We start from the raw sequence: 108049 nt of genomic DNA, 5'->3' as shown, positions 1-108049 counted from the left end.
AGAGCACACTGATTTCCCAGCATAGCTAGAGAAAACAGTGTGTGCTCCAGCTTAGTGTGGTCAGTTTTTACTAGGAAAGCAGAGGGACTGGTAAGAACACCAGGGATTTCACACAAAAGAAGCAATACAAAGAGAAAAGGATACATTTTCATATAAGTACATAGCACAGCAGGCACATATCAGGAATATGACATTGTGCGGTTAAAATTTACAAACACTTTAATTTAATATTAATTCACACATGGGTGTTTTTTGAATCGCTGGCAGAATCGACCCAGGTGTGAATGACAAATCACACAAAGCACATTTCAGATGTCATTTGTTTGAATGGTACCTAAGAACACGGTGCGGTTCTGCCGCGATTGACGCACTGCAATCGGAGCAAATCACCTCGCATGAATATTGTTGCCCCAAAAAAGGTCAGAAGGATCTTTTGGGTGACATGCTTCACACAATGCGGTTTGCTGCAATTGCAGTGCAGTTTATCACGCATCAATCGTTGTAGAACTGCACCACATTTTAGGTGCCATTTAAATGAATGGGAGCTGGTGTTCTCTAAATGTTGTGGTGTCTATTGTGCTTAGCATTAACAGTACAGTCATTTGGCCACCGGTTGCTGGGGGGTCAACTGTTCATTGTGGATTTCCACCCAAAAATTGAACTTTCACTGATCGGATTCATCCCCCCCCCCCCCTCCGATGTCACATTTGGCACCTTTCAGGGGGGAAGAGGGAACAGATACCTGTCTAATCCAGGTATTTGCTCCCACTTCCGGGCATAGATCGCCCCAGGCTCCGCGGTGATCTACGACATGTCCGGCCCCTCCTCCGCCCCCGCTGTCTTCTGGGAGAAACACAGGTCCCAGAAGACAGCAGGGACCAGTGAGGACACACAGCGTGACTTGCGCATGCGCAGTAGGGAACCAGGCTGTGAAGCCACAAAGCTTCACTTACTGATTCCCTTACCGAAGATGGCGGCGCCTCCACCCGAGAGCCGAGGGACAGATCGGTTTCGAGTGAGGACATAGGGGGCGCCCTGGACAGGTAAGTGTCCATATTTGAAAAGTCAGCAGCTGCAGTATTTACAGCTGCTGACTTTTAAAAAAAAAATTTTTCGGCGGCACCCCGCTTTAATGCTGATTTTCACATGGAAGCAAACACCTCCCTAGAACCTAGGCATTAGAGAGTGTAGTTATAATTAGTGATGGCTGAACAGTTCGCCCAGCGGTCTTTTCGCGGCAAATTTTGGCTGTTCGCGGTCCGCCCGATCGGCGGACTATTGCCGCCGTTCGCCCGGCGGACTTCCGTGTTTACTGTGTAAAAGAACTTTGACCTATGATGACACATCCATCATGGGGTACAGGACAGCCAATTGAGACATTACAGCACATGGACACTTGGACATTCCCCCTAACTTATAAATACACCCAATCCGGCGGCCATTTTACATTCTTTCTTCTGTCACTATAGGGAGAGGTTGCTGTGTGGAGCAGGGACAGATTGCAGTGACCCAAATCGCTAGCTATTTGGTACACAAAAGTTATTTTCAGGACTGGTATAGGTGTTAGGTGTAGTTCAGGATATAGGTTTGAGGCACTGCTGTGCTACTGATTGTTGCAGCAGCCTGAGTGTCTTTTGTCAGTTTAGAGAAAGGGACAGGACGGTGTGTGCTGCAGGGACAGTCAGTTTAGTCATTAGCTGTTACTATCAGGTCCACAAAAGTGCTATTCAAGTTATTGTTCCAGCAGCCTCTGTTTTGTCAGTTTATATAGGGACAGGCAGGAAGCAGTGTGTGAGGCAGTGAGGGTCAGTTTAATCAGTAGCTGTTACTATATTAGGTCCACAAAGGTTCTTTTCAGGACTGGTATCAGTGGTATGGTAATAGGCTTGTACACGTTTAATATTCTTTCTTCCAAATGTAGAAAGAATATTATACTTGACTGCTGCCCTTCTGCTGCAAATGTAGAAAGAATATTATACTTGACTGCTGCCCTTCTGCTGCAAATGTAGAAAGAATATTATACTTGACTGCTGCCCTTCTGCTGCAAATGTAGAAAGAATATTATACTTGACTGCTGCCCTTCTGCTGCCCTTCTGCTGATTTGTGGAACCTACTTGTTCCACAAAGGTCCTTATAAGGACTGGTAACCTGGTGTAGGGTGCTATAGTACATAGGGTTGAGTGAGGTACAGTCTGCTATTCTATAAGGACTGGTATAGGTCCACAATACATAGGGTTGAGGTGCACTACTGCTGACCGCTGCCCTATACTGCAGCAGTCCTTCATCAGTATAGGGAGTGACGTACAGTCTGCTAATCAGTCACACACAACCTACTTGTTCCACAAAGGTCCTTATAAGGACTGGTAACCTGGTGAAGGGTGCTACAGTACATAGGGTTGAGTGAGGTACAGTCTGCTATTCTATAAGGACTGGTATAGGTCCACAATACATAGGGTTGAGGTGCACTACTGCTGTCGCTGCCCTATACTGCAGCAGTCCTTCATCGGTATAGGCACTGACGTACAGTCTGCTAATCAGTCACACACAACCTACTTGTTCCACAAAGGTCCTTATAAGGACTGGTAACCTGGTGTAGGGTGCTACAGTACATAGGGTTGAGTGAGGTACAGTCTGCTATTCTATAAGGACTGGTATAGGTCCACAATACATAGGGTTGAGGTGCACTACTGCTGACCGCTGCCCTATACTGCAGCAGTCCTTCATAGGTATAGGGACTGACATACAGTCTGCTAATCAGTCACACACAACCTACTTGTTCCACAAAGGTCCTTATAAGGACTGGTAACCTGGTGTAGGGTGCTATAGTATATAGGGTTGAGTGAGGTAAAGTCTGCTATTCTATAAGGACTGGTATAGGTCCACAATACATAGGGTTGAGGTGCACTACTGCTGACCGCTGCCCTATACTGCAGCAGTCCTTCATCGGTATAGGGACTGACGTACAGTGGGCTAATCAGTCACACATAACCTACTTGTTCCACAAAGGTCCTTATAAGGACTGGTAACCTGTTGTAGGGTGCTACAGTACATAGGGTTGAGTGAGGTACAGTCTGCTATTCTATAAGGACTGGTATAGGTCCACAATACATAGGGTTGAGGTGCACTACTGCTGACCGCTGCCTTATACTGCAGCAGTCCTTTATCAGTATAGGGACTGAGAGTTTTGTCACAAGGTCATTTAAAAAATGACAGGCAGAGGAAGAGGCAGGCCCTTCCGCAGGGGTGGTAGGGGTAGGGCAGGAGCAACAGGCTTAAGCCAAAGTGGGAAGTTGCAGAAGGTGCATTCAATTCATTTAAAGGACGCACCAGACTTGGTTGAGTGGCTCACTCAGCCTTACTCTTCTGCACCCTCCTCATCCTCTCGATCTGCACCCTCTTCTTCACTCTCTGCTATGTGCACCCCCAAAGACACTACCACCAACAACACCACCACCACCACATACATTCCGCTTGAGTCACAGGAATTATTTTCCGATCCATATCAAGACATTTCTGATGCGCAGCCACTCTTGGTATTGGATCAGGAAGTGGAGGTAGCAACAACCGCTACTCAGCAGTCTGATGACAGTACCCAGATCAGCCCAAGGAGGAGGTTGGTCCCCGGTGTTGCTGCCTACTCCGAGATCTCTACTTATAGCGGTGGGGAAGGTGACATTGATGATGACGTGTCTAGTGATGTCACGTGGGTGCCCACAAGAGAGGAGGGGAGTTCAGAGGGAGATATGGACCAGCAGATAGGGAGGAGAAGCAGGAATAACTTACATTGCACAGGAGGGCCAAAGCAGATTGCAAATGTATCAGGAGCGAGTCATCGACCATGTACGGTCACATCTGGCGCTCCCAGGACACCGGCACATGGCTCCACAGTGTGGGCTTTTTTAAACGTGTCCGCTGCTGACAATAGCGTTGCCATCTGCAATCTTTGCAGTCAACGCATTAGTCGCGGTAAGCCCAACACTCACCTAGGGACGACCGCCTTAAAAAGGCACATGAGCAGCCATCACTGAGCCCAGTGGGAGCAATGGAACACACAAAGCCACACTCCAGGCTCTCACCGTCCAGACTCGTCTTCTACTTCTCCTTCTCCTCTCTCCTCTCCTCTCTCCTCACAATTGTCCTCCACTCCACCTTCCATCACGTCAAGCTCGCGTTTTTCTGCAAAAAATGTTGGAGCGTAAAAAAATGATGACGCCGGATAACCCTCTTGCCCAACGGTTGACGGCTGGCTTGTCAGAGCTCATAGCCCGCCAACTACTGCCATATAAACTGGTGGACTCGGAGGCCTTTCGCAAATTTGTGGCCATTGGAACACCACAATGGAAGGTCCCAGGAAGGAAGTATTTCTCAGAGAAGGGCATCCCAGAGCTATATGGCCATGTTCAGCGGCAAGTGAATGTATCTCTGGCACACAGTGTCGGTGCCAAGATACATCTAACCACAGACACGTGGTCTAGCAAACACGGGCAGGGAAGGTATATCACTTTTACTGCCCACTGGGTGAACCTTCTGACAGCCGTCAAGCATGTAACCCGTGGCACCCGTGTAGATTTGGTTTTACCGCCACGGATTGCATGCAGGCCTGGCCCTTCTTCTCCTCCTCCTCCTACTCCATCCTCCTCCCTCTCCTCCTCGGCTGACTCCTCCTTTTCCGCTGCTAGCGTCTCTTCCGCTGCGCCGCCCAAGCTCCCCGGAACCTATTCGACATGCCAGGTGAGACGTTGCCATGCCATGCTGCTTCTGTTGTGCCTGGAAGCCAAGAGCCACACTGGCCCGGCACTCCTTTCAGCTTTGCATTCACAGGCAGATCAGTGGCTAACACCGCTCAATTTGACAGTTGGTAAAGTGGTGTGTGACAACGGTGCCAATGTGCTTAGCGCATTGAAACAGGGCAAAATCACGCACGTGCCATGCATGGCACACGTCTTAAACTTGGTCGTGCAGCGATTCGTTGTCAAATACCCTGGGGTCCAGGACATCTTGCGGCAGGTAAAGAAAATCTCGGCCCATTTCAGAAGATCTTACACGGTCATGGCTCGCCTTGCTGACATTCAGCTGCGACACAATCTGCCGGTCAGACGTCTTATTTGCGATTGCCCGACGCGATGGAACACAACTATATGCTTGATAGGCTGCTCCAGCAGAAACGTGCAGTTAACGTCTACCTGTATGAACTCTGCAGAAGAACAGGTTCTGGGGAGCTGGGTTTTTTTTCACCGCGCCAGTGGCTGCTCATGCGCGACGCATGCAGACTTCTGCGGCCATTTGAGGAGATCACCAAACTGGTCAGTCGCAGCCATGGCGCCATCAGTGACATGGTACCTCATGCCTTATTTATGGAGCGTGCGTTGCGTCCTGTCATTGATCAAGCTGTGGAGGAGCAGGAGCGGGAAGATGAGGAAGTTGCATTGCTGGATGAATTCCCAGGGGGGGGGGCTACTCTATCTGAGACAAGTCAACAACAGGAGTCTGAAGAGGAGTCAGAGGAGGATGGTGCCGGGGCGGATGAGGAGGAGCAAGAAGAGCATGCTTTAAACCTTTCTGGGATCCCTGTTGTGCGTGGATGGGGAGAGGAGAATCAAGAGGACGACATTATCCTGGATGATGAGCAGGAGCCAGGCCACCACACCGCTTCCAGTTTAGTGCAAATGGGGGCCTTCATGCTCCAGTGTTTTAATAGGGACCCCCGTATAAAAAGTATAAGGGTCAAGGACCAGTACTGGTTGGCAACGTACTTAGACCCCCGGTACAAACACAAAATGGCGGAAATGTTACCGCCGTCACAGAGGGCTGGCAGAATGGAGCACTTCCAGGCCTTGCTTCGAGAAATGCTGCATTCTGCTTTTGCGTGCTCTGGCAGAGGAGCAATTCCCACTCCCAGAGAAGGAGTTGTGGGTACCAATCCAACAGCGCCTGCAAGAAGAGGCCGGTTTGAAGATGTGTTGGTGACTTCGGATATGAGGTCATTCTTTCAGCCGACCCATCGACAGGTGTCATCCGGATCCAGCATCAGGGAACGCCTAGACCGTCAGGTGTCCGACTACATCGGGGTAACGGCCGATGTGGACGCTCTGAGGAGTGATGAACCCCTGGACTACTGGGTGGGCAGGCTTGACCTCTGGCCAGAGCTTGCCCAATTTGCAATCGAACTGTTAGCTTGCCCCTCGTCCAGTGTCCTGTCCGAAAGGACGTTCAGCGCAGCAGGGGGGATAGTGACCGATAAGCGTACTCGCCTAGCTCACAACAGTGTTAACTACCTCACATTTCTAAAAATGAATGAGGCATGGATCTCGGAGGAATCCAACACATGTGACCAGTAGACCATGTATATGTCGATAAACAATTTTTTTAATCGAGCACACAGACCTTCTTTCTTCATTTGGCTCATTTCCTTGTCCAAAAAAAGCACACCGTACTATATGCCCGTACCCTCCTTTTTGAAGAGGTTGAGCGGTGTCATATTTCTACTGGGGCTGCTTATTATGAGGGGCTCCCACCATCCCTGTGCTGTGCTGACTTCCTCCTGGGGCTGCTTATTATGAGGGGCTCCCACCATCCCTGTGCTGTGCTGACTTCCTCCTGGGGCTGTACCTCTGCTGTGCATATTATGAGGGGCTCCCACCATCCCTGTGCTATGCTTATTATGAGGGGCTCCCACCGTCCCTGTGCTATGCTGACATCCTCCTGGGGCTGCTTATTATGAGGGGCTCCCACCATCCCTGTGCTATGCTGATATCCTCCTGGGGCTGCTTATTATGAGGGGCTCCCACCATCCCTGTGCTGTGCTGACTTCCTCCTGGGGCTGTACCTCTGCTGTGCATATTATGAGGGGCTCCCACCATCCCTGTGCTATGCTCATTAGGAGGGGCTCCCACCATCCCTGTGCTATGCTCATTATGAGGGGCTCCCACCATCCCTGTGCTATGCTCATTATGAGGGGCTCCCACCATCCCTGTGCTATGCTGACTTCCTCCTGGGGCTGCTTACGGTGCAGGTGTCAGTGCTGTATATCACGGTGCTGATGTCAGTACTCTATCACGGTGCTGCTGTCAGTGCTGTATATCACGGTGCTGGTGTTAGTGCTTTATGTCACGCTGCTGATGTCAGTGCTCTCTATCACGGTGCTGGTGTCAAATGACTCTATCACGGTGTAGGTGTCATTGCTGTATGTCACGCTGCTGATGTCAGTGCTGTATATCACGGTGCTGCTGTCAGTGCTGTATATCACGGTGCTGGTGTTAGTGCTTTATGTCACGCTGCTGATGTCAGTACTCTCTATAACGGTGCTGCTGTCAGTGCTGTATATCACGGTGCTGGTGTTAGTGCTTTATGTCACGCTGCTGATGTCAGTGCTCTCTATCATGGTGCTGCTGTCAGTGCTGTATATCACGGTGCTGGTGTTAGTGCTTTATGTCACGCTGCTGATGTCAGTGCTCTCTATCACGGTGCTGCTGTCAGTGCTGTATATCATGGTGCTGGTGTTAGTGCTTTATGTCACGCTGCTGGTGATCATCTCCTGCACCCTCTTCTTTGCCTACCCTGACCTTCCCTCTCCTCCATTGCCTTCATGCGCTCCACAGTCCTGAATTGTCACAACAATTTCCCATATAAAAAAAGAATGCTTGTAGTTGTCGATCCCAGATTCACCTTATACATGTGTTATGTCATTGGCCATGTGGTGGGCAGGGGCGTACTAAGTGGGGGGGCGAGGGGGCGTGCCGCACCGGGTGCCATACACTGGGGGGGGTGTCAGGCCAGCGCCCCCCCCCTCCCCTCTCCGCAACTGAAGTGTGAGACAGCGCCGTGAGGAGCCCGAGGCACTGGCAGTGGGCGGCATTGCGGGGGGGGGGGGGGGGGGTGCGAGCAGCACCCGAGTGGAGTGACATCTGCTCAGTGATCCGGGACCCGGCTCCCCTTCTCTCTGTGGTCACGTCGCGCTGCCGTTCTGATCAGTCTCAGGCAGCGGCTGTCACTCACAGCCGAGCAGAGTGAAGCCGCCTCCCCCTCCTCCATGCACAGCACTGTGTAGACAAGGAGGGGGAGGCGGCTTCACTCTGCTCGGCTGTGAGTGACAGCCGCTGCCCGAGACTGATCAGAACGGCGCGATGTGAGTCACGTGACTACAGAGAGAAGGGGATTATTGCGCCGGGTCCTGGATCACTGAGCCGACAGGTGACACTCCACTCGGGTGCTGCTCGCACCTCCCCCCTGCAATGCCGCTGCCTTGGGCTCCAGGTACACTAGGGGTTCTTTACTGTGGTGGGTCCTGCACTGTAGGGGGTCCTGCACTGTAGGGGGTCTGCACTGTAGGGGGGGGTCCTGCACTGTAGGGGGGTCCTGCACTGTAGGGGGTCTGCACTGTAGGGGGGGTCCTGCACTGTAGGGGGGTCCTGCACTGTAGGGGGGTCCTGCACTGTAGGGGGTCTGCAGGGGGGGTCCTGCACTGTAGGGGGGTTCTTTACTGTGGTGGGTCCTGCACTGTAGGGGGGGTCCTGCACTGTAGGGGGGGTCCTGCACTGTAGGGGGTCCTGCACTGTAGGGGGTCTGCACTGTAGGGGGGGGTCCTGCACTGTAGGGGGTCCTGCACTGTAGGGGGAGTCTGCACTGTAGGGGGGGTCCTGCACTGTAGGAGGGTCCTGCACTGTAGAAGGGGTCCTGCACTGTAGAAGGGGTCATGCACTGTAGGGGTCCTGCAATGTAGAAGGTGTCCTGCACTGTAGGGGGGGTCCTGCACTGTAGGGGGGTCCTGCACTGTAGAAGGGGTCCTGCACTGTAGGGGGTCTGCACTGTAGAAGGGGTCCTGCACTGTAGGGGGGTCCTGCACTGTAGAAGGGGTCCTGCACTGTAGGGGGGTCCTGCACTGTAGGGGGTCCTGCACTGTAGAAGGGGTCCTGCACTGTAGAAGGGGTCCTGCACTGTAGGGGGGTCCTGCACTGTAGAAGGGTTCCTGCACTGTAGGGGGTCCTGCACTGTAGAAGGGGTCCTGCACTGTAGAAGGGGTCCTGCACTGTAGGGGGGGTCTGTACTGTAGGGGAAGATTCTGCACTGTAGGGGGGTCTGTACTGTAGGTGAGGATTCTGTACTGTAGGGGAGTCTGTACTGTAGGGGGGTCTGCGCTGTAGGGGGGTGGGTCTGTACTGTAGGAGGGTCTGCACTGTAGGGGGGGGGGTCTGCGCTATAGGGTGGAGGGGTCTGTACTGTAGGAGGGTCTGCACTGTAGGGGAGGATTCTGTACTGTAGGGGGGTCTACACTGTAGATGGAGGTCTGTATGGTAGGGAGGGGGGTCTGCACTGTAGGGGATCTGTGTAACATGCAGAGGGTCCAAAGCTGTGAGGGGCTGTGTAATGTAAAGGGGTGCAGAGGTGCAGGGTGCTGTGTAATGTAAAGGGGTCCAGAGGTACAAGGGCTGTGTAATGTAAAGGGGTCCAGAGGTTCAGGCTGCTGTGTAATGTAAAGGGATCCATGGGTACAAGGGCTGTGTAATGTAAAGGGGTCAGGAGGTTCAGGGCGCTATGTTATGTAAAGGGGTCCAGTGGTACAAGAGCTGTGTAATGTAAAGGGGTCCAGAGGTGCAGGCTGCTGTGTAATGTAAAGGGGTCCAGAGGTGCAGGGGGATGTGTAATGTAAAGAGGTCCTTAGGTGCAAGGTCCTGTGTAATGTAAAGGGGCTCCAGAGGTGCAGGGTGCTGTGTAATTTAAAGGGGTCCAGAGGTGCAGTTGTGGAGAGGGGGGATACACAGTAGTGACAAAAAGATATTGAAGGATGCAGAGGTATGCAGGGGACACGGTGGGTGTTTTTACATTTTGTGGGGGGGGTGCCAGATATAGGATCCGCCCCGGGTGCCAAATGCTCTAGGTACGCCCCTGGTGGTGGGACTATGTTTTCACAGCTATTAATTATTTTGTGGCTGCAAATTTGACCTGTAGGTTTGCAAAGTTTGCCTCCCATTGAAGTCAATCGGGCCCGCCGCGAACGTTCCGGTTCGCGAACTATCGGGCGTGTTCGCTGTCCGCGTTCGCGAAACGTCCCGTCGGAAGTTCGTCCATCACTAGTTATAGTGTCCTCCACTAAGGCACCTAAGCCCTGCCCACATGCTGGCTTTTAATAAAAGGATACTTACTTACCTGTCCAGGGATCCAGCGATGTCATCACCCAGGCCAGTTCTAGGCTGGTCTTCAGATCCCTTCTGCCATGCTAACTGTGGGATGTTGGCTGTGACTCCTTGCAGCTTCACAACCAGCTTCTCCCAGAGGCTTCACTGTGCTGTGGAATGGTCCCGCAGCCTTCTGGAACCTGTGATGTGCCCCAAGACGCTACAGGCAGAGAGGAGCAGGTACCTATCAAAACCATGTACTCATTGCTCCCCTCCCCCCAAAAAAATCCAAATGTTATGGAAAAGTAAGCAGAAAACGGAACTTAGCCTTTTGGGTGAAGTTCTCCTTTTTTGCTGCACTATGTTAAATTTTTGCTTTTGAGTTTAGATACCTTAAAGTGGTATTAAACTCAAAACCAGGCTGCATTCGTTTTTTAGGCTTTTTCTTTCTGCTGGTGATTTGGCTAGCGACACATCTCCTGTATTAGAGTCCACACTCTGGATTAAGGAGAACAGGGGGACACCTTTGGACAGCAGCATTGTCAGTGTGTGTGTGTGTGTGTGCGTGTTTGGGGGGGGGGGGGGAGAGCACAATTAAATACACTAGCAAATTGAAACCTAATTCCAGCTAATACTATATGCACTGTAATCAGTTACAGCAGACAGGTTTTTTTTCTTTTGGTATAAAGATTTTATGTGAATAAGTAAAAGCTGATCACTGCCAATGTTAAATGGTTTGTCTAACCTATGTAACTGCTATATCTGCAGGACAGCTTGTTCTTTTGAAAAAGAACAGACTTATTAGCCAGATCCCCAGGTGAAAATAGAAGAAAGCCTAAAAAAGAAAACTAATGTAGATAAATGATCAATTGCAATGTAATAAATTATTAGATAAATACAAAATTACTTTTGGGATTAAAGTGGTAGTAAATCGCCATTTTTATTTTTACCTACAGGTAAGCCTAAAATAAAGCTTACCTGTAGGTTACATGAATATCTCCTAAACGTACTCCAGGTAGGAGTTATTCTAGCGAGCAACAGCCGGTGACATCACCGGCGCATGAGCTCTGAAGCAATGGCACGCCCGTGTCGTTCCTTCAGAGCTGATTGCCGCAGCCAAGACTCCCACATGCATGTTTGGGAGTGACATCATCAGCTGCAGTTCGCAGCCCATGAACCTGGAAGGAAGACCAGGTGAAGATGGAAGCGCCGCTGGAGTATTTTTTTTCAAGGTAAGTCTTTCATAATGTGCTAGTATGTGGTGCATGCTAGCACATTATGATATTGCCTTGCAGGAGAACATTTTTTTTTAATCCAAAAGTTTACTACCGCTTCAAATATTAGAAAGACAAAAGAGGCGCAAGACAGCAATGATATAACATGAAATCAGTAATAAAAGGACTCCATCTTCTGTACTGATATAATCACCTGTAAACTAGCCTATTAACCACTTAACGACCGTCCACTGCACATATACTGCGTGAGGGTGGCCGCTCTGTGCCAGATCATGTACCTAGTACATGATCCGACACTTCCGGGTCTGGGGCCTCATTCATGCTCCACCGGCGACCTGCTCCCACTGTGATTCTATGAACTCGATGTCTGCTGGCACCCGCCGATTACACAGGGCACAGGCAGAAAGACAATCTGCCTATGTAAACATAGTATGTATGTCATTCTATCAGAAGGGAAGGCATAGATCCTGTGTTTCTGCTAAGCATAAACACGGATCTTTGCCTTGCCCTATTTAAAGCACCTCCCCCACAGTGAGTAGGCACAACCTAGGCATACATTTAACCCTTTGATCGCCCCTGGTATTAACCCCTTCCCTGTCAGTGTCATTAGTACAGTGGCAGTGTATATTTTTTTTAGCACTGATCACTATATTAGTGTCACTGGTCCCCAAAAAAGTGTCAAAAGTGTCAGTGAGGGGTCTGATTTGTCTGCCGCAATATCGCAGTTCCGCTATAAGTCGCTGGTCGCTGCCATTACTAGTAAAACAAATAAATAAAAATAAATAGATAAAAATATCCCATAGTTTGTAGATATGATAACTTTTGCACAAATCAATCAATATATGCTAAAATATGTAGCAGTCTAAATTGATGAAGACATTTGATTTTTTTTTTTTTTTTTTTTGGATGGGTTTCACAGCAGAAAGTAAAAAAAAAATTTAAAAAAATAAAAAAAGATTATATATATATATATATATATATATATATATATATATATATATATTCAAAATTGTCGGGTTTTATCAAATGGCTGGAATCTAATATTGAATCCATAAATTACGATTTATGCATGCATATAAACCCACGACTTCACCACGACTTCACCTAGCATTGTTTGTATACCAAATGTTGCTATGTATTTTTTTTTCCCTTACCGTGTAACTGTTATATACATACTACCCTCACTGTTACTTTTATTCCAATAAAAAGCTATTGAAGAAAAAAAAAATTGTCGGGTTTATAGTGCAAAAAATAAAAATGCAGAAATGATCAAATACCACCGAAAGAAAGCTGTATTTGTGGGGAAAAAAGGACGTCAATTTTATTTGCATGACCAAATTGTCAGTTAAAGGGGGAGTCCACCTAAAACAAAACTATTAAAAGCCAGCAGCTACAAATACTGCAGCTGCTGACTTTTAATAAATGGACACTTACCTTTCCTGGAGTCCAGCGATGTTGGCAGCTGAAGCCGAGCAACTGCTTGGCTCTCGAATGCTGCTGGCTCCATTATCGGTGAGGGAATCAGGAAGTGAAGCGTTGCTGCTTCACTTCCCGGTTTCCTACTGCGCATGCGCAAGTCACGCAGCGCAATGAGAATGGTCCGCAATGTCTCTGGGACCCGTGTGTGTCCCAGCAGACAGCGCGTCGGGACAGGAAGAGTAAGCACGGAAGTGAGTGCAAATACCTGTCTTAGACAGGTATCTGCACCCACCTCCCCCCTGAAAGGTGTCAAATGTGACAGGGGGGGGGGGGGGGGTTCCGAAAACTGGAGGGAACCTCCGCTTTAAAGCAGTGTTTCTCAACTCCAGTCCTCAAGGCACCCCAACAGGTCATGTTGTCAGGATTTCCCTCAGATGAAACGGCTGTGGTAATTACTAAGGCAGTGAAACTGATCAAATCACCTGTGCAAAATAATGGAAATCCTGAAAGCATGACCTGTTGAGGACTGGAGTTGAGAAACACTGAGTTAAAGTGCCGCATCGCAAAAAATGGCCTGGTCATGAAGGGGGTTAAATCGTCTGGAGCTGAAATGGTTAAGAAAGAAAAAAACTGCCTAAACTAAAAGCGATAAGGGGAAACCAGTCATTCCCGACAATGACAAGTCAGCGGCCCCAGAACCGAATTGTTGTTTGTAAAACTGCCACTAGATGGTGCCCATGCGACAAAGCGATCTCTATGGTAATAGTTGTGCTGATCATATGACCGGAAGCGTCTGGAAGAAGCCCTTTCTGTGGTTTCCCTGAATTCTTCCCATGGGAGGATAGGGGTCCCCCATGCAGCCAGGCGGTTCCCATACTCTGTTAAGGGGGTTCCTCCATCATTAAGCAGAAGAGGTCCGGCTGCTGGTCCATGCAGAGTGACACCTTCAACTTGGAAGCCCTGACACCCACCTCTTCACACCCACACACTGCAAAATGAGTCACCCAGATCAGTCCACACAGCTAACTAGCCCGAGCAGATTCCCCTGTATGTGCAGCCTTGTCCCAGTCTACCTGTCAGGCATGGAGGACATAAAGAGAGCCTGGATACAGTAACCCCTGACAGCCCTGCTTCCCCCTGTACACATCATCATCAGTGAGAATACTAAAGCTCCTCTGCTGTCTTCTCCTCTCTGCTGAGCCCCTTGTCTGGAAGCTCCTCACCCCTTCTTCTAGGTAAGTACACAACAACCTTCTCTCAACTCTATGTCATATATGTTCCTATCATTAGTATCAGATGATCACCGCTTTCTCTTGTCTTTTGCAGATGGATAGTAACACGGTGCTGCATTCAGATAACAAGGAAGGTAATTCTTGTCACTTCAGATCCCTCCCTATCAAATCTTTTTTCAAACACACAAATTGTATTTTTATTTATTTTTTGTTAAAGTTTCAAATTAATCTGGCACTAGAGCAGTTCTTTGCACATATGTTAAAAAAATAAATAAAATAAACTGTATTTTTGGCTATAATATTACAGAAAACACCTGATCTTTATAGATTTTTTTATTTTTTTTTTAAAACAGAGGTTGTGTAAATTTTTTTTTATTATTTTAATGTCGCACAATATTTGCTCAACTGTTTTTATTAAAGCGGGAGTCCGCCGGGACTCTGCTTTTTATTTTTTTATTTTTTTTTAAAGCCAGCAGCTACAAATACTGCAGCTGCTGACTTTTAAAATAGTGACACTTACCTGTCCAGCGCGCCCGCGATGTTGGCACCCGAAGCCGATCTCTAGATCGTCTCTCGGGTCCTGCCGCCGCCATCTTGGGTATGGGAATCAGGAAATGGAGCCTTTCGGCTTCATTTCCCGGGTTCCCTACTGCGCATGCGCGAGTCGCGCTGCGCAATAAGGACGGTTCCCGCTGCCTCTGGGATCTGTGTGTTTCCCAGCAGGCAGCGGGGCACTTGCGGAAAGGGGCGGGCACTTGCGGAAAGGGGCGTAATCTACGCCCCTTTCCGCAGAGAGCTATCCCGGAAGTGGGTGCAGATACCTGTACTGTACAGGTATCTGCACCCCCCTCCCCCCTGAAAGGTGCCAATTGTGGCGCCGGAGGGGGGGAGGGTTCCGATGAGCGGAAGGTCCACTTTAGGGTGGACCTCCGCTTTAAATGCCTATTTTCAGGAAAAAAAATGTAGTACGAATTAATTTTAGTCCACACAAACACAATAGAATGGCCATTTTTTTTTTTGGTAGAGTATTGCATTGATTATCCACTTCAGCCCCAGAAGGATTTGCCGACCAGCTGCCGTCATTAAGGGTGAGCTCAGGCGTGTTCGCATAGGCCACGTGCAGAGCCCGCCAGGAAGTCGGCACAGCGATGCGCTAATCACAGGCAGTGAGACATTGCCCCGATGTGCAGCTGCAGAGATTGGGCAATGTCTCACTGCCTGTGATTAATGCAGTGCAGCGCTCCACCGACTTCCTGGCGGGCTCTGCATGTGGCGTATGTGAACACACCTGAGCTCATCCCTAGGCGTCATACTGCAGCAGGTCAGTACGATCCCGTAAACTGTCATAGCTATACGTCGGTTCGCGGCATCGGAATAGCAGGCACACGGGGTGCCGATGCTCATGGTCGACTGCCGTAAAGACCGTCGGCCATGGGCAGTTAAAGGCGACGCAGTGCTGAATCGCAAAAAATGGTCCAGTCGTTCAGCAGCCAAATCTTCCAGGCTGAAGAGGTTAATGACCAAGCCATTTTTTGTGATACAGCAGTGTGTTGCTTTAACTGACAATTGGGACGTTGTACACAAACAACATTTTATGTCCTTTTTTTTTCCCCCACAAATAGAGCTTTCTTTAGGGGGTATTTGATCACCTATGCGGTTTTTATTTTTTGCACTATAAACAGAGTGACAATTTTGAGAACCATTTTTTTTTATATACTTTCTGCTATAATACATATCCAAAAAAATATAAATATAAAAAAACACATTTATTCAGTTTAGGCTTATATATATATATATATATATATATATATATATATATATTCTTCTTCATATTTTTGGTCAAAAAAAATCGCAATAGACATATATTGTTTGGTTTGCGCAAAAGTTATCGCATGTACAAACTATGGGATAGATTTTGGGACTGTTATATATATTTTTTTATTGTTTTTACTAGTAATGGTGGCGATCTGCAATTTTTGTGGGATTGCAGCAAATTACACTTTTTGGGGACCAGTGACATTATTACATTGATCAGTGCTATAAAAATGCACTGATCAATGTCTCAATGAAACTGGTAAAGAAGTGGTTAACACTAGGGGGCAATCAAGGGGTTAGCTGTGTTCCCTGGGTGTGTTCTAACTGTAGGGGGGATGGTCTGCCAGGCACATGACAGATCGCTGTTCCCAATCACAGGGAACAGCAGATCTCTGTGATGTCTCCTGTCAGAATGGGGATTTGCCTTGTTTACAAAGATCACGGGTGGACATAAAGTGCACTGGACCCACGGGCATGTGCCTACAATCTCCCATGCACGGACCGATGTACGGGTACGTTGGTTCCCGCAGGAGAGCGACATGCCACAGTATATGTGCGGTGGCTGGTCGGCAAGCAGTTAAATGGATACCAAACAATTTTTTGGAAAGAAAGGATACTACAAGCATATAGTATAGGACTTTGCATATGCCTCTGAGAATATAAAATGCCAGAAATTTCAGTGAAAAAGTATATTTGTTTAATTTTGTAAACAGATAAATGCTTCATAGGATAAAAACACACATGTGACTATACAGTTTGTACCGTATGATACAATAAATATGTAAACGGAGTACGCTTGATCTGGTGACGCGTTTTGTGGCCTTCCGTTTCTTCAAGACCATACAAGAAAGTAAAATATGAGACTTCAATAAGTGTGTAGCATAAATCTGCATCGTTATGATGAAAACATAGACTGATGTAGATAGTATATTTACATATATATGATATCAAACCCTGGATACAGATATGAGCCTACCGGCCCAGGGGAGCACACCACCCAGCTAATGCCAAAATTGGACACATATCCAAGAGGTCCTTTTTATATATGGACAGTGAATGTTTGTTCAAGAGAATGTTGAATGTTCCAGAGAGAATCTCAAGATTACATTTCTATCTCATTCATACATACTCTGCTCTTCACGACCGCTCTCTGCATCATATCAGGAAACAGCCTATTCCAAACTATGGTACTCAAAAACTGCATAGGCAAGGTTTTGAAAGCCTTTACAGCTCATCAGTTTAGAGTTAAAGGATAAGTCCACCCTAACACTAAAATCTCTACATCTATAAACACCCCCGATCTAACACTAACCTATCTGGCCCTGTAAAGAAGAAATCAGTATACATACCCTTTTTTTAATTTTTTAAGCCAATCTAGTCCAGCCTCCAGCAGCAGAAGATCTACATAGGACACAGCTGACAAAGGCTGTGAAATGAATAGGAATTGACATCACCTATAGACTTGCTATGGGGCTTCCATTGTCAGATGTGTGCTATGCACTCAGCTGACAGTTCGGTGTGGGATTGAGTCAGATCGTTTTCAAAAAAGGTGTGTATACTGATTTCTTTTTTTACAGGGTTAGATAGGTTAGTATTAAATTGTGGAAGTCTGTAGATGTAGGGATTTTAGTGTTAATGGTTAAGCCACTTATATAAAAAGCTCCCACCCCCTCTGTATTAGAACAATACAGAGGGGGTGGGTTATATAATAAATATGCTTATCTGTACTGATAACTGTCTTCCCGTGATCAGTTGCCTCCTCTCCTCTGCCCGGCTCACAGTTTCAGTGGGCGGGGCAAAGCACTGCTGCTGACGTCAGCCGGGGAAGAGAGAAGAGACAGAGCCAAGGAGTCACATGATCACAGGAAGACGTTGTGTTTACAGTAAGCATATTTATGATATAACACAGGGGAACTTGTTCTAATACAGAGGGGATGGGAGCATTTAATGTTAAGTATGAGAGGAGTGGAGGGCAGGCGCTGACATGAGCAGACAGTCAGAAAGGGGAGGGGGGAGAGGAGACCGAGAGCAGGGCTGAGGATGATGGCTGCACGTACGCTGGAGATGGTGTCAGGGCTCAGCAGCCCTGATATGTCGTGGTCAGTGTAAGGAGGAGGGCATAGCCAGGCAGGATCAGACAGGTATTACAGGGGGCCAAATGACACAGCATAAGCACTGTGCTGTAGAACATGCTTTAATGGAACAGGATAGGGCACGAGATATAGCACAGTGCTTTTGCCATGTAATTTGTCCCTTCCTGTGTTGTACAATACCTGGCTGATCCTGTGTTCCCTTCTGTAAACTGACCACAATTTATCATGGCTGCTGATCTCTGATTGTGTGGTCAGTTTATGTGCCACCATCATCCAGCAATCTCATCAGCGTCTCTGCATCACTCCCTCCCTCTTTCTCTCTCGCTGTCTCTTCGGTAGTCTGTGTGAAAGCCACTCCCTTCTCCTTTCCCCTCGTAATTATATTTCCTGCAGCTGCTCCAGTGCTTGTAAAGTAGAGAAACCTGTATTAATTTCTTTGATCCTCCTAAAATATAATGTTAAATACCTTCTTTCCAGTGCCCTGCCATGCAGATACATGACCTCCTCTCTCACATTCAGCAGAGGCAAATCTCAGCCCCTCCCACTACTCACTTATTCGGGAAGGGAAGCAAAGGGAGGTCACATGACAGGACAGCAGGGCTCTGCAAAGAAGGTATTTAGCATTTTAATTTTAGGAAAACGCACACACTGTACTGAACAGGAACCTAAACAGAATCTAACAAATTAATACATGTGACTTTACAACCACTTTAACTGTGAGCTCTGGTGCTACAATGATTGCTCTCGCTCCAATATTTGCAGAGACACCTCACGTGTGGTGTGATTGCAGCTTACATGCAGGCACAAACCCTGTGCTTATTTTCCAGTGTCTGCGGGGGAGAGGGGGGTTTTCGGTAAATTTTTTGCTTTAATTCATTTTTAAAATTTTTGCTATCACAAGGGGTTAACACACCCCATGTGATAGCATTGGGCAGGTGACGGGTATTCTTTGTGGAGACATCATTTCCCCTACCCATGCACAGATTGTGTGTGCTTAGATGCTTCCCTGGCTGTATCAGCCAGAGCATGACGGCTCAGAAAGTGGAACTGACAAAAATCATTGTTGCTTCAGTCACTGCAGAGGAGATTGAGGAACATATATTTTCCCCAGTCTCCTCTCACTCAGAATCCTGAGAGCCCAGGAACCATGCGGGTGTGTGAGAGGGGTTACCATGCTGTTTGAATTGTAAAACTGATCAGGCAGCTATACATCCGCAGGGATCACTTTTACTTTACAGCCAGGAACTTGCTGAGGAAGATGGGCACATGCTGCTACTGGGTGAGGGGCGTAAAGAGCAGGCAAAGACTTTGAGTCCTTATGACAGGTCCAGGGGCTATATTATACAATTATAATTATGTTGAATTGTCAAAAATTTAACTATTGTTTACATCTTTTTATGCAATGTTGATGTTATAAAATGAAAATGTGTATTGTAAGGCCCCTTTCCCACAAGTGGACCGATCGGGTCCACCTGTCAGTTGGACCTGATTGCACCCTCCATTCTCCTCTATGGAGAGGTGGGTGTAAACGAACATGTACACACCATCTTCCGATCCTATCCACTAAAAACAGATGGATGGAGATCCATTCCCCATTCATTTAGCTAGTTGGATCGAATGGCCATCAGGTGTAAACAGACAGGCGGTCTGTTTACATCCGACCGCCCATAACAGAGGAGACCGGCTGTTTCTGTGTTCGCTCTGCATAAGCAGACACGGACCAGCCACCCCCCTGCTCAGCTGGGATCAATGGACAGATTCCCAGCTGAGCAGGCAGACTCCAACATAGCCCGCCCTGTGAGGAAAGGGCCTTACTATAGATTTTGCTGATTGCAGAGCTATAGGTTTGATCAGCAGGGGTTGTGTTTGACCTTTTGCAGAGAGACAACTGCTTCCCCACATAGAGCATGCTGGCAGGGGACGGAATCAGAGGGCCCTTGCTCGTTAGAGCTCACCATCTAAAAGGGAGGGCCAAGTGATACAAAAGGTAATAACTGTGGAGGATGAGCTGATAAAGAAAATAAAAGTACAATTGTTAGGTGGAGGAAGGATAGGCTTCTCTGAAGAGAGAAGTTTTTCAGGGATCGTCTAAAAGTGGATAGAGTAGAGATTGTTGGACAGATTGGGTTAGGGAATTCCAAAGGATGTTGGTTAAAAGAAAAGGTGTGCTAATCACTAATTTACAAAATAAATTCAAATGTACAGTGCGAACAAACATATAATCCTTAACCACTTTCAGACCGGACCATTTTGCTGGTCAATGACCAGAGGTCTTTTTACAATTTGGCACTGCGCTGCTTTAACTGGTAATTGCGCGGTCATGCAATGTTGTACCCAAACAAAATTTGCGTCCTTTTTTTCCCACAAATAGAGCTTTCTTTTAAAGGTATTTGACTGACTCTGCGATTTTTATTTTTTGCGATATAAACGTAAAAAGACCGCAAATTTTGAAAAAAAATGATATTTTCTACTTTTTGTTATTAGAAAAATCCAATAAACTCAATTTTAGTCATACATTTAGGCCAAAATGTATTCAGCCACATGTCTTTGGTAAAAAAAAAGTCAATAATTGTATATTTATTGGTTTGCGCAAAAGTTGTCACATCTACAAACTAAGGTACGTTTTCTGGAATTAACGCAGCTTTTAGTTTACGACTGCCTATCTCATTTCTTGAGGTGCTAAAATGGCAGGGCAGTACAAAACCCCCCCAAATGACCCCATTTTGGAAAGTAGACCCCCTAAGGAAATTGATAAGAGGCATGTTGAGCCCATTGAATATTTTATTTTTTTGCCTCAAGCGATTGAATAATGACAAAAAAAACATTTTTTTTTTTTTTTTACACAAAGTTGTCACTAAATGATATATTGCTCACACATGCTATGGGCATATGTGAAATGACACCCCAAAATAAATTCTGCTGCTTCTCCTGAGTACGGGGATACCACATACGTGGGACTTTTTGTGAGCCTAGCCGCGTACGGGGCCCCGAAAACCAAGCACCGCCTTCAGGCTTTCTAAGGGCGTAAATTTTTGATTTCACTTCTCACTACCTATTACAGTTTTGAAGGCCATAAAATGCCAAGATGGCACAAAACCCCCACAAATGACCCCATTTTAGAAAGTAGACACCCCAAGCTATTTTCTGAGAGGCATGTTGAGTCCATGGAATATTTTATATTTTGCCACAAGTTGCGGGAAAATTACAAACTTTTTTTTTTTTTTTTTTTTTTTTTTCACAAAGTTGTCACTAAATTATATATTGCTCACACATGCTATGGGCATATGTGAAATGACACCCCAAAATAAATTCTGCTGCTTCTCCTGAGTACGGGGATACCACATATGTGGGACTTTTTGGGAGCCTAGCCGCGTACGGGGCCCCGAAAACCAAGCACCGGCTTCAGGCTTTCTAAGGGCGTTACAGTTTTGAAGGCCATAAAATGCCAAGATGGCACAACCCCCCCCCCAAATGACCCCATTTTGGAAAGTAGACACCCCTAAATTTAGGGGTACACTAGTGAGACTAGGTAATAAATGGCGGGTGCCCTGAAACTATAAAAAATAACTAACCAACCAGCGTCACCTGTAACAGTTATATGGTGATCACTGGTGAAAGGGTTAACTAGGGGGCTTTATGCGGTAGTATATGGGGGTCCCTGGCGCTATAAAAAGCTGCGGCGAACCTAAATACCTACCTGCCTAACTAGCGTCACCTGTGACACTAATACAGCGATCAGAAAAACGATCGCTTATTAGGCTGGGTTCACACTGGAGCGATGCGGGAACGCCACGAATCCGCGGCGGGTTCCTGCATCGCATGCCTCCCGGCGGCAGTTCACACTGCCCTATGCGAACTGCTGGGAGTGTCAGTGAAATGTTAATGACACCCCCAGATCAGTTCGCATATCGCAGTGCGATCTGCAAACTCGGATCGCATGGTGTGAACACCCATGCGATCCGATTCTGCTGCGGACCAAAAAAAGGGTCCCGTGCGAATTTGCGGCGGGTGCGACGCGAATTCAGCCATACTATCTGTATGGCTGAACTCGAATCGCACAGAGATCGGATGTGATTTGCACTGCAGTGCGGTGCGAATCACATCCGTTCTCATAAACCGCTGCAATCTGAACCCAGCCTTAGTGACACTGGCGACAGGGGGTGATCACGGGGTTAAACCTTTATTGGGGGGGTTAGGGGGGTACATTAGAACTAAAGGGGGCTAACCTTAACTGCCCTAACAGTTATTACAGTCACAAATGACACCAATGCAAAAAAAAAAAAAATGCAATTGGTGTCACTGTGACTGGGGGGGCAGGGGTAATTGGGGGGGTGATCGGGGGGTGAAGGGGGGGGGTGTGAGTGTGCCTGGCATGTTCTACTGTGTAGTGTCCTGTTGGTGCAACTCACCGATCCTCTCTCCTCGGTGCCGGAACGAAAAATACCGACACGGAGGAGAGATTACATCACTTCCTCTGCCTGTGTTTACATTACAGGAGAGGAAGTGATGTCACGGAGCATTTCCATTCGTCGGGAGCAATCGCGAGGGGGTGGCCATGAATGAATGGCCGCCCCCTCATCCCGGATCGCTCCTGAACGAATACCGACCGCCGCAGGCACCAGGGGGGGCCCGATCGGGCCCCCACCTGCGGGAAGGCAGGGACGTACAGGTACGCCCATATGCCTGCCCGTGCCATTCTGTCGACGTATATCGTCGTGCGGCGGTCAGCAAGTGGTTAAACAGTGATAAATATGTGGCTCAAAAATATCAACAGCCAGGCAAAAATAGTTCATTGAAAAAATAAAAATGGTATATACACATATGAATGAATAAAAGGTTCAATCCAAAATATGTGAATATCCGACTAGAAGACCCTTTGGTTAGGGATTAAAAATCTACCCGGTGAATTAATAAATTGGGAATGTCCCACATATGCACCTCTTACCAGAGTCAATTGATCTTGGATTATAGAGACCTATTTTAGATAATTCCAAAGGATGGGAGAGGCTCGGGAGAAGTCTTGGAGGTGAGCAAGGAAGGAAGGTAAGGGATCTAGTGAGCAGGAGGTCTTCGGAAGAGCGGAGAGGACTATTTAGTTGGTTTTTTGAGACTAGTATAGTGATGTAGCTCAGGGCTGAGTTGTGGAAGGCTTTGTAAGTTATTGTTAGTATTTTGCAATTAATTTGTTGGATGAGTGGCAGCCAACGGAGGGATTGGCAGAGAGGGGTAGCAGATGTTAAGTGGTTTGTAAGGTGGATGAGCCAGGCAACAGTATTCATGATTGACTGAATAGGAGTTAGCCTATGTAAAGGTAATCCAATGGAGGGGGCATTGCAGTGGAGGTGAGAGATCCAGGGAGTAGATTAGGAACTTTTGTAGTGACATTGGTTAGGATGGGGCGTATATTGGATATGTTGCGGAGGTTGAGGCAGCATAGTGTGGAAAGTGATTGTATGTGGGACTGAAAGGAGAGTACAGAGTCCAGGATTACACCTAGCATCCTGACGTGGGATGGGTGGAATCTTTATGCCATTGATCTTGACAGAAAAGTCAGAGGAAGGGGCACGTGGGGGAGGAAATATTATGAGCTCCGTTTTGGATAGATTGAGTTTGAGGAAGTGGTGTGACATCCAGACTATGTCAATCACTAAATTAGTGATGCATGTGGAGACTGATGTTGTGAGCTGAGGGCTACAGAGAAAGATTTGGGTGTCGTTGGCGTAGAAATTATATTCAAAGACATGGGAGGCTAATAGTTGACCCAGGGAGGAGGTGTAGATTGAGAAAAGGAGAGGTCCAAGAGCAGAACCTTGGGTGACCCTGACAAAGGAAGAGGAGAGGAGGAAATAGAATTGTAAGTGACAATGCAAGGGTTAAATAACCATTAATGCTAGAGGATGAGGAATAAGGTGTAATACTTGCCTTAGGGTAGTTTCACAGCACCGATTGACCACAGCGAGGGTGCATTGCAATTTCAGAGAATGCACGAAAAATGCATAAAAACTTGCAGTCTAGAGGATGTCTATAGGAAATTGTATGGGTGTATTGTGATGCACCCTCACTGCAAACTAGACTGCAACACGGCAGTGTAAAACTACCCTTACTCTTTACTCCTTCAGCTTTTACACTTGCTTTAACTCAATACTAATGATACTGTAAGGGCTTTTAAAGCACCGCTTATACACAATTGGCACTGTCGATTTTCGCCGATTTACCATTTTATTTGGTAGCAATTTTTTTAAACTTGCTGAAAGAGTTTCCAAAACCCTATGTTTTTTAACAACCTTTCACATGTCTACTTGCCTTATATGATTTACTGTAGTATCATGAAAATGATCTTGTGTAACCCTGATTTTCTGGAAAAAAATCTTGTAAGTGCAGAAAGAAGATAATGATTTCTACATTCTGGACCTGAAAAAGTATGTATTGGGTAAGGTCTGATCTGCATATTTGTTTCAGATCTTATAGGATTCAGCATGATGGCCAGGTGACTAGCATTTCCAGGAGGATGATTACAATGGCAGCCTTATATTTCTTTCAGGCAGGTTCCTATTTTATGATTGGTACAATACATTAGGGCAGTATTGAGTACTAGTGAAAATGAAACGCTCCAAAACTGAGGAATGTCCTTCAATGTCTACCTATGAAGTTATCAATGAATTGCAAAGTTTTTTTTTTTTTCCATTTGACAAGGCTGTGTTTGTGTTACCAAGCATAGGTGAAAGTTTTCGATTTCTCTTGTTCAGCTCATGGACTAAGTTACAAGCCATATTCCGCCTGCAAGATCCTGTGCAAATACACTACACCTGTGTGCATGAACCTTTCATGGAAATTCATTTATTCCTAGTTTTAGGATATTTCTGCAAAAAGAATGTATATCTGCAGTTGTAACAACTAACAGCAAGTGAGTTACATATTTCTAAACAGACTTCCAATGATTTTCCCTCTCAAAGGAGAAAAATGTTATAATTTTAAGAATACTCATTCAAGCAAATGAATACTTTGGTTAAGTCCTGCTAGGTAATAGTTTTATTATATAGACTGAAACGATAGGGTGGCAGACAGGTGCTGTTTTTTTCCCACCCCCTGTGGAATCCAGAATTCCAAAACAACTGTGTGATGTATAGCTGTGAAAAGTTAGTGATGCTTTCCCATTGGAAACATGAACACAGATGTTTCTATTAAATGAAATCCTTCATTGCAGTCAATTAAAACATTGAAACCACCTAGCTCAACATGAGCTATTCCTGTCACAGGTACTTCCAGGTACAGTTTTTGGAGAATTAGATACTCTTGTGTCCCAAGTAGGTACCTAGGCAGTACTGAAGTGGTCTCCAATCAGTTAGTCCCAGATAAGGTGCCCCAGCAAAGCTACTTTCTGTGTTTTGTTTTTTTTTCCCCTGCAGTAGACGCCTATCTTCCCATTATGAGGTCTTTCAGCCTTCTCCCTGGCTTTAAGCCACATATCCTGTTTCAGCAGGCTAATAGTTGGAACTGATTTGTGGAAATAATTAATTAAAGGCAAATCTCCCCATTCCTATTCATGTGCATTGGGTGGTGACGTGTTTTGAAGGGCGTAAATGTTCTTCTACACTCGGTAAGGACATGATTTCACATGCTACTTTACATTCGCAAGACTCTTTTTGTTAGCACTACCACTGGATATTCTTGGGTGATTGTTGAAAGATTATCTCATGAGCTTTATCTTGCCGGAGGATATTATTAGCTAAAGCCCTCATAGGTGAGACTGATCTTGTGTGTGCAGGGTCACATAGAAATCAATGTGATGTAAACAAAGATCCATGTTAGAAAACGTAGTCTAAATTGTGCACCTTAAATGGATAGTTCACCTTTACAAAAAGCCTGCCTATGCAAGTAAGGGATGTTTGTAGATTAAAACAAACTGTGCACCTCTAACTAAAGATGAATAATACCCTTGCTGTAAGTGTAGGCCATTTACGTGCCATTTTATGAAGCCTGACTTTTTTTCTGAATTTGAGAGCTCACTCCTGTGATGGTGGAGGTGAGCAGTGATGACTAGGCCTCACTTAGCAACATCCTGGGAGTACTTAGCAATGTCCTAGAAGTATTCCAGTCAAGCTTCATAATGTATTCAGCTTTAGTCAGAGCTGCACAGTTTTTTTTTTATCTATAGATGCCCCTTAACTACATAGGCAATTTTGTGGTAAAGGTGAACTATCTCTTTAAAGATGAACTTTTTGTTACTTTATTTATTTTTTTTTTTTACACTGCTCTTCCTCTCATTGGGCAAAGTATGTGTAGTATTTTGTCCCATGTTGCTAGGTGCTTCCTAAGTCTATCCATCACAATTCAAGGTTGTCCCAACCTAGAACTTTTTCCAGAGATGAGAGGAATGCGGGTGCATGGGAGAGGATTCAGGATTTAATATGCAATGGGGATGGAAAGTATTCAGACCCCCTTACATTTTTCACTCTTTGTTATATTGCAACCATTTGCTAAAATCATTTTAACTTCATTTTTTTCCTCATTAAAGTGGTTGTAAACCCTTACAAACCACTTTGACCTAAAGGTAAGCCTAGATTAAGGCTTACCTGTAGGTCCAAGAAATATCTCCTAAACCTATACGGTTTAGGAGATATTTGCCCGAAGACAGGCACCTCTGTCTACGGCGCATGCGCGGCATTTCCAACAACGGAGCTGCCGCGCGTGTCGGCTCCCGTGCGCATGCGCAGGAGTGACGTCATCGCAGCTTTGCCGAATGACAGCGGCGGAGCTGCGAGACCCCACCGAGAAGATGGAAGCAGTGACATCGCTGGCTCCTGTGTCAGGTAAGTGACACATAATGGGCTACTATGCGATGCATAGTAGTCCATTATGCTTTGCCTTTGCAGGGAATGAAAGAGGAAGTAAACTCACCAGGGTTTACTTCCTCTTTAATGTACACACAGCACCCCATATTGACAGAAAAACACAGAATTGTTGACATTTTTGCAGATTTATTAAAAAAGAAAAACTGAAATATCACATGGTCCTAAGTATTCAGACCCTTTGCTGTGACACTCATATACAGTTGGAAAAAAAAGTATGTGAACCCTTTTGGAATGATATGGATTTCTGCACAAATGAGTCATAAAATGTGATCTGATCTTCATCTAAGTCACAGCAATAGACAATCACAGTCTGCTTAAATGAATAACACACACAGAATTAAATGCTACCATGTTTTTATTGAACACACCATGTAAACATTCACAGTGCAGGTGGAAAAAGTATGTGAACCCCTAGACTATTGAGATCTCCCAGAGCTAATTGGAGTGAGGTGTCAGCCAACTGGAGTCCAATCAATGAGATGAGATTGGAGGTGTTGGTTACAGCTGCCCTGCCCTATAAAAAAAACACACACCAGTTCTGGGTTTGCTTTTCACAAGAAGCATTGCCTGATGTGAATGATGCCTCGCACAAAAGACCTCTCAGGAGACCTATGATTAAGAATTGTTGACTTGCATAAAGCTGGAAAGGGTTAGAAAATTATCTCCAAAAGCCTTGCTGTTCATCAGTCCACGGTAAGACAAATTCTCTATGAATGTAAAAAGTTCAGCACTGCTGCTACTCTCCCTAGGAGTGGGCATCATGTAAAGATGACTGCAAAAGCACAACGCAGACTGGTCAATGAGGTGAACAAGAATCTAGAGCAGTGATGGCGAACCTTGGCACCCCAGATGTTTTGGAACTACATTTCCCATGATGCTCAACTACACTGCAGAGTGCATGAGCATCATGGGAAATGTAGTTCCAAAACATCTGGAGTGCCAAGGTTCGCCATCACTGATCTAGAGTGTCAGCTAAAGACTTACAAAAGTCTCTGGCATATGCTAACATCCCTGTTAGCGAATCTACGATACGTAAAACACTAAACAAGAATGGATTTTATGGGAGGATACCACAGAGGAAGCCACTGCTGTCCAAAAAAAACATTGCTGCATGTTTACAGTTTGCACAAGAGCACCTGGATGTTCCATAGCAGTACTGGCAAAATATTCAGTGGACAGTTTGGAAGAAACACACAACGCTGTGTGGAGTAAGAGGCACACCAACATCAAATTCTCATCCCAACTGTGAAGTATGGTGGTGGGGGCATTATGGTTTGGGGCTGCGTCGGGCCTGGACGGATTGCTACCATTGAAGGAAAAATTAATTCCCAAGTTTATCAAGACATTTTGCAGGAGAACTTAAGGCCATCTGTCCACCAGCTGAAGCTCAACAGAAGATAGGTGTTGCAACAGGACAACGACCCAAAGCATAGAAGTAAATCAACAACAGAATGGCTTAAACAGAAGAAAATAAGCCTGCTGGAGTGGCCCAGTCAGAGTCCTGATCTCAGCAACCAATGTGACACTGTGTTGTCCAAAATTAGCAGCTAACACGCTAAACGTGGATATTTTTAGCACAAATGTAGTAAAAGTTATATATAAAGTGTAGCGCTAAATGGTGATATATGGGTCTGCGAACCCAAATATTAGTGACAAAACAGAGAGGAAAAATTGTGTTCTACCCTTACAACATTACATGCAAATAAATGGTGCACACAATTTGCATAATAATATAACAAAGTGAATAAATTGGGTAAATATAAATGCAGTATAGAGAAAATTGATATAAGAAATCCTTATATGTGAAGTGAAGACCCAAACACAAAGTAAGAATGTCTGAAAGGCAATCCAAAAGTGCTTCTTCCAAAAACGTCACCCAAGTGCTGACACCACCACCTTGACAGATGTAGGCTTACCAGATATTGTTGACCCGAATGAACATATATTCACGGGTCACAAGTGCTTATTGCTGACCTCAACCTGATTGAGATGCTGTGGCATGACCTCAAGAATGCGATTCACACCAGACATCCCAAGAATATTGCTGAACTGAAACAGTTCTGTAAAAAGGAATGGTCCAGAATTACTCCTGACCGTTGTGCATGTCTTATCTGCAACTACAGGAAACGTTTGGTTGAAGTTATTGCTGCCAAAGGAGGTTCAACCGGTTATTAAATCCAAGGATTCACATACTTTTTCCACGTGCACTGTGAATGTTTACATGGTGTGTTCAATAAAAACATGGTAACATTTCTTTGTGTGTTATTAGTTTAAACAGACTGTGATTGTCTATTCTCGTGACTTAGATGAAGATCAGATCACATTTCATGACCAATTTGTGCAGAAATCCATATCATTCCAAAAGGGTTCACATACTTTTTTTGCAACTGTATTTAACTCGGGTGCTGTCCATTTCTTCTGATCATCCTTGAGATGGTTCTACACCTTCATTTGAGTCCAGCTGTGTTTGATTATACTGATTGGATTTGATTAGGAAAGCCACACACCTGTCTATATAAGACCTTACAGCTCACAGTGCATGTCAGAGCAAATGAGACTCATGAGGTCAAAGGAACGGCCTGAAGAGCTCAGACAGAATTGTGGCAAGGCACAGATCTGGCCAAGGTTACAAGAAAATGTTCTGCTGCACTTAAGGTTCCTAAGAGCAAAGTGGCCCCCATAATCCTTAAATGGAAGACGTTTGGGATGACCAGAACCCTTCCTAGAGCTGGCCGTCTGGCCAAACTGAGCTATCGGGGGGAGAAAAGATTGGTGAGAGAGCTAAAGAAGAACCCAAAGATCACTGTGGCTGAGCTCCAGAGATACAGTTGGGAGATGGGAGAAAGTTGTAGAAAGTCGACCATCACTGCAGCCCTCCACCAGTCGGGACTTTATGGCAGAGTGGCCCTCTCCTCAGTGCAGGGCACATGAAAGCCTGGCATTTGCTAAAAAAAAACACCTGAAGGACTCAGTGTGGTGAGAAATAAGATTCTTTGGTCTGATGAGACCAAGATAGAACCTTTTTGGCCTTAATTCTAAGCGGTATGTGTGGAAAAAAAAACACTGCTCATCACCTTTCCAATACAGTCCCATCAGTGAAGCATGGTGGTGGCAGCATCATGCTGTGGGGGTGTTTTTCAGCTGCAGGGACAGGACAACCGGCTGCAAATGAGAGAAAGATGAATGCGGCCAAGTACAGGGATATCCTGGACGAAAACCTTTCCAGAGTGCTCAGGACCTCAGACTGGGCCTTCCAACAAGACAATGACCCTAAGCACACAGCTAAAATAAGGAAGGAGTGGCTTCACAACAACCACGTGACTGTTCTTGAATGACCCAGCCAGAGCCCTGATTTTATCCTAATTGAGCATCTCTGAAGAGATCTAAAAATGGCTGTCCACCAACGTTTACCATCCAACCTGACAGAACTGGAGAGGATCTGCAAGACTCATGGCTGTATTAGATCAATAGGGTGCTTCTACTAAATACTGAGCAAAGGGTCTGAATACTTAGGACCATGTGAGTACATTAACCACTTGCCGCCCGCCCTATAGGGAATTGACGGCTGCAAAGTGGTTTCATAATCCTGACCGGACGTCATATGACATGATCAGGATTATGAGCCGCTGCGCGCCCCCGGGGGCGCGCATCGCGGCGATCGTTGTTGCGGGGTGTCAGTCTGACACCCGGCAACTACGATCTCGGTAAAGAGTCTCCGGAGACTCTTTACCATGTGATCAGCCGTGTCCAATCACGGCTGATCAGTGTAAATGGGAAGAGCCGGTGATCGGCTTTCCCTCACTCGCGTCTGTCAGACGCGAGTAGAGGAGAGCCGATCGGCTGCTCCGCTGACAGGGGGGGTCTGTGCTGATCGATTATCAGCACAGCCCCCCCGAGGATGCCCACACTGGACCACCAGGGACGCCACTAGACCACCAGGGAAAAGGTAATAAAGGCCATAATCCTCCCTAGACCACCAGGGATGCCAGTCAGTACAATGGGTGCCAATCAGTGCCCATAATGGATGCCAAACAGTGCCCACAATGGGCATCACTGATTGGCATGCATTATTGTTTGGCACTGATTGGCATCCATTACTATAACACCGATGCCGCCTATGAGTGCCCACCTGTGCCGCCTATGAGTGCCCACCTGTGCCGCCTATAAGTGCCCACCTGTGCCGCCTATCCATGCCCACCTGTGCCGCCTATCCATGCCCACCTGTGCCGCCTATCCATGCCCATCCGTGCCGCCCATCCGTGCCAGCTATCAGTGCCAATTTGTGCCACCTATCAGTGTCCGTCCGTGTTGCCCATCCGTGTCGCCCATCCGTGTCGCCCATCAGTGCCGCCTATCAGTGCCACTTCATTGGTGCCACATTGGTGCCCATCAGTGCCGCCTTATCAGTGCCCATCAGTGTAGCCCTATCAGTGCCCATCAGTGAAGGAGAAAACGTACTTATTTACAAAGTTTTGAAACTGAAACAAAAAAAAACATTATTTTTTTCAAAATTTTCGGTATTTTTTTATTTGTAGCGCAAAAAATAAAAACCGTAGAGGTGATCAAATATCACCAAAAGAAAGCTCTATTTGTGGGAAAAAAATGATAAAAATTTCATTTGGGTACAGTGTAGCATGACCGCGCAATTGTCATTCAAAGTGCGACAGCGCTGAAAGCTCAAAATTGGTCTGGGCAGGAAGGTGTTTAAGTGCCCTGTATTGAAGTGGTTAATGAGGTAAAAAAAAATTAACAAAGAGTGAAAAATTTAAGGGGGTCTGAATACTTTCCGTTCGCACTGTAGGTTAAAAGACCGTTGTGGCTATAAAAAGATAGTAAGTGATCAATAAGAAAATTAAGTGAAAGCTAGTAGTGATTAGTGCTTAAATAAAAAATAAAAAAACTATATGTACAACAAATAATATATAATAATGACTCTCAAAATTCTTGTGGTGTTCCCTATTTTCACCATCAATCATGCACATTTATCCTTCACATTCCTGTGTGACCACCACCAGTGGTTCTCTCACCTGCACTCCATGACCTTACATGCTATGTAAGTCATATAAAACTTGTGTCCCCCTTCGTGGACAAATACTATCTCCATGGCCTCTTCCTGATAATCCCCTCTTTCTGAACTCTGGTTATAAGCCAATTCCTGCTCCCAGATAATTCAGGCAGTGCCCCTTTTGATGCACTATTTAGCTCTCTCTTCCACTCAGTACCAAATTATAAGAGGATGTAAGTTTTTTTTTTTTTTTTTTTCTTGAGTTTTATTCACTCACTCCCAAAAATACAGAATGAGTTATCCTATGGTTTTCTCCGATTTCTCCTTTTCTGACATCATCCAGCAAGCCCTGCTCCGAGGGAATGATCAGGAGTATTGGCTGAAACTCATTGTTGTATGCTGTGTCATTTTTCATGTAGCCAATAAAGAATCATTGTGAAGAGTACACCAAGTGAATTGCTTTATGTGCCATGGATTGTCTACATTGGGGACTGAACATCCCAGCCAGAGCACCGGTCTCCAGCCATTGAATCCTGAATGTAGCAGTTGAGCTAGGGTAAAGTCTTGTCTTCAGGTGTTGTGAGTACCAAAGGTCTTGCCTTGCCTCTTAACTTTAGGTTTCCCTTCTGTCATGCAGTTATAACAAGTTTGTTTTTAGACATGAGGGGTGTTACTGTCCATCAAATTAACTTAAGGACTCTTGAGAAATTAGCTCAGCCCAGGGTTATGTCCTCGACTGGCTTGATTAATTTTTTTGAAATAATGGAATTAGTAATGAATAATGGAAATGGAATTTGCTGTCTGAGGCATTCATTAGACAAGCCACATACAGTATCTCACAAAAGTGTGTACACCCCTCACATTTTTTGTAAATCTTTTTATATCTTTTCATGTGACAACACTGAAGAAATGACACTTTGCTATAATGTAAAGTAGTAAGGATGAGCTCAGGTGTGTTCACATGGTCCACGTGCAGAGCCCGCCAGGAACTCGACACATCTCTGTGCTAATCACAGGCAGTGAGACATTGCCCCGATGCATGGCTGCAGAGATTGGGCAATGTCTCACTGCCTGTGATTAGCGCTGTGCTGACTTCCTGGCGGGCTCTGCACGTGGACCATGCGAACACGCCTGAGCTCATCCCTAGTAGTGAGTATGCAGCTTGTATAACAGTGTAAAATTGCTGTCCCCTCAAAATAACTCAACACACAGCTATTAATGTCTAAACTGCTGGCAACAAAAGTGAGTACAAGCCTAAGTGAAAATGTCCAAATTGGGCCCAATTAGCCATTTTAGCCATTGTTAGTGTTACAAGGTCTCAAGTTTGAATGGGGAGCAGGCTTGTTAAATTTGATATCTCTCTCATACTGGTCTCTGGAAGTTCAACATGGCACCTCATGGCAAAGAACTCTGAGGATCTGAAGAAAAAGAATTGTTGCTCTACATAAAGAACTGAACCCTGAAACTGAGCTGCAGCACAGAGACCAAGACCATACAGAGGTTTAACAGGACATGTTCCACTCAGAACAAGCCTTGCCATTGTTGACCAAAGAAGTTTCGTACACGTGCTCAGCGTCATATGCAGAGGTTGTGTTTGGGAAGTAGACGTATGTGTGCTGCCAGCTTTGTTGCAAAGGTTGAAGTGATGGAGGTTCAGCCAGTTGGTGCTCAGACCATACACTGCACACTGCATCAAATTAGTCTGCATGGCTGTCATCCCAGAAAGAAGCCACTTCTATAGATGATGCACAGGAAAGCCCACAAACAGTTTACTGAAGACAAGCATACTAAGGACATCGATTACTGGAACCATGTGTTGTGTTCTGATGAGACCAAGATAAACTTATTTGGTTGAGATGGTGTCAAGTGTGTGTGGCGGCAACCAGGTGAAGAGTACAAAGGCTGCCTAGAGTCAAGCATGGTAGTGGGAGTGTGTCATGGTCTGGGGCTGCATGAGTGCTGCAGGCACTGGGGAGCTACAGTTCATTGAGGGAACCATGAATGCCAACATGTACTGTGATATAATGAAGCGGAGCATGATCCCCCTACCTTCAGAGACTAGCTTGCAGTGCAGTATTCCAACATAACGAACCCAAACATGCCTCCAAGACGACCACTGCCTTGCTAAAGAAGCTGAGGGTAAAGGTGATGAACTGGTCAAACATGTCTCCAGACCTAAACCCTACTGAGCATCTGTGGGGCATCCTCATGCGGAAGGTGGAGGAGCGCAAGGTCTCCAACATCCATGATCTCCCTGATGTCATCATGGAGGAGTGGAAGAGGATTCCAGTGGCAACCTGTGAAGGTTTGGGGAGCTCCATGCCCAAGAGGGTTAAGGCAGTGCTGGAAAATAATGGCCACACAAAATATTGACACTTTGGGCCCAATTTTTGACATTTTCACTTAGGGTTTCAATCTCTTTTGTTGCCAGCGCTTTAGACCTTAATGGCTGTGTGAGTTATTTTGAGGGGACAGCAAATGTACACAGTTTTATACAAGCTGTACACTCACTACTTTACATTGTAGCAAAGTGTCATTTCTTCAGTGTTGTCACATGAAAAGATATAATAAAATATTTACAAAAATGTGAGTGGTGTACTCACTTTTGTGAGATACTGTATATTTACCTATTCTCAGGGCACTGTGGTCTGATTACATGACCTCCCCAGTGGCCGACTTCAGAGGAGAGAGTAATGACAGTGTCTACAATGCCTGGGAGGTGATGTCACCCATAGGCTTACTATAGGCCATCCACTGTCGGCTGTCCCTCCTATTCCCTGAAGCTGCCACAGGGAGCTCATCGCTTGACCAGACTGGAGAGATCTGAGGCAGGGTAGCTTTAAGCACGTTCTCTTACAGGGTAGTTGGATTACGATTTAGAAGTGAAGTGAGAGCAGTTTCAAGCTTAGCCTGGACTGCTACTTTAAATATCATCTCTCTAGCACACTAATTGTTTCTATGCTTTGCTGTGGGGCCTCTGCACTACCAGTTCAGGGCCTTGTCTGCACCTCGGGTATTTACCAATCTGCTGACCCCTGTACTTACCCTGCTGTGTTCTCGTGGAATCCCCATTTTGGGATACTTACAAATACTTCCTGTTGAAGGAGCAGACAGCATGGGCTCCTTTGGACAACTTGAAATTCACCATCCAGACTTTTTACATTGCTTTGGATAGATCCTGAAAGTGGTTGTAAAGGCTGAAGGTTTTTTACCTTTTATGCATGAAGGTAAAAAACCACCTGTGTGCTGCTGCTTCCACATTCCTCCCCCCCCCCCCCCCCAACACTTACCTGAGCCCCATCTTGATCCAGCAATGTGCACCAGATCAGCGGCTTTCCTGGGTTTCTCTCTCTTCCTTCCGCAGAAGAAACTTAAGACGCTTTAGTCTTTGATTTGAAATATCCAGTTCATGAACTGTCAAATTCTTTTTTGCATGAAAGTCCTAGGCTTGGTGGCTGCCTCTCTGGAGGCAGTCACATTTTTAAATAGTTCTACTCAAGCATACAAGAACAATTGCAAAAGGCTTCAAGCTGTGTTGGTTACATAACTTGACATCTCAGAATGCCTGCATATTTTTGGCTTTACTGCTGTATATCATGCAGCTGATCGCTTTTTCCCATTGTTTGCCATGGTGCCCCTGCATTACCAGTTTGTGGCTATTCTTGCAACAGGACTATTCCCCGCCCCCCTTTTTTTTTCTTTTCAAAGAAACTATCAGAACCTAAAAATATAGCAGTGACTTGCTCTAGTTTAAATATGTTTAGGGTAACACATTGGTCAGCCATAACCTTATGACCACCCACCCTTTTGATGCTTACATTCCTATTGTAGGTACTTTTGGCTGTGGACCTGCTTCAGCATGGGCGTTCTGACCAATCTGCAGCTACACAGCCCCATACACAACAAACTGTGAGGCACTGTGTGTTCTGACACCTTTCTATCAGAACCAGCATGAACTTTTTCAGCCATTTGAGCTACAGTAACTCTATTGGATCAGACTACATGGGCCAGCCTGTGCTCCCCATGTGCATCAATGAGCCTTGGCTGCCCATGACCCTGTTGCCATTTAACAGCTTTTCCTTCCTTGGACCACTTTTGGTAGGTCCTGATCACTGCAGACTGGGAACATCCCACAACAGATGCAGTTTTGGAGTTGTTCTAACCGTCACATCCAAGATTTGGTTAGCTACAATATAATAAATGTTTGCCTTTGGGTTTAATAGTGCTTTAAAGTGTTACTAAACCCAGGAACCTGCATTCACAATATCTTCTCTCCCACAGTACACAGAAATGCAATTATTTTAGTAAATATAAACTGCTAAATACCTTTTCTCATCAGTAGTATATAGCAGTCTTATGACTTTTATCAGTGTCTGGCCAAGCACTGGTTAAAGCTTGTAGGAGGGTTTTTCAGTCTCCCCTGACTGTCCAATGAGACTACTGACCCTGTGTGGACAGTGCTGATTGGCCCTGTGCTGATTACATGCACCCTCCCAAAAAATATACACCAAACTGAGCATGTACAATCGGCAGATGGATTGGGGACAGTGCAAGAAGGGGAGGATCAGAGAAGACCAGATCAAAATATTTTTACAAAATTCATAGGATTAACCCCTTAAGTTCCACAGTGAGTAGAACAAGCATTCTTTACTGCATATTCAAGCTGATTTTACTGTTGTGGGTTTAGTAACACTTTAACCACTTCACCCCCGAGGATTTGGCTGGCCAAAGACCAGAGCACTTTTTGCGGTTCGGCACTGCCTCTCTTTAACTGACAATTGGGTGGTCGTGCGACGTGGCTCCCAAACAAAATTGACGGCCTTTTTTTCCACAAATAGAGCTTTCTTTTGGTGGTATGTGATCACCTCTGCGGTTTTGCGCTATAAACAAAAAACAATTTTGAAAAGCTATTTTTTTTATTTTGATATAATAAATATCCCCAAAAAGTATATAACGTTTATTTTTATTTTTTCCCCCCTCCGTTTAGGCCGATACGTATTCTTCTACATATTTTTGGTAAAAAAGATCGTAATAAGCGTTTGGTTTGTGCAAAAGTTATAGCGTATACAAAATAGGGAATAGTTTTATGTAGAGGTCGACCGAATCGCCCGACGATATATTCAGCTAGAATATTTTCTGCTAGAAATTCACTTAGAACCCCCAAAACTTATATATATATATATATATATATATATATATATATATATATATATATATATATATATATATATATATATATATTTTAGCAGAGATCCTAGGGAATAAAATAGCGGTTGTTGCAATATTTTATGTCACACGGTATTTGCACAGCGGTCTTTCAAACTCAATTTTTTTGGGAAAAAATACACAGATTAAAAAAAAACAGTAAAGTTAGCCCATTTTTTTTCATCCAAAAGTTTTGATTACCTGTTTTTGTGTAATATATATATATATACACTGGAGCGAGCAGGCGTTGACGGTAAAACGCTGCCAGTTTTAGCGCCGCTTTACCATCATTTTAGTGGGGCACTTATAATCCAGCTAGTGGCCCAGGAGGGGGTTAAATGTGCCCGTGAAGCGCTGCTGCCAAATCGCATTGCAGGTGCTTCGGCAGTGGTGCCCATTCATTTCAATGGGCAGGAGTGGTGGAGGAGCGGTATACACCACTCGAAAGATGCTGCTTGCAGGATTTTTTTTTAACGTCCTGCCAGCGCATCGCCTTAGTGTGAAAGCACTCGGGGCTTCCACACAGACTGCAGGGGAGCCGTTTTGCAGGCACTTTACAGGCGCTATTTTAAAGCGCCTAAAAAACGCCCCAGTGGGAAAGGTGTCTGTTAGATTTTATGAGACGAAGGGGAAAAAATAAATAAATAATCGGCCTAACATATTGGCCCAAAAAAATCGGCATCATACATCGGCCGTGGCGATTTCTAAATATCGGTATTGGCATCGGCCAGAGAAAAACCCATATCGGTGGACCTCTAGTTTTATGGCTTTTTTTTTTTTTTTTACTAGCGATCAGCGATTTATTTATTTATATTTTTCTTTATCGTGACTGCGACATGGCGGACACATCGGACACTTTTGACACATTTTTGGGACCATCGATCAATGCTATAAAATTGCATTGATTACTGTAAAAATGTCACTGGCAGTGAAGGGTTTAACCAGGAGGGGACGCTGCAGGGGTTAAAGCGGGAGTAAACCCAGTTTCAAAAAACACTTACATTCCCGGCATGCCGGAAATGGTAACTTTCACATTGGTTGTGCTCTCAACCAAACTTTCAAACCATCCAATATCTGGTTTCATAACTGATCACATGTGTGGCATTATGGCAGTTGAAGAATCATTAGAGGCCAAGATGGCAGCTTCCTTGACTGAAAACGATAGGAGGGTTTACTTCCACTTTAAGTGTGTCTTAGGGAGTGATTCTAACTGTAGGGGGGATGGGCTAGCTGTGACACAACACTGATCACCTCTCCCGATTACAGGTAGCTGTGATCAGTGTACTGTCACTAGGCAGAACGGGGAAATGCTTGTTTACGTCAGCATCTTCTCGTTCCTCCTCTCTGTGAGACGATCTTGGGCATCCCCTCGGACTGGCTCATGGAGCTCACGGCGGGCATGCCTGCTATGTAATATAACGTGATTTTGCGCAGCAGAGCCAACCTGCCGCAGTAAAATTGAGGCGGCTGGTCCACAAGCAGTTAAAGTGGCTGAAAAGTCACAAGGCTTTTAGAATGCATGAAGGTAAAACCTTCTGAGTGCAGAAGCCCCAGCTCCCCTCTAGCACTTACTTGAGCCCCCTTTTGATCCAGCGGCTCTAAAACGGAAGGCTCTCCGTGGACTCGCACTCCTGATTGGCTTTTGGCAGCGCCTCCCACTGCTTTTAGTCACAGCAAGTGAGCCAATTGGGAGACTTGGGGGGGAGGGGGGGCAAGCTGCAGCTCCATGTGTGCATGGGGACACAGCCATGGTTTGGGGAGCGCAGCTGCTTGCTGTGGGGGCATCGGCAGGAGGGAGGGGCCAGGAGCGCCGGGGTGGGACCCGAGAAGATGAGAATCCAGGCTACTCTTTTTTAGAAAATAAAAAAGTTGCTACTTGAGAGAATATAGGCTATCAGTCAGGTTACAGGAAAGTAGTGAAGAAATCTTCCTTTCTTTTGTGATGGTGTGGACAATCAGTAGGGCTAGATTATATTCACGGTGAATGAGGAAAGCAGGATTGGGATCTGTGTATGGAATGTAATCAGAATCCACTTGTTGATGAGCAGGACTGATGGTGTGACCTTTGTGCAAGGTGAAGGCTTTGCTTGCATGGTTAGCTGACTTGGCGAACAAAGTGTGTGTGTGTGTGTGTGTGTGTGTGTGTGTGTGTTTTCCTGGTTTTAATGGGTGAAAGGAATTTGTCCCTGGTTTTCTCTTTCAGTGAGCTGGCACTATGTATCTGTTTTTTCTGTTCCTGATAGAGTGGGTGTGAGGTATCTGACTTTGTACAACACTGTAGGTGCAATAACTGCTGTTATATATAGGAGATTGTTTGTTTGTTTTTCTTTTGAAACCTGGAATGTACTTGCTCAAGCCTGCACCCTGACATTTCTTCTGCTTCTGTAACTGCCAAGGAATGTCAGGTTTGGCTCATGTACATGGTTGTTAGGAGCACTAACCTCAATATGTTTCAGGCATGCGGCATTGCTAAATCATTAAAAATTGAACTAGTGAACATTGAAAAATTTTGTACATTTCATAAGAGATGACAAAATGTAGAAATGTTTTAATTGCAAATGCTTCCACCCTTGTCGGGCATATTTCAGCACTATCCTAATGTGGTCATTTAAACTTCTACAGTGCTTTGTATGATTTCTGCAGAAATCCAAAAGTCCAGCAGATGTTAGTCATATGTTCATGTGTCTGTGCTAAACCAGTCCCTATGCAAGCAAGATTACTTTTCTATTTACAAATGGATTCCTAACCCAAGAAGATGTATCTTAAGCCGGCCATAGATGGTGTCGATTTTCTGTCCAGCAACCACGGATTTGGGGGGGGGGGGGGATATTTGGGTACAGTAATTATTGCTAGGGGCTATAGCTGCTGGCAGTAATTACATGAAAATAAAATATGACAGGCTAGTTGTACTGAAATTGATCTTTTTAACTTGTGTACAATCAACATGCCCATACATGGTTCAAATCCCGGCTCTGGTTCAAATCCCGGCTCTGGTTCCTGCTGAACTGGCCGGAATTTTAACTGTCTACGGCCAGCTTTACTATTATGGTGTCTGTCTTTTTAGACAGAGTGGGAAACGTTTGAATCTTTTATCTGTCACCTAGTCATTAACCAAAGTGAAGTCTACAAAATTGGGACCCACATAGTAAGAAAAACCAGATAGCTCATTTTCACTTACCAAGTCTATTTGAATGTTGCTTTTATTGCTGTCTTTATGCCCATTGGGGAGTTTTTCCTCTCCCTTCCTGTCTATAAGCCCTGGTTCACTCTGGTACAGCTTTGAAATTGTGCTACTTCAGCGTCAGGACAAATTGATCATTGGAGGAGAGCACACTGCAATCCCAGCATGGCTAGAGAACTGACCATTGTGTGCTTAGTATGGTCAGTTTTTAATCAGAAAGCAGAGGGACTGGCAGGTGATTTCACACCTATAAAGCAATACAAAGAGAGCAGGATACTTTCTCATACAAGTACGTGGTACAGCAGGCTCATATCAGGAATATGAAATGTTGGGGTAACAAACAATTTACGCTGGCTATGAACTAGTTGAATTTTGTGCAAAAAGTTTTATTTTCAGAACATTCCTTTTGATATTCTAATTATTAGTGGGGTCAAAACAATGTTCATCTTCAAAGATATAGTGATAAGAAAATTCAAAGGAACAGAATGGAAAATGTTTCTCGATCAAACAAATTTCTAATGGTGAATGTGGTTTTCCTTCAGGAAATTACGTTTTGTTTCAAAATTGAATGTTGTAAGCAAATTAAATTTGAAAGTCTTTTTGATGTTTGTTCAGTCATCAAATGCAAAAACAATTTTTGTAGGAATATGCAAACGTTTGTTCAAAAATCTACTTGTGTATAGCCAGCTTAACTGCTTGCTGACCAGCCACCGTCATTTTACTGAGGCAGGTCGGCACAGTCCCGCAAACCATCGTAGCTATGCGTTGGCTCGCTGGATAGGAATAGCAGGCACGCACGCGTGCCGGCTACACAGTGGGGGTGCCGATGCTCGTGGCCAATGGTGACCACCGGCCACGAGTGATCGCAAGCACCAGAGGCAGAACAGGGAAGTGTGTGTAATGCCCCGTACACATGACCGGACTTTTCAACATCAAAAGTCTGACGGAATGATTCCGGCAGACTATTCGATCGTGTGTGGGCTGCAACGGACTTTTGAATCACAAAAGTCTGACAGACTTTAGAAATGGAACATGCTTCAAATTTTTCTGCCAGAACTCTGCCGGACCCAGAAATCTGCTCGTGTGTGTGTGCTAGTCTGACGGACTAAAACCGACGCTAGGGCAGCTATTGGCTACTGGCTATGAACTTCCTTATTCTAGTCCAGTCATACGTCATCACGTTCGAATCCGTCGGACTTTGGTGTGATTGTGTGTGGCCAAGTCCGTTCATTCGGAAAGTCCGTCAGAACTCTGTCAGAACTCTGTCAGAACTCTGTCAGAACTCTGTCAGAACTCTGTCAGAACTCTGTCAGAACTCTGTCAGAACTCTGTCAGAACTCTGTCAGAACTCTGTCAGAACTCTGTCAGAACTCTGTCAGAACTCTGTCAGAACTCTGTCAGAACTCTGTCAGAACTCTGTCAGAACTCTGTCAGAACTCTGTCAGAACTCTGTCAGAACTCTGTCAGAACTCTGTCAGAACTCTGTCAGAACTCTGTCAGAACTCTGTCAGAACTCTGTCAGAACTCTGTCAGAACTCTGTCAGAACTCTGTCAGAACTCTGTCAGAACTCTGTCAGAACTCTGTCAGAACTCTGTCAGAACTCTGTCAGAACTCTGTCAGAACTCTGTCAGAACTCTGTCAGAACTCTGTCAGAACTCTGTCAGAACTCCGTCAGAACTCCGTCAGAACTCCGTCGAAAGTCTGCCGGAGTTAAGTCCTGTCATGTGTACGTGGCATTACACACAAATCCCTGTTCTGAGAGGCGTGACAGAGCGTGTGTTTATATTAGCTAGGAACCACGATCTGTCACTTCCGTAGCAGGGAACCCCATGATCACCCCCTAGTGTTAACTCTTTCCCTGCCAGTGACAGTTTTACAGTAATCAATGCATGTTGCGCACACTGTTGCGCAAACCAATCAATATACACTTATTGAAATATGTTTGGTTAAAAAAAAAGTAGTAGAAGAATATTTATCGGCTGATACTGAGAAAAAAAATTTAGCTTTTGGGGATATTTATTATAGCAAAAAGTACAAAATATTGTTGTTTTATTTATTTATTTTTATTTAGCACAAAAAATAAAAACTGCAGAGGCGATCAAATACCACCAAAAGAAAGCTCTATTTGTGGGGAAAAAAGGATGTCAATTTTGTTTGGGTACAGCTAAAGCGACGCAGTGCCGAATAGCAAAAAATGGCCTGGTCATTCAACAGCCAAATCTTCCAGGGCTGAAGTGGTTAAACATTAAACAGTGTGTCAAATCTGTTTGAGAGGTGAAAAATGAAATGTGCATACTAATAGTCATTCTACTGGAGGATAGAGCTGCATGATTAATCGTTAAAAATATTGCAATCTCGATTCAACATCCCCACCCCCCACGATCTTAATCCAGCATTTCCATTCATGTAACAAGTGCAGAGCAGTTCTCCTGCTCACAGCTTTCAAAAAATAAAAAATAAAGGAAATGAATGAATGGGGTTTGTCTTGTTGGGTGTTTTTAGAGCTGAAGCTTACAGCAGAAAAAGGGCCAAAAATGCCTAGGTGTGAACAGAGCCTAAGACTAGACTAAAGTCTAAGCCTTTTTCTGACACTTGTTGCTTACAAGTTAAAATCAGTATTTTATTTTTTGCTAGAAAATTACTTAGAACCCCTAAACTATATATATATATTGCCTTTCAAATGCAATTTTTTGGGGAAAAAATGCACATCGATGAATTTAAAAAAAAAAAAACGAAACAGTAAAGTTAGCCCAATTTTTTTTTTTTTGTATAATATGAAAGATATATTACGCTGAGAATCGTGATCTTTATTCTAAGCAAAAAAGACTGTGATTCTCATTTTATCTAGAATAGTGCAGCTCTACTGCAGGATATAGAAGTGTGTGGATGCTTGAAACGAGTCCTCCTTTTTTTTTTCGGCCAATGACTCCTCTATGGGCTGCCTTACTCACCCTTGCTTGTGATGTCACTTTGTACATCACCATGAGAGGTGATGGTGAAATATATATCATTAATCATATTAATATGATTTCATCATTTATGTATTGTATAGCTGTAGAATAAATATTTGTAGATGACATGCTCACCTCTACTAAGAATTTACAGTCTAATGGTTCAATAAAAATCTCGAAAAGCCTATGAGTTCAAAACCTGCCTAAAATTTCAATGTTAGGCCATTCATGCCATGAATTGTGAAAAATCAACAGCTATCAAAAAACAAAACAAGAATAAATAAAAGAATATATATCTTACTATATATTAGGGCTATATACCACAGATGGGGATCTCCAAGTCAGTGAATTCATGAGATAAGAAAAAGCTTCATTTCAGTCTGTTAAAGTATTGTTTATTTTCTTCTCTTAAACACTTACATTAAAAAAAAACATTAAATATATTGTTTTTTGGTACATTTTTAGTAATTGAAGGTGATTCTAAAATGTCAACTATTTAGATATTGCTGCAGAGTATGTAATAGCTTTAGACACATACAGCATAACCAAGAAAGCACCAAGGGCTCTCTTTTCATGATTGACATAACAGAAAGGGATTGTCATTACAGGAAGTAATTTTTCTGTACAGAATGCCACTAAGGCCACATTAACACTAGCGAATTGGCCTAACATCGTTTACATGGGAGAACCGCAGTAAGGGCCCTGCTGACCGCTGTGCAGCAATCACCTGCAAGTGACCTGCATAGACTGTCTGCATCCAGGGCTGATCAGTCGCAGGTGATTGGTTACCCGTGGGAGTCAGCACCCCCATTTTCTTTCATTGGTGCTGCCTCCCACAGGGTATCCCCAAGACCCATGCTGAGGTTCTCGCATGTAAGCACTGTTGGGCCAATCCGTAAGGGTGAATGTGGCTTAAAAATCCAACACTTTACTACCAAGGAGCGCTGTCAAGAAGATTTAGTGACAAGACACTTGTGAAACCTGTTGGGTTCATAGGGTCCAATTTATCAGATTGTAGCCCAATTCTTATTTTAATTGCTTCTTTATATGCAGAATTTTGCATTTTTTTTTTTGTCTTCCCAGATGTCCCTGTCCTACTGGCAGAGCTACGTCCTGGTAGAGAGCAGCTGTATGATTGGAAGTCCAGCTGTGAGACGTGGAGTGTTGCCTTCTCTCCTGATGGCTTCTGGTTTGCATGGTCTCAAGGACATGGCATCATTAAACTCATCCCCTGGCCACTGGAAGAGGAACCAATGTAAGAGTTTATTTATTTTTTAATGCTAGTATCAAAATGAAAGTACACTAGCATATATACACACAGACTTTTCAAAAACGTTTTTCTTGTCCATTAAGGGACCGAGGAATTCCTAAATAGGTTTTACTGCTGCGTACAGGAGGATGTTACACCCGTAAACAAAACAAAAAAACTTAAGCAAGCCCCCATGTAACCCCATAACAAACCATCATAATTCGAAAGTCCTAGGAAGTTAGTGTTGCTCTGCTCTCTTTGTCCTGCCATTCAGCTTAGAGGAAGCACTGTTCCACTACCACAGTGCATCCGGAAACTATTCACAGTGCTCACTTTTTTTTACGTTACAGTCTTATTCCAAAATTGATTAAATTCATTATTTTCCTCAAACAATAAATACCCCATAATGACAACGTGACAGAAATTAGTTTGAAATCTTTGCAAATGCATAAAAAAAAAAAATCACATGTACATAAGTATTCACAGTCTACTTTGTTGAAGCACAGCCTCCAGTCTTTTTGAGTATGATGCTACAAGCTTGGCACATATTTTTGGGTAGTTTCTCCTATACTTCTTTGAAGGACCTCTGAAGCTCCATCAGGTTGTATGGGGAGCGTTGGTGCACAGACATTTTCAGATCTCTCCAGAGATGTTAAATCGGGTTCAAGTCTGAGCTCTGGCTGGGCCACGTAAGGACATTCACAGAGTTGTCCCATGACCACTCTTTTGTTATCTTGGCTGTGTGCTTAGCGTCGTCGTCCTGTTGTAAGATGAACTTTCGCCCCAGTCTGTGGTCCAGAGTGCTCTGGAGCAGGATTTTATCAAGGATGTCTCTGAACACTGCATTCATCTTTCCCTAAATCCTGACTAGTCTCCCAGTTCCTGCCGCTGAAAAACATCCCTGCAGCTTGATGCTGCCACCACCATGCTTCACTGTAGGGGTGATATTGGCCAGGTGATGGTTTCCTCCAGACACAATGCTTGCCATTCAGGCCAAAGAGTTACATCTTTGTTTTATCAGACCAGAGCATTTTGTTTCTCATGGTCTGAGAGTCCTTCAGGTGCCTTTTTCGCAAACTCCAGCTGGTCTGTCATGTGCCTTTTTACAGAGGAGTGGCTTCCACCATACAGTCCTGATTGCCGGAGTGCTGCAAAGATGGTTGTTCTTCTTGAAGGTTCTCCTCTCTTCACAGAGAAATGCTGTAGCTCTGTCAAAGTGACCATCAGGTTCTTGGTTACCTCCCTAACAAAAGGCCCTTCTCCGATTGCTTAGTTTGGTCAGGCGGCCCACTCTAGGAAGCGGGCCACCCAACTGGCCTGTCCTGGTGGTTCTATCTATCTTTCATTTACGGATGATGGAGGCCACTGTGCTCATTGGGAGGTTCAATGCTGCAGACATATTTCTGTACCCTTTCCCAGATCTGTGCCTCTATATAATCCTGTAATCTATATAATCCTGTCTCGGAGGCCTACAGACAATTCCTTGGACTTCATGGCTTGGTTTGTGCTCTGACATGCACTGTTAACTGTGGGACTTTATATAGACAGGAGTGTGCCTTTCCAAATCATGTCCAATCAACTGAATTTACCATAGGTGGACTATGGTAAGGATGATCAGTGGAAACAGGATGCGCCTGAGCTCAATTTTGAATGGCAAAGACTGTGAATATTTATGTACGTAGGACTTATTTTTTATTTTTAATAAATTTGCAAAGATTTTAAAGAAACATTTTTCACGTTGTCATTATGGGGTATTGTTTGTAAAATGTTGTGGAAAATGATGAATTTAATGCATTTTGGAATAAGGCTGTAACATAACAAATGTGGAAAAAGTGAAGTGCTGTGAATACTTTCCGGATGCACTGTATGACTGCTTCTGAAGCACTGCATGGATCATCCAGTCTTGTTCCACTGCTCATCTACAGTGACTTACTTGGACATCTCCTGCCATCTGACTGTTATCGGCACCAGCTATATAAGTTTGCGAGTATGCAAGGCTTTATCCTAATTTTAGGTCAGTTGCTTTCCACTATGTTGTGCAACATGCCTTTTCTTTTTTTATCCAAAGAAAAGTTTATAAAGTTTAACATAAACAGACACAACCTGGTTTCAACAATACACAGTTACATTGCGTATATTGCAAATTCTCATTACAAATTGGCTGTAATTCCATAATAGGTGAGGCCCATCACATTATTTTCCTGCCCTCTACTCCTTACCCCTCCTGTGCCTCCCTGTGTCCCTTCCCCTTTTTCAGTCTGACCAATAATCTGTACAAGTGTAATTAACCAGCATTCAGACCTAGAAATCTACCCATCACCAGATCCACCAGGACCAGTCCAGGTACATCCAGCCATGGGCCCCAAAGTTTCTCAAACTTTTGGGTGCACCCCCTGTGTTGATATACCATTTTCTCCATTCTGATCATGTGCTCACCTGCAGAAAACGATTCTTTAACTATGGGAGGGTCCTCTGATATCCAGTGGAGCATTATCATCTTACGTGCTAACAGTAGGGTCCTGGTAACTGCTGTTCTGACACTCTCCTCCCATTCAAAGACCTCCAGTACATTTAATAAACAGTGTTTTGGGTTGGTGGAAATAGAGATCTGAAATACCCTGTTTATGGTATCCACCACTACACTCCAATAGGAGTGGAGCTTTGGGCAACTCCACGGTAGATGGATCAGATCACCATGATTTCTTTTGCATTTAGTGCACATCGGGGTGGGTGTGAGACCCATTTTGTGTAATCTATGCGGACTATAATACAGCCTCAAGATGAGATACAGTTGTGTTTAGCCTCTGCGATATATTCAGCAAGTTTGTGGGTACTGCCTGTAAAATCTCCTCCCACTGGTCTCCATATTTCTGTCCCAGATCTCTCTCCCACTTGCCCATCATTCTCAAGGGATGTTTATTCAGAAGGCTCTGCAGGAGCATATTATAACATTAAGAAATGAAACCTTTAGTGTTGGTAGATCTCAGGACTAGGTTAAATAATGGTGTTGGTGAAGGAGACCACTAGGAAGCACTGCTCTGTGCCTTCATGCCATGTTTCAGTTGCATATAATGGAACCGCATATTGGACAGCAAGCCATGTCTGTCCTTCAGAGCCTCAAAAGGCAGTAGAAAGCCGTTTTGAAAAATATCTCGAATGTATATCACCCCATATCTCTTCCATAAGGCCTCATGCTGTAGCTGTGCTATTTCAGAGTAAGTCCCGTTGGACCATATCGGGCTAAATGCCGTATATCCTGTTACTCCCTGTAGGTATCTGATTTTGTTCCAGATTTTCTGGAGAAGATTATAGGTTGGGTACTTCTTATTTGATTTCCCACAACATGCCTTTTTGAAGACACACAAACAACAACTGACTGCAACAGGTGACCTTAGTCCACACTACTCCACTGCTTATAGGGGCAATTTCTTGGTATACCAACATGGAACGGGTGTCCGTGATCCAGACCTTGAAATCCCTATTACTATAGGGTCATGCTTACTGAAGTCATCTTCAGCTCTGTTTTGAGGCGGCCAAGACTTCCTCTGTATCCACAAGGTCCCTTTATGTCCACTTCTGACTTTTGGTAGTTTTGCGCACGATTATTGAAGCAACCTGCTCAGACAGTTCTACGTGCGCTCTGGTGCCATCCCCAGCAGGATCTAACTTTTCTGGGCTTTCATCTCTAGTGAGCCTGAGGCACCCATTACCATCTATAATTCTGAGTTCTTGCAGTCTACTCCTGGAGCAGCTGTTGACTCAGATTTACAAGGATTTGTTTTCTTACCTGTTTGATACAGTACATACTACCCTGCATTTAGAAAATTGGCCTGCGGTTCTATGCCTAGTGTCCTTTAGTGCTCATACTGCTTTGAAGGTCTTACCAGTACTTAATCTAATTCTCTACAGGGCCTCCACCTGACATTGTCATGGCACATTTTCTATTTGAAATGGAATTTAGCGTTAGGGAAATTTTGTGTTGAGTGGTCTCTGCCCACTGTAGATGCTCCAGTGGTTCACCAGAACAAACATACAGTCGATTGGGTTGATGTTCTCACCACCATCAGGATTTCACTGACAGACTCCCTACTTGGGACTAAGTCCGAAACCACTAAAGTGACTCTCTGTCCTCTGTTGGTGGCAACTTTGGATTTAAACCTTGTCACTATCTTATTACATTGTCAAAGCCTGAGACCCTCCAATTACCTCTGCTCAGTCTTCTGCATGAAGTTCACATTTACTTTAGCAAGTGAGGGACTGTTTCTTTATCCTGCTGGGCCCCTTGGTAGTTGACCGCCTAGTAGCTTGGATGCTCTTTAGTCTTCACTCTAGTCCCTCAAGTCTGGCGCCTTCTTCAGCTGCACTTCCTCACCCATCTGGTATTGCTGCATCCCATTGCATCTTCCCAGTCCTATTTAGATTCCTTGCACCCTGGGACCTCTACTTCCTACTTTGATAGGCAACTATCCTTAGAGATTGTATCCCTAAGGACTGTATGCCACTCAAATTCACTCTTCTCCCAACAGTCAAGTCCTGTTCCCTAACCTCTCCTCAAACCTATTCCTCTTCTGAGGACCCATTGACCTGCAAAATCCACAGGGATCAGTCTCTTTTGGCTCCCTTCCCCAACAAGGACCTGATTATTCTGTGTCCTCTAACAGTTATAGACCCTGTTCATAGCACTGGCCCTTATGCCCACCCTAGTGCTTTTTCCTGGCCTCCCAATTGTGGAACACTCAGAAGACCTCTCCTGAAGAGCACAGTTTCCTGGATTCCTACAGTTCGTGCAATACCTATCTTATGCAAACTTTGTCTAGATACAATTTGCCAACTATTTAGTACTAGTAATCTCGGGGCGCCTTTAAGCTGAGCTGTTCGACCCATGTCTTTGCTTGGAAAGGTCACTCCCTGTGCACCTTTTGACTTTTCATATGTGTTGCAGACTTTTCTCCTTTAGGCTCTTTCAGGGCCTTCTCATGTAGTCTCTCAGCCCCTTTTGGCCTCACTAAGCTAGGGAGTTTTAAATCTGGCCAAGGCACCAAGCTTGTCTCTTCTAAGAAGTATCAGACACTATTCACTGGTATCCGAACAGGTCTCTTCTCACCATCCAGGAAACTTTCTCTCCTAACAGATACAGTATCTCACAAAAGTGAGTACGCCTCTCACATTTTTGTAAATATTTTTTATATATTTTCATGTGTCAACACTAAAGAAATTACACTTTGCTACAATGTAAATTAGTGAGTGTACAGCTTGTATAACAGTGTACATTTGCTGTCCCTTCAAAATATCTCAACACGCAGGGATTAATGTCTAAACCGCTGGCAACAAAAGTTAGTACACCCCGAAGTGAAAATGTCCAAATAATGCTCAAAGTGTCTATTTTGTGTGGCCACCACTATTTTCCAGCACTGCCTTAACCCTCTTGGGCACAGAGTTCACCCGAGCTTCACAGGTCGCCACTTGAGTCCTCTTCCACTTCTCCATGATGACATCGCAGAGCTAGTGGATGTTGGAGACCTTGCGCTCCTCCACCCTCCATTTTTGAGGATGTCCCACAGATGCTCAATAGGGTTTGGGCCTGAAAGCATGCTTGGCCAGTCCATCACCTTTTACCCTCAGCTTCTTTAACAAAGTGTAATTTCGATATATAATAGAATATTTACAGAAACATGAGGGGTCTACTCACATTTGTTAGATACTGTATATCATCTTGCCTGCCCCTTGAGCCTGGTTCTCTGGAACAAAGAGTTCCAGAGTCGTCAGCGTTATCCTGTTGGTCTTCTGACCTAACCCCCACTGGATATTACCTGGGCACTGCAAGACCTCCCCTTTCAGAAATATTTTGTAACACGACATGTAACAGACCGGGTGACCTACTCCTTATGCTGCACAGTGTTGAATGTGTCATTCTTGATCGCACTCTTTTTCCCATATTCAAGATATTACCTTCTGGATGTTCCACCTGATGCCCCCCCCCCCCCCCCCCCATTAAAGAGTGAGGGCTCAATATGTGTGTGTATCTCCTTTTCTCCAAATAAAGAAGGTGTTCATCGATGAAAAGTCCTGTCCTCCTTCTGGATGGTCAGCAGGCAGGACATACTAACTCTGCTGCAGATTTTCCCTAAGGGTGGTAGGATAAAGTTGGGAGGCCTTTGGGGTACCTTATTACTATAGAAATGGTTATCCCTTGACAACATTTTTCTAAACTGGTCTTTTCTATGGATATGCTATCTCTCCAGATTTCCTTTCCCTGAAATCAAGGGTTGGGAATCTAAGGTTTAGGCTTTTCCTAAAGGTAATCACTTTTTTTTTCTTTGGTATGGTGTTTTTTTTTTTTTTTCTTGGGGGATGTTTTTTCTCTGGGATTTGGTCCAGTAAATATTTTCGGGGAAATTCAATAAATCCCTAATGACACGTTGCTGTGGCCCTTGGAAAGGGCCTGCATCAGATTCAATTATCTCTGCCGCTTTTTTATGTCGTTTTGACAAAGAGGCAAGACCTCGAAACATGTGAGACCCTGTATGCTCACTGGCACTATGGACTCGGCTAATATGACCACCTGAGGACTTTCTGTTAGCAGTGATGCACTTTCAGCCTGATAGAGCATCTCTAGTGTCCTCGCTAGCTCGGATGCTGCAGCTTCCTGCACTTGTATCGTCCAGGGAACACAGATCTTACCACATTATAACCGCTGGTCAGGTCATTTGTGAAAGTGCTCCCCAGACAAGAGTCCCACCTTGGTTTAGATATGCATTTCATCCACTGCACACCGCGTAAACCAGTGCAAGCAGCATTTATGACTGCTGCTTTTATGTGGATAACATTTACTCACTATGGACTTTATTTTTTAACCCTTTATTGAATCAATAATGTGTCCATTGGATTTTATATGAGATTGGCATCTGGGCAGATTAATTCAGTACCACCATAAGAGTGTTTGTTTATTGCCTGGGCATGCATTTGAGCATTATGTATGGCATTGGAATGAGTCAATAATTGGCACTAACAGCGCAGCCAAGTAATTTATAAATGCATCAGCACCATCATCTAGGTTTATTAGTACACCATATATACTCTCAAGGGCCTTGTGTTGTGTTGTGTGTTACTTTTTGACTTCTACCCCCAAGTGGATTTCTATAGCAGCAGGACTGTTGTGACTACCTCTGTCACTACTGGTCAGTAAGGTTTTAGCTCCTTGGTATATTGTTTTTATTTATCCAATGTTCTAAAGTGTGTCTTACACCACATTTCTTGTTGACCACGTTATTTGTTTCGACCAATGTTTTTAGTGCATGGTTAGTTGGTCCTCCACTCTATTGATTTGAGACCCATAGCTCTTTCAGTTAGCAGTTTCCTCTTAGCGGTGATTATCTTTCCTGGTCTGGAGCACCAGATTGATATTGTAGCCTTGATTTGGGCACAGTTTCCTTCAGATACTCTTCTGTAGCATGATCTCCACATTTCTTGGATCTTTCAGTGGCTGTTGCCCACTCCTTAGACAGGTCCCGCTTTTTGTGTTATTGACTTTTATATTTCTGGCTCACGAAACAGAAGCATGACCAATGAAGGTGGGGTTACACAGGGGCTGGCTTAATTTTGTTTGCCAGTGTCCCAAACTCCTGAAGGAGGCAGTATAAGCTGAGAATTTTCATGTTTCATGTCTGCAAGAAAAAGATTTTATGTTTAGTACAAAAATCTTGTTTTCACCTTCTGATCGAAATGCTTGTATAGGAGCAGTGCCATTTTTTCATTTTCAGTTACTGAGAACTTTTATTTTGCCAGACGAACACCATCCTACAGGACGAAAAGTCAATGCTACAAGAGTGCAGAGGTCACAGGAAAATGTAATCTGAAAGAGAAAATTTTGGACTGTGGTCAGATTGTCTGGAGCTTAGCATTTGGCTCCTCCTCTTCACCAGCAGGATGGAAGTTGTGGCCACGTTCCAGGCAACAAGCATCTGGATCTATTAGGTCTTGGCAGCTTCTAGCAACAGGACTTTGTGATGGTCACGTCAAAATATGGGAAGTGCATACAGGTAACTTGCATGAACTAAATTGCTTTTTTTTCTGCATACTCTGTTACTCATCAGTGATTATTTTTCTATATTGTAGCAGCGTTTACGATTGTGTTGCACTGTTCATAAACAGTGTTTGTCAGGATTTGTGCTTTGTCTTTCCTGTCGGAAGGAAAGGAACTAATTACCTCTATTACTTTCACAGGTCGTATGCTCTTCAATTTATCCGGGCACCAAGATGTGGTAAGAGACTTGAGCTTCACTACAAACGGCAGCCTGACCCTTGTCACTGCATCCCGAGATAAGACTTTGCGTATCTGGGACTTAAAAAAAGATGGTATGATTTTTAAATTTACAAGAACTTTTTATCTGCTAGAATAAACCGAGAATAAAACTAGATGTTTTCTAAATAAACTAGTTAATCTGGTAGATCCCATGTAGAATTTAAACTAGTTAGTGTTTTTTGGTTTTTCTCATGCTTTAGTCATTCTTTCAAAAAAGATTTCTTCTTTGCCAGTGGATCAGTAATTACCACAGATGCTCCCATTGAAAGAAAATTAAAGTGGTTGTGAACCTATATAGATATATATCTATAATACCTAGTGAAGTGACTAGCCTCAGGTTATACAGAGATGAAACAAATCCCCCCTACATAAGTTGTATCTGTTTATCTGCAGCCATCTGTTCTCTACATTTTTTTTTAAAACGCAGGACTGTAGTAAATGGTTTGTTTGGACCAGCTTGGTCCAGATTTAAACTTCACTAAAAGCTGGAGATCAGGTCTGGGTGTACCCGTGGCAAAGCTTTGAAGTACCAATTTAATTAGCATCATTTATGTCCAGTTATATATACTCATGCTAGTATAATTACCTGAAGTGTATTTTTATTTATATAGTTGCTTAATCAAGCGTTTTCCCTGGTAAAAGCATTTACATAGGAGTGTGTGCAAAAAGATTGCTGTCATTCTGTCTGGTTATATACAGAGCTCACAAGTTCAGGTTGAAGTCACAGTCATTGTTTGCAGTCCGGGGTGTGTGAATTTCTGAAATAGTTCAGCATCCGTAGCTATGCTTTCAGGAAAGTACACACCCAGTTGTCATGTAGAACTGGAAATGCAACTAGTTAAAATGGCACATATACAGATACACGTAACAAGATACTTTGCATTGCATTTTAATAATGAATGGGCATTTACTCAACTGTGTCATCAACTGCTAAAGTTAATTAGGCACATTACAATGTATACTGTAAACCACACTGTTTTTGTCACTACAGTGATTTGTATAGCAGTCCCAGAAAATTACTGTCACACTTAAGCCGGCCATAGCCCTCAGGTTGCAGGAAAGAAAATCGCTAGATTGCTCCATCAACACGGTCAATGTAGATGCAACCATTCACTAACTCGTGCAGCATAGTAATACTAAGACTGGAGTTATAATTTTACAGGTCTCAAAAGCTGCTGTACATTTTACCCCAGTATGTGGACTAAGAACTTGCAAAATTTGCAGCGTTATTTTTATTTTTTATTTTTTGGCCTGTAAAAACACACCTCTATGACTAGGCCCAATGGAAGCAACCATTCACTGACTTATGTATCCTAATAATAGCAGAGAAGCCAAACTCAGTCACTTTCATTGGGTGTCTGGGCAGAACCTGGGCAGCCACAGGATTCCTATATGTAGAGCTAAGACATGTTCAAGCTGGTTTTTGGTAAGGTCTGATTGTCTGATTCTGTGTTTTTAGGTAAATTGATCCAGGTGCTATCTGGACACATCCAGTGGGTTTACTGCTGTTCCATCTCGCCAGACTGCAGTATGCTGTGTTCTGCTGCTGGGGAGAGCTCGGTGAGATACCCCATACTTTATCCCCTTTGTCGATTGCAATCAGTACACACAACTCCCCCTATCAGCCTATTAAGTCAAATATTTCTGAACTGTTAGATTTAACAACAAATAATTGCAGAGTCACATGTAGTGTTTTGCTGAGGTTTAAAAGGATTATGAAAGGGCTTAGAAGACCCATGGCATCTGCTAGGAAGGATCTGTTAGAAGATGACTTTATACCCTGGCATGCACTGACTTTCAGTTGGTTACAAAATCACCTTTGGGCCTCATGCACAGGGCGTTTTTTGCCATCTCTACTAGATGTCTTTCTTCCTGGCAGCAGTGCCTGTAGACTTTTGTTTATTAACTTAAGGAGCGGGCCTATTTTTCAAACGTGTTTAAGTTAAAATCATCTTTTTTTTTTTTTTTTTGCTAGAAATCACTTAGAAAAAAATATATATAATGTTTGGGGGTTTTAACGCTCTAGAGAATAATATGGCAGCCATTGCAATACTTTGTCACACCGTATTTGTGCAGCGGTCCTACAAGCGCACTTTTTTTGGAAAAAATACACTTTTTTAAATTAAAAAATAAGACGGCAGTAAAGTTAGCCCAATTTTTTTTTATATTGTGAAAGATGATGTTACGCCAAGTAAATTGATACCCAACATGTCACGCTTCAATATTGCGTCCGCTCGTGGAATGGCAACAAACTTTTATCCTTTAAAAATCTCCATAGCCGACGTTTTAAAAATTCTACAGGTTGCATATGTTGAGTTAGGGGGCTAGAATTTTTGCTCTCTAACTATCGCGGTGATACCTCACGTGTTGTTTGAACACTGTTTTCATATGCAGATGCTACTCGCGTATGCGTTGACTTTTTATCTTATTTTCTTATTTACTTTTTTTTTCTTTTTACACTGTTCTTTTTATAAAAAATAAAAAATTTGGTCACTTTTATTCCTATAACAAGGGATGTAAACATCCGTTGTAATAGGAAAAAAAGCATGACAGGACCTCTTAAAAATTAGATCTTTGGTCAAAAAGACCTCAGATCTCATATTTACACTAAAATGCAATAAAAAACTAAAAACAAAATTTCGTTTGAAAAAATGTCCCTTTAAGAGCCATAGGCGGAAGTGACATTTTGACGTCGCTTCCACCCTGATAATATGGAGCCGGGCGGGGACCATCTTCCCCTCACATACCACATAGGGGACAGGATCTGATTGCACGGGGGGAGGGGGGGACCCTCTCCCACCACCGATAATAAGTGATCTTGTGGTGAATCAACCGATGAGACCACTTTTATCTGAAAGCGTACCGCCCGCTGAAGAAGTGGATACCGGGGTTATGGCAACTAGCTGCTGCCATGACAATGATATTCCACTTCAAATTGCTGTGGTATTATGACGGCGTGCAGTCCGTAAGTGATTAAGGCTTGTAAATGTGTGTGGCATGTTTAGACTTGTCAGTTGCTTTGGGCGCTAATTTATTTCATTGGTCAGAATAAAAATGTATCCTGGCCATTGAAATGAATTATTATTATACAGGATTTATATAGCGCTAACAGTTTGCACAGCGTTTTACAACATGGGGGCAAACAGCACGGTTACAATACAGGTCAATACAGGAAGGATCAGATGGCCTTGCTCATTAGAGCTTTTTAACGCCCAAGCGCTAAACGCACCTAAGGATGCACCAACACGTGTTTGCATGCGCCAAGCTTTTTTTCTGCCAAAACACCACAGGCTCCTGGACACACAGGCAGTGAGTTTTTTAGTATTGCTTTAAAGTGTCTACAGCTAAAACCTTTTTGTCTAGTTTTGGGTGTGAGGGGTTAGCAGCCCTATAAAAATTTTTTTAAATCCGAACTGATCTGTAGAATCAAAAGAACTCAGGTTTGCAAAACTGCCCATATAATAAGTCCCCTTTTCCTGAGAAATTATACTGTATTTAAAAAAATATATATATACCGTATATACTCGAGTATAAGCCGAGATTTTCAGCCTCTTTTTTGAGGCTGAAAGTGCCCCCCTCGGCTTATACTCGAGTCATCGCTGTCTGCCCGCTCGATCAGCGTGTCGAGCAGACAGACAGCGGCCATTCTATTCAAAAGCCGCGCCTCCGGCTCCGCCTTCGCCTGTGATAGGCGGAACACTGAATTTCCCAGCAGCCTGTGTTCCGCCTATCACGGACGTCGTATCATCCTCGTACTACGGACGAGGATGATACGACGTCTGTGATAGGCGGAACACAGGCTGCTGGGAAATTCAGTGTTCCGCCTATCACAGGCGAAGGCGGCGGCGCAGCTTTTGAACTTTACAATGGCCGCCGACGAAGAGGGCACGGGACGGCACGGCACGGGACGGGACGGGGGCAAGGCAAGGCACGACACGGGACGGATGCAAGGAGGCAAGGCACGGCACGGGACGGAGGCAAGGAGGCAAGGCACGGGACGGAGGCTCGGGACAAAGGTAGGCTGGACACACACACACACACACACACACACACACACACACACACGGATGGAGACACACACAGGGATGGATGGATGGATGGATGGAGACACACACACAGGGATGGATGGATGGAGACACACACACACAGGGATGGATGGATGGATGGATGGAGACACACACACACAGGGATGGATGGATGGATGGACACACACACACACAGGGATGGATGGACGGACACACAGGGATGGACGGACACACAGGGATGGACGGACACACAGGGATGGACGGACACACACACAGGGATGGACAGGCATGTCTCACCCTCGGCTTATACACGAGTCAATAAGTTTGCCAGTTTTTTTGGGGGTAAATTGGGGGCCTCGGCTTATATTCGGGTCGGCCTATACTCGAGTATATACGGTATATATATTTTATTCGTATATTGCACAGATATATATCTATATCTCAGCCCTCAAAAATTCCATTCATTTTGCAAGTGGAATTTAGTGGAGGGCAAGTGAGGAGCAGGGGCGGACCTGGCTGATTGCTTCTGGCAGAAGTAGTGTGGCTATCAGATTGGCCCAGAGGTGGGTTCCCTGCCCCCCGGGCCGTTCTGATGCCCTGTAAAAAAAAAAAAAAAAAAAGCCTGCACCGCTTCTGGCAGTAGCGATCAGCCAGGAAATGGTCAGAAGAATCGTGCATTTGGAGGACACAGAGTGGAGATCTCCCGCTGAGACGCGACTTGTATATGAATAGCTCTTCGATGTCAAAGTCCTGCCTCCAGACCAGCATTGGACAAGTATGCTGTCTATTAGATTCCAGGAGGCGGGACCTCATTTGACAGCGTGGCTATTCATATACAGGCCGCATCTCAGCGGGAGATCCCGCTCTGTGTCATCTGGCCGCCCAATCCTCATGATTCCTCCTTGGTGCGTTGCTGAGCACAGATGTCTGATGAAGCTTTTGGGCAATGATGAGGCTACACTTATGGGCAATAAGAGGCTGCATGATACGCTGCACTGGTGGGCACTGATAGGCTGCACTAACGGTCACTAGTATGTGGCACTAGTATGCTTCACTGATGGGCACTGATATGCTTTATGTTAATATAGTTAAAATAATATTTATTTTTGGAACTTAATTCTGCATAAAAACTTTTAGCGTGTAAATTCATGAGATAATTTACTAGGGTGTGTTTAGGGGCGGACATAAGAGTAGGGGTTGGGTGGGGCAACTGGTGGCGAGTAACTCTTAAGGCCTAGCTAGTGGCTCAGGAATTGAAATTTTGAGCCGTGTGTGTGTGTGTGTGTGTGTGTGTGTGTGTGTGTGTGTGTGTGTATATATATATATATATATATATATATATATATATATATATATATATATATATATATATAATGTATGTGTGTGTGTGTCCATACAATATGATGTATGTATGGTCCATCAGGGTTTAACAGAATTGCACAACCTGCAGCGCCTTTATGTTGGATCACAGAGAAAATAGCTAGTACCAAAGATAAGAACATAAACAGGGAGCAGGCATGTGCAAGCGATGTAACCATTTTCACGAGAAAAACAATATCCACTCGCATCATCAAGATACTGACACGCAGTATGTATCCACAGGCATAAGATATCTGCAGCTCAAGGATTTACAATGGCTTGAAAAAGTATTCATACCCCTTGCACATTTTGTCATGTTACAACCAAAAACATAATTGTATTTTGTTGGAATTTTATGTGATAGACCAACACAAAGTGGTGTAGTGGAAGGAAAACGATAAATGGTTTTAAAATTCTTTTACAAATAATTATGTGAAAAGTGTGGCGTGCGGGGCGTGGCCTGCTGCTGCATGGTGTAGGACGCTCTTTCTGTGAGCTCCGGCTGCCTATCATCCTTTCTACCATCCTTGCGGACCCGAGAGACTCCTTTACCCGCTACACTACTCTGCCTCCCTCGGGAGAACCACCCGCGTTCATGTCGCCGCCAAAGAAATCCCAGGGAGCCCTTGCTAAGTTGGGAAAGTTTCGCGCGGATGCTCCGGACCTCGTGGAGGAAGATGGCGCCGCTCCGGGCCCGGCCGCCGAGAATCCTCCCTCAGGCGACACGGCGCGCATTCTTGAGGCCGTAACCCTTTGCCGAACCTCCCTCACCTCCAGGATAGAGGAGGTGAAGGTTGACATCTCCCTCATCCGCCAGGATATGCACAAATTGAGGGAGAGGGTCGGTGAAAGGAGCGCAGGCTGGGCCAGCTGGAGGATGACATCCCTCCCCTTCAGATCTCCACTGAACGACTGCAGCACCAGCTCACCGCTGTCCTGTGCAAACAGGACGAACTCGAGAACAGGATGCGACGCTGTAACCTTCGCTTTGTGGGGTTGCCGGAGAAGGCGGAGGGCTCTGACCCCCCCGCATTCCTTGAACGCCTGCTAATTGCCAACTTTGGCCGGGAGGCCTTCTCGTCCACCTTCGCTGTTGAGCGCGCCCATCGCCTAGCCTCAAGACCTCCGCCCCCAGGTGCCCCACCGCGAACATTCATCGCAAAGATGCTCAATTACCGCGATCGGGACGCGGTCCTGCGCCTCACCAGGGAGAAGGGTAATATCCCCTATGATGACAAACGTATCGCGGTGTTCCCGGACTTCTCCGCAGAGATTCAGAAGAAGAGGGCCCAGTTCACGGAAGTCAAGCGCCAACTCCGCATCCGTCATTTAGTGTATGCTATGATGTTCCCTGCTCGGCTCCGCGTGGTGCGTGATGGCAAGGCACACTTTTTTGAAGATCCCTCGGCTGCTCTTTCCTGGCTGGAGCAGCGCCCGGACGATGCCCCTGCCTGACCCTGCTGGTCTCTGTGTGACATCTATGTGGCCCTGCAGTTGTTCCTTCTCTGCAACAGTTAACCGTCAACCATGCCACTAGCCGTGAGTACCTTTGATTCCTTGTCACCCTCCCCTGGCACGGTGGGCCCCCCCTCTCCCCTGCTACTTTACAGAACCTGCGTGCTTCTATTTGTACTTTGCATGTGCTGCATGTCGCCCTGACTTTGCTTTCCCTGGGTCCCCTCGTCCCACAAACATTATTGCAGCCGGGGACATGGACACCGTGTTTGGCGAAGACCCTTCCATGCCGAACCCTCCTACCCGGCCGCACTGCACAGTTGACTTCTGTTCGCCCCCAATCCCGGCTGGGAAGGTGCCCGGTCACATATGCTCTACGCTCCTGTACGCCTCTCCTGCTACCCATGGTGGCCGGGCGCACTCCCCACTGTCATTTCAAGAAATGTTTCCCTGGCCGGCCTCAGTTCCCCTATGTTTTGCGGGTTACTGTGCACTTGGTTTGCCCTGCCGGTCCAGTGTAGGCACTGTACTGTTATTCTTTGTTTTTTTCAGTTCTTGTTTGTTGCTAACACACCATGTTTTTTTTCTGTTTGAATTTACCAATCCATGTCTGACAGATACTCTGCTACCTGTTCATGCATCTCATGTATTGCCTGTGCTACCTCTGGTATGTGTTTGTATTCTGGGGATAGCCCCCGTGATGGGTGGTGGTGGTGTACTCACCCTGTATGCCGCCCCTCGCGGGGGCTCCCACGGGCGGGTGGCTGGGGCATTCTGGGTACCACTTGTTTCATTATCCTGCACTGTGCCTTCCATTTGCTATGGCGACCCTTAAGGTAGTCACGTGGAATGTGTGTGGCCTGCGGGAGAGATCAAAGAGGGTTGCGGTGCTATCCCACCTTAAACAGTTACGGGCTGATGTAATGGTTCTGACTGAGACGCATATCACGGGCCAGCTGCAGTTATCCCTTAAAAAACCGTGGGTGGGATGGATGTATCATGCTCCCTATACTAACAATTCTAGTGGTGTTGCTGTCCTGGTGGCCAAATCTGTCCAATTCCGCCTACATGATTTACAATCCGATAGACGGGGTCGCTTTCTATTTCTGCATGTCACGATCGGGGGTCTTGAATTTTTGTTGTTAGCCTTCTACATTCCCCCACCTTTTCAGTTTGAGGCCCTCCAGCAGGGAATTGATTTTATGCTGCAACATCCCTCTCTGCCGACTCTATGGCTGGGTGATTTTAATTCTGTAGTGTCCCCTGTCCTGGATAGACTTACCCGCTCCCCTGGTCCCTCTTCTCCCTCGGGTCGGACTAGATTCGGCAATTTTCTTGCCGAGTTTGCCTTGACAGACGTGTGGAGGTATAGTTATCCCACCCGTAGGGAGTACTCCTGCTTCACGCCAGCGCATGATGCAATGTCCAGGATAGACCTGATCCTGTGTTCCCCTACCCTGCTTCCATGCCTTTTGGATACTGGGATTGGGACTAGGGTCTTGTCCGATCACTCACCTTGCTGGGCCCGGTTTCGTCTACCCTCCGCTTCGGTATCCCGCCTGTGGAGGTTGAACCCGTTCTGGCTGACGGTCCTTCCTGATCTGGAGGCCGTTCAGAGGGAGTGGATTCATTATTTTCGGACTAATATGGACTCTGCACCGTTTGGGCTGGTCTGGGAGGCTTTTAAATTGCACGCCCGCATGTTTATGTCTACTCGTGTTAATCAGTTTAAGAAATCCTCGGGACTGGCGTTGCAGCAGGCCGAGGAGTTGCTGTGGGAGCTGGAGAGCGCGTTTTTTGCGCATCCCACTCCCTCCAACTCCTCTAAACTGAGACTACAGTCTAGACTCACCGATCAGCTGCACCTGGCTGGGGCGGAGAGGAAGGTCTTTTTCAGCAAGCAAAGAGTTTATGAATATGGAGAGAGGGCTGGGAAACTGCTGGCCTACATGGCACATCTGGACCACAGCCCTCCGGTTGTGGTGCAGCTCCTGTCTGCGGCGGGAGTCACGCTGTCGGATCCACAGGAGGTGGCTCAGGAGTTTCGGCGCTTTTATGCCGAATTATATACCTCTGAAGCTGACGGCTCCTTGGACGACTTGCGTGCCCTGCTGCAGACGGTTGACTTCCCGGTTCTCACGGACTCCCAGGTGGAGATTCTGGAGGCTCCCATCACAGACAAGTGTATAGCAGAAGCGATAGCTTGCTTGCCACCTTCTAAGGCCCCAGGCTCAGATGGCCTTCCTCGGGAGTTTTACACCCAGTTTCAGGAGGCCCTGATCCCCAAGCTCCATCTGCTATACACCCACATATTTGATACCGGCGTACTCCCTCGCTCCATGAACGAAGCGCTGCTTGTCCTTATTCCCAAGCCGGGTAAGGACCCCCTCTCCCCCGAATCATACAGACCCATCTCGCTCCTGCAGCTGGATGTTAAAATTTTGGCCAAAATTCTTGCTCTCAGACTCAACAAGGTAATACTCCATCTCATACACACGGATCAGACAGGCTTCATGCCCAGGAAAAATACTGCCTTTAACCTAAGACGAACCTACAGGCCTCTCATGACAATATTGGTTCCGGGGTTGTTGTTAGTTTGGATGCTGCTAAGGCGTTCGACTCGGTGGAGTGGGGGTATTTGTGGGAATGCTTGCACAGTTTTGGCTTTGGCCCTAAATTTGTGCGTTGGATACAGCTTCTTTACCAGGCCCCCACTGCCCGAGTTCTTGTCAATGGCCAGATCTCCAGCCCTTTTTCCCTGGCGAGGGGCACGCGACAGGGCTGCCCCATTTCGCCCATGTTGTATGCATTGGCGGTGGAGCCCCTGGCGATTGCCATCAGAGCGCACCCGGGTATCCGCGGCCTCCGCGTGGGTCAGTTATCGGAGGTCATCAGCCTCTATGCGGATGATATGTTGCTATATTTGGAGGACGCTGGCCCCTCCCTGGCGGCGGTTTTGGAGGTGGTTCGCAGCTTTGGTGCTTTTTCGGGCCTCCGCATAAATTGGTCCAAGTCCCAAATTCTCCCCATCGATATCACAGCCCCCACTAGGGCGCAGACCTTATTACCTCTCGAGTGTACGGACCGCATTAAATACCTTGGTGTACACTGCTCTCGCTCCCCCGCGGACTATGTTGGCCTCAACCTTGAGCCCCTTTACCCCCTTTTGAAACGGAAGACCCAGGTGTGGTCCAGGCTCCCCCTCGGGGTCATGGGCCGCCTGGGTCTCGTTAAAATGATTCTACTCCCTAAACTCCTTTACATTTTTTGGCATGCCCCACTTCATATACCGTCGCGACTGTTCCGTGATATGGAATCGATTCTCAACTCCTTTGTATGGGGCTCTTCCAGGCATAAGTTGGCCTGGCAGACCCTCAAGTGCCCGGTTCGTCTTGGCGGCGCTGCCCTCCCCGACCTGGAGCTGTACTACTTGGCCTCCCAGCTTTCCCACTTTTATTATTTGAACACGTATGACAAACTAAGGTACTCCCTCCTGGTGTGTGCCGTGATTACAGATGTCATTGCGCATCCCTTCCAAATACTCTTTTGCAGGCATAGAGCTGTCCCCTACCTGTCTTATAAGCACACTATGATTGCGCACCACTGCCGATTGTGGCGGGTGGTGCAGTCCAGATCTGGGGCCCCCTCCTTGCATGCACATACACCTCTCTGGGACAACCTCGATATCCCGGAGTTGCTGGGTATACCGGACTACAAAATATGGATATGTAAAGGGGTCATATACCTGTCTCAATTTTATGCGAGTCACGGTGTTAAGACTTTTCAGGCTCTCAAGGATGAGTTTGGCCTCCCGAACCATCTGTTTTTCCGCTACCTGCAGGTCCGCCATGCACTGCAAACTCAGTTTGGTACTGCGCCTCCGATTCTGGTGCGTACCCCCCTGGCGAGCCTGGCTCTTGGCAGTGATTCGTATAAACTTACCTCCACCATTTATGCACACCTCCTCACTCCTCGGGCTACGGCCCATGCTTATAGTCTTAAACCTAGATGGGAGGCTGACATTGGACCGATAGAAGACGAGCACTGGGGTGAGATGCTGTCGGTGTCGACGGAGGTCTCCCCCAGACTGTCGGATAGGCTGACTCACCTGTATATACTCCATCGCTCCTATGTCACCCCGGGAAGGTTGGCTAAGTACAAACCCGGACTTGATCCTGCATGCCCCCGCTGCGGCGACCCAGCCAGTACGTTTTATCACCTCATCTGGACTTGTCCCCCCATTCAGAGGTATTGGGCTCAAATAATCCAATTCCTGCATGACCATATGGGGTCCCCCCTCACACTTTGCCCACGCCAGTGTATCCTCGGCCTTCTCCCCCTTCAGGACGAACGTAAATACCTTAGGATACTTTTACAAGAGACTCTTTTCGCGGCTAGGATGCAGATTGCCCGACTGTGGCTCAGACCAGACCCCCCGACGCTCCAGCAGTGGAAGAGAGCTGTTAATCAGACTATACCCTACAAAAGACTTATTTATTCCAACCGAGGGTGCCCTGCCAAGTTCCATAAAATATGGGATGTGTGGCTGGATACTCCCCTTAGCTGCACTGGGTAGATGATGTATATTGGGGGGTGGCAACAATCCTCTCTACCAACTCTGTATGGGCACTTTACTATGTGTATACATGTATTACCCGTATTCATGATTTTTGTTTACGCTGTGTTTCTTTACCTGTCACTTCGAACATGGAGTGTATCCCTTTTCATGGTGTGAGGCGCCTGTTGCGCCTAATTCTTGTTTGAGTATTGTAATGTCATGTTTTTTCTTTTATGCTCAATAAACTTCACTTTGGTTAAAAAAAAAAAAAGTGTGGCGTGCATTTGTTTTCAGCCCCCCTTTTAGAGATAGATCTTTGTAGAACCGCCTTTCACTGCAATTACAGCTGCAAGTCTTTTTGGGAATGTCTCTACCAGCTTTGCACATCTACAGATTTTTGACATTTTTGCCCATTCTTCTTTGCAAAAAAGCTCAAGTTCTGTCAGATTGGATGGAGATCGTCTGTGAACAGAATTTTCAAGTCAGAATGGCTCAGTCAAGGCCAAAACACATGAATATGCTTTGATCTGATTCCATTGTAGTGCTGGCTATATGTGCAAGGTCGTTGTGCTGCTGGAAGGTGAACCTCCACTCAAGGTTTTTTGCAGACCCTAATGGGTTTTCTTCTAAGATTGCCCTGTATTTGGCTCTATCCATCTTCCCATCAACTCTGGCCAGATACCCTGTCCCTGCTGAAGAAAAGCATTCCCACCAACATGTTTCACGGTGGGGCTTTTCTGCCACACATAACGTTTTGCTTTTAGGCCAAAAAGTAAAATTTTGGTCTTATCTGACCAGAGCACCTTCTTCCATGTGTTTGCTTTGTCCCCCACATGGCTTCTTGCAAACCGGACTTCTTATGGCTTTCTTTCAATAACAGCTTTCTTTTTGCCACTTATCCATAAAGGCCAGATCTGTGGAGTGCACGACTCATAGTTGTCCTGTGGACAGATTTTCCCACTTGAGCTGTGGATCTCTGCAGCTCCTCCAGGGTTACTATGGCTGCTTCTGTGATGAATGCTCTCCATTTGCTCGGCCTGTCAGTTTAAGTGGATGGCCATGTCTTGGTAGGTTTGCAGTTGTGTAATACTCTTTATTTTCAGATGATGGATTGAACAATGAGATGTTCAAACCTTGGGATTTTTTTATAACCTAACTCTGCTTAAACTAAGGTTCTCCTAACAAACCTCTGAGGGCTTTACAGAATAGCTGTATTTATACTGAGATTAAACCACACACAGGTGGACTATATTTACTAATTAGGTAAGTTCTGTAGGAAATTGATTCCACTAGATTTTAGTTAGGGGTATCAGAGTAAAGGGGGCTGAATACAAATGCACACCATACTTTTTAGATATTTATTTGTAAAAAATATTGAAAACCATTTATCATTTACCTTCTACTAAAATTCCAATAAAATACATTTGTTTTTGGTTGTAACAAATTTCAAGGGGTATGAATACTTTTTCAAGGCACTGTAGTCAGAAAAGCAGTCCCCAGGGTTTGTGATTAACCACTTAAGGACCAAGTCTCTTTTTTACACTTGTTTACAAGTTAAAATAATTTTTTTTTTTGCTAGAAGATTACTTAGAACCCCCAAACATATATATTTTTTCTAACACCATAGAGAATAAAATGACGGTCGTTGCAATACTTCCTGTCGCACCATATTTGCGCAGCTGTCCTACACGTGCACTTTTTTTGGAAAAGAACACTTTTTTTTTTTAATTAAAAAATATGACAACAGTAAAGTTAGCCCAATTTTTATTTTATATTGTGAAAGATAATGTTACGCCGAGTAAATTGATACCCAACATGTCACGCTTCAAAATTGCACCCCCTCTTGGAATGGTGACAAACTTTTATCCTTAAAAATCTCCATAGGCGATGTTTAAAAAATTCTACAGATTGCATGTTTTGAGTTACAAAGAAGAGGGCTAGAATTTTTGCTCTTGCTCCAACGATCATGGTGATACCTCACCTGTGTGGTTTGAACACCTTTTTCATATGGGGATGCTACTTACATATGCGTTCTCTTCTGCACGTGAGCTTAGGCCGTGTTGACATTTTTTACCAGTTTTGAGTTAGAGGAGGTCTAGGGCTAGAATTATTGCTCTTGCTCTAACGTTTGTGGCTATGCCTCACATGTGTGGTTTGAACACGGTTTTCAAATGCTTCTGCGCACGAGATCGTCAGTACGGGGCGCTTTAAAAAACATTTTATTTTTTCTTATTTATTTTACTTTTAATTTTTTATTTGGTGTCACTTTTATTCCTATTACAAGAAATGTAAACACCCCTTGAAATAGAAAAAAAGCATGACAGGACCTCTTAAATATGAGATCTGGGGTCAAAAAGACCTCAGATCTCATATATACACTAAAATGCAATAAGTAAAAAAAAAAAAAAAAAATGAATAAAATAAAAAAAAGTCACTTGGAAAAAATAAAACGATTCTCCTTTTCAGAGCTATAGGCGGAAGTGACGTTTGAGAGGAGAGGACGCGATCGTCTGCACTTCTACCGTCAGGTCTGATAAGTGGCGGAGACCACCAGAGCGTGGCGGGAGGGGAGTGGGCACCTCTCCCACCACTGATTTAAAAGGGATCTTGTGGCGTATCTGCTGTGGAGACCACTTTTATCCTAAAGAGAAACGCATGGCGTTCCTGAAATTACTGAAGTTATGGTAGCTAGCTGCTGCCATAACCCCCGGTATTTAGCGTCAAAGTACTGACGTATGGGTACGTCATTTTGCGTGAAATGGTTAAGGACTTCTTTTCTGCCTAAGGTGTACATTTATCAAACCGAGATAATTTATCCCATTTCAGTTCTCAGCGAAAAATATCTTCTCTCCTGGCACCCTGCTTATGAAGCGGAGAACATTTGTTCTCAGAAGAAGATACGTTTTTCCTCTGAGAACGCCTGAGATCTGTGTAGGAGGAGGAGGAGGGATGCCTGTGATCTCCTGAGACACCTGTGTTATTACAGAGTGAGTTTTAAAAGTGAAACCAAAGTTAAACAGACCGTGTAATTACATGAACGTAATAAGAACTGATGCTTTTTTAAACACACATTTTGGCTGTTTAGCGCACATTTTGGCACAGGTTATTTTAACACGCATTTTGGTATGGTTTGTAACGCACATTTTGGCGCCTTTTTTTTAGCATGTAGTTTGACACTTTGTTAATGTGCATTTTGATTAGCTTTTTATGTGTATTTTGGCAAACAGCACATTTTGTTAGCCACTTTTGGGGTGCCATTAACAATTAATGGCACCGCAAGCATATCATGCATTTTGCATATGTTTCCAAGGATGTACGCAAAAACCTAGGTAAAAAAAAGAGCCAAAATACATGTTAAAAAAAAGCACCAAAATGCACATAAAAATGTGTTTTAAAAAAACAAACCAAAATGTAAGCAGCAAAAAGTGCATCAAAAACTGTACCAAAATGCACATCAAAAAGGCCCAAGAAGCCAAATTGAAATTTTTTTGGGCATGAAGCATTGTGCATTTTTTTTTTTTTTTTTCAATGCGCGTTTTGGCACGTTGATAGTGTCTTTGTCAAATGACAAAATGCATGTCTGCTAACTACATTTGGGGTGCCATTAAAAATGAATGGCACCCGAAAGCGCATTGTGTATTTTGCCACAATTTTAAAGCAATTTCGAATCGTGGCAAGAATCGGACATTTCTGTGAACAATTTTGCAGTTCTCAGATGTGAGTGGGTCCTAAAATAAATACATTATAATTATGGTGTGTGTGTGTATATGTATATGTAATGTAGTGTGTGTGTTAATATTTAAGCTTGCTGTTGCTGATATTAGGAAGAAAGAAGCCTTCTTCCTCACATCACAGCAGCTTCTCATCCATATTCTCCACCTCTGAGCTGGAGAATCTGGGACAGAGATGGCCAGTGAGATCTTCAGATCGCACCTTCATAAACTGCTCATCTGTGTAAAAGTAAATGACAGAAGGGTGTGTCCTGTGATGAGAAGGGAAGAACATGTTCTCCACTCCTTATCTCATCTCGGCTTCATAAACTGGCACACCTGAGAGATCATCCGTGATCATCAGGATCTCGGCTCTTCTCTGTTTGATAAACATACACCTATATCTTTGAGCTGTGGAGATATCTTATGACTGTGGATAAATACTGCGTGTGATTATCTTGATTGGCTAGTGCAGGATGACATCATTCCCATGCATGCACATCTCCGTTTATGTTCTGGTTTGTGTGCCGGGATGACTGCACATCTTGTGAAGTATTTAGTTCCACTTTAACGCAGCCCTTTTATTATGAATCAGTGCACCACAACAAATTGTTAAACTGGTCTTGCAGTTTTTTCCAATGTAGTGCACAATCACGCATGGTATATGTAATGTGATATGCTGCAGTGCATTGGGCGCTATTGTACAATTTGCTGGAGTAACATTCACAATAAATGGCACCAAAACACACTGCGCACAGATGAAATGTAATAGCCTGCTTTTATGGTAATGCACTTTAACTTTTTACTTTGTGTTTTTAGTATTTGTTGCCACAAGTGGCCCACAATGGTCATTATAGTTTTTTTTTTTTTTTTTAAATATACTATTAGAATTTCTTAAATATAATTGTTCAAGAAAAAGTGACTTTTTTTTATATTGGCTGGTTTTTCATCCTAAAGCCGCGTACACACGGGCGGACTGTATGGCCTACTTAGTTCGTCGAAACACATTTCAGCGGGCAGTCCGCTCGTGTATGGGCTTCAGCGGACTTTTTCAGCGTGCAGTCTGGCGTACTAAGTATTTCGGAATTTCCGTAATATTGTCCGTCATACTTTGGTTTCAGCGGACAATCCGCTCCTGAGTAGGCTTGTTCGACGGACTAAGAATGGCGCATGCTCAGAAAGGATTTACACGGCGGAAGGTTGCATTGCTGTGTATTGGACTTCCTATTTCTAGTCCCGTTGTACGTGCTGTACACGTCATCGCGCAAACTTTCGACGGACTGTTTGTACATCCGTGTGTGGTCAAGTCCGTTCATTCGAAAGTATGACGGACTGTCCGTCGGATTGTATGACGGACTAAGTAGGCCATACAATCCGCCCGTGTGTACGCGGCTTAAGGCTTTGTTTTAGACCCCATTCACACCTGAGCGTTTTGTAGCCCTACGCCTGAAGCTACAAAACGCTGGAGGGGAAAAAATACATTATTCTCAATGGAGATGGTTCACATCTCCACTCCAAGTCGCCTGAAGCCCTACGCCTGAAGCTCAAACAAGTTCCGGACCCTTTTTTGTCGCGCGAATCGGGCTGATTTGGGCGTTTTCATTCCCATAGAAACGAATGGAAACGCTCGATTCGAGCGTTTAGCGCGACAATGAGCGTTTCTATGGGCGTTTTGACGCTGTATCTGCTCAATGCTTAACATTGGTGACCTTTTGCCCTGCACAAATTTGCGTCAAAACGCGGCAAAAAACGCCGCGAATCGCGGTAAACGCTGCAAATCGCGGTAAAAAACGCCGCAAAAAAACGCTTGAAAAAGCTACGCTCAGGTGTGAATGCAGCCTTAAGCCTGCTTTTTTGTCTGAAGCACATTCAGTCTTTATAGAGCAACAGACAGCGGTGAGGAGGTGTTATATTGTCTCCCTACTACCTGTTTTAACTCCCTAAATACCAGACAACTTTGAAAATTCTGTGTGGTTTTGGGACGGTTCTCTTTTGCTCGAGAAAAAATTTCCATCTTGCTCCTTCAAATTTTCTTATCGCTGTGATGAGATATGAATGTCAATTTGACCACCTTAACGATTAGAAAATCAAACGTCCTTAGAGCAAAAAATTTCCAACAAAATTCTACTAGTGTATGGCCAGCTAGTAGTGGATTTACCTCTTTAGGGAGAGACTTTCTCAAATTTGTGCCTAGAGGATAGAAAGTGAAGAGAAATCTCTCGCTTGGCACACAGAAACAAATAAAAAAACCTGACTGGTTTTAACCTGTCCTCCTTTTTTTTTATTTTTTTTTTTTTTTTATTTATTATTATAAAATTGCGTACATTTTAGTTCAAACGTTTATATTTTCTCAGTAACATTACTTTGGTCCCCAGATCTCATTTGTACAGTAGAACAAAAAGGATGGTTTAATTACATTTTATTTGCAAACGAGAAAATTGAGGTTCATTTCTGGCATTCTGGCATGAATCTGTGGATTGTAATATTGGCTGAGCATAATTACACATTTTTTGTTGGGTAAGGTTTTCATTGTTTCATAATTCAGCTAATGAATTTGACTGTTTTAATCCAGTTCTACTGTTATTTTAGTTCTCCACTCAGCTTGAAGTGGCTGATGCTTGGGAATGGATTTTTGACTTTCACCTGTTTGTGACTTGTTTTATTCCTATCTTGTGGTAGGTGCTGCTTTGGAGCATGCGATCGTACACTCTCATTCGGAAGCTGGAGGGCCATCAAAACAGTGTCGTATCATGTGACTTCTCTCCAGATTCTGCGCTCTTAATCACAGCCTCTTATGACACTACCATGATTTTGTGGGATCCTTATACAGGCGAAAAGCTAAGACAGTTCCTGTAAGTAGTTGCTAGTTTTAGGAGTTGCTTTAGTTTTTATAACACTTGACAAAGGTAATCTGGTTGGTTAAAAGATGATAGATGTATACAAAGAAGGAAAAAAAGCTATTGATCACTATTTCAGCTGTAATAATATAGATGGTGTGATAAATATTTGTAATGCTTAGGGAAATTGGAGTAAAATGTCTTTTGTTGACCGCTGTACTTTGCTCTTAGCCATATTTCGTTGTCTCGTGATCTGGACTATAGCTCTCCAGAACCACAGCTCAGCGCTCTCAGATCCGTCTGCTTTTCACCAGAAGGACTGTACCTTGCAAGCTTGGCAGATGACAGGTGAGAAGCGTTTTGTACATTCATATAGTGGGATGAAGGATTGAATATATTCAAAAAACACCTGCTGTCTCAATAGTAGATCAAGCTGCGACTTGTACTGTTACAAGAGAATTTTTCTTATGACTGATGTTTATTGTGTTCTCAGCTGTTATGTGGCTTATCATGTATAAAGGTTATAAGCAGTGGCAAAAAGCTAACCAGGAAACAACGGGACTTTTGAGGTGCGCTTCATGCAGAGACGTCCACTATATAAGGTGTGTCTAAAAGGTTTGGTTAATGATATTCAAAAAAAAAACAGAAGATACAAATAAATTATGGGCCTTCAAAATAAAATCGTCATCCTTCATAACACACTTTTGGCAACGTTTATACAGCTTCTGGCAACTGTTAGCAAAGGCCTCTTTTAGCAATTGATTGCAGAACTGCTGTCACACATTCTTGGATTGCCGCCATGTCTACAAAACGTGCCCCTTTCATAGCGCTCTTCAGGCGGGGAAACAAAAAGAAGTCCGCAGGCACCAGATCAGGGGAATACGGTGGATGATTGAGAACAGGTACACGGCGCCGAGCCAAGATTTGGTGCAAGCGTATCACACAGTGCGCAGGCGCCTTATCATGCAGCAGCATCCACTACCCCATTACTGTGCAACTCTGGCCAAACACAGCAGATGCGTCGAAGCAACCGTTTCAAAACTTTCTAGCAGAATGTGGCGTTCATCCTAGGTTCACATTGGTCCGATTTGACGTGTCAATTCACATGCCAAATCGGCGGCTATTGCCGGCAAGAGCACTATCCAAATCGATGCGGAGCCGCACAATTCCCAAAAGTCATTTCTGCACTACTTTTGGCAACTTTGGGTGAGATTTCAATAGACTTCTGTGCAGGAAATCCCCCCCGAAGTCGGACTGCATTGCCGGGTTGAAATTGTGCGAGTTCAGCTGAACAGCTGAAATTTCTGACCCGCAGCAATGTGAACCTAGGATAAAGGTTTGACCCACAGGAACGAATTCCTTATGGATGATGCCATTGTTGCCAAAGAAGGCAATCAATATTGTCTTAACCTTGGACTTTTGCAGGCGACTATTTTGATTGCACTCGCTGCATCGTGTCTGGGGTTCTGCTTGTCGCGGCTGTCCCGAACATGGCTCATCCTCAGTTTCCTTCCCGTTGCAAAAGCATTTGAACCAGTCGCGTAAAAACTCTGCTCATGGTTTCTGTCCCATACACTTACACCAACGTTTTAATGTGTCTGTCGCCGTTTTCCCCAATTTGTAGCAGAACTTGTTGTTCACTAGTTGCTCCATTGCACTGTGAACCTACCTCTCGCACTGGCTACGTTTGACTGCCCACAGCAGGTTTACCCTGACAGTCACGTGTACTCCACACTAGGTGGCACTTCTCAACATTTCTCTGTATAGTGCCCATGGTGCCGTTGAGAAAGCGGACCATTGACCAAACTTTTTAGACATACCTCGTATATAAAATACATATGAATTTTATGAAATATGTAAATGTTAAAAGTATTCAAATAAGTTCACCTTTTTGTAACATATTACACGTTACACCTGTATTTCGGGTGTAACTTGTTACTGTGCAGCCTCCGACCCCCACCCCTTCAGTGGCAGCGGGCGGGAGTTACTCTCCCAGCACCCGCTGTCACATTTTAAACCAATGTGGCTGTACAGGACTTTGCCCACAGAGCTGCATCATTCATTTACAGAGTTCTGTGACTAAAAAACAAGTCCCATCTGCCAGATGGCTTGCAAGTCTAAATGAAATGGGATAGCGCTGATGAGCTCATGTCCTCATAGTTCATTGGCTCTTCCTACACTTTAGTATGGAGCTGCACGATTAATGGTTAAAAAAAATCATAATCTCGACTCAACCCCCCTCAGGATCTTAATTCAGCATTTCCACAAGTCTTGTAAATAGTGCAGAATAGTTCTGCTCACAGCTGTCGAAAAAAGGTAGCGTGAAAGAGATAAAAACAAACATTGCATCTATCTGCTCTTTTGGAGATCAAAGGGGATGAACTTTGGTCTGTAAGGCCTCTTGCACACGATACTCCTGTTTGAGCATCTACTTTTTCGAACGTGTTTTTTTAATGTATTTTCACGCATATGAATTCACACAATATTCGTGCAAGTTTTCGCACATGCTTGGAAGCTTGTTTTCGGATTGAAAATGTCAATGGACAGATCTGTTTGCATTAGCGCGATTGCGCGCATGAGCCGTAAATTACTGACTAAATATGCAGATTTTTTAAAAAATTTTTTACTGAAGAATACACAGCAATTGTTTACACGCCTGTGTGCATAGGTGTATTACATTTAATGGGCTGTATTTTAGCTCAGTAAAAAAATAAGCTGTACTTAGCATTTTTCAAGCTGCAGTGTGCAAGAGGCCTTAATGTCAGTTTAACCACTTAAAGACCAGGCCTTTTTCCTATACTTGTTTCTTACAAGTTAACCACTTGCCGACTGGGCACTTATACCCCCTTCCTAACCATGCAACACTTTACCCATCCAAAAATTTGTAATTTTTCATCATAAATTTTGGCCAAAATGTATACTGCTACATATCTTTGCTAAAAAATAACCCACACAATTACATATTTGTGTTTCGTGAAAGTTATAGAGTCCACAAGCTATGGTGCCAATCACTGAAAATTGATCTACTTACAATTACACTCCAAAATACATTCTGCTACTCCGCAGTATGGCGATGCCACGTGTGAGGCCGCGTACACACGCGGGGACTGTTCGCTCAACTTTGTCCGCTGAACAGTGTTTCGGCAGACAGTCCGCTCGTGTGTGGGCTTTCAGCGGACAGTTTCAGCGGACAGTCTGCTGAACAAAGTTTTTCGGAAATTCCGAAAAACTGTCCTCTGAAACTTTGTTTCAGCGAACAGTCCCCTCGTGTGTAGGCTTGTTCGTCAAACTAAGTTCCGCGCATGCTCAGAAAGGATTTACACGCCGAAGTTTGCATTGCAGTGTATAGGACGTCGTATTTTTCGTCCCGTCGTACGTGCCGTTCACGTCATCGCGCACGGTTTCAGCGGACTGTTCGTTCGTCGTGTGTGGGCAAGTCCGTCCATGCTAATTTTGAGCGGACTGTCCGCTGAAACTGTTTGACGGACAAAGTTGAGCGAACAGTCCCCGCGTGTGTACGCGGCCTGAGACTTTTACACAGCCTGGCCACATACAGAGGCCCAACATGCAGGGAGCACCACCAGGCATTCTAGGAGCATAAATTACATATCTAATTTCTTGACTACCTCTTACACTTTTTTTAAGGAGCACCATTTTGGAAATAAAACACCCCAACATATATTCTATGAGGCATAATGAGTCATGCAATTTTTTTCCCACAAGTTTTTGGAAAATGTGGAAAGACGATGAAAACACTTTTTTTTTTTTTTTTTTTTTTTTAACACAAATTATAAGATTTCTCTAACACATAGCACGTTAGAATAGCAAAAATGACACCCCAAAATGCATTCTGCTACTCGTATGTAGTATGGCGATTCCACACGTGTGAGAGTTTTACACAGCCTGGCCACATACAGAGGCCCAACATGCAGGGAGCACCAGCAGGTGTTCCAAGGACATACATTTCAAATCTAATTTGACTACCTATTACACTTTTGTGAGGCACTGTAGTGGCACTTATTTGGCATGGGCGAGTACTGATGTGGCATAGATGAGCATGGATGAGCAATATGGTATGGCTGAGTACTTATGAGGTGAGGCATGGTTGTGGCACTGATGAGTACTTATGTGGCATGGATGTGGCACGGATAAGCACTGATGTGGCACAGAGGAACATTTTTTCCTGGTTAGGTTTTTGCTAGTTTCTCTATGAAGAAGAAATCATGACTTCCTATATGTTCACATGAGGTGATTAGCTGTGTGCCCCTTGCAGGGCATGTGTAATGTAACATTAGAAATAAAAGTAAACCTGTGTGGTCCTCAGAGTTCAGAATGTCACACCTCTTTTTGGCATTTTAGTGAAGTACATTTTCCATTTTTCCCCATTTTGAATACCTCATTTGTTTTTGAGGTCCTTACATTTTTTTTTTTAACACAAATGCAGATTTCTGAGAATATGGTCCCTGGAACATGAAGAGCCCTTGTCCGCTGCTCCAGTAACAAATGGACTATGTTGTACATTCTTTCCACATGGAGGAATTCTCGCTACAGGGTAAGTGAAATGCAAAAGTGCATATGTAGTAATATTCTGATTTTACCATGCACCCCAGTCATCTTATTATGGATACCTAATTACTTACCAGCCAGCTCAGTGTACTACCACTTATACATCTGAGATCTTATTTTTAATTCTAAATTCATTTTTAAAGGAGGTATTGTGGACCACCGTTTTGTAATATTACCACATGTTTTCTTTACATAATGTCATTCCATAAATATGAGCGCAGTCTGGCTGTTCTGACCAACTATCTCCAATATTTTATAAACCACTTGCCTGAAAGACGTATGAGGTTCAAATAAGTCAAAGAAATTCTGAACTACCGACCTGCATACTGGTACTTTTTCAGATCAATAACTGAAGGTGTTACAAGAGGAGAGTCGCTGGTACAGTCAGCTGACATTTTCGGAAGGCTCCATGTGCTTCTAATGTTTTCTTTAATGACCAATAAAAGAAATCTTAATCCTTGTTTATTTCCAATTATGACCGAATTGGTTGTTTATCAAAAGTGGCTTTATAGAAAATGGAGATCTAATGGTGTTATAATTTAAGGACAAATCAGCCCTAACAGTCATTTGGGAAAATAACAATAATCTAAGTGAACAGTGTAGTACCAACATTTGTTTTGATTGTACAGTCTTTAGCGTGGGCATGTGCCCAGTCCTGCTAGTATTATTTCCAATGTGAAGTAAACGGTACCTAGAATATAAAAGATAAGGGTTCTCGTTGCTTTTAGGTGCATTCTGCTTTGCATTTCCACTAATGGGAGAGGGAAGTAGTTCTGACATGAACAAAAGCCTCTTGAAACTTTTACTGTGTATGCAAACCCAAGGCGGTCTCTCTCTCTCTCTCTCTCTCTCTCTCTCTCTCTCTCTCTCTCTCTCTCTCTCTCTCTCTCTCTCTCTCTCTCTCTCTCTCTCTCTCTCTCTCTCTCTCTCTCTCTCTCTCTCTCTCTCTCTCTCTCTCTCTCTCTCTCTCTCTCTCTCTCTCTCTCTCTCTCTCTCTCTCTCTCTCTCTCTCTCTCTCTCTCTCTCTCTCTCTCTCTCTCTCTCTCTCTCTCTCTCTCTCTCCTCTCTCTCTCTCCCCCTCTCTCTCTCTCCCCCTCTCTCTCTCTCCCCCTCTCTCTCTCTCCCCCTCTCTCTCTCTCCCCCTCTCTCTCTCTCCCCCTCTCTCTCTCTCCCCCTCTCTCTCTCTCCCCCTCTCTCCCTCCTCCTGTAAGGGTTCAGTCGGACAAGGATTCGGTGGTGACGTACATAAATCATTAGGGCTGTTCAGGAGGAAGTGGGATCTTCTCTTTTCTTGAGCATAACTTTATGTCCCTAGTCCAAATTCCAGGAATGTAAAGTTGGCAGGCGGATTCTTTTAGCCAGCAGCAGCTGTCCCTGGGGGGCCTCTTTACCCAGGAACTCTGCTGATAATGGGAAATTCTAATGTGCATCTTCTGGTGTTCAGGTCTCAATATAAAGTTAGAAAGGTTAATCTCCAGGACAAGGGTTCCTTGAAGGTTTGCGGTGAATGCTCTGGTGACATGATGAAACCAGTTCTCTCTAATTTATGCCTTCCCACCAAAGGAATTCCAGTGATCATAATCACACCAGCTTTTTACACCTTTTGTGGTGGTTCATGCTATTGGGTGTTACCTGAATTTGTCTGCTGCAAATCATCAGTCAGATTCCCCTCTAGTGCTTACTGAAGGCCCAAGGAAGTGTCAGGCCGCTTGCAAAGCTACCATTTCTTGTTGTATTTGTCAGACAATGTCTCAACTTCTGGTCTCAAGGGAAAAGTTCCACCATTTTCGGTGACTGCTCATTCTGCCAGGAGTGTGCTTTCTGGGACACTTTCTTTGGTCAACAAGTTTTGCATGCTTCTGCGTGAGGTTCTAACCTATTTTGGTATAGTCGGCTCCTTTGGCTGTATCTTGCTCCCCCAGTCTGATGTATAGTATTTGAAGGGGGGTGATTACAGGACAAATTCAGGTACATATATTCAGGCAAAAAAGAGACAGAATAACAAAAAAAGTTATAAATTGATTTGCACTTTAATGAGTAATATAAGTATTTGATCCCTTATCAATCGGCAAGATTTCTGGCTCCTAGGTGTCTTCTATACAGGTAATGAGCTGAGATTAGGAGCACTCTTTTAAAGAGAGTGCTCCTAATCTTAGCTTGTTGCCTGTATAAAAGACACCTGTCCACAGAAGCAATCAATCAGATTCCAATATCTCCATCATGGCCAAGACAAAAGGATGTCGGGGACAAGATTATAGACCTACACAAGGCTGGAATGGGCTACAAGGCCATCGCCAAGTTGGTGCGATTATTCACAAATGGAAGAAACACAAAATAACTGTCAGTCTCCCTCGGTCTGGGGCGCAAGATCTCACGTCGTAGAGTTTCAGTGATTGCGAGACCGGTGAGGAGTCGGCCTAGAGCTACATGGGAGAATCTTGTCAATGATCTCAAGGCAGCTGGGACCATAGTGACCAAGAAATTAGTAACACTCTACACCCTGCTCAAGAAAGCACATGTACAGATCCATCTGAAGTTTGCTAATGAACATCTGAATGATTCAGAGAAGAACTGGGAGAAAGTGTTGTGGTCAGATGAGACCAGAATCAAGCTCTTCGGCATAAACTCAACTCGACTTGATGGAGGAGGAGGAATGCTGCCTATGACCCCAAGAACACCATCCCCACCATCAAACATGGAACATAGTGCTTTGGGGTTGTTTTTCTGCTAAGGGGACAGGACCTCTTCACCGCATAAAATGGACGGGGCCATGTATCCTCAAATCTTGGGTGAGAGCCTCCTTCCCTCAGCCAGGGCATTGAAGATGGGTCACGGATGGACATTCCAGCATGACCCAAAACACACGGCCAAGGCAACAAAGGAGTGGCTCAAAAAGAAGCACATTAAGGTCCTGGAGTGGCCTAGTCCGTCTCCAGACCGTAATCCCATAGAAAATACGGTGAGGTAGCTGAAGGTTCAAGTTGCCAAACGTCAGCCTCAAAAACTCTCTGACTGGGAGAGGATCTGCAAAGGGGATTGGAACAAAATCCCTCCTGAGATGTGTGCAAACCTGGTGGCCTACTACATATAGTTACATAGTCAGGTTGAAAAAGATACAAGTCCATCTAGTTCAACCATAAAAATTAAATACAACATCTCATACAATCCCATATACCCAATCCTATACCCACAGTTGATCCAGAGGAAGGCTGAAAACCCCAGCAAAGCATGATCCAATTTGCTACAAGAAACAACTGACCTCTTTGATTGTCCACAAGGGTTTTGCCACTAAGTAATGTTTTGCGAAGGGGTCAAATACTTATTTCACTCATTAAAATGCAAATTAATTTATAACTTTTTTGAAATGCATTTTTCTGTTTTTTTTTTGTTCTGCCTCTCACTGTTAACCACTTAAGCCCCGGACCATTTTGCAGCTAAAGGACCAGGCCCCTTTTTGCGATTCGGCACTGCGTCGCTTTAACTGACAATTGCACGTGGCTCCCAAACATAATTGGCGTCCTTTTTTTTCCACAAATAGAGCTTTCTTTTGGTGGTATTTAATCACCTCTGCGGTTTTTATTTTTTGCGCTATAAACAAAAATAGAGCAACAATTATGAAACAAATTCAATATTTTTTACTTTTTGCTATAATAAATATCCCCCAAAAATATATAAAAAAAATGTTTTTTCCCTCAGTTTAGGCCGATACGTATTCTTCTACATATTTTTGGTAAAAAAAAAACGCAATAAGCGGTTTGCGTCAAAAGTTAGAGCATCTACAAAAATAGGGGATAGTTTAATGGCATTTTTAGTAACATTTTTTTATTGTGACTGCGACATTATGGCGGACACGTTGGACAATTTTGACACATTTTTGGGACCATTGGCATTAATACAGCAATCAGTGCGATTAAAAATGTGGCAGTGAAGGGGTTAACCACTAGGGGGCAGTGTAGGGGTTAAGTGTGAGTGTGTGTGTTTTTTTTTCTGTAGGGGGGCGTGGCTTGGCGTTGGACATCGCTGATCAGCTTTCCCTGTGGCAGGCTCACTAGGAAGCACGGGTAGAGGTTTGTTTACACTTGCCTCTTCCCGTTCTTCAGCTCTATGACCCAATCGCGGGACGCCGGCAGCGATAGAGTCCGCGGGTCCCACAGTCACGGAGCTCAGGACGGGGTCGCGAGTATGCCAGCGCGCACGCAACCCACGGCTGGGCTCTTAAAGGGCAAGCCATGCCATTCTGCCGACGTATATTGGCGTAAGTGATTAAAATAAACCTACCAATAAAACTATAGACTGATTATTTCTTTTTCAGTGGGCAAACTTACAAAATCAGCAGGGAATCAAATACTTTTTTCCTTCACTGTACACTGATTGTATTTTAAGAAAGAATGATACATTAATCCAGAGCTGTATTCATTGGTATCTTTTTTTTTTTTTTTTTTATTTGCCTGGAGTTCAGCATTAAATCATGGACATACATATTTTTATAGGACCATTACACAAGAGGCTGTCTGTGAAATTATAAGTGAATGACATGAAGTATTACCTTGAATTGATTGACATTTGGGTAGAAGTATACTGAGTCATCTTCTGTATTTCAGAAATCGAGATGGACATGTGCAGTTCTGGACGTCCCCTCAAGTCCTGTCTTCACTTAGACACTTGTGTCGCAAAGCACTGCGTTGTTTCCTAACCACCTATCAGGTCCTTGCGCTGCCGATTCCTGGAAAAATGAAGGATTTTCTTACATACAGGACTAATTATTAGTCTTCTTACAGTAACAAAGAATATTGAGGAAATGGACTGCTAGAATCTGAAACTTGCACAGTAGCTGCAGCTTGTAGGAAATAAACTTGGTCAGCGAAGGCCACTTTGATCAGTTTGAAGGAAAAGATAATTCACAATGGCATGGTTCCTGAGCTGGCGACCAGGTTTTATTTTGCAGCTCTCTTGTTTAAGGACAATGTTTTTATCTTGTAAGGTGCAGGACAGAAAAAAGCATCCCACTATCTTCACTTCATTATATGTGTTCAAATGGCCTTTAAAATATGTCTTCACTAAGGGAAAAATAGACCAAATCCAGAGCAGAATGCTTGTGAGCTCATTTTCCAATCTATGTTTAGCCAGACATACATTTTCTTAGTAGACAAACAAAAAAAAAAAAAAAAAAAAAAAAAAAACACGCAATGACTAAAGTGGAATTCCAAATTTTGTGGTGGTAATTGTAAAATCCCAACTAATGTAACTTTTAGTAATTGCTATAGTACTGTGGAGGGGGTAAAGTTTAGTTCACACAGGACATGCCCTTCCCATTTTTAAAGCAGAAATATTTTTTTTGTAAATGCTCTGAAATTGCAGGCTAAAATATGATGCATGCATACTTGTAAATATGTGTTACCTTTTACATTATCCATATTTCATATTGCCTGTATTCCATCTTGCCTTTCGGCGTCGGCATTAGTGAGAGGTGAAGGCAGTGCCACTCTTATGCCCTGTACACACAGACATTCCGACCCTCGAAGGATTTTGGCCGAAACTTGTGTTGCATACACACAGTCAGACAAAGTTGTCGGAAAATCCGATCATTCGGAACGAGGTGACGTTTGTTGCGTACGATGGAACTACATAGAGGCTAATAGCCAATAGCTTTGGTCTCATAATTTAATCTGAGCATGCATGGCACTGTGTCCGTTGGAATTCTCTACAAACGATCGGAAAAAGTCAGATCGGATTTTGTTGTCGTAAAATTTTAGATCCAGCTCTCAAACTTTCCGAAGGAAAAAGTTTGATAGAGCCCACACACGATCGGATTTTCCGACAACATAATCCGATCGGACCTTTTCCGTCTGAATTTCCGACCGTGTGTACAGGGCATTAGAGGGAAGTGATATTGTAATCTTTCCCTCTCGGGAAATTCTCTGTAGAAACTATTTATTTTATTGTTTCCCAGGAACTGGACCTGGGAAACAATATCCCAGCTGTTCTATCCTCACCCTATAATCTCCCTCTTTTCTGCCCCCTTTTTTTTTAAGTTGATTGTTTTATTAAATACAGATGCCAGTCACTTTGTTCTGTGCAGTTTGCTCTGCCCCTTAGGGCTCATGCACATATGATTTTATTTTATGTAGGATCTTTCTGGCATACACCCCATATATATCCATATGAGTTAGAATGCACCCCCCTGTTCAGGGCCTCTGCCCACTGATGCCCTTAGTCATTGTGCAAATGTGCCACATGTGTCATTCATGCCGTAGCTGCTATTGATGTTCACATCAGTAGTGTATAGTCAGTGAGCACTGCCTGCTGATTTTACACTATGCCTTCAGTCATTCTGCGAATGCTCTGCTGGCTACACATTGTTGATATTGACGTGTCACCCCTGAGCAACATCGGCTAATAGGGTCCCTGTTTTTGTGTAAACTTTAGCACAAACATTTAGACGTGTCTAGCGTTAAATGTAGTTTATATGCAGGACCATGGATGCAGCTTTTTCCTTTTTTTTTTTTCTCTTTAATTCTGCTGATTGCAGCTCCAGATTGTGTGCATTGGCCCATAGCATATCATACAGCTGCATCAAAATCCATAAAAAAAAAATTCCCATTGTGGATCTGAAAGCAGTGTAATTGCATCCATGTGCATGAGCCCTTTCAGAGGCCAAGAGTTCATAAAGATTTCAGGTCTATCTAAATAACTATGTAGGTCCCAGCAGCTAAAAAGACATAGTTTTGCAAGTGTGCATGCATTATTTTTTAAAAATGACACAAAAGAACCCTCTAATGAGAGAAATGTAGAAGCTGCAATTACTGACCTCCTTAAAATTGCTAGTCTATTCAATAGCTTCAGTCACTGACTCACAAAACACATGCATAGCCGGAAAGTCCCATAACGCCTGACCTGCGTGCTTCCTTTCAAGTGTAGGTTCACCTTTTCAGAAAAAATGAAAAGGTGCTCTAACACCGTATATCCTCCCCACCTCTCCGATCCCCACTTCACATACATCTGTGGGGGTGTGAGCTGTCGGTGCCCAAGAAGCCGGTGCAGCAATCTGTGGATTTGAAATCCACACTTCCCCGTTCTTCCTCTTGTTTCTGCAGCACGTCTGTGAGAGATTCTGATTGGTCAGTACCAACACATAGCATTGCTGTGACCTGTCTTGGAAGCCCTGCAGAAAGGAGGAGAAGAGCAAGGATTTGAAACATTTTGGACCACTGCACTGACAGCATGGGGACCAGGAGGGTGGGGGTCTACAGTGTTCTTAAAAAGGTGAACTCTTTAGGTCTGTGGCTTGATAGCATGATAACCAAGCAAACTAGCATTTTAAGGAGGAGAGATCAGTAGATGTTTTAAAGTAACTGAACAGAAATAAAATAAGTTAATTGGGGTAGACTTCTGTTGCCAATATCAAGCACAGTCAGATAGAAGAGCTATAATGCAATGGCTCTACTGAGATCATTATTATACCTGTTTGGTTTATTCTTTCATTTCATGTGCAAGTGTCCTCCTGCTGCACACAGTGGGGTTAGATTGATGGAAAGGACCAAGGAGGTAATGGGATAAAGAGGCCGCTTTATATTGAAAAAATAAAAGAAAAATGTTAAATCCCTTTAACCATAAGTGTAGTTGCATCCAAACACACAGAGTCACAATATTTCAAGAGGATAAAATAAATGTGTAAACCCTGTATTTAAGTAGATAGCTCTGTCTTCCATGTGTTCATGAGAGGCTTTTACCACTTTTCACTCCTATATAAGTGCTGGCTCTGGATGTATGGAAGTGGCAGTACATGTAAACTCAGGCTGGCAGCACAATAGGAGATTGGGGGTACTGAGTCGCTTTCCAACATTTACAGCCCTGCTCGTTTTGGATGAACCAGCACTTCTCCTTTTAAACTTGCTTGTATCTATTACCAAAATGATTTGCTCTGAAGACATTCCTTTTATAAATACTTTGTTTATTCAATTTAGTAGTGCCTAGTGTAAGAATTAAATTTATATCCTTACAGTAATTGGGATTTTTTTGTGTGTTCTATGTGCACAGAAAATTTTCCTCTGTATTTTGTGTTAACACATGTTATGTGCCTTGGTAGAATGTTGTAACCGCCAGGCTGACAAACCCAATGCTAACTACATTGAAAGTGTGATTCTAAAATTATATTTATTTAAAGTATTTACTCGTCATTAAACATACTTTTGGAATTTAAACCATAAACACTGACCTTTTTGGTCAAACATTCGATTCACTAATGGCTAACAATTCTATCACCCATCCAATGTGACATTTTTACCTCATATTGTGCACTATAAATGAGCATGGGTGCATTGCAAATGGTACATTGTATTTTTGCAGAAAAAATTTCTACACTAAAAAGTAAAAATCTCCTGGTGTTGCAGTACATCAGGTGACACAAACAGGGATCTTGTTATGCTTTGTATGATCAGAATGTGGAGATGTAATAAAATAAAATGCCTTATAGTTGGTGTCTTTTTTTTTTTTTTCATTAAGTGCATAATAGAGGCGGGGGGGGGTCAGGCATGCATTATATTACAGAGGACCTTTGCAGCTCTGATCTTTGGATGGGATTGACAAGAATTTAGCCAAATGGATGTTTTTTTTTCTCGAAAGACAGGGTGAGCAGACTCTCCCTTTGAGCTGAAGACATATTGTACCTATACACGGAGCAGTCATAATCAATGCCTGTGGTCATAATGTTATCTTGTTACAATGGCACCTGAAAGTGTGTAGAATATATTAGGCAGCAAGTAGACTTGTCCCTGATTTGTTGAAAGCAGAAAAAAAAATGGGCGAGCGTTAGGATTTCAGTGACTTTGACAAGGGCCAAATTGTACTGGCTAGATGACTGGGTCAGAGCATCTCCAAAAACTGCAGCTGTTTTGGGATATTCCTGGTTTTCAGTGGTCAGGACCTACCAAAAGTGGTCCAAGGAAGGAAAACTGGCAGCAGGGACATGGGTGGGGCTCATTAGTGTACATGGGAAGTGAAGGCTGGACTGTGTAGTCTGATCCAATAGAGGAGCTCCTGTAACTAATATTGCTTAAGTTAATGTTGGTTCTAATAGAAAGGCGTCAGAAGCATTGCGGTTTTGTTGCATATTGACCTGCATAGCAGCAGATTGGTCAGGATGCCAATGCTGACTTGTGTTCACTGCTAAAAGTGCCTACAATGGGAATTTGAACATCAAAATTGGACCATGGAGCAATGCAAAAAGGTGTCCTGGCCCGATGCATTCAAGAATGGTTTGAGGAACTTGGAGGAGCTCCAGTCATTTTTGTGTTTATTAGAAGTCAGCGGCTACAAAAACTGTAGATGTTGACTGTTAATAAACACACCCACATGTCCCACGATCCAGCGATGTGCTCACCCGAGCCATCCCTTCTTCTCTCCCTGGCATCTCAACTGTGGGCACCTGGCTGTGACAGCTTGTGGCTTCACAGTCGGGTGCCCACTGCACATGTGCAAGTCGTGTTGCGCCTCCTGAATGGTCCGGCAGTCTTCTGTTATGTGTCCCAGAGGACTGCAGGAAGGGAGGTGGAGAGAAGAACTAGGTAATCGCCCCCCCCCCCCCCCCCTTTTGGGTGAAGCTCCGCTTTAATAGCGAGTTTGAGGTGTTAAATTGGCCTCCAAATTCTCCAGATCTCCATCCAATTGAGCATCTATGAAATGTGCTGGAAAAACAAGTCCGATCAATGGAGGCCCCACCTCACCACTTGCAGGACGTAAAGGATACCTTCACAGGTCTAGTGTTGTCCATGCCTTGATCACTTATGGTGGGTGGTCATAATGTTACAGCTGGATTGGTGTTTGTGAACATAAATTTTTTTTTTGTGAAATATTTTCTTATATTCACCGACCGATACAACTCCTCTCCCATTGGGTTGTTACGCCCACCTTTAGGAGAATACTAGGCATTGCTTGTTATGTAACACACAGAACTTTCCAGTTGCGCCCAGGGGGCGGTCCCTTAGGTAACAACCCTCCAGCCTGCCATGCAGTCATCAGTTTTATTTTGCCTAGTGAAGGAGAAGGACCTAGGGACCCTGACGGGCCCATCGGTTCGTGTTTTATTTTTTTTATTTTTTTCTGCAGAAGCTTGGCTTTTTGCGCAAGTTGATAGATCCTGTGATCTACTATCAACAGCCGGCTGGGTGACAGGCTGGATACCCTTATCCTTGTAGTCTCCCCAGTCCGGCCATCGAGCGTGTGCAGGTCGCAGCTCTGCGCTAGGCCGGCCACAACGAAACCTCAGCTCCAGAGGTGGTCAGTGAGCTTTTATTCTCTGGGGCACACATATGACAGGGCTACTGATGTCTGCGTCAGTGTTCCGGGCCAGCAGCCACCCTGTACTGATCAGTGAGTTTGTCTGTGCTGGAATGTCTCCCAGCTCTTCAGGACTGGTAAGTACAGTTCTCCCTGCCACGGTGGGGCTGAGCAGCTGGGCATTCCCTGGGAGGTCGATTCAGGGTCCCCCACCTCCCTTCTCTCCCTGTGCCTTCCCCCCCGGGGGGATGCTGCTGAGCGGTGTATGTGTGTCTGTGCAGGGGCTCTCACCTGGGGGGGGGGGGGGGTGTCGCTGGCTGGGTGTGTCCTGTTTTCCATGCCCCTGGAAGGTGTCTGTGAGGCTGGGCCTGTGTCCTGTGCAGCGATGTGTCCACCGCTATTATTCCTCTTTATCCCTCATGGTTCTGCATTCGGTGGCCATTTTAGGTGTGGGCAAGGGAAAGCATGCTCTCCTGGGCTTTGGCAGCCATTTTCCCTGTGATTTGTCCTATACAGGACGTCAGCGGCCATTTTCTAGGAGCCTGAACACGTTTTTCAGTGTTCTGTAGCGGGAGCATGTGCTCTGGTGGCCATTTTCCCTGTGTTTTATGTCCTTATACTGGATGCTGGGCGGCCATTTTCTTTGAGCCTGAGCGCACTACAGAGCGGTTTGAGCGCCATTAGCAGCTGCTTCCACCAACACAGGGCTGTTTCCTCTGCACCTGGGAGCCAACAGACTACAGGCACTACCTGCTGTATAGCGCAGAACTCCTCAGGGTGGTGGGTCCTGCGGGAAAGAGCCCCTCAGCCAGCAGCAGTAAGGAGGGTGGGACTGTCGCTGTCCTAAGTCCCCTTCAGGTGGCTTCAGAAACTGGTGTTTCTTCCCCCGAAATCCAGGCAATTGCAACTGGGTTGCCTATGGACTGCGCAGTGCCCATGGACATCTTGTCGGTGGTCCTCAATTCATTCATTGCCAAGATGGAGGCGGTGCGTGGGCACAAAGGTGCTAAAAAGCGGCCTCCAAAACGAGCAAAGTCCTTTCTTGTATTAAGAGAGGTATGGACTCCAGAGAGAGAGATATAATTTTGCCCCTGTTCAAATCATTAGTAAGACCTCATCTGGAATATGCAGTTCAGTTTTGGGCACCAGTTCTCAAAAAGGATATCGGGGGAACTGGAGAATGTGCAGAGAAGGGCAACCAAACTGATAAGAGGCATGGAGGAGCTCAGCTATGAGGAAAGATTAGAGGAACTGAATTTAATAACTCTTGATAAGAGGAGATTAAGGGGGGATATGATCAACATGTACAAATATATAAGGGGTCCATATAGTGAACTTGGTGTTGAGTTATTTACTTTACAGTCAACTAAGAGGACAAGGGGGCACTCTTTACGTCTAGAGGAAAAGAGATTTCATTTCCAAATACGGAAAGGTTTCTTCACAGTAAGAGCTGTGAAAATGTGGAATAGACTCCCTGCAGAGGTGGTTCTGGCCAGCTCAGTAGATTGCTTTAAGAAAGGCCTAGATTATTTCCTAAGTGTACATAATAATATAACTGGGTACTAACATTTATAGGTAAAGTTGATCCGGGGAAAATCCGATTGCCTCTTGGGGGATCAGGAAGGAATTTTTTTCCCCTGCTTTAGCAAATTGGATCATGCTCTGCTGAGGTTTTTTTTGCCTTCCTCTGGATCAACTGTGGGTATAGAATTGGGAATATGGGATTGTATGATATTATTATTATTATTATTTTATTTTTTTTGTGGTTGAACTAGATGGACTTGTGTCTTTTTTTTTTCAACCTAACTATGTAATCTCACCCCGTGCCAAATTCGGTAATACCGCCAGGGAGTTAAATTGGGCTCTGCTTCCATATGAGTTATATGGGATGCTCTCAAAGCCTATCTTTGGGGTCTGTTAATCCAGAATATAAGTGTTATTAAAAAGTGCGTAGAGAGCTCGAACTTTCTAAGGCCAATACCTCTTCAGCGGAGGTCATAACGGGGCCACGCGCGCTACGTTACTTCCGGGTTACGGCTACTGTGGAACGCATACGCCTGTATACAGATCCAGTACCCGTGCATGAGAGGCTTTACGTTGTAAAGGTCAGTTACTGGATAACACACATATCCCTTATGCACCCTATTGAGTTTGGAGCATTATGCTGGTGCATAGTGCATAGTCTGCTGTTGGGCTGCTGTGTGCGTTCTCCCAGACTGGCTGTTTTTCAGTTAGACTGCCTCTGCTGACTTAATATATTTTGATTTCCATTTTTTTTTGCTGTTTTTAATTGGTATTTTAAAAAACGATTATTTTTTATTTTCTGGAACTTTTTGTATATTTTTTTTGTATTTTTTGATTATCCGCTTTTAATAAATTAATTTTTGATGACCATAAATACTACACCATGGGAGCTGCTCTTTATTTTTTCTGAGGATCCATCATATAAAACTGGAAGCCACAAGTATTAAGGAGATTGCCTGAGAGTACAATTAGTGGAACCGTGGAAGGAGGAGGTCGAAGGAGATAGAGATAACTTGCCAAAGGAGGAGTGAAGACACTAGACCCCTTTTGGGGTGCGGGGATCCGGTGAGTGGGGACCTGAGTGGGGAGCACGAAAGTCACCGGATCACCTCTGACCAAGCACTAAAGTCACCTCTATTTATACAATTCTGTCCTCTCACCTACATCACTGCTATAGTGGGTCTGATACATAAAGACTGGACCCAAAAAATTATTTTTTTAGAGGCTTTTTTCAGAGAGATTTCTTTTAGTGTTTTTTTGTGAAATATAGGAAAAAGTCTTTTTGCACATAAAATTGCTTGTTTGCACAAAAAAAGGGTTGTACATAAATATATATATATTTTATTTAATATATTCTTTTATTGTATTTTTTTATTCATTTTTTATTGGTATTTATAATTTTCTTCTTTCTTTTTCTTTGGAGATTAAGTCTCTTTTCACCTCTTTTTGGGGTTTTTGTATGCTGGATTATTGGACTTTTTTGCACATTGCAAGTGATATATAGGTTTTTGCACAATTTATGAGTGCAAAACCCCCCCCCAACTCTTCCTCTTATTTTTATCAATGATTCCCTTAATTTTGGTAATATAATGACAACTATTTAAAAACTTAAAAATAACAATTTAGAAATAACAATAAAAGTAAAAACCAAAAATTTAATTTTTATCCATTTATAATTATAGAATTTCCCCTTTTTTCCTTCCCCTCTGTAAGATGACAGGTTTGTCTAATGATTTATGTCCATTAAATCCACCGCCAATATTGCCAAACAATATTGGCATTATCATTATTATGATTATTTTATTCATCATGATGGTTCCATGTACATACATATATTTCATGTATACACATACTATATATATATATATACATACACCCTTACATATACCTGTCTTGTATCTTGTATCCATCCCTCATAATTTTATATACCAGTCTGTGTATATAATTGTGCATTAATCTGTATGTTTAAATGCTCTATTTTATTTATATCTCAATTGGTGTGCATATATTATATTGCATATCAATTCTGGTTATAACATATGACACCTGCTGCCTATTATTCATTTATTTATTCATTTATCCGTTCATTTATTTATTTCATTATTCATTTATTCATCCATTTATATGTTTTTGTAAATTTTTATGAATTCTCATTAATTTTTATTAATTAATTTTTATCACATTTTGTTATAAATTTTATGAATTTCTCAAGATTAATTAGTATTCCCACAGGCTACAGCCTATGTCATATCGAATTTTATTTTTTCATTGTTTTCCTCCCTATAATATGGTGCAGCACATCTTGTTTTCCCTTTCTGTGTCACATATGTATTCCTTTTCCTATTGGCCCCTCCCCCTGCCTCCGCTATTTATTCATTGCCTATGGTTCCGAACGTTCAGCTTGACAAAGGAGTGCAGCTGTCCTACCATCCACTGCTCTGCCAGCTCAGGAAATGCGTCGCACATTCGGTGACGTCATCTCCCGTCGCCTGAAGCCTTGTTTGCGTCCCATGCCTCGTAGTGACGCTCCTCCATGCTGCCGGCCGGATTAGATACCAGATAGTCAGGACTCTACAGCTCATGGGAATGACTATACTGATGCCTCGCCTCCCCCCCCCCCCCCCCCATTTGTATGGGACCAGTACACCGCTACTGCTTGCTTTTAATCACTATAATTCGAGTTTTATCATTAATATTTACATTAAAGAAAGTTTTATACAGTCTGCACCCAAAGGCGCCTCTTTCTTTTTACCCCTTGTATTAAACTGGAGACTCTAGAACAGTGATGGCGAACCTTGGCACCTCAGATGTTTTGGAACTACATTTCCCATGATGTTCATGCAAAACATCTGGGGTGCCAAGGTTCGCCATCACTGCTCTAGAACATCTCAAAAATGCAGGTGGACTGGCAGTTCCTAATCCGCGGATATACTTTTTCGCATTCCAACTACATCACTTTGCTGGATGGGAGTCTGAGCAGACATTTCTTGCCGCTCAACGACTATTTTCATATGCATTTAAGGGTCGGTTACCACTTCATATTTTACATGGCGCTAGAGGGGATGTCTCGCTCGCTGACATGCCCACATGTATGTTAATGATGCTGGGTGTCTCCTATCCTACCAGGTACACTCTCATATGGGAAAATTATAGATTTCCTTAAATGTTGGCTCTTCAGAGATGGGGAAAATCAGGAATACCAACTTTAGCTCAGCTATACGAGAATGGTACTTTTAAATACTTTGAAGAACTCAGAGGAGAGAGTTCTCTACAATCTACTTGGTTCTATCAATTTTTGCACCTAAGACATGCTCTACATGCCCAGTTCCCTACTGCTAGGATGTTTTTTTCCCCTATTTTTGTTCTTGACAAGATAATACAAGCAAGGTCAAGGGTCTGACATCCACTACATATAGGGTATTGTTAGGTTCTTATTGAACTTTCCCATCCGCTCTAAGGCTGGTTGGGAAAAAGATATCGGTCCTATCCTGGAGGAGGTCTGGGATAGTATTCTACGACCCTCACCCCAGGTGTCTCTTTCCCCATCGCAGAGACTGACACAGATCGTTATCCTCCAGAGAGTCTATAGAACTCCCCAATTTCTGTATGCAACTGGACTAAGATCTGAGCCAGCCTGTCCTAGATGTGGTAACAGGTATGCTAATACATCTTTTGTGGCGGTGCCCAAAACTTCAAAGATATTGGGCGGAGGAGATTGATACCTTAAATGGGCTATTGGATATCAACATTCCAACTGAACTATTTATATGTCTATTGGGCTACAGTGACATGTCTATTCACACCCCCTCTACGGGTAATAAGGCATGCACTTTTTGTTGCCTGTGGATGGGGATAATCCCAACATTACCCCCCCCCCCCCCCCCGGTTCGGTTCGTGGCTGAACATGCAAACAAACCAAAAATTTGTGCGAACAAGCGAACCGCGTTAAAGTCTATGGGACTCGAACGTGAAAAATCAAAAGTGCTGATATATTTATCGGGGTATAACACGCACCCCACGTTTAGGAGGGCATTTTAAGGAAAAAAGTTTTAGGAGGGAAGTTTAAGGGGAAAAAAAAACGTACATTTAAATGCCCGTCAATGCAGCCTTATCAGTGTGCATCTGCAGCCTTGTCCATAATTGCAGAATGATCAGTGTCATTTGCAGCTTGCCCACCGCTGTTTGCAGCCTTGCAAAGTGTCATTTGCAGCTTGCCAGTGTCATTTCCAGCTCCCCAGCGCCGTTTGCAGCCTTGTCCATGTTTTAATATCCCGCCGCCGAGACAGACTGAGCGAGCGCCGCCGAAAAAGACCGAGCCGTCTGCTCGGCTCCGCTCGTAGTCCCGCCTCCCTGCTGTTTCTGGAGCGAGCGCTGCCGAAAAAGACCGAGCCAACTCTACTGTGTATTCGCCTTGGCTCGCAGTCCCGCCCAGTATGGGTGGGACTGCAAGCCGAGCCGAGTACACAGTAGAGTCGGCTCGGTCTTTTTCGGCAGCGCTCAGTATTTTAGCCTCACAGACAGTGGGGATCGGCGTATAACACGCACCCACGACTTTCCCCCGATTTTAAGGGGGAAAACGTGCGTGTTATACGCCGATAAATACGGTATATGGTTTATAGTATGCCTGTAAAGTGATCAAAATATTAGATCAAAAATTGTAATTACGCGCCCCTATTAAACAGGGGCATAAAAATTGGGCCTTAGGCAGCGGTGGTGGTGGCACAACACTGTAAAGCCTCAGATACTTTTGTTGAGTGCAGGAACAGGCCCTGCTGTGAAATATTAGATAAAAAATTTTAATTATGCGCTCCCTGTTAAACAGGGGCAGACAAATTGGGCCTTAGGCAGTGGTGATGTGCCACAACACTGCAACCCCTCACATATACTCTTGTTGAGCGCAGGAACGAGCCCTGCTGTTAAATATTTGATCACAAAATTGTAATTGCGCGCCCCTGTTATACAGGGGCAGAAAAATTGGGTCTTAGGCGGTGGTGGTGGTGCCACAACACTACAACCCCTCACAGATACTCTTGTTGAGTGCAAGAACGAGCCCTGCTGTTAAATATTTGATCAAAAATTGTAATTTCGCACCCCTGTTAAACAGGGGCATAAAAATTGGGCCTTAGGCAGTGGTGGTGGTGCCCTGAACCAAAAATATTCCTAGAAGCTATCATCCATTAAGATTGAGGAGGAATAGGATAGTCACTCAGCATAATAGGAAATCAATTGCTTACATCAGCATCAGGTGCTTGGTAGCTGCTGATCAAGAGAGTCTGTGGACAGGCGCACTCTGTGATCGGTGACAAAGCCTCCAGCAGCACTGAATGTGCATTCAGAAAGAACGCTGGATGCAGGACAGGCCAGTAGCTCAATTGCATATTGAGCAAGCTCTGGCCAGTGGTCCATCCTCAAGATCCAGTAACCCAGTGGATGCTCTGTTGGAAAGGTCTCCAAGTCTGATCTTGCCCCTATATATTCCTGCACCATGTAATTCAGACGCTGACAATGGTTGCTGGAACTGATCAGACCTGGGTGCTGAGGACTGAAGAATTATCTGAAGGCATTGGTCAGCCGGCCACCTTCTCCACCACTCTTTCTGTGACTGCACAAAGCCTCAGCAACACGTTGTCCAGCACCAGGAATTGTAAACTCCCAGGCTCTGGAAATGCATTGCACAAACCTTTCTGCAAGGCCTCCCGAAGATGTTTCATTCTCTGCTCCTTCTGCGAAGGCTGGATAAGTTCTGCAACCTTACCTTTGTAACATGGATCAAGAAGGGTTGCCAGCCAGTAATCCCTCTCCTTGATACCACGAATCCTAGGGTCCTTTTGCAGGATCAGGGAGGCCATGCAGCGTAGGTTTTCAGAGGCATTCGATCCTGAGTCCTCTGGGTGACTAAGGATCACATGATCCTCAACCACCTCCTCCCAGCCACGTACAACTCCATGGGGTTCTGGGGACTGAAAATGATCCCTTGAAGACTGCTGCTGAGTGTTATACTTCACCTCCATGCTGACACAATCCTCCTCCTCCTTTTCTTCTTCCTGTGTGATCGGCGGGCCTGCAGGAATACTAGTATCTGGATAAAGGGGGCCTTGAGAAGTAAAAAAAAGTCCTCCTCTTCCTCCTGCTGTTCTGCCTCAAGTGCCCTGTCCATTATTCCATGAAGTGTGTGCTCCAACAGGTAGACAAGAGGGACAGTATCACTGATACATGCACTGTCACTACTCACCATCCTCGTGGCCTCCTCAAATGGTGACAGGACAGTGCATGCATCCTTGATCAGTAGCCAAAAAACAAGCTCCCCTGAACCTGTCCTGGTGCCATACTCTCACAGGTACTCATTGATGGCCCTCTGCTGTGTGTGCAGCCGCTGCAGCATTGCCAACGTTGAGTTCCACCTGGTGGGCATGTCACAAATGAGGCGGTTCTTGGGCAGGTTGCATTCTCTTTGAATGTCAGCCAGCCGAGCACTGGCATTATATGACCGGTGGAAATGACCTCAGACTTTCCTAGCCTGCCTCAGGAGATCCTGTAAGCCTGGGTACCTGCTCAAGAACCACTGCACCACCAAATTTAGGATGTGAGCCAAACAGGGAACATGGGTCAAGTGTCCCTGTCGGAGGGCGGAGAGGAGGTTGGTGCCATTATCACATACAACCATTACTGGCTGAAGCTGGCATGGCATCAACTACCCGTGAGCCTGCCCCCGCAGAGCTGACAGAATCTCTGCCCCAGTGTGGCTCCTGTCCCCTAAGCAGACCAACTCAAGCACCGCATGGCATCTTTTTTGCTTGAGTGCTTGCGTAGCCCCTTGAACGCCTACGGAGCATCACTGGTTCAGTCTGCAGAGGAAGAAGAGGAGGGGGTGGAGGGGAGACCTGTGGCAGAATCACCACTATTAGCATTTTGGAGGCGTGGTGGTGGAACAAGCTCCAACAATACTGAACCCTATCCTGCATCCTTCCCAGCTGCCAGCAGAGTTACCCAGTGTGCCATGAAAGAAAGGTAACGTCCCTGTCCATGCCTGCTGGACCATGAGTCAACAGTAATATGCACCTTACTGCTGACCACCCTGTCCAACGAGGCCAAGACATTGCCTTTCACATGCTGGTAGAGAGCCGGAATGGCCTTCCGTGAAAAGAAATGGAGTTTGGGAACCTGCCACTGAGGTACCGTACATTCCACAAATTTACGAAAGGGGGCAGAGTATACCAGCTGAAAAGGCAGCAGTTGCAGTGCTAGCAATTTGGCCAAGCTAGCATTCAGGTGCTGAGCATGTGGATGGCTGGGACCGAATTTCTTTCGACAGTTTAGCAACTGGGATAGGGAAATTTGCCTGCTAAAATCTGATGTTGGTGTACTGCTAGCAGATTGGCCGCAAGTACTTGGGACGCCTATTTCTATACCTTCATTCCTCTCGGCGCAGGTTTCTCAGGGGACTGAAGGTATATTGGGGTTGGAGATCCCAGCTGATGAGGACCAAGGAGAACTCCTCCTTGTTCTTTAATGTGGGTCTTTTAAGTGCTGTTGCCAACGGACTGCATGGGAGGTCGTCATATGTCTGGTCAAGCATGTGGTGCCCAAGCAGCTGCTGTATTGACCACACTTGATACGCTTCAGAAATATGTTGCAAACAGCAATGGTGTGATCGGCTGCAAACGAGTCAAAAAAGCCCACACCAAAGAAGTTTTCACAATACGTGGGGGAGTTAGCAGCGTCCTGCACCTGCTTAGCTCTGCGGTGTGATGCAGTAGGGTGGCTGCCCTTAAGCTGCCCCCTGGAGGGCATCCTGCCTTGTTGGAGATGTGCCTCCTCCTCCTCTCTTCTATTAGGCACCCAAGTAGAGTCAGTGACCTCATCATCCCCTCCTTCCTCGTCGCTGGAGCAAACTTGGCAGTATGCTGCAGCTCAGGGAATATGATTGCCAGTTTCTTGACCTTCTTGGGCACCACCTCTTTCTAAGCTCACTTTACTCCCTTCCTCAACCTGGGTACCATCATCGGATCCTTCAAATCACTGTGCATCCTCCTGCAGCATGTACCTGGCACTGTGGTTGAATAGTTCGGGGGACACCTCCATGTATGATGGTGGGGCTAGGGAAGCAGTGACTGTTGACATGGAGCAGATGGAATAGGCCGCTTTGGCAGCTGCATTGGGAGGCAAACTACTCTGAGCCTGGGTGACAGATGATGAGGAGGGCTTTGTTATCCATTCCACCAACTCTTCTGCATGTTATGGCTCAATAACACGGTCAGCTGCAGAAAAAAAGACAAGCGTGCCCCACAACCACGTGCTGAGGATGCACTGTGTCCACGACCAGCAGTGTTGACTGTAGACACAGTGCCTGCTTGCCCTCTTTTAATGGCCTGTGAGCCTCTGCTTCTCCTTGGTGGCCTTCCAGACATGCTGTAAATTTTGTTTAGCAAAACTACACTACACTGTATTGTGTATGTCACCAGGAAAGTAGTAGCAACTGTACTAGTGGTGCACGGTACTGTGTACACCAACAGAAGTGTAATAACTATGGGTGCACTGTATGTATTGTGTACATCACCAGGAAAGCAGTAGCAACTGCACTAAGGGTGTATGGTACAGTGTACACCAACAGAAGTTGAATAATTATGGGTGCGCTGTATGTATTGTGTACACCACCAGGAAAGCAGTAGCTGCATTAGGGGTTCATTGTACTGTGTACACCAACAGAAGTGTAATAACAACTATGGGTACACTGTATGTATTGTGTACACCACCAGGAAAGTAGTAGTAACTGCACAGTACTGTGTACACCAACAGAAGTGTAATAACAACTATGGATGTACTGTATTGTGTACACCACCAAAAAAGTACTAGCCACTGCACTATGGGTGTACAGTACTGTATACTGAATATTAGAGTATATTAGTATATTCTAAGTATATTAGAAACAGTACACCATGCAGTGAGAGACAGCTAAACTGTATGCAGTGGATATATATATATATATATATATATATATATATATATACACACACACACAAGACTCTGTGTGTAGTGTGTATGTGTGTGTGTATGTATGTATATATAAAATATACTGCAGCTAACTGAATCACCTGCCTGCAGTATATTAGAAACAGTACACCAGGAACGGCCTGCAGTGAGATATAACTAAACTATATGCAGTGTGTATAATAAATATAAATATATATATATATATATATATATATATGAGACTATCTGTGTATATATAACTACACTGCAGCTAACTGAATCACCTGTCTGCCTGAAGTATATTAGAAACAGTACACCAGGAACGGACTGCAGTCAGATCTAGCTAAACTGGATGGATACAGTGGATATTAAGGAAAATTGTTATCCATACTTACCATAATTTTCCTTTCCTGGATCCTCCCCATCTCGGCCTACTATGGGGTCAGCTCCACCCTCTCTGACTCCTCCAGGACCACCTCTTTCTTAGCCCATAAAGGGTGGCTGTCTGCCCACACCAGTGTTCAAAAATACCCACCTCGTGACAGATAAACCGGGTGGGAATCCCCAGCTGACATGGGGAGGATCAAGGAAAGGAAAATTACGGTAAGTATGGTTAACAATTTTCCTTATTCCTAGACCTCCCCATGTCAGCCTACTATAGGATGTACCAAGCAATATTAAGAAGAGAGAGAAGACAAAAATTTAAAAATAAACCAAACCCTTAATGCAATGCTACTCAAATTATTTATATTATTTGGGCGACAGCCGCCGTAATAACCGTAGAGCCAAATGTTTCCTCAGGTGGACAAGCCACATTAAGCCTGTAATGCCTAATAAAAAGTATTGAGCGTGCTCCAGCTTGTTGCTCTGCAAACTACCTCAGGGGCAACCTTTGCGTATGCTGCCATACCCCTCATCAAATGTGCTTTGATCTCTGAAGGAGGAGGAAGGCCCAGCATTCTGTATGCAATAAGCCTGGTCTTGACAATCCAGGAAGACACAACTCTAGATGTTACTGGCATACCCTTTTAATGCCTCATTGGGCAAAACTACAGCTGTTCTTGTTTTCAAAAGCTTTTAGTCCATTCAGGTAGGTTGATACCGCAGAGACCAGGTCTACCCTACTCCACTCACCAGCTGTATTTACCGGAAAGGCTGGGAGAATGATCTCCCAGTTCATACAAAATTATGTGGCCACCTTAGAGAGAAAGCTTGGTACTGGCTTAAAGAATATCTTGTATGGGGGCACCAAACAATATGGTTCTTTAGATGAGAAGGCGCACAACTCGGAGACTCTTCTGGCCGAGGCAACGGCTAGCAAAAAAAAAAAAACATTTTGCTTGATCAAATGGAGGAACCGGCAAGGTTCTCAAGACTAGCGTTAAGTATCATTTTGGAGCTCCGATTTCTATGGCTTCCCCCAAAAAAATCAGATCACCAACGGATGTAGAGCCAATCTTGTACACGGCATAGTAGACAAGGTGGGAATTATAAGCTAACCCTTTATCGAGACCACTCTGCAGACACTCCAAAATGTTTGATACTGAAGGAGATCCAAGGTCCCAACCCCTTTCTGTAGTATTCCAGATCCGGTGATAGGTTACATTCATGGACCTATTACGAGCCTGTAATAATGACTCCACTACATGGCCTGAGAGATCAAAGCCAGGTAAAAAGCCCCCCTCTCACTTCCAAATCATTAACTTCAACCTCCTGGGGTTCGGGTGTCAGACCCAACTCTGCAGAAGGAGATTCTGACAAGGAGGCAGTGGGATTGGGCCTGACTTTATCCTCCAAGCCAGAGGGAACCACGGCTTCCTGAGCCAGTAAGGTTGGACTACTATTGCTGTGACCCTTTCTCGCTGAATCTTCACCAGGATCGAGAGCCAATGGAAGCGGCGGGAACACATACACCAAGGGAAAGTTCCAAGGCCTGGACAGAGCACCTTTACCCAATGCCTGTGGATGCCAGGTTTGGGAGAAGAAGCAAGAAAGTTGGCAATTCTCAGATGCCATAAGATCTATCAAAGGCATCCCCCAGACCCTTAAAATCTTGCCTAGGTACTTGGGGTTGAGGTCCCATTCGCTGTGATCCCCAAAGCTTCGACTCAAGCAATCTGCTAAAACATTCCCGGGCCCTGGGAGATAAGATGCTGTAAGAGAGCTGAGATTCTTCTGCCCATAGGAAGATTTGACATGCCACCTAAAGGAGAGGGCGACTTCTTGTGCCCCCTCGATGAGACACATAAGCCATTGTAGCTTTGTTGTCCAAAAGGATCTTGACAGCTTGACCTTGCAACATAGGTTGGAACGCTAAGAGAGCACGCCTGACAGCATCCAATCTCAGGAAATTTAAACTCTTTACCCCACAAAGGTTTCATTGGCCTTGAACCTGCTATCGCAGGCAGTGTGCCCCCCAGCCTGCCAGACTGGCATTGGTCGTCACCACTATTGGTTCTGAGGCTTTCAATGGAACTCCACAGGAAAGATACTGGCTACTAGCTACTGACCACCAAACCAAGGACCAGATTATCAGAATTGGCAGATAGATTTTCTGGAACAAGGAGTGACAATCCCACTGAAGAAGAAAGTTGCATTGAAACCTCCTTCTGCGCCACCTGACCGACGGGACTGCTGGAATTGTGGCTGGTAGAACCCCCAAATACTGCATGCATTCTTTCACCATCATAGAAGGCCTGGCCATCATTGCTTTTGTCTGAGACTGGATCTCCTGGACCTTCCTCTGGGGAAGAGAAACACAACCCTGATTTGTGTTGAATTGTACTCCTAAATACTCCAACATTTGGGTCGGATGCATCTGGCTCTTCCTAAAGTTGATCAACCAACCAAAACGAACTAGTGTTTTGCAGGTGAGATTCACATAAACTAGAAGGGGCTCTTTTGATGGACCCAGAAGTAGCATGTTGTCTAGATAATGAAATATTTGCACTCTTGACCCTGAGAGCCACGACGATAGCAGATAGTAGCTTTGAACACGTTCTCGGAGCTGTGCAGAGACCGAATGGGAGACATTGAAATAGAAAATGAGAGCCTTCTACGGAAATCCTGAGAAAGTGATGGCGAGATGCATCTATGGAAAAATGAAGATACGCATCCGCCAGATCAATGGAAACCATCCAGTCTCATGACTCCACAACTGAAATGATTGTGTCCAATGACTCCATTTTGAATGGTGAAACCTTCATGTAAGAATTCCAGACTTTAAGGTCAAAAACTAATCTAAAACACCTGAAGCCTCTGGGGCCAAAAACAGAGGGGAACATACTCTTTTACCCAATTCGTGCCTTGAAACCAGAAGCATGGCCCAAGTTTCTATGAACAAGGTCTAAGGGGGCCTTATTCTGAACTCAAGACGATAACATGATTGAATGATGACTACAATACAGGGATCCTGTATTTTGTCCACCCAAACCCACCCAAATTGGGCTAGTCTTGCTCCTACTTGAGAGAGAGAGAGAGGGTTGAGCAGAGACACCTTCAGAAGGACTTATTTGAAGCCTTAGGAGCTTCGTTAACTCTGGGCTTGGAAGGCTTCTGGAAGGTTGAACCGGCTCCCTTCCACTAACTGAGAAAAATGGCCTACCAGGTCTGTAAGCACTGGCCTCTCTGAATCCTTCTTTGGATCCCCTGTTAAACCAAAAGGGCTGCTGTTTTCTCTCTTCTGTGGGATTAGGCCAGATCTGCTGCCGGAAACCCGCTGAATTTCTGATTCTAAAGTCTCCCCGAAGAGCAGCTTCTGTTGACTGGAACCGGTCACAGACTGTGCTTAGGAGCCTACTGACTGACTAATGCTTCAACCTAAGGCTCTGCGGGCTGTGACAGAATGAGCCATTGTCTTTGCTGTTATCTTGACCTGGTCGAAAGCCACTTCAGACACAAACATGCATCCACCAGCTCCACTACCCACACTCTAAGGGCTGAAAAAGAAAGGAAAGTAGAAATGGCGCTGCCCTCTAATTTACTAAAGAGAAAATTCTACCATCAGGACACTGTGTCCTTAAATTGAATTGAAAAAAGTAAATTTAAAATTAAAAGAAAAAAAAGTTTTTTTCCGTACTTGAAACCAAAGTGCTGTGTCAGACCCTCTGTCAGGTGTTGGTGAAATGTGTCGTATATGACCCAAGGAAAAATAACTAAATGAAAATATGAATAAACGCACTTATTTTTTCTATATGAAAGTGCTTTTTATTTATTTTTTTATTTTCAAGGGTGTACCATGTATAGAAAAAAAAAATATGATTATTTGTGTGTTAGACCCTCTGTGCTAGGTTTAAGAATGCCGGACAGAATATATATATATATATATTTAGAAAAACGCCAAACAAAATGTATATTTATAGTTAGAAAACCCACTTATAAAAAATTACCTCTGGTGAAAAGAACCTATTTATTTGGGTGTGATTAAATTATTAAAAATGATTAAATCTGTGTGGTGATTGAAGCATAAAATAGCCCTAGTGTTATTTAACGAACATAAAAATAATATCCAACTTGATCTCTTTAAATAGTGTAACAGAAAATGAACCACAAAAGACCACGAAAAGATCATAAAAAACCAACTGCTAAATGTGTTTTTCCTTGGGTCATATACTACACATTTCACCACCTGACAGAGGGTCTGACACAGCACTTTGGTTTCAAGTACGGAAAAAAGTAGGATTTTTATAACAGCTTACCTGTAAAATCCTTTTCTTTTGAGGTACAGTGACTTGCGAAAGTATTCGGCTCCCTTGAACTTTTCAACCTTTTGCCACATTTCAGGCTTCAAACATAAAGATATCAAATTTTATTTTTTTGTGAAGAATCACCAACAAGTGGGACACAATTGTGAAGTGGAACGAAATCTATTGTATATTTTAAACTTTTTTAGCAAATAAAAAACTGAAAAGTGGTTCATGCAAAATTATTCAGCCCCTTTACTTTCAGTGCAGCAAACTCACTCCAGAAGTTCAGTGAGGATATCTGAATGATCCAATGTTGTCCTAAATGACTGATGGTGATAAATAGAATCCACCTGTGTGTAATCAAGTCTTTTTATAAATGCACCTGCTCTGCGATAGTCTCAGGGTTCTGTTGAGAGCATCATGAAGACCAAGGAACACACCAGGCAGGTCCGTAATACTGTTGTGGAGAAGTTTAAAGCCGGATTTGGATACAAAAAGATTTCCCAAGCTTTAAACATCCCAAGGAGCACTGTGCAAGCGATCATTTTGAAATGGAAGGAGTATCAGACGACTGCAAATCTACCAAGACCTGGCCGTCCCTCTAAACTTTCAGCTCAGACAAGGAGAAGACTGATCAGAGATGCAGCCAAGAGGCCCATGATCACTCTGGATGAACTGCAGAGAACTACAGCTGGAGGTGGGAGTGTCTGTCCATAGGACAACAATCAGTTGTACACTGCACAAATCTGGCCTTTATGGAAGAGTGGCAAGAAGAAAGCCATTTCTCAAAGATATCCATAAAAAGTCTCGTCTAAAGTTTGCCACAAGCCACCTGGGAGACACACCAAACATGTGGAAGAAGGTGCTCTGGTCAGATGAAACCAAAATCGAAATTTTTGCCCACAATGCAAAACGATATGTTTGGCGTAAAAGCAACACAGCTCATCACCCTCAACACACCATCCCCACTGTCAAACATGGTGGTGGCAGCATCATGGTTTGGGCCTGCTTTTCTTCAGCAGGGACAGGGAAGATGGTTAAAATTGAGGGGAAGATGGATGCAGCCAAATACAGGACCATTCTGGATGAAAACCTGTTGGAGTCTGCAAAAGACCTGAAACTGGGACGGAGATTTATCTTCCAACAAGACAATGATCCCAAACATACAGCAAAATCTACAAAGGAATGGTTCACAAATAAACGTATCCAGGTGTTAGAATGGCCAAGTCAAAGTCTAGACCTGAATCCAATCGAGAATCTGTGGAAAGAGCTGAAAACTGCTGTTCACAAATGCTCTCCATCCAACCTCACTGAGCTTGAGCTGTTTTGCAAGGAAGAATGGGCAAGAATTTCAGTCTCTCGATGTGCAAAACTGATAGACATACCCCAAGCGACTTGCAGCTGTAATTGCAGCAAAAGGTGGCTCTACAAAGTATTAACGCAAGGGGGCCGAATAATTTTGCACGCCCCATTTTTCATTTTTTTATTAGTTAAAAAAGTTTCAAAAATCCAATAGATTTCGTTCCACTTCACAATTGTGTCCCACTTGTTGGTGATTCTTCACAAAAAATAAAAATTTGATATCTTTATGTTTGAAGCCTGAAATGTGGCAAAAGGTTGAAAAGTTCAAGGGGGGCCGAATACTTTCGCAAGGCACTGTACATCACGAGACACAGAGACTCAGTAATTACTGATGGGTTATAGGGTATCACTAGGTGATTGGACACTGGTACACTCTAGACAGGAAGTTAAATCCCCCATATAACCCCTCCCCCTACCAGAGGTACCTCAGTTTTGTAGAAAAGTAATATAAGTGTATTAGACGAGGGGAGGAACCTCTGTTTCCCGTTATGTATCTCAAAAGAAAAGGATTTTACAGGTAAGGTGTTATAAAAATCCTATTTTCTTTCTCGTACATCACGGGACAGAGACTCAGTAAATTACTGATGGGATGTCCTAGAGCAATGCTGAGGGGAGGGAAACCACACAACATAGGGTGTAATCAGACCCGAGGACCCTGTACCGCTGCCTGCAGCACACTATGACCAAAGGAGATATCCTCATGCCTGACTTCTCTTCCATAGAACAAGGATTTGGAAAAAAGGAAGGCAGAACAATATCTTGGTTTACATGAAAACCTGAGATCCCCTTCGGTAGAAAACTAGGATGAGGGCATAACACCACTCTATCCTTGTGCATTATCAGATACGGCTCTTTACAAGAGAGGGCCGCTAATTCTGATACTCATCTGGCAGAAGAAATGGCCACCAGAAAAATTAATTTCCTTGTCAACAGAACTAAGGGAATTTGATCTATCAATTCAAAAGGCTGCTTCTGTAAAGCTGACAGAACCAAATTCAGATCCCAGGGGTTCAGAGGCGCCCTAACTGGAGGATTAAGGAGCGTTGACCCTTGTATAAAGCTTCGGACCAAAGAATGTGAAGCAGGTGGACGTTGAAACAGAACCGATAAGGCCGAGACTTGGCCCTTGATGGTACTCAAGGCCAGTTTCATCTCTAACTCATTTTGCAGAAATTCGAGGATTCTGCTTATGACATATTTTCTGGGGTGTCAACCCCTGGATTCACACCAGGAGACATATGCTTTCCAGACTGTGATAAACCATTCTGGAAGCTGGATTTCTTGCATTAATCAAGGTAGATATCACAGGGCCCGAAAGCCCATGATTCATCAGAATGTGGGTTTCAATAGCCAAACAAGGTGCCCCAACAGGTCATGTTTTCAGGATTTCCATTATTTTGCATTGGGGAATTGATTAGTTGCACTGCCTTAGTAATTACCACAGCTGTTTCATCTGAGGTAAATCCTGAAAACATGACCTGTTGGGGCGTCTTGAGGACTGGAGTTGAGAAACACTGGAATGGAATACTGGTCCCTGGGATAGCAGGTCTGGACGGGGCGGTAGGGTCCAAGGAGAGCCTACTGCCATCTTCACTATTTATGCATACCAAGCTCTTCTGGGCCATGCTGGGCCACCAGAAGCACCGACTTCTTTTCCTGCCTGATCCTGCAAAGAAGTTGTGGCATTAGCAGAATAGGAGGGAATGCATAAATCAGAGAGAACTGATGCCACGGAGTTACCAACACATCTGTCCCGCATGCAAGAGGCGTCCTCGTTCTTGACACAAATTTGTTGATCTTGTTGTTGAACTTGGATGCAAAGAGATCTACATCCGGAACCCCCCATCTCTGGCATATGGCCAAGAAGACGTTGGGGTGAAGAGACCATTCCCCTGGGACTAACTGCTGGCGGCTCAAGTAGTCCGCCTGCCAGTTCTCTACCCCTGGAATGAAGACTGCCGATATGCATGGCAAATGTCTGCCAAGATGAGCTTAGGGAACTGCTTCGAATGAAGCCACCATCTTCCCCAACAACCTCATACAAAGACGAATAGAAGGACCCTTCTTTGCCCTGACTACCTGAATCAGTTCTTTTATAGCACTGATCTTTGCTTGGGGTAGGAATACCCTCTGCTGGGCTGTATCTTTGACCAGACCCAAATACTCTAGTCTTCTTACTGGTTTTAAAGAAGACTTCTCTAAGTGGAGGACCCAACCTAGGCATTCCAGATAGTTGATTGTGGTGACAAAATTTTGGTCCAGGCGGGCTACCGACCGGTCTATCAAGAGCAAGTCGTCTAGGTATGCTATTATAGTTATACCTTGGGCCCTTAATCTGGCCAGAGGAGGGGCCAAGATCTTTGTAAACACCCGAGGTGCAGTAGCTAGCCCGAAAGGCAGAGCTACAAACTGAAAGTGGCGTTTTTCTACTTCGAAATGCAGGAATCTTTGATGAGCAGGGAAAATAGGTACATACAAGTACGCATCCTTGATGTCTATTGAGGACAGAAGTTCTCCTCCCTGCAGGATGGAGACTACCGATCGAATCGATTCCAATGCGAAAGGACCATATCTGAAAGAAATCGGTTTAGATCTTTGTGATCTAGAATGGGTCTGACATCTCCGTTTGGCTTTGGTACCGTGAAAAGGTTTGAATAAAACCCCATTCCCTGCTCTTGCGTGGGAACTACCATGATAACTTTTTGCGAGAATAGTCGCTCCAACACTAGAAGGAGAGACTTCTTTTTCTCTGGGTACATTTGATCTGAGGAAATGAGAAGGGAATTCTAGTTTGTAACCTAGAGATATTGTGGGGACCACCCATTTGACCTGAAATTCCTCCTGCCAGCCCTGAGAACTTTAGTAGTCTTCGCCCCTTCATAAGGAGGTCTTAGCGTTTTGTCTTGAAGACCTTCTCCCCCAGGACTTCTTTTGTCCCTGGGGTTGACTCTGAGTTTTAACCTTTGAGCCTGACGGAGCAGGCAGTCGTGACTGCCTGGAGGCTGATGACCATGCCACTGGAGAATGCGCCCGTATAAAGGAGGGATGTTTACTCCTTTTCTTGACTGGTAAAAGGGTGCTTTTCCCACTAGATATCCTTTGGATATAATTGTCCAAATCCTCTCTAAACAGTTTTGCACCATGAAAGGGAAATCCTGCCAGGAGTTTCTTACATGGTGATTCGGCTGACCAATTTTTCAGCCATAAGATTCAATGCATGTGTCCCAACCCAAGCGTAAGGCGAGAGGTCTGAAGGATAGAATCTCTGATAGCATCAACAGCAAAACACAAAGCTGCTGGTAGGTTGGCTAACCCCCAGGCTTGCTGTTCAGGTAAAGCTTTAAGCACCTGTTTAACATGGTCTCTCAAATATTGACAGACTCCAATTGCTGCCACTGCAGGTTGAGCTACTGAATCTGCCAAGGAGAAAACTAAGGATGAGCTTGATGTTCGAGTCGAACATACAGTACAGACCAAAAGTTTGGACACGCCTTCTCATTCAAAGAGTTTTCTTTATTTTCATGACTATGAAAATAGTAGATTCACACTGAAGGCATCAAAACTATGAATTAACACACGTCCAATTATATACTGAACAAAAAAGTGTGAAACAACTGAAAATATGTCTTATATTCTAGGTTCTTCAAAGTAGTCACCTTTTGCTTTGATTACTGCTCTGCACACTCTTGGCATTCTGTTGATGAGCTTCAAGAGGTAGTGACCTGAAATGGCTTTCCAACAGTCTTGAAGGAGTTCCCAGAGATGCTTAGCACTCGTTGGCCCTTTTGCCTTCACTCTGCTGTCCAGCACACCCCAAACCATCTCGATTGGGTTCAGGTCCGGTGACTGTGGAGGCCAGGTCCTCTGGCGCAGCACCCCATCACTCTCCTTCTTGGTCAAATAGCCCTTACACAGCCTGGAGGTGTGTTTGGGCTCATTGTCCTATTTGGAAAATAAATGATGGTCCAACTAAACGCAAACCGGATGGAATAGCATGCCGCTGCAAGATGCTGTGGTAGCCATGCTGGTTCAGTATGCCTTCAATTTTGAATAAATCCCCAACAGTGTCACCAGCAAAGCACCCTAACACCATCACACCTCCTCCATGCTTCACGGTGGGAACCAGGCATGTAGAGTCCATCCGTTCACCTCTTCTGCGTCGCACAAAGACACGGTGGTTGGAACCAAAGATCTCAAACTTGTACTCATCAGACCAAAGCACAGATTTCCACTGGTCTAATGTCCATTCCTTGTGTTCTTTAGCCCAAACAAGTCTCTTCTGCTTGTTGCCTGTCCTCAGCAGTGGTTTCCTAGCAGCTATTTTACTATGAAGGCCTGATTCACACAGTCTCCTTAACAGTTGTTCTAGAGATGTGTCTGCTGCTAGAACTCTGTGTGGCATTGACCTGTTCTCTAATCTGAGCTGCTGTTAACCTGCGATTTCTGAGGCTGGTGACTCGGATGAACTTATCGTCCACAGCAGAGGTGACTCTTGGTCTTCCTTTCCTGGGGCGGTCGTCATGTGAGCCAGTTTCTTTGTAGTGCTTGATGGTTTTTGCCACTGCACTTGGGGACACTTTCAAAGTTTTCCCAATTGTTCGGACTGACTGACCTTCATTTCTTAAAGTAATGATGGCCACTCGTTTTTCTTTACTTAGCTGCTTTTTTCTTGCCATAATACAAAGTCTAACAGTCTATTCAGTAGGACTATCAGCTGTGTACTGTATCCACCTCCTGCACAACACAACTGATGGTCCCAACCCCATTTATAAGGCTTGAAATCCCACTTATTAAACCTGACAGGGCATACCTGTGAAGTGAAAACCATTTCGGGTGACTACCTCTTCAAGCTCATCAACAGAATGCCAAGAGTGTGCGGAGCAGTAATCAAAGCAAAGGGTGGCTACTTTGAAGAACTTAGAATATAAGACAAATTTTCAGTTGTTTCACACTTTTTTGTTCAGTATATAATTGGACATGTGTTAATTCATAGTTTTGATGCCTTCAGTGTGAATCTACAATTTTCATAGTCATGAAAATAAAGAAAACTCTTTGAATGAGAAGGTGTGTCCAAACTTTTGGTCTGTACTGTACGTTCGACTCGAACATCGGCTGTTCGTACGTTGGGCGAATACCAAACGTTATGGGTCGTTCGCGCCAAATTCGTGTGGTGCTCACGGCCCACAATGCACTGCGCTATCGCAGTGCATTGCTGGCTCATGATTGGTGAAGCATGCAATGTGACCCTGCATGCTTGGCCAATCACAGCGCCGGCAGCGAGGAGAGCCATGATTGGCCACAGGCTGGATGCCTGTGGCCAATCATGGCTCAGGCTGTGTAGTACACGCCCCACACTATATAAGGCCGCCAGTGCGGTGGCCTTGTGTAGTGTGTTGGCGTCTGTAGGAGTTAGTGGGTGTTCTCTGTGTACCTTCAGCACAGTATACACCGCTCATTATCAGCCGATTTAGCTTTCTTGCTCTTCTGTAATTGAGCTTTTAGCAATCTGCAGGAGTTTGTGGGTGTTGTCTGCGTGCCCTGACTGCAGTATACACCATTATATCCACCTATATAGCTAGCTATATTGCTGTTCTGTAATAGAGCGTTCAGTCAGCTGTAGGAGATTGTGGGTGTTGTCTGTGTGCCCTGACCGCAGTATACACCATTATCCACCTATATAGCTAGCTATATTGCTCTTCTGTAATTGAGCTTTCAATCAGCTGTAGGAGATTGTGGGTGTTGTCTGTGTGCCCTGACCACAGTATACACCATTATCCACCTATATAGCTAGCTATATTGCTCTTCTGTAATTGAGCTTTCAATCAGCTGTAGGAGATTGTGGGTGTTGACTGTGTGCCCTGACCGCAGTAGTATACACCATTATCCACCTATATAGCTAGCTATATTGCTCTTCTGTAATTGAGCTTTCAATCAGCTGTAGGAGATTGTGGGTGTTGTCTGTGTGCCCTGACCGCAGTATACACCATTATAGCTCTTCTCTAATTGAGCCATCTGCAGGAGATAGTTGGTGTTGTGTGCCTCCAGCATAGCACAGTATACACCGGTATCTA

The 108049-nt window shown here is 44.4% G+C and overlaps 1 protein-coding gene across 1 annotated transcript; it reads left to right on the top strand.

Annotated features, from left to right (window-relative positions):
- Positions 1 to 13543: 13543 nt before the first annotated feature.
- Positions 13544 to 83634, top strand: WSB2 (WD repeat and SOCS box containing 2). Its single transcript, XM_077462061.1, has 10 exons — positions 13544 to 14001; positions 14093 to 14132; positions 44185 to 44356; positions 52136 to 52389; positions 52574 to 52705; positions 54112 to 54212; positions 70439 to 70611; positions 70828 to 70944; positions 75041 to 75148; positions 79764 to 83634. The coding sequence occupies exons 2-10, from the start codon at positions 14093 to 14095 to the stop codon at positions 79927 to 79929; spliced, it is 1263 nt and encodes a 420-aa protein (XP_077318187.1). The 5' UTR covers positions 13544 to 14001; the 3' UTR covers positions 79930 to 83634.
- The last annotated feature ends 24415 nt before the right edge of the window (positions 83635 to 108049 follow it).

This window comes from Lithobates pipiens, unplaced genomic scaffold (assembly GCF_037356315.1).
Source record: "Lithobates pipiens isolate NorthernLeopardFrog02 unplaced genomic scaffold, aLitPip1_a1.2 Scaffold_3, whole genome shotgun sequence".
NCBI classification, from domain to species: Eukaryota; Metazoa; Chordata; class Amphibia; order Anura; family Ranidae; genus Lithobates; species Lithobates pipiens.
The sequence above is the reverse complement of the archived record's forward strand: the minus strand, read 5'-3'. Positions and strand labels throughout refer to the sequence as shown.

What these genes read in the sequence shown, in the direction of transcription:
- WSB2 (XM_077462061.1), top strand. Translation starts at nt 14,093, where the DNA reads ATGGATAGTAACACGGTGCTGCATTCAGATAACAAGGAAG. An exon ending in AATATGGGAAGTGCATACAG is followed by an intron (nt 52,390 to 52,573) that starts GTAACTTGCATG and finishes TTACTTTCACAG; the next exon opens with GTCGTATGCTCTTCAATTTA. An exon ending in GAAAAGCTAAGACAGTTCCT is followed by an intron (nt 70,612 to 70,827) that starts GTAAGTAGTTGC and finishes CTTTGCTCTTAG; the next exon opens with CCATATTTCGTTGTCTCGTG.